The sequence below is a fragment of the Enhydra lutris genome, unplaced genomic scaffold (genome assembly GCF_002288905.1).
Source record: "Enhydra lutris kenyoni isolate GAN:26980312 unplaced genomic scaffold, ASM228890v2 scaffoldscaffold21, whole genome shotgun sequence".
Taxonomy (NCBI): domain Eukaryota; kingdom Metazoa; phylum Chordata; class Mammalia; order Carnivora; family Mustelidae; genus Enhydra; species Enhydra lutris.
Window position 1 is genome coordinate 57,413,108 of NW_019154105.1, and position 144,179 is coordinate 57,557,286.

Here is a 144,179-nt window from a genome sequence, read left to right on the forward strand (position 1 = left end):
ATTCTTTATATCGTATTTCATAGTTTTTATTTTATTTCATGTTTTCCAGTTTTACTGAGAAATTTTTTTTTCCCTGTGATGAGAACTTTTAAGGTCTATTTGCTTGCCAACTTTCAAATACACAATAGAGTATTGTTGACTAGAGCCACCATACTGCACATCATATCCCCTGGACTTATTTATCTTACAAGTGAAAGTTTGTGCCTTTTGACCACCTTCACCCTCTTCCCCCCCACACGCAGCCCCTGCCCCTGGCCACCGCAAATCTGACCTCTGTTTCTATGAATTGGCTTTACTAGATTCCACATGTAAGTGAGATCATACAGAATTTTCTCTTCTCTGACTTATTTCGCTTGGCATAATGCCCTCAATGTTGGATGGGGCTATAATTTAACATTTTAGTTGCTCTGGACAAAGTGAGTGTTTTAATTAACAGATAGTTTATTGTGCCTAAATACATATCTGATTATATCTTAAGTAGCAGATAGAGTATGAAGCAAAGGAAAATTCTTTAAAAAAAAAAAAGTCTTATGATGAGGAAAATAGGCAAGGGGTAAATAAGAGGAAAGACAATGTTTGATAAAAGTTTTCTTGTTTTCCCTTAAGTATATTCTGGGTCAGAGTAACTGGGATCTTTAGCTCCTGACCTCTGTAGTAGGGGCTGCATCAATATTACTGAATGGATGACTAACAGATGGCTAATACATGCTTTCAGATAATGAGAAGAGGATAAGTGCAAATTCTTAGAAGGAAGTAATAATGGCAATCATTCCCAGAGGGGTAAAACACTTCTTAGTGGAATCGTAAGTTTCAATATTGTATATATTGCAAGTTCCTGGGTGAGCCTTTAAATACGATTTAAAAACCGAAGACTATAGAACTAGAAATTGTGGAACTTTTCTGCCTCTCTCCCTCCTCAATCTCAACCCAAACATTTAGAGGAATTCTCACCCTCCTTGAGAAAATGAGATCAGGTATCCTAATGCTTTATAACTCCCTTTCCTTCTGCTGCTCTCATTTTTCCCCACACAGTCACCAAAGGCAAATTAGGAAGCCCTGTTTGAGTTAGTGCATATTAAAAATGATGTCAGAAGGAAAGGCGCAGATGAAAGCCAGCCCTAGAGATGAAGCATTTATTTGAAACCATTACTAGAAGGCAGATCCAGCACATAAAATATAAAACCACCCTGCACCAGCCTCCAGTAAGTGTGATGGGGTTTTCCAACCTCCCAGGTTCGGAATCCAGGCGCGGAGGTACTGGCCTTGGCCCTGGTCTGGCCCCTGCTCTGTCTTTCCTCCTCTTTGTCCAAACTGGTTTGAAATTTTTTTCCTCCACCTTTGAATTACTACACAGTGGGCTTGATGAATGAGTTACAAATCTTACCCGATGGTTGTTGAACTACAAGAAACATGTTTTTTTGGCTTCTGGTTAGTAAACATCAGCAAAGCTATGTGTGGTTTCTAAGCCCAGAGACAAGGAGAGAAAAAGCAAGAAGAACAGGAAAGCATGAGGTAAAACATTTATAGGCGAACCCTGGCTTGCATGAAGGCTTTCCCTTGAAAACTAGTGGAATTTCGATTTGGAACAAACCCTCTCTCTCCCCCGGCCCCTTGCTTAACTTCTCCCTCTCTCCTGAGCTGTCTCTTACACAAGTTTCAGACTTAAGAAGGCAGGGCAGCCCATGCTGAGATGATACAAATGTGATTTCCTAAAGGGTCACATGCTGCCATGTTTGTTGGTCATACAAGCACATATTTTGGTGGGGAGTGGGGGACCTAGTTATTCATGGTAGAAAATGTCAGGTTAATTAGAATAATATATTCACTCACCTATTTTGTTTTAGTCTTAGTGTTTCAGAGAAGACTATCCAAAGTCCTTCATAAGGAACGGCTTGTCAAAGACTGAGGATTGTTGAATGATCCAGTGTTGTATACTCTGACAATGATTAATCTCAACACTTCATTTCTAATGCTCCATCACCCTGATAATTTCTGTGGAAACTTCAGTTACTTACTCCAGTCCTGCTGTCATTTTCCCCTTATTATGGTTCACTATTTAAACCAGCACTTTCTAGTAGACCTTCCTGTGTTGATGACAATATCCCATATCTGCAGGATCCAAAATGGTAGCCTCTAGCCATATCCAGTCCCTGAGTAAGGCTATTGGACCTACGGAAATGTGAAGCCCATGGGGGTTACAGGACTTGCCAGGGACCACACTGGCAGTTAGTGACAGCATCTGAATGAATCTCCCTGCTCTCCCTAGGATGTCAGGTTGCCTCGTGTTTAGATTTCATTTGGGCAGGAAAAATGAGGAGCGATTTCAGAAAGGAGACCTAAGTTTTGCACCTGATGACTGAATGGATATATAGGAATAATATTACATCCTCCAGTCGCATGTAACAGATGACAGAGGAATTCAGTTGTGCTAGATAGCAGGACTGTAGCATTAGAACTCCAAGCTGAATTGAACAGAATAAATAATTAAGTCCTATGTTGCTGTCTGCCTAAGGCTGCTCAGAACAGATCTTAATATTGTGTTCTGTTTATTATTCATTCATTCACTTATTGAACACCTCCAATGGTCCACATAGAGTAGGTGCTGGAGGGAGGGAGGCATATGAAAATGGATAAAAACAGTTGAAGCATTCGGTGCCTACAGGAAGACAGATGGCCAATCATTTCAATGTGATGCTGGAGTGCCACACGACATTGTCAATCAGGGGGTGCAGGACAGAGGGTTTTATGTTATCTCTCGGTACTCTGGTGTGCTTGGGCAATAATGGGCTCTGGAGCCAGATCTGGGTTCAAATTCAGCACTTTGCTTACTACCTCTGGGACCTCAGGCAAAACACTGAACATGTTTTTAGCCTTATCTTTAAGATGGAGATAATATGCTGTCTTTGTTGCTAAGATAACACAAAACCATGCACTTAAAGCTCCGGGCATAGTGCCTCATTCAGAGGAAGCATTCACTGAGTGTTAGTGCTCACTCCTACTACTGTTGTCATTGTTATTTTTATTATTATTGCTAAGAATAAACAGGAGCCCTGGGAGGCATAACTGTCTTTACTTTGCAGACAAGGAAACGGGCTCAAGGCGGCTAAGGAGCCAAAGTCACAGTGATAAAAAGGGACAGGGTCAACTTTTGATGCAAGTTGATTTGACTGCTATCAGGAGGGAAGGAGTACCCTCTCCAGAGTCCTCAGAGGGCTGCCTTGGAGAAGTGCTGGGGACCTCTGCCAGTGCAGAAGCAGAGGCCCCTGACCAGCAGGGGCTTCAGGGAGGAAACATCAGGCCTGATTATACGACCACCTAAATTTGCCGTGCCTCTAGTGCCCTTTTCAGAAGTTTCCTGACCTGGCATTTATTGTCCTAGAAGAATGCACATACAAGATCAATTTAAACTTTAAACAATGCTCCTTCCAGCACAGGTTTTATGCTAGATTCTGGGGTTAGTGAAGAACCTTGGTGGAAATTGTCCTGTCCAACAGTCCAACCCATCCACCTGTCCATCCATCCCTCAGCATCACAAACATGAAACGCCAACCGAGTGCTAGACACCATCCTGACTGTGCTCTTCTTCTGTAAGTCTTACGTTTTCCACAGACAGTATTCTCCATTCAAGACTGGAAGTGGTGAGCCAGGCGCGAGGGGCACATTGGTGAATGCAGTTAGGATAGGAGACGGAGTGAGTACTTAAGGATGGTTTCCACCGTCTCAGCTTGGCAGCTTGGCAGAGAGGTGAAGATGGGATGACAGGGGACTCTAGGCCCACATCTGAACCAAATAATTAAAGCGCGTTGTGCTTCGGTCTACAGTGGAAGCCTGTACCTATACGTGGGGGCAAGGATTGATTTCTGTAGGTTTTACAGCTCCGGCCACGAGCATCGTGATTGGTACATAATATACAAAGGAACCAAATTATTTGGGTTTGGTTTTGTTTGGGTGAATTAGGAAAGAATAAGTCTCTTGGGACCCGGCAATAGAAGTTCTAAAGCAGCTGGGGGCGGCGGGGTTCACCAAGGCCTGTCTGGGTTGGAACCAGCGAGAGGAGGAGTTTTTAAAAGGGGAACGGCATTCCAAGTAGAGAGCTCTGCCTAGGTGAGGGAGACGCGGGTGCTGTAAGAAGGGCGTGCTGGCGTGAACCGGACTCCTGCTTCAGGAAATACATGCAGCCCAGGCCGGGTGGGTACCTCCGGGCGTCGCCGCGAAGCTGCCTCGCCGGTCCTGTCGGGAGCGCATCCAGAACCCCCGGCTTAGCTTTCTTTAAAATACAGACCGGGTCCCGGGCAGGCACCTGGCCGCGCGCTCAGCTCTCCGGTTGGGGGTGAGTTGACTTAAGTAGCATTGCCATTCCGGAGGCTCCGTTTGCAAGTCCCCGCCCGGGAGCAGGGGAGGCCGCAACAGGTCCCCGCGGGCACCCCGGGCGGGCCTCGCTCGCGCCTCCAGGGCCCGCGCCTTTCCCGGCCCGCCGCGCCCCGCGGGGCTGGCCCGCCCGCGGGGCTGCAGGGCCGCCTCTCCGGAAGCCGTCCCGGTGGTCCCCGACGCTGCTCATAAATCATTCATGAGCCGGACGAGTTGGGCGAACGCCGTTGCAAGGGGAGGGCGGGCGGCAGCGGGGCCCGAAACTGGAGCTGGACCCGGCGCACGGTGAGTAGCGGCGTCCTCATCCCGGAGCCTGTGGGCGTCCGCGGAGACTGCGGGGGCATGAGCGCACCCGCCTCAGAAGGCTGGGGGCGGGAAATCGGGAACGGAGGGGCTCGCTCTGTGCGGCTCTCCTCCCGGCCCTCCGCGCCCAGTCCCCTGGCCCCGGGGCAGGTAGTACTAGCCCTGAGAGCGGCCTGGGAGCCAGGGGACTGCAAAGTGGGCGAGGTGGTCCGGGCACCCAGTCAGCGGGAGTTCCGGGCAGAGCGCGGACGCGCGCAAACTTTGCCCGCTGCCTGGTGTCTGCGCGGTGGGTCTTTTTTCCAGCCACAGGAGGGGAACCGGTGGCTGTGGCTCGCCAGGTACCAGGACACAAGCAAGCGGGACCGGGACCCCCGAAGCCGCGGGCTCACTCTCTGAGAGGGGGAGACTCGTCAGGGGCTTGAGAACTGTTCTGCGAGGAGGGGAGTGCTGGGGATGCCCTGGGGGCACGAGGCACTGAGCCTCCCCTGCCAGGGATGTAAAGGGGTCACCTCTCCCTGGTTTTCCAAATGGAGTACGCGGTGCAATAGACCATAGCAGGAGGGGGGTCCGGGGGGAGCCACTGGAGGCAGTGTCCCCACGTCTATGGGAGAGCGCACGCATCCCTGGTTTGACGCAGCCCCCACCCCCTTGTGTGCACAGTTAGGGGACCTACGGTAATTGCCGGGTGGAGAGCTGAGTGCCCTGGACGCACCTCGCCAGTTCGGCGCCGGCTGGGACAACAAAGGGAAGCGTGGACAGAGGAAGAAGCTTCGAGGTGCGGGAGAGGCGGGGGCCCCAGGTCAGTTTCCCTGAAAGCCCGTTACGAGAGGGGGAGGGGATTCGAGGGGTGGCACACCGCTTCGGTCCCCCTTCTCCCTGGCGACCCCGATGCAGCCTCCGGAGGCCGTGGCGGGGATCCCGCGCGGGCGTCCCGGGGCAGCCAAGTTACTCGGGCAACCCCCTCCCCCAGGCGGCGGCGGATTCCTCGAGTCTCCTCGCTTCCCGCGCCCGCCCAGCGGCTCATTCTTTTGTGTCCCGCAGCCCGGGAGAGCCTCCTGCGGAGGAGGGAGAGAGGGCAGGAAGGAGCCCGGCCTGGCGGTGGGTGGGAGGGAAAGGCTGGGGAAAGCCGGCGCCCCAAGCTTCCTGCAGCAACAGGTTGAGCCTTAACCCCAGGCGGTTGCTGACCTCTCTCCCGCCCAGGCTCCGATCCAGAAAGGTTTTCCATGGTGCCTGTGGGCAGCGGCTGACCTTCGTTAAGACACGCAGGTGAATGATGGGAGGGGGTGGGGGGTCGTCCTTGAACGCCCCACTGGAGACTCAAACATCTGCCATTGTATGTTGGGTTGAACCTTACCCGGCTGCTGTTTTTTTGTGGCTCAAAAACGAGTATGGGAATCGCAGTGGATTCGCACTGTGTGAAGTTACTACTTTTTCTTTCTTCCTTTTTTGGTGAGTATCCTCTGGAGCTGTGCTGTCTGTCAAGGTGAGCCCAGGGCCACGGTGGAGCGTGGAGGACTGGGCGGTTCAGGCCCTTTATTTACCGCCAGCTGTCTGCCTGGTGCTGTACCTACTCCTGTCTAACCCTCCAGCGTTATTCAAAACCCCACTTTACAGACAAGCAAAGGAAAGCAGGGAGAATATAAGCAACTGCTCAAGTCACTGGACTAGTGAGTGGGACAGGAGACTCCTGCCCTGTCTCAAATGTGTGGCCTCTTGTCACTTCAGCAACGTCCTTTAGTTTCGTTTTGCTTCCTTGATATGTCCCCATAATTTTTTTCATTTTCTTTTTCTTTTTATTTTTTTTTAAGATTATTTATTTATTTATTTGACAGAGAGAGATCACAAGCAGGCAGAGAGGCAGGCAGAGAGAGAGGAGGAAGCAGGTTCTCTGCTGAGCAGAGAGCCTGATGAGGGGCTCGATCCCAGGACCCTGAGATCATGACCTGAGCCGAAGGCAGCGGCTTAACCCGCTGAGCCACCCAGGCGCCCCCCCATAATTTTTTTTAAATGAACTTCCTTATGATTTCCACACCGGACTATTCTGTGCATTCCAGCACAGTGAAGTAAACAAGTGCATCAAAGGACAGGTCAAAGGAATAAGACTTTAAACCAAGTATTATTTTATTGGCATTGTTTAAAATATGAAGGATAAAGGTTTTGCAGGGGACCAAGAGCTATCTCAGATTTGTTAAGGGTCAGGATGATTTGTTACAAATGATAGAAGCCAACTCTGGGTAATTTTAGCAGAAAAAGGCCTGGATATCAGGTAGTGACAGGAAGACTGGCCAGCTAGGTGCAGGAGCTCATTCAGGACATGCAACAGGACCCTCAACTGGTGTGTGGCCACGGCTGCCACTGCAAGACTCTGGCTATGGCTGCTGGCACTGTGCCATCATTGCTAGAATGAATTAGAGACTGCCTTTGCTTGAGTGTGCCCCTCATTGACAAGCCCAGGAATAGACATCTGCTTGGTGGGTTTGAGGCACCCCCCAGACCACAGTTTGGGCACCTCGGCTGTCCTCACAATAAAATACAGGAGTTCTGCCTACAAGACTCACAAAGGTAGGCTCAGAAGTTGAGCAGTCCATTCCCCCACCCCCGAAATCGCAGCTGACAAACATTCAATACAAAGATCCTTTTGAAAGAAGGAGAAATGAAGCTAGATGGTCACCATATTTGCTTTTAAACTGTGGAAATGCCATTCTCTGGACTCCGAGCTCAGAATCATGTGAAGTTTTTGCTCAAAATTCACATTCTCCGGCCACTTTCCCAGCTTGAACTCAATGCATTTGGAATGGAAACCAGGAACCAGTACCCCATAAGTAAAAAAAAATGGTGAGATCGCCTTTATTGATTGGTCTGGTGCCTGTGTGAGGAGCTAGCCCCTGAGGAAGCAGTTCCCAAGGCCCTGCAAAGTTGGGGTTCCCAGCAGAAGGCATGGCCCCAGAATGGTAGACCAGTTGCTCTGCCATGGGCAAAGCCAGTAAAGACACAGTCTGCTGCCTATATTGTGGGAATAGCTACAGACACTCCAACACCTCCCTTCCAGAGGCTATGGGACTGTTAATAAATGTTCCATACAATTTTGAAATGGGTATAAAGGATTATTTCAGGTCAGTTCTCTCTCTACCCCTCACCGTTTGATTTCAGCAACCCTTTATCAAGTGCCTACTGTGTGCCTGGCTCTGGCGGGCACAGAGATGAGCAAATCAGAGACCATTCCACAACAGCTGGGATGGATCAGTTTAATGCACTATAAGAAGGGCATTTGGGGCACTCTTCCTTGCATCTGTTGTCTTGCAGTTGCATTTGAGAAACCAAAGATGTCTTTGGAAAGTGGCCTGAATAAGCTAGGTGAGTGAGTACTCAGGACCAGTGCTGGTTCTCAAACTTCAGTTGTCTTGAGAATCAATCACCCGGGAAGAGTGTTAAAAATGCAGATTAATGGGCCCGGTCCCCAGAAATTAGGTCTGATAACCAGCATTTTAAATAAATATGCATTTTATGCCAATGCAGCTCCTGGTCCTAGAGAACTGGCTTGGGTTTTATGCTGGCAGTCCCAGGAGCTGCCCCAGCTGCTCCTGCTACCCAGTGAGGTTAACAGGTGAGGTCCCACAACCTCTCTTCTGCCTTGACTTGTATTATCTAGTGTTTCCTAAGTAGTGAGATTTTAGTATTAACATTTACTTCTAAATGTGAGAGGGACCAACACTTTGGAGCAAGAAGTGAGGAAATCTGGGGCGCCTGGGTGGCTCAGTGGGTTAAGCCTCTGCCTTTGGCTCAGGTCATGGTCTCAGGGTCCTGGGATCAAGCCCCGCGTTGGGCTCTCTGCTCAGCGGGGAGCCTGCTTCCCCCTCTCCCTCTGCCTGCCTCTCTGCCTACTTGTGATCTCTCTCTCTCTCTGTGTGTCAAATAAATACATAAAATCTTAAAAAAAAAAAAAAAAAAGAAGTGAAGAAATCTGGACACGTAGCTCTAGGTGCTGCCTAGCTTAATTGGCACTTCCAGCTTCGCAGCAGTGAGTGGGGCTGCATTTCACTTGGGATTTGCCTTCCTCTGCTTTTTCCCAGAGAGAATTTGAAACTTTTTATTCATAGCTCTTCACAGGCCTCTTGCCATCTCTCTCCTGCTGTGCTTCTCCTCTTCCCTGGCTGAGGTGTGGTGGCATTAACAGGAAGTCAGCCTTTCTTAGCAGCTGAGCCTTTAATCCTTCCAGCTGCTGTGCTCCCTGCCTGTGCTTTAGCAGAAAACAAGATGGGAGCATGTAATGTGTGTGTATGTGTTGTATGTATTTTATATGATATTTATATGAGTGTGTGTGTTGTACGTATATATGTTTTGCATATGTGTGGAGTGTGTCAGTGTGTGTGGTATGTATATGTGTGGTGTGTATACATGCAGTGTATCAGTGTGTGGTGTATATGTCTGATAGTGTGTGTTATATGTATGTTTGTTGTGTTTTGTGTGGTGTATGTGGTGTATGTATGTGCAGTGTGTATGGTGTGTGTTAATGTGTTGGTGTATATGTGGTGTGTGCTAGTGTGTGTGGTGTGTGTTTGGTGAGTGCTAGTGTGTGTGATGTATGCTAGGGTGTTTAGCATGTGTGGCATGTGCTAGTGTGTGTATGTGTGGTGGGTGTTAGTGTGTGGTGTATATGTTAATGTGGGTGGTGTGTATATGTGTGGTGTATGCTAGTGTATGTGGTGTATGTATGTATAGTGTGTGTGGTGTGTGTTAGTGTGTGTGGTGTGTGTGGTGTGTGTACATGTGGCGTATGATAGTGTGTGTGGTGTGTGTAGGTGTGGGGTGTGTGTGGTGTGTATTAGTGTGTGTGGTGTGGTGTGTGGTATGTGCTAGTCTGTGTGGTGTGTGTAGTGTGCATGTGCATGCCTGCCTGCCTGTCTAATGACAGTAGTCCTAGTCCTGAATAACACACCCACCCTCACCTTTCATCTCCCTCTCCTGCCCTGTGCAGCCCAGGAGACTCCCAGACAGTGGCTTTGTAAAGACCAGCTGGCTTTGTTTCTTTCTCATTTGTCCTCTCTGGAAACTATTTGAAGATGGAGCAGAGCAGGCCTGTGTTTGCACACAGGGGTGACTTCTGATCAGAACCAGTGAAAGGCTAGAGCACTCCAGAGCCCAAGCAGGGGGGCTGCGGCAGCCAAGCCTGGAAGAGAGAATGCCCTTTGGAAACAGTTACCAGGGTCCTGGTGTATCCATGGTGTGATGGAGAGCCGACAGGAAGCTGATTTGGGGTTAACAAGGTTGGCACTGAGAGCTGTAAATGCTCTGAGAAGCCCATGAGTAGATAAGGAGAGTTTAGGGTCATTCTTTTGGGAGTTCTGTGCAGAAGTAACTGGGGTGGGACAAGACTTAGAAGATGAGGCAATATCCAGGAGATTAAATATGAATTAACATCTTCACTCAAACAGCTCATGCATTCGCACCTTTCGTCTGGAACTTTCTACAGCTTGGTGGAATACAAGTGGTAGGCCCTCTGGCCCCTCGTGCAATGTGTCACTTTCTTGAAGACCCTCTTTCCCCCATTGCACAGTGGGTTTTAGGAGCACCCTGCCCTTATTTTGAAAGTTACTAAGTGTGTATCTTATGTACAAAATAGAATATAATCAGAGTGCTCCTGACCCCAGAATAGAATAGGTGCAGAGCATCCCAGTTCCTCTCCGATGTTGCATTCTGATGCACCTAGTTCTTTTTCTACACAGTGGCATAAACAAATCAGTCATTTAGGCTTTTTCAGTTTTACCTTGAGGGGTACTTACTGAACCCCGACTCTGCCCTGTCTTTTGTTCAGTTCTGGGGCTAGAAACACAAGGGGACAGGGTCTACTTTGGAGGCCCTCGGGGTCTCTTGCCCTAGCTATACACTGGCTTGGTAGCTGCTTCTCACATTCCTGTTTCTCCCTCCCAGGAAGGGTGGTGGGGAATCTCCCTCTGCCCTGTCTCTCATCCCTGGGACCTATAATTCCCAGGTAGTGACTTGGGGGCGAAGGTTTCTTTCAGGATTACCTGGTGAACATGTTAGAAAGGTAAATTCCAGTGTAACCTAGCCTTAGACAGCTTGGTTCTGCCCCTGAGGTCTTCTAGTTTGGGTTGGGGATGAGGTGGAGAGGCAGATGTCTGAAATAAGGTCAGTGAGCAAATGAGTAGAAGAAAAAGCAGATAAAATGTATCTCCAGAAAGCAGGGACACCTGCACCAATCTGGAGAAAAAAATAGGCATCTGGTCTATGGCTGGGGCCTCTGGAGGCCTGCATGGAGCCCCAGAGAGAAGGCTCTGTAGGAACGGTGTGCTGGTGTCTTGCAGGGGCTCTGAAGGAAAACTCCTGGGTTTGAATTGTAACCCCACCGTTAATCATCCCCGACCTTGGGGCAAGTCCCCGAAGTCCTCTGTGAAGAGGTTTCCTCATCTGTAAATGGTATAATGCCTTCAACAGGGTCCAGCGGGCCCAGCACGTACAGCAGTGTTGGGTACATAGTAAGTGCTCAGTAAGTCTCTCTTCCTAAGGCCGAACAGCCTTCTCTGCAGCATAGAGTGTTTCTGGAACCCATCAAGGTCTGCGTTATGCATCTGGACCCTGGGGTGGGGCCTTCTGGCTTTCGTGCCCCTGCAGCTCTAAGCAGTCTCTGCTTTTGCCTCCCACGCAGTGGATTAGGCAGATGCGCTACCTCTAAGCTGTGCCACCTCCTCTCTGGAGGTTCCTGGGGCAGACAGGCCGCGGGTGAACTGAGTGCTGCCTTTCTCTCCCACCAGGGATGGTGCCTTGAGTCCACGGACCCGGACCCGGATCCACAAAAAGATTCTCAGACGGCCTTTGCTGCATGCCAGCCCGGCCAGGGAAGGGAGTGGGCTCTGCACACCCAGCGCTTGCCGCCAAGCCTCTTTGGCGCAGGAACACAAGCTCCTGTCTCATCCTAGGCTTCCAGAACCTCTGAGACCGGAGGCCCCCAGCTCTACCTCATGCGTGCAGGATCTGGCTAGCCATGGCCCTCCTCCTCAGCTTCCTGCTGCTGCTGGAGCTGTTCTGGGATACCTCTGCCCTGGGGCCTTTGTCATCCACAAAGGGTTCTGATGGTTTGGAATTTGAATTGCCGACCACAAACTATGAGACCAAAGACTCTTACAACGCTGGGCCCATTGGTGTTCTCTTTAAAATGGTGCATGTCTTCCTCCGTGTGGTGCAGCCCAATGCTTTCCCTGAAGGTAAGTGCCCATGGCGTGGAGGGGGGGGCAGTTTGTCTCCAGACACACTCACATGGGCACACAGAATATTGTTTGTTAATCATGATACAGTAAATATGTATTATATTCAGTATTTTATTTATATATGCAGTATTTTAAAAACATAACATTCAAAGTGATTGGATTGCACAGGAGCAGAAAGTATTGAGATAGAAGTTAGGAACACTTGTACCAGGTTAAATAGGTTGTTAATCAATGTGATTATAAGAAATGAATTCAAACAATGTTGCTATGCTGGTTTTCCAATTCTTGATCTTTTTTCCCCCTCCCTCTTTTTTTTTTTTTTCTTTTTCTTTTCTTTTCTTTTTTTTCCTGGTGAAAACAATGAATTACTCTCAAGTGCAAACCAAAGGTAAAAATTACGGTTAAAAATAAATATTCTCAGGTGAGTTAATAATTACCTCTGGTGGCTAAGCCAGCACTCACAGACCGACCCCTCCTTGACCTACCACAAAGTACAATTTCACATTGCTGAGGAAAATGACTGTCCTGACCTGCCATGTTTACCTGGCTAACTCTTTGCTTCAGTTCTAAGACTTGAAGTGTAAGGAAAGGAGGAATGGTCTCTTGTTAGAACTTTAATGACATGGTGCCTTACCCTTCATGAGTATTGTTGTTTGTCCTACTCCCTGTACTGGGAAGTCGGCGGGCATGTGTTTTCAGGAACGAGATTATGAAAATTTAAATGGTCTGTGGGAAGTATCTGCTATTAGGGTTTGGCAATCTAAAGTTTTATTGACTTCATGTTAGACTTATTCTAGGATTGTTCTTTAAACTATGAAAATTTGAATGCTATTATTGATTACTACAATATACAAATGATAAAATTTATAGTAATCCTTATCATCTTCTTTAGCTGGTCAGCTATTGTTCATAAGAGGATTATATGTCAGTGTGTGTGTGTGTGTGTGTGTGTGTGTGTGTGAGAGAGAGAGAGAATGAGAGAGAGAGACAGAGAAAGAGAGACAGAGAGACAGAAAGAGAGGGAGAGAGAAGGTATTTCGTGAGCTTTAACACTTGTTTATATTATAGGCAGTTTATAGATTTTCATTATGATACATTTATATTAAAATTTTCTTACTTTTTTATTTCAGATTAAGAAATTGAAACAGTTTGAAGTGTAGTTCTCCATTTTTTATTAGTTTAAGTTTCAGTGTAATGAAACAAATCACTCTGAGCCCTGTTGCCATTGAAGAGAAACTGAACAAATACTACGTACTGTTTATGTCCCTGCTTGAAAGATTAAATTTGGAAATCCAAAAGACAGAAGTAGAAACTAGTTCATTTATTAATGTGGGATATAAGCTCACTATTCTCGATAGGTACCTCTTCCTTTATTTGTAGACTTGGTGTAAATATTATTGAATAATCAAATACCTCGTGTTTTTAGTTTTAATTTCTTTGGAGTTTTTTTATGCAAAAGGAATAGAATTCGGTTGTTTTATATGAATTTATATCAGCGTCTTCAAAAGGACTGTGAAGCATCCATGTGTCATTAAGGCATATCGTGTAATTAGTTATCCTATAATCTCTTTCCATATGTTGCTTTATTTTGCTTCCTCTAGGTTTCAGAGGAAGGTTTCCTCACACTTCTTTTACAAAGGAAAGCCATATTTTTAGAAGTTTGTATTCAAATTATCAGGTCAAAGGTATCCTATATCCAGCACATTCTCAGGTTTTGAACTCTGGCATCATTATTAGTCTAGGAGGAGCCGTCTGAAGAATTTAAATCCTGCTGTAATCTGAGGGTGTTAGCCCTGCTTGTCCCTTGACCTTCATCAGTACTTATTTCTTTGGAAAAAGAAATTCCCAAAAGTCTTAATAGTATACCAGAGCAGAGCCACATTACCCCTTGATGGGGGCTGGGGATTGGGTTTCTTAAAGAATATAATATTGAATTTCAAAGGGGACATCTTGGAGTGTTGGATTTTTTTTTCCCCCCACCATCCCATTTTTTTTAAATTGTTTCATCAAGTTGCTAGATATCATAATGGTCTCAGAGCCCCTTATAGGTACTTTGCCACATAAAGGGCATGTAGCAGACGTGGTTTTTCCTACTGGGCCAGTGCGTTTCATGAATGCCAGATCATAAGCAGACATCTTCATAACAGAAGATGTAAAAACAACAACAATGAGAGAGGACAGGAGTGAGAGAGAGAGAGAGAGAGAAATGAAATCCTACTCATTAGCTTGACTAACTTAATACATTAACCTTGAAGTCATTCAGATGACTTCATGGCAAGTCCTCTACAAAGTAACATATTCACAGAGAGAATGATCCCCTAGGTATATACTTTCATTTGAAAGGGTAGAGTGTTTTGAATCCAGGGTCCTGGTCCAGTGCAGGGGTGAAAGAGAAAGGGAGGACTCTCGATCCTGGCCTCCCTTTTCTCATGCTATTGGACTGGGAAGTTTTCCACTTTGCCTCCTGTGTCTGAGCCAAACAATATAAAGGATTTTGCCTTTGTAACTCTCTAAAGTGAAGCCCGTCGTGTATCCTTATAAATCCAAGATGGAATGGTCTTATTTAGCTGGGAGTTTACATAAAAGTCTATTTACCTTCCTGGGCAGAGGAAAAGATCAGATTAGATCAGACCAGAAAGACAGGTAACTATACACCACAGCAGAACATGCTCGAGAACCTGGTGTGGGTATTTCATAAACACCTGCCCCTGGTCTGAAGCTGCAAGAGGGATGCCGAGTCCCCTGCTTAGTCTCTCTGAGAAGAGAACGATGGCTTACATTCAGGAGGAGTTGCTTGTCCATTCATTCAACTTAAAAAGGGTGATGATGACAGGATGACTGGAGGAGTTGAGGGAAGGGTGTTCCTGACACAGGGAACCATATGACTTAGGGAGTGGACGAGAGAGTGATTCAGGGTGGACCCATGAGGTGGGTATTTATGGAATAAATCTGTTAAGGGTCAGACCCTGACTGATAAGCTGGCAAATTTTGTAGAGGGAAGGAAGCTAAGGCAGCATAAGCAAAAATTTCATTGATTTGGCAATCATTTATTGAGAGTGCCTGATTTTCTGTGGTTTACCTGGTCGGGGCTGGGAGCCAAGGCAGAAGGGGAATTGGGTTTTGGAAAAAGAATCTGATAGCAGGGATGCCTGGGTGGCTCAGTTGGTTGGATGACTGCCTTCGGCTCAGGTCATGATACTGGAGTCCCGGGATCGAGTCCCACATCGGGCTCCCGGCTCCACGGGAAGTCTGCTTCTCTCTCTGACCTTCTCCTTGCTCATGCTCTCTCTCACTGTCTCTCTCTCAAATAAATAAATAAATAAATAAATAAATAAATAAATAGAATCTGATAGCAGCTGGTGGGAGAGGTCATAGGGAGGTAGAGTGTTCTGCAGTGGTCCAGAGGGAGATAATAACGGACTAACTCAGCACAAGGCAAAGGTAATGGAGGAAACAGAGGCAGGATCAATTTCATGGCTTTCATTTCAAAGGACTTTGGTTCAAATCCTAACTCTTGTCTATTACCTGCTGGGTGATCTTGGCCAAGTTAATTTTCAGAGCCTCTGCTCTCATAGATGTAATATGACTATAATTATAACTCACTTTGTAGCTTTTATCTGTGAGGCTTAAATAAGATGATGTATGCAAAACCTATGTTTAAAACCATGTCTGAAAAGCACAGATAAAAATCCTTAATAAGTGTAGCTGCTAGTAATATTATTATTTGAGAGGAAGAATTGACCAAATTTGACACCAAGACTGGTGCCAAAAAGGGACATGAGAAAAAGATGTCTCTAGGAGGGAGGGATCACTGAAATATCCTTGCTGCTGCTCCATCAGGAATATTCTAGGAGTTACCATGGAAGAATCCATTCCATTACTTTCGAACTTTCGAAGTTCAGTGGGCTGTGTCTTCCCACAAGCCCTACAGTCCCAGAACTGGTTCTAGAAGGCAGGGCTTGGGGGCAGTGCTAGTCTACCGCATGGTCTTTACTCCTCATCTGACAGACTCTCATTCTTCCTCTTCTGTGTTCTTTCCCACTATCCCTGGTATCTGCCGTAAGGCATTCTTTGCTGTTAGCTCACTCGAATCCCCCAACAACTTTGGCAGGTAGATGATGGTGGTAAATGAAGGTCTTATTTCTATTTATTATACCCCCCGTCACAGACAGGAAAGCTAAGTCAGAATAAGAGAACATGTTCAAGGCACACAGCTAGCCAGGGGGAGATTGAGAAACCTCTGTCTCCAGGACGAGTTATTTCTCAATATACCTTGTGGCTCATTTATTTCACAACATACCTTGTGGCTCATTTCTTTCCCTTTTACTTTACCGCAGTGCTTTCAAAATATCTACAGATGGCTATAAAAAATGATAATTTTGCACACTGAGAGTGTGTGTTATAGAAGATTATCTGGCGTGGATGGTAAACAGTGCCTTTTCAATTTCATGTGTCTTATGATGAATTTGGCATAAATCACGACCCAGATCAGAGTTAGTCTACTGGAGCTCCGCTTTTATTTTATTTTTATAGAAAGTCTCTAAAATTACTCTCTGCTCTGTTTTGGGCATATTTTTAAATGAGATTTTTAGGCTGATTGACTTGTTTCTAACAGCGTTCTAGGTTAATCTGATTTTGGTGGTGCCAGAGCTGGGTGAGTGGCAGGTGGGAGGAGGGAAGAGTGAAGCTTGTCCTCTGCTGAGTCTGAGATCTGGGCAGGATGTTGTAGTAAGTGGGAGTTCCCTCCCTTGCAGGTAACATAAACCTGTTAACTGAGAGAGTAAAAAAGGAGTTTATCATCATGACTCCCAGTTACCTCGTGGTGCCCAGCCACCAGGGACTGGGTCTCACTCCAGGGCCTCCTTGTCTCCCACCTTGGCTCCTTTCTGCACACAGTCCCTTTGTACCTCTGCCTTCCCATTCCCCCTCCCTCTGGGCTCATCCACTCCTGCAGACCCTCCTGGCAGAGAACCAGGATATCCAGTGTCGCAGAATTCAAGCCTACTTCCTGGAGAATAGTTGGGGGGTTCTTCTCTTTTAAGTCCCAAACCCAAGTTCCAGTTCTGCCTCGGCCAGTCACCTACCACAGACCCACTGAGTAATGGTGGCCATGGTCACATCTCGTGGGCCTGACCCTGGGAGCCATCACTGTCCCCACGGCACAGGTAAGGAGGTGCCTCCCAGGAAAGGGGATGGCTGGGCAGACAGCCCAATAGATGTGTCTTTGCCAATGTCCACTGGGAATCAGGATGTTATATTATATCCAACACCTGTGTGTTCTTACTTAATTCAAACAAAGCCAGCATTGTCTCCTTTGGATCCCAGCACTCATATTGGCAGTGGGCCTGGCCACAGATAAGGTCATTGAAGGAAAGAACTAATATCTAGTCATCCTTCCTCCCTGGTGTCACTCACTGTGCTGGGCAGCCTTCTCATCCTAATTTATGTACAAGCTAACAGCTATTGTGTAGCTGCTTTCGGGATTTGAACAGCTCAATAACTCTACAAGCTAGGTACCATTATTCTCATTTTATGGAAGAGGAAGTTGAGGTCCACAACTAGTTGGGGGTCACACAAGGAGTCCATGGCAGAGGCAGGCTTTATTGTCCAAGCTCATAGTTGCTGCTTGTATTTGCTGATCTAGAACTCAGGAGACTCGGGGACTGTCCCAAGGTCACATACACTAATGGCTAAGCGGTCAACCCAGGGTTTGACCCAGGGCCAATGACTCTGTCTCCCCTCCCCCAGTGTTGCACTATGTTGCCTCTGTGGATATCTGCTGTACAGATTGCATTCATATGTCCCCAGGGACCTGTGAGTGTGGAATGGGTTTCAGGGGGAGGTGACACATCCGCAGACTGTAACGGGTACTGCTCAATTCATCTCATGTGTCTTCTGCTTCATAGAACAACTTTTGTAGCTAAACAGAAAACCCTGTCCTATTGACTATATTCCTGTAACATCTACAAGGTCCTGCTGGACTGTGGTCCTGACTTTATGTGTGTCATCAACAGAGGCAGGCTATGCTTTTCTGGGACATGTGTGCCAGGCCCACAAAAAGACACAAGAAAAGCTCCCTACTCCTCTAGTCTCCAGTGGTGATGTTCTTTTAGGAAGTCTTTAAGTACATGCAGGAAATGAGAGATTAAGTATGAATGTAAAGAAAGAGGACCCCGGAGCAGCTGCTGGATGGAACCAATGTGGAATTAAATGCCACTTTTCTATTGGCATTGAGCAGAAGTCCTCCAATTTACTCTTGCAGAATAAGCTGTGAAGTGTGATCTGTACAGGGAAGGCAGTGCTGGGTCTGAACTGCACAGCAGGATGGACAGTAGCAGGAGAGAAGGTAGGCCTAGCAGGCCTGCCACGTATCCTCTGCTGGATGGGGATCTAGATTCTGGAACAAGTCCAGTACTTGAGCTGTGGTGAGGAACTCACTTTCTGGAGCCACTGCCTGGGTTTGAATCCTGGCTCCATAGTTTACTAGCTCTGTAACCTTGGGCAAGTTACTTAAGCTCTCTGTTTCTTAGTTTTTCCTCTGCAAAATGATGAAAAGAGTCATTGTACTTTCGGAGCACCTGATTTCTGCTCAGATCATGATCTCAGGGTCATGAGATCAAGCTCCATGTTGGGCTTCATGCTGGGCATGGAGTCTGCTTGAGATTCCGTCTCTTTCTGCCCCTCTCTCCGTTCTCTCTCTGTCTCTCTCTCAAGAAAAAAATAATCATGGTACCTTTTGGGTCATCATAATATTTAAAGAAATAATGTTTGCAAAGCAAACATTTGCAAAACATTATCTAACATACAGTAAGTGCTGTGTGTTTGTCAAATAACATTTGAATGTATAAAATTCATATTCATTAAAAGCCTTTGAACTAATGTCAGACTTTGATGATCGCACAGACAAAAGAACAAGTATTTATTGGACCCCCACTGTGCTGGTTTCCTAGAGCTGCCATAACAAATGATCTCAAACTGGGTGGCTGAAAACAGAGATTTATTCTTTCTGAGTTCTAAAGGCCAGATGTCCAAAGTCAAGGTATTGGTGGGGCCATGCTCTCTCTGAAAGCTCTAGGGGAGAATCCTTACTTCTTTCAGCTTCTAGTGGCTCTAGGTGTTCTAATCTTGCCTGTCTTCACACAGCCCCCTTCTGTATCACTGGCCTTCTCTTATAAGGACACCTGTCATTGGATTTAAGGCTCACCCTACATCTAGGATAATATTGTCTCAAGATCCTTAATTATGTCAACAAAGACCCTTTTTCCTAATAAGGTAACTTTCACAGGTTCCTGGGGGCAGGAATTAGACATGCCTTTCTGAAGGCTACCTTCACACCTTCAACACACACACCCATTACATTCTTCTTTAGTTCTCCCCAACAGCCCAGTGATACCAAGTAATGTGACCAAGGTCATATTTCTGAAAAATGGAATCAGACTCAAAGCTATTTGATTCTAAGAGCTCATATTTTAATCCTGCAAATATGTAGTGAGCTCCTACTAGATGCCAAGCCTGGTGCTGTTTGGCAGAGATGGCATCAACTGAATTTCTCTGTTCTCGGAGACTGACATTGAGGGAAGAGATCTCCACTTCCGTAGGGGGCTGAGGTGCAGGGCGGGCTTGTCCTTGCTCATAGTCAAGTGTAAATAGTGGGCTCATGGCTGTTCCAAGGAAGGATTAGTCATGATGGAGCCAAGAGAAGGCTTCATGGAGGAAGTAGCATCTGAACTGAGCTGAAGGGTGTGGAAGGTTTCAGGAAGCAGAGGAGAGCATTCCAGGTGCATAAGTAGACTCCTGATTGATGCAAGTTGAGATAGTGGCTCATAGGATATGGCCTGGAGAACGCCAAAGCTAGAGCCCTTCATGGCTGGGAGATTGTCAGGCCATGAGCCTGGGGAGATGCCAGCACATCTACATGGGGCTCTGTAGACAATGGAGGGCAGGCATCGCTCAGTAATCCTGTCACCCTCACCTGAGCTACACGAAGGAGGCCATAGGAGTATGCTTTGTCTACTGAGCCTGTTCCTGGAAATTCTCAGGTATATTTGGACACTAGTGGCCTAGCTTAGTGCTGCCCAATGTGGCATTTGGAACAACAGCATCAACATCACCTGGAAGGTTATTAGAAATGCAAATCCTTAGGTCTCACTCTGTATCTACTAAATCAACATATTTCTTTTAATTTAAAAAATATTTAAAATATTTTTGTGTTGAAGTACAATACGCATGTCAAGAAGTACACCTATATCGACAACTTGATGACTTTTCACAAACTGCACACATCTTTGTGACCAGCTCCAAGACAAATAACAAGCTCCCAGAAGGACCCTATCTTGTTTCATGCTCATTGTCCCCCAGCTCATCCCAAGAGTAACACCCCCTCCTGCTTTTCAATGGCATAGATGAACTACACCTGCTGGAAACAGTACATACACATTGGTTTCTGCCCTCTTTTGCACAATATCTTAATTGTAATATTCACTCAGATTGTTGCATATGGTTGTAAATATTCATTTTGCTGTTGCACACTCTCCTATCATATGAATATACTATAATTTATATATCTATCCTACTGGCTTGGCATTTGGGAGGTTTCCAGTTGGGGTCTGTTTAGTCAGTTTGGGCAGCTGTCACAAAATACCACAGCCTGGGGGCGCATAAACAGCATTTTATTTCTTGCTGTTGTAGAAGCTGAAAGTCCAAGATCAAGGTGCAGGAGATTTAGTGTCTGGTGAGAGTCATTTTCTTGGTTTGAGAACAGTTGTCTTCTCACTATATCTTCAGGTGGAGGAGAGAGAGAGCATGAGCCTGCATGTACACAGGTCCCTTCCTCTTCCTATGAAGCATTAACCCCATCATGAGGGCTCCACCTCCACACCTCATCTAAACCTAAATTCCTCCCAAAGGCCTTCTGATGAGCCTTCATTTCCCCATCACCCAAGCTTCGATAACTTTCAACTCATGATCAATTTTGTTTGGTTTCTACCTCTACCTATTCCTCCTACTCATCCCCTCCATTTTGAAGCAAATTCTAGTCTTTCTATCATATCATCTATAAATATTTCTGTACCTATACCTAAAAATAAAGATGCTGGACTATTACACTGTAGAAAGCCAACAGCAGTTCTTCAATATAATAAAGTATTGAAGTGTTCAGATTTCTTGATTGTCTTGTAAATACAATTTTTTAATACAGTTTGACTGAATTGGGATCCAAATAATTCTCATATATTACGATAGGTTGATATGTCTCCTTCTGTCTCTGTTTAATTTCTAGGATGCGCCTCTAGGTCTTTTTCCTCCTTGCAATATTTTTGCTGAAGAACCTAGTTATTTTTCCTGCAGTATTTCTTATAGGCTGAACTTGGTTGATTCCATTTTCATGGCGTTCTTAACATATTTCTCTGCCTTTCTTACAAAGATCAGATACAAGTTCATTCTACAAAGGCACTTTATAGGTGGTATTGTACATTTGCACCAGGATATGGATACTATCTGTTTGGTTGTCTCCCTTTTTGTGATGTTAGCAGCACTGATGATCACTGTCTACTTGCATTCATTCACAACGGGTCCAGTCCTTTCAATGTTGTTTGCAAACATGCTCTCAGGTTTGTTAAAAATCTTAGGGAACAAAATGGAATACTTTGCATGTTCTGTAACGGCAAGTGTTCACTTAGTAGTATTTCATGGACATGTCCCTGTTAGGGTGTTGCCCGAGCTGGAAAGGTTTTTAAACAAGGAACTTGAAACATTCATTCACCAACCTTTTGATGTAGAGCCAAGACTGAAAACATTTTTTTAACATGAGTTAATTGTTTGAAGTTCATGATTAGCGTTTCTGATATAAATAGCAGCCAAAATGTATCCTTTGTAATTTTTGGCTTCTTTGTTTTGATTTCTTTGAATTCAAAGAAAACACGTAGAGTTCAGAGTTGTGTGTTTTTAGTTGGCTTTTTCTTCCCAGAATTTTACAGTTGACTCACATGTGATTTCATCTAATTACTGGTCTTTATTAAGTCTTTACAGAACATTTCGTTTTCTGTGCTCATTCTTTTTATATGCATATTTCCTTAGTTTGTGTAATATTTAATTACACATTGAACTTATTATACATAAAGAGGCAGAAAGAAGGTTGGGAGCAAATTGAGTGTTTTGGGTTGAAGTTTTCCTCCCACCAATTGATATGTTGATGTCCTAAACCCTGGTACCTCAAAATGTGACCTCATTTGGAGACAGGGTTGTTGCAGATGCCAGTAGTTAAACTGAGGTCATACTGGAGTAGGGTGGGCCCCTAACCCTATAGGATTAGTGTCCTTATGAGGTGAAATTGGTAGACAGATATAGACATGGAGAAGATGCCAGGTGAGGACTGGAGTGATGGCTCCACAAGCCAAGGAACTGCCAGAAGCTAGGAAAGACCTAGAACAGCTCCTTCCCTAGAACTTTCAGAGAGAGCATGGCCCTGTCCACTCTTGGACTTGGATTTCCAGCCCCTAGAACTGTGAGACAATACATTCCTGTGCTTTGAGCCACACCATTTGTGATTTTTAGTTGTCACAGGCCTAGCAAACACTTGCACCCAGTAAGTAGATACATGGACTGGTGTTGCAGAGGGTCACGTGTGCCTGGCAGAGGTGGTCACTTCCTGGTGCATGAGGGAAGGACCTGATGGCTGGGTGATCTGGGCAGCTGGAAAGTGGGATTTAGCTCCCCAGGTCTCCACTGTCATTCATACATTTATGATCCGAGTCACAACATCCATGCATTTCATTCATGAAGATTCAACGATACCTGCTGAAAAGGAAGAAAAGGAGAAATTAGTTGTATAAGCCGGTCTTTCTGCTGATGTACAACCATATCATGTAGTATTTGTCTGAAGGAGTTACCACCTCCATCAGCGCTTAAAAGAAAGACTGGCATTGCATGCTGGAGGTCAGAGATTTAAAGGATTTTCATGGGTAATTCCTCTCTACCTGCTTTTTATTCTCTGTAGTCCCTGCCTGACATAAGGCCCCAAAACCCTTCAAGATCAGATACCTTGTTCCTTGCCTCCTGTCCTCCAGGTGCCTCCTGGCCAAAGTCCTGTTGTTTTTTTAAAACCTTCCCCATGTGATCCCTATTCTGGAAATCTGGAACCTCTCATCTCATTATTTTGTCCTATTTCTGTATTTCTTGCACACTTTCACTGTTACATGTTTAACACTGCCTTTTGATAGTTTGTAGTCGTGGATTATAAATTTACTGATGCCGGCAAAGCCTGGTACTTTGGAGGATCCTTCGTAATCTCTTGCTTTTGTTTTGGTACTTCTGAGCTTGAAAAACACACTTTTCTCTCCCTACCAAATTTTTTATTTACTCAGCAAAAGTTGAGCATTTGCTGTGTGTACTTTTTTGAAATACTGGTGTCAGGATGATACCACTGAGCTCTTATATAGTAAAACCCTCAGGGCCATATGTCTTTCTGGAGTGTGTTCCTCTGCTTTACAGTTCTCTTCTATAAATTCCCTGTCAGCTTTGCAAATTTTTTCTTTTGTTCTTGCATTGTCAGCTGTTAATGCAGCTCTGCTTTCTTGGAATCCTAATGCTTCACTTCATACGTGTGCATTGCAGTGGGTGGCTCCATTTTTCCTTTAGAATTCAAAGTGCATGAACTTTATGATAGCTCTATGTATTTCAGACACTTATTACTTTACATTCAAGGTTACTGCTTTTTTACTTTCATGGGAAAACTCAAGTTTATAATTTTTTAGCAAATAGTATTCCCAAACTTAACAGTAATTAAATATCTGTGGAGAGCTTAAGAACAAGGAATAACTACAGTGAAGAACATCATGTGTGATCCAGACTAAAGGTGACGAGAAGTCCTGGAGATACCTGAACTGAGAAGGAATAAATATTTAATTAAATCTAAATCACCACATGAGTCCAATTATGTACATTGCTCTCGTGCCCAGTATTTATTAAAATAACTTAAAGCTAATTTTATTTTTAAATATAAAAGCAATATATACACATTAAAAGCAAATAACAGGGTGCCTGGGTGGCTCAGTCAGTTAAGCATCTGCCCTTGGCTTGGATCATGATCCTGGAGTTCTGGGATCGAGCCCCTCATTGGGCTCCCTGCTCAGGAGGGAGTCTGCTTCTCCCTCTGGCCCTCACCCCCCTCATGTGCTCACTCGTTCTGTCTCTCCCTCTCTCAAATAAATAAATAAATAAAATCTTTAGAAAAAAAGAAAATAACATTAAAATGTCATGATTACTAACAAGTTTTGTATGTAGCTATTCTTTCACTCCTTCATTCATTCATTCAGTAGGTATTTGGTGAGTCCTTACCAAGTACCAGGCTGTGTTCTAGGCTCTGGAAATAAACATCTAAAAAATGTTTTACACACACATACATTTTTTTTAAAGGAATTATTCAATGTGCTCTTTGCCCCTTGCTGTTCAAACTTACAATATCTGATAGATTATTCTAGACATCCATTTTATTTCTCTTTAACTTCACAAAATGCAGGGAAGTACAGAGAAGAAAATTCATAAAACATTGGTAGTTTTCTTATGCTCCCAGAATGAATAAATAGTCAGGTTGTTTTGAATAAAAGATAGAAAACATAATTGACAAAATTGGAATCCCTTTTACATACTATCTCCGATCTCACTCCTCTCCTGCCTTCCCTCCTATGCTTCTCCACAGACACCGTTTCCTCTCAGTGCATGTTTTTATGTACTCACTATACGTATTCAAAGAGTATTGTTTTGTGTGTGTCCTGTTTTATGACTGCTTGTTGTTTTTTAACTCGCTGTTAAGTTTTGGGTTTCTTTCTTTCTTTCTTTCTTTCTTTCTTTCTTTCTTTCTTTCCTTCTTTCTTTCTTTTTAAGATTTCATTTATTTATTTGCTAGAGCGAGTGAGAGAGAGCAAGAGAGAGAGAGGGAGAGAGGCAGAGGGAGAAGGAGAAGCAGGCTCCCCACTGGGCAGGCAGCTGGACATGGGACTGATCCCTTTCTATTACCTGAGCCAAGGGCAGGTGCTTAACCGACTGAGCCACCCAGGTACTCCAAGTTTTGGGTTTCTATTCATGCCGAAACCCATTGATTCTAATCCATTCATTTGAGCTGTAATAATGTCCCATTGTATGAGTAAGCCACGTTGTGTTTATTCTGTTCCATAGTGATGGCATTTAGGTCTTTTTCCTCATTTGCTGTATAGTGTTCCATTGATTAGACAATGCATTTCACTGTTTTTGATGGATATTTCGGTTAGCAGTTCTTTTTGCTATTCAAACATTGCTACAAGGACTGCTTGTGAATGTCTAGCTTGACATACTTGGGCAAGTAAATTCAATAGGAGGAACCTCTAGATAAGGAATTACTGTTACAAATGTGTGTATATTTAAAATTTTGATTGATATTACCAAGTGGTTCCTGAGTTTGTGTACCAATTTGCATACCCAGTATTATTAATGCATGAAAATACATGCATACCCACACATTTTTCCAACTCTGGTTATTGAGATTTTTCATCATTGCAAGTCTGACACATTATAGGAAAAAAAAAATCATAGTTTAATTTGTGTATCTTTAATCACTGGTGAGTCATACATATCCTTTTATACATTTACATTTCATTTTGCAAAGAACTTCCTCTTTTTGCCTTTGCTTATTTTCCAGCTGAATTATTGGTATTTTCCACTTTGATTTGTTCCAGTATCTCACTGAATTTTAAAAATACTGAATTTTTGGAATAGGTAACATATTTGCATGGCCCCAAATTTAAACATAAAAAAAGATATACAGTGTGAAGCTTCTGTCCCAGCTAGCTTCTTTACAGACAATCACTATTATCAGTTTATGCATACATTTGTGTGTCTGTGTCTTTTCAGATGTCTTTTCCACATACATGAGCAAAAATGTGCACGTGGTTTTTTCTTTACAAATGATAATATATTGTATGTATTATTTGGCACCTCGCTTTCTTGTTAAACATACAACTTGGTCATTACTTTATATTAGTACATAAGGAGGGAATTCCTCATTCCTTTTATTATTACTGTAGAAGTAGTCCATTACTGATTAACTCATTTCCACCATTTTACTGCTACAAACAGTGTTATAAATCACTTTAATTATTTCATAAATGTGCAAGTACGTATGGAGGATATGTTTCTAGAAATAGAATTGCCAAGCCAACTTAGAATTTAATGAATTTGTACCTATAATAGATGTTGCCCAGTTGCACTCCATAAAGGTTGATCCAGTTTAAACCTACATTAGAAATGCAAAAACATCTTAATAATGTTGTCTAGTGTCTTGTAAGGTAGACATCATCTCTATATTACATATGTGCAAATAGATGCTCAGAGAGAGGTCTGTGTCGGGATCGCACAGCTTGTGGGTGGGCAGAGCAGGAGTTGGACTCAGGTCTGCCTGATTTCAGGATCTTACTCTTTTTATCATGATTTTAGACTAGGCTATTGCATGATACCTTTTAGTGGGATCAAGCAGTGCCCTCGCTTTGTGAGCTCTACTTCCAAGAAGTCTAGGAAGGAAAATAAGTAGCATGATTTTAACTTTTGATATGTAGGTTTAAGTCCAGTTATTACGCATGGATTTTGGAATATTTCCACATGTCTTTTCAAACATTGCATTGCTTGCTTTCCACCTCTGTCTTCCCTGCCACAACAGGAATAAACTTTACAATGAAGGACTGGTCTTTACTGGCTCCCCGTGTGCCTTTGAAATGAAAAATTATGTTCATTTGGTCGATCTGTTTTTAGGAATTTTTCCCTTCTGCATTCACACGTCTATTTAGTTTTCTTCCTTAACTTTTTGGGTTAAACATTCAATTGCTTCATTTTTATTCTCATTTCCTAATAGATTTGTCTGTAAAATATCCCCTAAGAATAGTTTCGGCTTTCTCCTGTAAATTTAGAAATATCATGTAGATTTGACATACGGATTTTCATTTGTAATTTCTAATAATCTATCATTTCAGTTTTGAGTTCCTCTTCTACCCAGTTTGACCCATGTCAAGTGAGTAATTTTACCTTTTTTAAAAGGAATGAATGTGAAAGGCTAAGCGTGAGTTGTTATGGTCCCTTTATTTATAAATGTTCATCTCCTGCAGCCTGGAGTGAGCTGCTCAGCAGAGGGGCTCCTGGTGAGCGCTCCTCTCATGCATCTCTCCTCAGTCTTTCTGGAATTTTCTGGCCTTTCTTCAGTTGCATCAGGACATTAAGCCAGCTGTTGACTGTGTCTCAGAGTTTCCTTTTAGTGAGAGTACATGAGGAAAAAAGCCTTCCTTCTTGTCTTGAACGTTTCCTGAACAACTGGCCTAAGCAATTGTAGGTTGCTTCTGGGCATTCTAGAACAGTGGCTCTGCCTCTAACCACCATTACAGGACCCTCCCGTGCGCCCCTTCCTTCACGTCTTCCTTTTCCACAAATGCCAAAAGCACGTGGGGGGCTGAACCAGAGATCAGAACATATCTGTCTGCCAGGAGCTAAGGAGTTGCATCTTATGTCCCTGGGCTGGCTTGTCTTTCTTCTTTCATCTTATTCATGTTCTCTTACGAATTAGGAATAAAAATAAGAAATCCCCAAAGGCCAAATTTTTATTGAGTGGGATTAAGAAAAAAAAGAACTACATAATTTCAAACTAGAGGAGGAGGGTTGGAGAAGACCTCCCAGGGCAGCAGCCAAGGTGAAAGAAGTCTCTGGAGCCTGGCAAGGAGAGTGGTGATTAGCTTACAGATGGCACTTGAGAGACAAGACTTCTAGTTAGTCATTCTGTGGTGGGGTGGGGTGAGGGGGAGGCTTCTTAGTCCACCCTGGGAGCCAAAAGGTGGCGACAGAACTGTGTATTTTTGTCTGGCGTTTCTTTAGCATTTATCACATTATGCAGGAATCTGTAAGTTCCTGAATTTTAATTTTAAAATATTTTAATTTGATGGGGTTGCTGATTCCATGGCCCATGTTTACTAATTGAGATGAAGGCTCTCTTCAGACCTGATTGGAAGTAAATAGCTTTGTATATCCTGGGGAAGAGGGGGTTGTGTGTTGTAATATCCTCTTGGAAATTGGCTGACCCAGAAACTCAGCCTAATGAGATTTGGACAGCAGGCCGCAAGGAGGGGAATTACTGTGACATGCTGCGTTCAATGCAGCCGCCGCTCTTCAATAGGACTGTCTACCCTGGAGGCCTGTGTTGCAGGGAATTGCATTTCTTAAAAAGAGTCATTCCAGATATAACTTGTGCCATAGAAGGAAGGCTGAGCAGAAATGAGTATCTGTGCTGAAATTCAAGTTCATAGCTGACTTCAGAAACGGATGCCTCTGGAGAATTGCCTTACAATAACAGGAACAGACCAGGCTTCTTAGAGACCAGTCTGTTCGCCGGGAAAGCCAGATGTTCTGCTGTGAACATGTGTGTCAGATCTGGCCACTTCTCTGTGTCGGGACAGTCGTCCCCCTCGTGAGGCTGCCTATCACCTGGACCATGGCAGTGGCCTCCTGACTCACACAGACAGTGCGGAGGGTTATACATAGTAGCTCCCTGATGACTGTAATAGTTAACCCAGCTGGCCTCCCCGCTCTTCCTGGAACACACCACCCCACATCCTGCCTTAGACCTTTACCATCTGACTGTTCCCTTTGTTTGGACCATTCTTCTGCTTGACTTGTCACTCTCGCCACTCAGGTCTTTGCTCACATGTCATCTCCTCAAAGAGATTGTCTCCAGCCATACCAATGTAGGACCCCCTTCCCTGCTCCCTTCCCTGGTAGCACATATCTTGGTGTAATAGTAAATATTTGTTTATCTTGTTTATTAAACTCTAAACGTCTTGATGAGGGAGTTATGCTATCTTGTTTGCCTCTTCAACAACTGCATTCCCCGGAACCTGGCATGGTGCCTGGAACAGAGCAGGTGCTCAGTATGTCAGTGGATGCGTTCTTGCACAGCCCACTTGTTCACTGTGCTGCAGGCACACTGGCCTAGAAATTTCCCAGACTCTAAGCCACTTCCTGACACCAGTGCCTTGCACCTGCTGTGCCTTCTACCTGAGGGCTCTGCAACCTCACAGCGGGTGGCTTGTTCCTTGGCATCTTCACAATCTCTGCCTGGGCTTCCTCCTCAGTGATGGTCTTCCCTGACCTGCTGTGCTGACAGCAGGCCACCTCCTCGCTTATTTTTCCCCGACTCAGCACCCCCACTTTCACTCTGAGAGCCCCTCACCTTCACTTTTTGGGCACCCACAACCTGTGTTATAGACATCCCCTTGCCCACCCCTCCTACTCGATCATCTTCCCAAAGAATTCCAAATCTTGTTGCACCATTTTCTCAGGTTGCTTTCAGAGCAGCTAACTGTGTCTACTGGCCCCACTTTAAATGTATATCCGAGCACGTTCCCATTTCCTTACTTACCTACTCTTTCTTCTCTCCTCCAGTTTCTACCCTATGCCCTCCTCCGTCAGCCAGTGACCTTAGACCGTGTGGAGAAAATGAATGGAATCACATAGAAACCGACCCCTCCCTCCCTACTTTGATTTCTAGTTGTTCACTCAGGGTTATTCAGGCATTTAGACTTCTTTGCACCAAGGAGAATTATTATTAGTGGAAAGATCTGATCATTTTCAAAGTTTTAGAAAGAGTTATAAATTTACCAGGAGGTCCTGTGATGTTTTATGCCACCACCAGAAATGCATTGGCATTTTAAAGACTGAATTAGTTGCCAGAGACATAACATGTTAGTACTTTAATAGAGATTCCTGACTACTCGAGAGATTGATTGTGTTTCCATCTGTTTGTTTCCTGTTTTGGGGAGTTTGCCTTTGAAATGCCTTGAACCTAGTTATGTAGCAGAGTCAGTCCTTTTAGTATTGATTCCATGAGAGCAGGAACCCTTCGCCTAATCTGTTTACTGTGAATTATCACTGGACCATTTAGATTTAGAAAAGATGTCATTTGGGGAAGATCATTGGGTCAGAAATCATCATCCAGTGTATTCCATCATACGGATGAGACCACTAAGGCCCAGAAATAATAATCTTGCTTGTTTAAGATAGTACAGCCAAATGAGAGCTGGTAGGATAAGCAAGCAGGAAAGGGGCCCAGGGAGGATTCTCTGAGCATGGGAGGCAGTGCCTCCTTTCCTGTTCCAAATGGATTCCTGATCCTTGGAGCATAGCAGGAGCTTTTGTTGAATGAATGTGTCTCTGTTGACTAAGTGAATTGTTTAATCATTTGTAATATCATTCATCACCAACACAATAGACGTACCTTTATTTATTTCCATTTTAAATATTTATTTATTAATCTTGGGGTGGGGGGAGGTTTGAGGAGCAGAGGGAAAGGGAGAGAATCCCAAGCCGAGTCCACACTGAGTGCAGAGCCTGATACAGGGCTTGATCTCACAACCCTGAGAACATGACCTGAGCCGAAACCAAGAGTCGGATGCTTAACCGGCTAAGCCACCCAGGCGCCCCTTATTTCCATTTTACAAGTAGAATATATTTATATAGAATACACAGAAACATAAATAAAAGATGTATCCATTCTCCCACCCAAAGATAACGTCTGTTTACATTTTGGTCTCCTGTCTTTAGACTTTTTTTTTCCCTAAGCAAAGATCTTTTTTGTTAGTGTTTTTATATAGCTAAAATCACACTCTACCCCCATATAAGATGGAGGCATAAAGTTATGACCTAGAAGAAAGACAGATATTTAGATCATCTGGTTTCAAACCATTTTTACCCACTGGTCTCTTGTGTATGCAGATTACCTAACAGGACTATGCTTGAGGGTTTCTTTTATTATGATAAATGAGACTTTAAAAAAAAATAGGTTGCACATTCGAAAACCAGACTGAATTAAGGACTTAGAGCTACAGGGAAATCGTATTTGGCTGATATTTAATATACCATTGGAAAGACTGGGGTCTTAAAGTTCAACAATAATAATGGTTTGGAATTGTGTTTTAGTTTGTAGGAAGCGTCTGATTTCCCAACCCCACCCCCTTTGGGACTTAATCAAGAAGGAATTTCTTAAAACAAGGCAAAACTTCTTATGAATAGGACCATGATTGTATCTCTAGGTTCTTTTTTTCAAGGAAACTATTCTTAGAAGAATGGTAGCTTCCTGGATCTCATTTAGGTCATACAAGTGTTTAGGGCATACAAGTGCTTACCACAGGTGCATAGGATTTATGTGGGAGAGAGAACTTCCCTGCTTTAAAGGAAAGAAGAGTTTGTAGTTGAGGAGACAAATGTATTTGCAGAAATAAATCATCCAGAGAACACATAAGCCAGTGGATCATTAAATGTCACAAGTGAGTGATGACTTGTAGGTATTTAGCAATGAGGGAAGTTGGCTGAGGACCTCAAGTTTGAACTTTAAAGGATAGAAGGAGGGTTTTGATGGGTGGAGGAATAATATCAGCAAGACTCAGGGGGTCACAAGCAAGGCACGTTTGGTTTTAGGGACCAGGGAAGAAACCTGGCTGGATTAGAAGGATCTTGTTTGGAGGAAGATAGAATTATATCAACTGCCTATTGATTGCTTAATATGTGGTGGGCATCTTATCTTATTCAGGGTTTTTCACATATTGGTTTTCAGCAATGGGTATTATTACCTCCATCTTACAGATGAGAAAACTGAGGACCAAGGATATTCAGTAAGTCACACAACATTATGTATCAGGTCTGGAATTTGAACTCAGGATCACCTGATTTGGATGACCATTTAGTCCATCATTTAAACCAGGGCATTTAAAGAGTAAAAGGGAACACTAGTAACGATTAGGTCAAGGCAACAGATGTGAAGTGGGACTGTCTGAGCAAATCAAGAAATACACTGACCGCTCTTCTCCAAAGTCAGTGCTCATTTTTATTTTAATCGGAAGTATAGGGTGACATGATGGATAGCTCTAAAGATAATTTATAGAGTGGAGGCCATATAAAGGAGGTTATAGACTGATTCATCTGACAGCACTGTGTAGAACGCAATGGAAGAGAAAAGAGGTGAGAGGCCAAAGGAGTAATTAGTCGACCGCTTCACTAAAAATAGATTAGGTGTGTGATGAAGATCTGGATTGGATAACAGAGTGCGAGGTGAATAAGATTTCCTATCAGTTGTTTATAATGAAAAATTTCAAACCTACCCAAGACTGGAAAGATTGATACAAGGAATCCCCACACCAGTTGCCCGGCTGAAAAATTATCTGATTTTATCATATTTGCTTCATCTATCCTTTTTCTCTCTACATTTTTCTTTGCTGGAACATTTAAAGCAAACCTAGACATAGTTATCATCTCACCTTGCATTTCAGTGTGCTTTTTCTCAAAGAGATGGGCATTTCTTACTATCCACAGTGTCATTACCAACCTACAAAAATTAATAAGAATTGCTAATTTTTCTATTAACCGCCATTGGTTTTAGTATCCATATTTTCAAATTAGCTATTTCCCAATTCCTCTCATCCCTTGAATCAGAATCCCAATAAGGAATAAAACATGATGACTCTCTGAACCCATCACAAAGCTTTGAGCTTAGTAAACAAGAAAGTAGGTTAACTGGCTCACTGGTTGTTGGAAATAGAGTTTGGTGAGTTTGATAAAGGGAAGGTGATTCCAGAGAATGATGGAATGAGACCTAGGTATGTTTGTCCTTCCAAATTTTTATTTTGAATAATTTCAAACCTTTGGAACTGTTACAAGAATCATACAAATGAGCACCTGCAGAGCCTTTACCTAGATTCACCAAGTGTTACTCTTCTGCCATACCACTAAGTACTTCTGCACATCCCATTAGAATAGGTTTTTTCTCCTATATAACCACATGTGAGCACAATACTCAGGACACCGAACACTATTAAGACACCTTTTTTCTAATGTACAATCCATATTTACATTTCTCAAAATTTCCCATTAATGTTCTTTATAGTTTTTATTCCCTAGATCTAGTGTTCAGTCAAGAATCCTGCTTCCTGGGGCACCTGGGTGGCTCGGTGGATTAAGCCGCTGCCTTCAGCTCAGGTCATGAACCCAGGGTCCTGGGATCAAGCCCCACATCGGGCTTTCTGCTCAGCAGGGAGCCTGCTTCCTCCTCTCTCTCGCTGCCTGCCTCTCTGCCTACTTGTGATCTCTGTCTGTCAAATAAATAAATAAAATTAAAAAAAAAAAAAGAATCCTGTTCCTCTGTGCAGAGTTAGGCTTTTCTAATCTAGAACAGGTCCCTAGCCTTTTTATTTATTTTTTTATGACCTATACATTTTTTGAAGAGCCTAAGCTGTTTTTGCCCCCAAAATGTCCCTCAACGTTAAATTTATCTTGATTTCTCACAGTTAGATTCAAATTAAATATTTTGCAGGGCTACCACACAAATGCTGTATCCTCTCGGGAGATCCATTCCATCGGGTTACTCGTGTCACTCTGTCCCAATACTGGTGAAATTTAGTTTGATGATTTTGCAAAGATGGTGCCTTCCAAACTTTTCCATATCCAACCCTGGTCCCCAGCCATCATTTGCCTAGCATTTTTAGCATCTGCAGATTATTCTTGCCTTATTAAAGCATCACTGTGATGGTTGAAAGATGGTCACGTCCTGTCACCTCTTTCGCTGTGGCCCTTCTGCTGTGTTGGGAGCATTCTGGTGCCATGTTACAGGGATGGACAAACTGACATGGTCCAGGATTTCCGAGGGACTCAGTGGTAATTTTGTGAGTGGTCGGGGATGGAGCTCAGGGATTTGGATTCCATGGGAGTGTAGTGAACGCGTGTTTCTCCACACAGACATGGGAATGATAAGGAGAAAGGACCATGTGTTTCTTCACTTGCCAAGGAGCCTTTATTTAGCCGGCACTTTCTCAGCGGGGGCTCGCGACTGCTCGACTGCTCAGGCTCAACTCTCATAAAGCATTTCTTTTCATCTCCACACGGGCTGCAGCATTCCTAGCCCTCTGGCTAATAAATAGGCATAGGTATAGATCCAAGAGAAGTTGGTTTGTTTTTAAGCAGAAAGAAGGTAGCTTTGGGGCATGTCACTACCTTCCTCTTCATTTAGGACTTTGTTTTCTGACACTTAGGAAGTTTACGCAGTAGTGATTTGAAACAAATAAGCAAATTGTGCTTATATTGGGGTTTGGAGAGTTGTTTTGGGAGCCCACCAGGTTCTTGCAAACCCCAGTCTAATTCTGAGTTTGTGACTGCCCTCGTGCCTTCATGAGGAGAAACTCACTGGAAGGGTGTTCGAGTGCCAGACTCACTAAGCCAGGGTCAGGACTTGGGTCCCAGCTTCGTTTCCTCTCCCTAAAGTTCTTTCCTGCCTCTTAATACATTTCTACTTCTTTTTAAAGATACAGTTTAAATATTATCTATTATGGTGAGTCTTTGCTCAGTCCCCACAGCTCCCCACCCCTCCCAGCCTGCTGACTTTGAACCTTCTATGACTGCATCCAAGCACACCCACTTCATTGCATTTACTTACCTGTCTGTGAGCAGACTGTGAGCCCACTAACAGTATGGACTGCATCTTTTCAGCTCTGTATCCTTCACACCTGTTACAGGGTCTGGGACATATTCATACTGGTTAAATATCTTTGTGAGTGTAGTGTGACCATGTCACTACATTGGAGAAAATTTAGACCCCACGGGTGTAAGGGACTTGCCAAATATAATGGAGCCAGTAAATGGAGAACGAAAGCTAAGACCAAAGTCTCCCATGTCCAAGTCTTATCCCCTCCCCAGCTATTAATAGATGTTTGGCCAATATTTTTCTTGGATTGGAAAGCCCAGAGGTCTATCTTTTCCTAAGCTACCACTGCGGCCACCTCTCCCTCCCCCTCTTCCACCACTTTCACCTTCTTTACCAGCACAATGGGGAGGACATTTATTTTGTGTCAGGTACTGTTTCCAAGTGCCTTACATATAGTATTTACATTGCTTATTATAGATGTGCAAGGTGGGTATGATTATCCCATTTCATAGATGAGGAGATAGAAAGAGAGAACTGAAATCAGTAGCCTGAGTCTCCCTACTTGCCCACAGGCAGCAAGGCTGGCCCTGGACTCTGAAGCCTCACAGGGTTGCATAGAGGAACATGAATCTGAGTTCGAATTCCTGCCCCATCGCTTGTTAACTGGATGACGTAGTTCAGCCTACTCAGCCTTCCAAAGCTGCAGTGAATCTGAGAATGGGAATGATGCTGCTTCTCCCATGAGATTGCCTGGAGGGGAGACAGCCACCTTGAGTCACTGATGATCTTTTTAATAAGCCCACAGAGAGCGATTGTTGTCTTTCCATTTTACAGATGAAGAAACTGAGGCACAGATAGTTTTTATAATTTGGTCCATATTCAGACCAGTCCCAGAGCTTCTAAGTGTTGGGAACAGACCCACTGACTCCCAATGGCTGCTCCTCCTGCTCTGCCACATGGTCCCTAGCACTTAGCTCAGTGGGTGATTCATGTTGACAATTAATATTCTCTTCTCATCCCCCTCCCTTCCTTCTAAGGCATGCTGAGAAAGTTACAGTATAGGGTAGGGGAATAAAATCCACAGGTTGGAGACTTGGGCAGAGCAGGACAGGTTATTAAAATTCCTGAAGAATTGCCACTGCACTAATTTATGTTAAAAAAATAGGATTAATTTAGGGAGAATAGAGCCTTCTGATTCAACATGATTATGACTGATAGTAGATAGTTAGTTAAAGCTGGTAAATATTGGGAATCCTAAAAACTTTACATGCTTTTCTGAAGCATTTTATCTTACCCTGAAATACAAATGTAACTCCCCCCACAACAACATTTTCGTTTAAGTCCGTCTCTGAAAGTTCTCTAACATCTGAATGATCTCTGGGTCTGATTTTCTCTTGACAATGGGTCATTTCTTTTTCTTTCTTTTTTTCCTGTGTCTTGTAATTTTTTACTGAATGCTGGACACCCTGTGTAGAACTGTTGAAAGTGAGGCATATTGTCTTTACCCCTGGATGTGGACATGCTTTCTCTCCCATCAGGTTCTTGTGTAGTGGGTTGGATCCCTCTGGTTAACATTGAGCTGGATTGGGATAATTTGTGGCTGTCATCCCATTCAGTGGGCCACAGGCTTTAAATTCCTCCAGCAGTAGATGGTGCTCCCCTGGTGTGTGGTGTGGGGCCTGACGTGCTGGAGGGTTTCACTTGGAGCTCCTGCTCCTCCCTCGGCTTTTAGGAATCCCTGCTCACCTGTGGCACAGAGGGTCCCACCCATGCTCTTATTCCTTCTCCTAAGGTGGCATGCCTGTCACTTGACGCCAGGCTCATGGCGGGAGGCAGTGGTTTTCTGTTGTCCTGGCGCAGTCTCAGGCATAGACAGGCCCTGTCCCACTGAGCCTGGGGAGTCGAGTGGGACTCATTCTGTGCTCCCATACCTTCTCCCATGACAGCCAAACTCTTGCGTTGGAATCTGTACTGGTCTTGGGAAGGAACATGTTTTTTGCCCTCATCCCAATGGTAGCATGCCTGAGAGTGGTTTCATCCCCAAACATAGAGGGGCCTTGCTTCTACCCTGTCCCCCATCAGCATTAAGTCTTTACCTGTGACCTATAGGTAGGAGAGTTTCCAGCTTCTTCCCCATAGGCAGATGACTTTTGCTTTTACCCCCATCCTAGGAACAATGGACTTTTGCCATGGACAGAGGACTGAGAGGGTTTCCTGCCCCCTTGCTCAGCAGGTCTAAGACTTTTGCTTCATTGGAGAGAGGCCTAGGGAAGTATGCAGACTCTGGCCCCATTCCCTGCTGCAGCCCTTAACCTCCACTATACCTATACCTATCCCACCAGGGGGATTTTCCTCCAATCACCTGTCTTGCTCCAGTCGCTCTCATGAGCACCCACAAGAGGCTTGCAAGCAAATGCAAACTCCTCACTGTTTCTGAGCCTTCTGCATCCACAGTAGACATGCTAGCCCACACTTGGCATTAAGAGCTTGTCATCATTTTTAGTGATTTCTTTTTACCAGACCATCAAAGGGGAAACAGTTTGTGTGCTCCTTGTCTCTCCTCAGAGGGACTTGGTGCTCTGTGGAATTGATTGCTTTGTAGGCTGAACTCTCTGGTGGGCCAAGAGAAGCCATAACACTGTCTATTATCTAACGAGTTCTTCTTGCTGGTGGGAGGGAGACTGCTTTGCATTCATACACTCACATTCATCCGACATTAAGGATGTAGGAATGTGAGTCTTCCGATTGGAATTTCCCCGGCAACACAACCTTTATGATTTTCAATCTGGGTTTTAGTCAAGTAACAAGAATTTACAGTATAAACTCAGTGCTGATTTTTTTTCTTAATTTTTGCTGGTTTTCTCTTTGAGATTTTATTTTTTAATTTTTTAAAAGATTTTGTTTATTTATTTGGCACAGAGAGGGAGAGAGAGAGAGAGAGAGCGCGCACAAGCAGAGGGAGTGGCAGGCAGAGGGAGAGGGAAAAGCAGCCTGCTGAGCAGGACTCAATCCCAGGACCCTAGGATCATGACCTGAGCCGAAGGCAGAGACTTAATCAGCTGAGCCACCCAGGCACCCCTTCTCTCTGAGATTTTAGAGTTGCGTCCTCTACCTTGAACTCAATAGCTCTTTTTTTTTTTTTTTAAGATTTTATTTATTTATTTGACAGAGAGAGATCACAAGTAGGCAGAGAGGCAGGCAGAGAGAGAGGAAGGGAAGCAGGCTTCCTGCTGAGCAGAGAGCCCGATGCGGGGCTCTATCCCAGGACCCTGAGATCATGACCTGAGCCAAAGGCAGCGGCTTAACCCACTGAGCCACCCAGGCGCCCCTCAACAGCTCTTTTATAAGACAACTCTTCTTTACTGAGTTTCTAAAAACATTTGACTTAGAATTTATGTAAACAGCAGCTTTTGCTTTTTATAGTCATTTTATCTGTTTACATAATATTCAATTAAGTGATATCATTGCATCAAGGACAACTGGCAGAAAGTGGTTTGGGGACAAACACAAGAGAGTCTTGGAGAGCTTACAGCTTAGCTGGCACAAGCAGAAGGGGTAGACACACCACCACAAAACGTCACTTTCAGTACATTACTAACAAAACACTAGAAGATTGTATTTGGCCTGAACCAAACACTTATTAGGATCTTGAATATTTAGTGATCTCTTTTCCAAAGATTATTTTTTAGGCAGCATGTGAATTTTTGCAGATTTCAGCGTCATCTCTTTTTAAGATCTCTAGCTGGGAAGACGGCCCCAGATTACATATCCTACACAACATACGGTAAAATTGGATTTACATTCATAGGAAGTAGAATATTTAACTTGATAGTGTTAAGAACTGTGGGGTTTTTTTTTTTTTTTAATGTCGTTTTTTGGGAAGAAAGGGGTAGAACAGTATGTCAATAAAAGTACTTGGTTTAAACATTTTTTTCAATTTTCTTTTAAAAAATCCAAATGAGCTCAAAAAACCTACAGGAAAAAAGAAGGCCCCCCTTTGCTCTGCCCCTCGGTCCCCTGTTTGGGGAGAAGCCATTGTCGACAGCTGAGCCTTCTGGCACATGGCAGTAGAAAATGGGGTTTAGCTGATTCACATTCTCCCAAGAGTGCATGGGAGATTATGAGGACCCCAGCACAGACCAAAACATGTGATACACATTACATTCCTTTCAAAGATTCTCAGGGCAAACTTTCCCCAACAAAGACCAGAGACAAAGGCTGGAAATGGAATTACGCTTTCCAGGAATGTCTCAGGGAAGGAAATGAACCGAATAGCTCAGGAATCAACAGATACTTTGGCTGTGGTCCCAGTTCCCGTCCCTGGATTCACCCTTGTGGCAAGACAGCTGCCAATCCTGCCCAGGTCCAGCGGTCCCTTCCCAGACCCCCGTCAGCATTAGAGAAACCAGGAAGCCCTGAGCCTTTATCCACATGCAGCTTTGTCAAGGACCCCGGGGCTGCAGGAGACCCCAGAAGTTTCCCTTCTCCTGTACAGCCCGAACTCTTGCTTCCTCTAAAGGAATTTGAGGCAAGGCTGCCCAATAACAGGCTCGGCCACACCCTCGGGGTAAGAGCACACCCCACTGCACAATCAGTGTGGACACATGGCAGGGAAAAAGCTGCAAGGGCCACACTGGTCCCAGATGTTTTTGCAAGGATAGCTTCCTGGGCAGCATCTTTCCCGTGCTCCTTTCTCCGAGTGAGTCAGTGCCATCATTATATTCAAGTACAAGCCGATGTGTGTCAGTCCTTTGGGGAGAAGCTGCTCCAGCCAATTAAAGGAGAACGGCACAGAGTCCTGTGTTGACAGCTGTAATGAAGGAAAAAGCACGGCTAGAGTGCTCACACTGTATGTTAAGTAAAGGAGGGGAGGTTCGCCCTCCAGAATACTTGATTACATACTTGGAGGCAGAGGGAATGCATCTGATGGGTTCTGATAAACCCGGTTTGGCTTCTCAATTTCTGAAGCATCAATCCCCATTTTAAAAACCAAGCCAGAGTTTAGTCATGTTGCTGGAGGATTTGAACGGTATTGTGAAGTGCTCCATGCAGTCGAAAAGCACGGGATGGTTGGGGCATGAAGTGGTTGTGCACAGGCATAACTTCAGCCAGGCTCCTAGCAGACCTGCCAGGAAAAAACGTGCTCAGCTGAGGGAATCTGATGAACTCCAAGACCGGAGACACTTGCCTCGTTTGGGTCCCCAAAACCACTTCTTTGGGCTCAGCCTTACCCCCATCAGCCCCAGGAAAATGCGACCCAAGCACTGGACAAACCGTGTTCATCTCAGTGTCAAAAGACAGCAGACACATCTAACCAAACAGGGCTTCTGGAAGATGGGCTTACTAAGTATAAGTACTCTCTTCAGAGAAGCACCATTTAACCTTGCAAGTGAGAAACAAATTTGGTTCTGCTACTTTTTTTCTTTTTCTTTTTTCTTTTGAGAGGGAGAGAACATGTGGGAGTGCTTGGGATGGGGGTGCGGCAGAGGGTGAGGGAAAGAGAGACTCTTAAGCAGGTTCCACACCCAGCACAAAGCCCGATGTGGGACTCTATCTCACGACCCTGAGGTCATGTCCAGAGCGAAATCAAGAGTCGGAGGCTCAACGGACTGAGCCACCCAGGTGCCTTGGTTCTGCTATTTTTGGTGGAAATCCTTTCAAGTGGGATTTATTTGCCTGTCTTGTAGTTTAGCACACACCAAACATAAGTCAGTTTGAGAGGGTGGTTAAGGAGAATCATTCAAGATCAGTTGTCCTCAGAGACTACATGGAATCCCCTGCCCTTGCACTAACTGGGCCCCAACTGCAGCCCTCTCGTTTTGGGGGGCTTGGCTGTCAGCGGTCGCCATTAATGATGGTGAGTCTACTGCTCTGTAACAGGGCTGCTCAGACACTCCGTGCTCAGACACCTGCAGGGCGTAATCATTCTATGGTTGAGCAGGGCTGTGGTTAGCTTCTGGATCCACTTGGCTGGGCTGTGGTACCCAGTGATTTAATGAAACGCTAATCTACGTGTCGCCATAAAAGTTTTTTACAGGTGTGGTTAACACCTACAATAGGTTGACTGATTGTAAGTGAGAGAGATTACCCTCGATAACATGGGGTGGGCCTCCCACAATCAGCTGAAAGGTCTTAAGAGCAAAAACTGAGATTTCCATAAGAGGAAGGTATTCTGCTTTCAAGACTGTAACATCATCTACTGCCTGAGTTTCTAGCCTGCTCTAAAGATTTCAAAATGCCTAGTCCGGGGGCCAAAATGGCTCAGTTGGTTAAGCTTCTGCGTTTGGATCAGGTCGTGATCCCAGAGTCCCATGATCAAGTCCCACATTGGGCTTCCTGCTCAGTGGGGAGTCTGCTTCTCCCTCTGACTCTCCCCCCTCATGTGCCTTCTGTCTCTCTTAAATAAATAAAATCTTCAAAATGCCTAGCCTTTACAGTTCCTTAATCAATACCCCTTTCTATCCATATCTGTCTCCTCTCTCAACAGTGCTGTTTCTTTGGAGAGCCCTGGCTGACATAGGCAAGCATTTGCAATGTTTGGGGATTGGGAGTGGTGGGTGGGGGGGTGGGAGTATGTAGTTGGAGAAAAACCAGCTCCTCCTCTCCCCATTTCAATCACTGAAGATTCAAATCAGCCAGGTACTCCCATATCTTGAGTCAGAGATCACCAAGTGCTTTCTCTGGGGAACGCACATTATGTGTAGTTGGTGTAATTTTGTGAGGCATTGATCCCTTCTCATGTACCCTAAGTGTGCAGTTTTGAGGTGGGCTTGTTGGCATGAGTCTACCTTGAAATAAGTGAGGAGCTTTTTTTTTTTAAGATATTATTTATTTATTTGACAGACAGAGATCACAAGTAGGCAGAGAGGCAGGCAGAGAGAGAGGAGGAAGCAGGCTCCCCACATCCCCCGATGTGGGGCTTGATCCCAGGACCCTGGGATCATGACCTGAGCTGAAGGCAGAGGCTTTAACCCAATGAGCCACCCAGGCGCCCCAGTGAGGAGCTTTCTTTTACCATAGGCTGTCCTAACTCAACTCCATTCTAGCCAGAGAACTCATACTCAAAAATGGACCTTGACTCCACGTCAAACGAAGGGCAAAAGATGTGTATCTATATGCCTTAAGTTAAATAGTGAAGGCATGGTTATCATGCGTTTTCTCTTTCAACTAACCTATTAGCTATCAGAACTGATCACATCTACTGTGCTAATTTAATGTAGATTTCAACATTTTTCATGCAATAAGTTGGCACCTTAAACATTGTTCTTGATAAAACGTAAACAGAGTCAAATTATTCAAATAACCAGAACTTACTCAACCAGAATTATTCAAATAACCAGAGTGTTCACTCTGAAATATTTTTCTTTGAAGAGAAGAAATAAATGATCATTCATCAAAAATGTGAATCAGGACGTTCTAAAGCACAAAAACAGAACCCAGCAAGCCCAGCCCAATACAGGAAGAGAAGATTCAACCACAGTGAGTTTCCTGTCTGGAATCTAAGACCTGTTCATGTGGGAGTTCTGGAGAAAGTGCAAGTGACATAAAAACCACGTAAATGTTTACATTTTCACCAACTAACTTTGCATTTAATGAAAATCTGTATTCTGCTCCAGAAAGAGCAGCTACCCTGGGGAGATGGTGCTCTCAACCCATCTAAACAGCCATTTTGTGCCCATAACTCTTGGAGATGGTCCCAAGATCCTAAGCCAGCTTAGTCTTAACTCCTTTTTGATGCAAACTTCCCTGGATAACACTGTAACCTGAGAGCATTTTCCTTAAATATTTTGGCAGTAGAGATGCCTGAATCAGCGTGTTTTGAACATGTGTTTTGTAGATTGGGAAAATTCAGTTGTTAGAGAGGCTGTTGAAAGGCTTATGGAGATTTAAGGCAGGAGTGCAGATGTTTTCCAGAGCTTCGTAGACCCACAAATGAGAAGCAGGAGGTAGGTGTTCTACCTGAGCTACACTGTACCGCATTTTATAGTGACATTTCTGAGCATGAATGCCTTTTCATGCATTCTCTTTTATGAATACAGAAATTTCAACCCTTTAATGAAGATGACTTTTAAAATCTCTGTTTACGTTAGTGCCAACCTAATGGCTTCGCCAAACCTCAGTCTGCTGTGTTATATGCGTGTGTACCTGCTTCTGAGGAAAATGAGTTAACCGTTTTTTTAATTATGTTCAGTTAGTCAACATATAATAAACATCATTAGTTTTTGATATGTTTAACAATTCATTAGTCACACATATAACACTCAGTGCTCATCACATCACGTGTCCTCCTCAATACCCATCACTCTGTCACCTCCTCCCCCCACTCCACTTTCCCTCCACTTGGAAACCCTCAGTTTGTTTCCTGGATTCCGTAGTCTCTCATGGTTTGTCTCCTTCTCTGATTTCTTCCCATTCTGTTTTTCCTTCCTTCCCCTGTGGTCCTCCATGCTATTGCTTATGTCCCACATATGGGTGAAACCACTGCTTGACTTATTTCACTCAGCATAATCCCCTCCAGTTCCATCCATGCTGATGCAAATGGTGGGTATTCATCCTTTCTGATGGCTGAGTAGTAGTCCATTGTATATATGAACCATATCTTCTACCACTTTATACCAGTCAGAATGGCAAAAATTAACAAGACAGGAAGCAGCAAGTGTTGATGAGGATGTGGAGAAAGGCGAACCCTCCTAAACTGTTGGTGGGAATGCAAGCTGGTGCAGCCACTCTGGAAAACAGTATGGAGATTCCTCAAAACGTTAAAAATAGAAACTCTCTATGACCAAGCAATTGCACTACTAGGTATTTATCCCAAAGATACAGGTGTAGTGAAAAGAAGGGGCACCCTTTTGTAGTGAAAAGAAGGGGCACCCCAGTGTTCTTAGCAGCAAGGTCCACAATACCCAAACTGTGGAAGGAGCCGAGATGTCCATCTAGGACATTGGAATGCCTGGGTGGCTCAGTCAGTTGAGCATCTGCCTTCAGCTCAGGTCATGATCCCAGTATCCTGGGATCGAGTCCTGCATTGGGCTTCTTGCTCCATGGGGAGCCTGCTTCTCCCTCTGCCTCTGCCTGCCACTCTGCCTGACTGTGCTTGCTCTCTCTCTCTCACTCTAAATTAAAAAAAAAAATAAATAAAAGCTGGCAGGACAGGCTACAGGTAGAAGATGCTCCAGCACAAAAACATAGGGAGTCTTAATTGGCTAAGGCTCTTTTTTTAGTTAGGGTGAGAGGCACCATATGCTATAGCAAACAGGCCCAAGTGTCAGTGAAAAATGTTCTCTGTCTTGGCTTAGTCTAATGTAGAAATGATGGAGTGGAGAGGTCCCAGGACCCCGGTCTTTCCATCCCTGCAGCCTTCAGGATTTTCCACTGGGTCCTCCGTATTTGGCTGGGAGATGGATAAAGAGGCAAGCATGCAGGGTCTCGTGTTTTTAGAGGCCAGGCCTGGAACTGTTGTGTACGTACACCTGCCCACTTTCCATTGGCCAGAACTCAAGTCCCATGTCCCATCTAGGCGTGTAGGGTCCGGGGAATGCAGTCAAGCAGTGGACCAGAGGAAATGAGGTGACACATGGGTTCTTCCAGGCACTCATCTCCTCTGCCACAAACTGAAGGACCAGAAAAGGCAGAGCAGGAAGAGTGTGTGGTAGGAGCGTGGAAGTGGAAGGTGCTGATGTTTTCGCGTTAGTGGATCGTATACCAAGCACTGCACTGAGCAGTTCTTTTAGGGCAGAGTGCCTCTCGCTCTTCCTTCCCCCGTGGAATGCCTGCACATCCAGGAAGTCAACCCTTTGACCTGACCAGGTTTGTGTTTTATCTGCACTTGTCAGGCATTCTGCTTGGTTTACCTACCTGCCCCTTGCGCGCCCTCCGGAATTTGGTCTAGCATGGGGGAGGGAGCGAGTTGTCAAACAGATGTTTAAGAACCTGTGGAAAGTCTTTTCTGCCCAGAGAGAAATAATTAAAATTTCAATTAATATTTAATTCTTGAAAGTTATGCATTCGCCAACCTAGCTTTTTTAAGTTTCTAAGTTGAACTTGGATATTATTTCATAGTACTTATAAAACTAATCCTTTTAGTAGAAACCTGAATAAAATCTTTTACTTTATTGTGTTGATTTAATGCATAAATTAACAGATTAAGTCATTCTTAGTAGAGAGACCCCCCCACCATGTGAATTTAAGACAGTGTCACTGGAGGTCAAAGAGGGACAGGATGGTGTCTCCACAGGGGAACACTTAACACTGTTTATGCTCTTAGCTAATCACATTTCCAAGCAAACACTTTAAGTATCTGAGAGAGCTTACTTTGTGTGCACGCGCGTGTGTGTGTTTAATTTTTATTAATAAGAGTTCTGAATACAAACATATTTAACTTGACATTAGGGAAAAAAATGCTTAAAAAAAAGATTCACGCTCCAAGGTGTGTTCATAAAGAAAAATCAATTCTATATATTTTAGTCTCTAATTTTGATGCTTAACACCATAATGCCTCTAAGGTAATCACTCATTTTGGTTTAATTTTAATAATTCTGTCACATTACATCTAAGTTAGAGGGACTAGGAAACAACAGGTAGAAAAAAGGCAAAAAAGACTAATTAAAATGACCTGAATATAAAACTTAATTAAACTTAAAAAAAAAAACCTTTAAAATAAAACAAGCTAAAATTAGAATAGTTTTGGCAAAAAAAATTACCAGCTATGAACAAAATAACATTCCATAGCAATATTTACTCAAGAACTGCATTACAAATAATACTGTTTCACATAGACTAAGGATTGGGGTGCCTGGATGGCTCAGTCAGTGAGCATCCAACTCCTGGTTTGACTCAGGTCACAATCTCAAGGTCGGGTCATGAGATTGGTTGGGCTTTGCATTCAGTGGGGAGCCTGCTTGTCTCTCTCCCTCCCCTTTTCCCCCCAACAGCTCTCGCTCTCTCTCTCTCTCAAATAAATAAATTTTAAAAATCTTTTAAAAAAAGAATGAATTGCAACATACTAATGTTTATTTATATCAGATATAAAAATCTCTTCCTTAAAAAATTTTTTAAAATATAATTTAGCATTTTGGGGGAGATTCTATTCTTTAGAAGATATAAGGTAGCACCTCTCTTGATTAGAGACCTAGCCAGGTAAGTCTTGTCAATAGATATCAGCAAAATCTTTGCAAGACCACTTAAGTTCTTCACAAATCTGATCAATCAGCTGCCAACAGCAGGGTGTGCGTGTGTGTGTGTGTGTGTGTGTGCGCGCGTGCGTGTTTTGTTTTGTTTTGGATTTTTTTTTTGTTTGTTTTTTGAGCCGTCTACCCATTTTCCAAGAGAACATTCCAAGAGTGGAATCTCGTTTTGCCCAGCTTGGGCCAGAACCTGCATACTTATTAAGAGAAGCCAGTTAGGGAACAGAAATATCTTCATCAAAGATGAGTTTTGGCTAAGATAAGGAAGATGGAATTTTTTTTCTATACAGATCCTGCTTCCCTGATTTTATCTTGCTGTGTGGCTTCAGACATCAAAAAATCCATAGAGAAATTATTCACACACACATATACATGCACACAGCAAAAAACCCACAACCAAACAACCAAACAAAAACAACCTACTTTGTAAGTTGGTAGTATAGCTTAAGAGGTCAGAATTAGCCCTTGCTGCTGCATTCCTTAATTTCCATCAGCACATGCAACTTAAAAGTAAGTCCCAGGTAAGAAGACCTTGTTCCATCTAAGCATTGAATGAAGAGAGACTGATAGCCACCATCCTTGTGGAAAGACTCACAGAGCTCCTTCATGAGACCAGAAAATGAGAGACAGTGTTCTACCATGAAAAGAACTTCCTTGTCCATTGGCTCCCATATTTCCCGGGAGGGAAGATACTCCTGTATCTTAACAGGCAACTGTTCCGTTGTGTAAAGAGCTTGAGATTTGTGTGATGGAAAATAAATTGCCACATGGGAAAGGTGGCCAGATACCTCCCCAACTTCAGGGCAGGGAGAATCTTTCCCTGGACTCTGGGAGTTGTCTGTCCCATGCTAAGTGCCTATCACGTTCCATCAGAGCAGACCTTCCTTCAGTTCAAGAAGGATAAGGTGGCCACTGTTGTCCACATTGAGGTCTCACGGAGGGCAGGATAACACTGTGGTAGCCCAAATGCTAATGGCTACCTCGTTCACCAGGCAATACCAGGAACTAATCACAGCCTTCGGGGATCCCATCTGATCTGTGGAAAGGAAACAACACTCTTTATGATAATGTTACATTTATGCAGCATCAATACCACAAACAGTTCTGAAGCCCGGGAACAGAGGTCAAGATAGTCTCCACTGGAAACCTTTAACGAGCTGGCCAGGAAGACACAGGCAAACACAAAGGATTGCAGAACAGCAGATCACCAAGCAAGGATGGTGGGGGCTCAGGAAGCATAAGCGGGACCCCGGGTCTTCCCGGGGTTATGCTTTCTGAGATGGACCAGTCATTCAAGGTTCTCACCAGCAACGTGGGGCTTCATGAGTTCCCACATGAGGTGTGAGCAGCAGCATTAATGCCAGAGCCCTACAGACAAAGACGCTGGGCTGTATACTCCAGGCCTTTCCCAAGTTCATTTACCTGGGTTAAGAGCCATTTAGAGATACACAGGGAAGGCAAAGGGAACATGGATATTGTGGATGCTCATTTTGTGTTCTCGTGACAGGGTGCACTGGGAGGGAGGGGGGTTAAGGAAAAGGACAGAGGCCTTGATGCTTTGGGTAAAATGGAATCGCTCCAAGGTGGTTGACTAGCTTCTGACCCCGTGCCATCCAGTAGGGAGGCCACAGCCACATGTGGCCACTGAGCACTTGAACGGTAGCTAACCTGACCTAAGATGTACTGATGAGCATCTACAACAGACCCTGAACACTTAGTGTGAAAAGAAGACTGTAGAGTAGCTCATTAATATTTGTATATTGATAGCATGTAGGAATGACAAAATATTGCATGTACCTGGATTAAGTACAACAGATTATTAAAATTAATTTAAAATAATCACCCATTTTTTTTTCTCAAATTTTAAATGTGGCTAATAGGAAATTTGAAATGACTTGTATGGCTTGCAGTAGATTTCTCTTAGGCAGTGCTGTTCTAAAGCAGGGGGAGGGAGAACATCCCTGCTCCAAAGCCTCGGATGGATTTTTGGCCCTTGCAGCAAGGATCTGCTTTAGCAGAGAGACAGAGGCAGCTGGCAGACAAAGGACTGGGGTGAGCTGTCAGTAAGGAGTGCCGTTGGTGTAGCTGGGACCATTCCCCAACACCTGGGACCACCAGGATCGCAGGAACTTGGGAGAGTCAGTCCTCCAGAGAGCTGATGGAATCGTCTGTTGGACAGTGGAAGACTGTCACTCTCTCACTGAGGCTGTGGCCAACACCTGGTCTATGTATGTCACATTTGCCTGCCTCCACGGAGCTCTTTAGGGAAGCACCTGCTACACCTGTTATTGATAGAACCTGTTAAGGTGGAGTGAGAACGATGTGGCAAAATCCCGCGTCTGTCAACCGCACAGATACAAATTTTGCAAAATTCTAATTTCTGCTGCAGTGCTCTAATTTTATCACTGGCAGCAAGTCCTGTCAGCCGCTTTCTTGAAGTTGCGGGCTCCACTTCCTCCATGTTAGAGAAAATGTCTACGAGATACTTAAGCCTGGATAACCATGGTTTGTCTTTCTTTGGAGCAAAAACAATGTTCTGTGAGGGGTTTAGCTCCCAACTCAAAACGAGGACCCCGTGCTCTGTCTGAAGACAGCTGGGTACCGGGGTGTGCAGCAGGAGCACCTTATGTAAACTTCTGTTTCTTCACACAGAATACTAGAAAGATGGTTCCTCAGAGGTTGAGATCTGATAAAATCACGATTTTGTAATGCTTCACCAAGATTCTTCTGATGTGTAACTGGGCTTTCTATCTTCCTCGAGTTCATGGCAGCATAGAACGCAATGAACACTGTGTGACTCGTACCAAATCACACAGCCTTCTCCACCATCGCTTCTGTACCCTGAGTACAAATGCCAACACGGTGAAACGGCAAATAACATCTTCTGCTTCCACCTCATGGGAACCCTGAGCAGACCTTGAGGATTCCAGGATTCCGGGGGTTTCACGGGCCACATGTGCAGATCTGCCCACATAAGCCAGTGAGGGTACATCTCTCTGGGGCCACTTCCCTGGTCAGTGTGACCTGAGAGGGACGGAGGGGCCAGCTCCCCTGAAGATATCTCATTTTCATTTGGGTTGGTCGAATTGGGCTTATAAAGATGAGAAAAGTGGATGGGTACTGTGTGGCCAGACTAATGTAATCTCATTTATCTCACTTGGCCCGAAGGAATCCTTTGAGGGTGGGGACTGACATCATCCTGATTTGCTGATGAGAATGCTCCTGGCTTTTAATTCTTCACCCAAGATTAGATACCCAGAAGGTAATGGAGCTTGGTCTCCATCCCAACTCTTAGTTAGATCAGGATCCCCAAAGGCAACATGTGAATGTCACCTGTGTCATTAAATATATTTTAATAAATGGATGATTTCCAATTAAAAAAAACCATCAGTGGACCCTTACATTCAATGAAATCTAGAACAGAAGCCTAGTCTATAAAATAAGCAGTCTGTCGGTTGAGTGGCTGACTCTTGATTTCCACTCAGGTCATGATCTCAGGGTCCTGGGATGGAGCCCTGAGTGTGGGGTTTCATGACCAACAGGGAGTCTGCTCTCCCTGATTCTCCCTCTCCCTCTGCTCCCCTCCCTCTGAGCTCTCTCTTTCTCTCTCAAATAAATAAATCTTAAAAACAAACAAATCAAAGTGAAGTGACTAGTTCAAAGTGCGAGGAGATCTGTGGGGATGGGCAGCCCTGATGTCCCTTGGAGAAATAACTGGGGTTCCCAGTACCCTAGGCTTAGTGTAGGCATCCCAAAACTTCCGGTTTGATCCCTGCTCCTATAGCACACCCTTTAAAGACCTGCTGCATTTAGTCTGCTCTGCGCAGGTTGAAGTTGTTTTCCAGAAAGCACTGTGGGGATGTGGCTTGCTTTGTTTCCTGGCGTGTAAACCTGAACTTCTTGTTTTATAAAAGGATTCACAACAGGGATTCCTTTTCTCCCTTGCCGTACACTTTAGAAGTGGTCAGCATGGTACAGCCAGAGCATTGTAGAAGTTCATTGGTGGGGTCAGTTATAGTGTGGAGTGTGGGAAGTACCGCAGAGCAGAGAAGGGAAGACCCACCTGGGCTTGGTCTTACACATCACAGATTTTAGACAAGTTACTCTCTCTGGCCAATCCCCAGTTGCAGCATGACTGGATTGGTGGGTCAGAATAAGAGGTGAATCTTGACCTATGTAAGAATTTGAAATTGTCCCAAATGCACATGTAGGGGGAAAAAATCCCATTTTGCGTATTATTTCGGGTTTTCATGTGCTGTTTGGGGATGGGAAGGGAAGGATGTTTCATGTGAAGAACTCTGGATTAAGTCAATTGTAAGATTCCTTTTATTTGTAAAATATTACATAAATATGGAATGATTAAAGAATAAGTTGCATTTGTGGTTCCAAAAATTAACAGTGAGCAGTTTGTGTCACGTGTTATCAGGGATTATTAATGACATGTATGTTGGTGAATATTAAGGTGTCTTGTGAGAAATTGAAAACTCTTAAAAATGGCAACCCTCTAATTCTGCCACTGACAAAATAGTGAGTCAAAAATACTTGTCTTCCATTCTTTGCTTCTGGTTAGAGCCTCATTAGCTCAGTTATTTACCTACATTAAGAAATAGGAATAAAATTGGGGTGCCCAGGTGGCTCAGTTGGTTGAGCATCTGACTCTTGATTTTGGCTCAGGTCATGATCTCAGGATCCTGGGATGGAGCTCCCCATCACATTGGGCTCCCCACTCAGCAGGGAGTCTGCTAGGAGAGTCTCTCCCCCTCTCTCCCTCTGTCCCTCCTCCTGCTTATGCATTCTCTCTCTCTCTAAAATAAATAGGAATAAAATTATAAGACTACTACATAGAGAGAGGTACAATACTTTGTGAGTATATATAGACTTTATTTCCTAAATATGCATTTTGTGTTTTTACTGAAAAAGTAACCTTGCTCTTCTTTTGCGGCTTTTTCCCACAGATATTTTAAGAAAAATTCTACAAAAGAAGTTCGACTTCTCAACTGAGTACGAGAAGGTAATTTTTATTGGTATATTTGTTAGGAAAATAAGTATGTACAAAATTTTGGCTGACTTGGAAGTAAATTTTTAAACAATCAGTTAACCTGTGAAATTTGTAGAGTTTTTTTTTAAACTAAGAAATTTTATGAAATATTAAAGCACTTTATAAATCCCATTTGAACTGCAGCAGAAACTCCAAAAGTAGGATTTGAAGAAACATTCACCTTTCAAGGTATATGTTATTTAAAAACCCAAATTTCTTTAAGGGAAGTACTATGGTACTTTTTTAGCTAAGGGAGAGGAACTCCCTAACTAAGTAGAATTGTTTGAGCATTTCTAGAAACAGGGATGTGTACTTTGTTTTAAAAATACAGTTTGTTGAAAAGCAACTTCACATTTGAGCAGGTTCATTGAGATCTCTGTGTGTGCACTTGCCCCGGCTAGAGATAAGGAAAACAGCCCTTGGTCTCAGGAAATGAAGAGCCAGATGGCAGAGATAGTACCTCATTGTTAAAGGAAGAAGAAGGAGAAGAAGGAAATAAATAGGTTTATATGTAATATGCAGAGGAACATAGATGAAAGTAATTAAATCTGACTGGAAGCTCTTCCACAAGGAGGTGATTGGGGGGCTTGTGGTAAAAAGGATACTAAGCAGGGTTGCAGCAGATGGAGAGGGACCTTTGCTGGCATCTCAGGCTTTGGGGACCAGGTGAGCCACCAGGACAAGGCGTGAAAGAATGGAGAGGAAGGAGAGGTGAGCGGGACCCTGAATGCTCACAAGTGGACCATATTAAGGACCTTGTGTGTCTCTACTTAATACCAAGGTGCTGCACTGCCCATTCACTCCGTTTGCATCTGCAATCAACTACCTAAACAGAAGAGTGTATTCTTTTGATTTTAGTTTACTGTGAGTGTGGGGTTGCCAGTGAAATAGACAAATGTTTGTTGCATTGAATGTTAGGGTAATTAAAAAAAAAAAAAAAAAGAAAATAGTTGAATCCATTTGTCAGGCTCTTCGTCCCGTTGCTCTCTCCTTCCCTGGCACGAAGGTGGTTATCAAGAGAACAATAAAAGCAGACATATGGTGGACGTTCTTGAAGCGCCAGCCACAGCAAACGCGGATGATGGTGTTCCCAGTGGGTGTGGGGGGCGGTGTATGGGGAGGGCGGTGAACTCCTGCCCGGTGAATGAACCACAGGTGCTGTGGTTACCATGCCTCCTATTCTCAATTTGCAATAAAACGATACTCAAGAGAAAGCAAACACAGAAGCCAAAGAGGAAAGCCTTATCTAAAAAACATTTACATGTATAAAAGCTGATGAGCCAGTTTCTCTGCAGTGCTCACGGCCTTCCCTAGGACCGTGGAAAACATTTTCGTTATTAAATGCCGCGGGCCTCATGTGTGTCCCGAACAGGATTGCCTGGGTCTGCCCGCATTCCTGGGCAGAACAAAGTGAGTGTGGACAGCTTTCGTGCCAGCAGCAGCTTGGCCTGAATGCCAACTGGTTCTGCCAAGGCATGGGCTGGGGTAGCGTGCTTCACCTGCTCCAGGCCTTGGAGGATGGGGTCCTGAGACCCTGAGGTGACTCTGAGAAGCCCTGCTTGCCAGTGTTGCGCTGCCGCTCTCCATGGCAGGATTCTTAGCTGGGCAGGTCCTTTATGGCTGGCTTGGTATTCGATTGGATGTCCTATAAAACTGGTATCTCTCTAGTGGCTGATTTCCTCTCCGCCTCGGGTGTCTTTATAGATGAACAAAAACCATTGGCATCTGGGTGAAGTGGAGAGAGGAGACAGAACTAAGCCCTCATGAATGACCTGAATCCGGGTCATGTTTTCCATGGTTGTCCAAGGAAGAGGGATCTGGTGAGGTGGAGACCCCAGGGAAGCCAGGCACCTTGTGTGGGTGGTTTAGTCTGATGTATGCTGGGCGTGTTGGGTTGGAGTCCTCCCAAGCAGAGCAGGAGTTAAGGACAAGCCAATTGTTTGGGAGGTGCAGGGAACACTGGCTGGGAATTGGAGAATAATACTAGGGAGGGAGGGCAGCCGTAAAGAGTGTGGCCTGATGCCACCTGCCACAAGGGGTGACTGAAGCGTCATCCTATAGAATTGCTGGGGAAACGGTGCAAACCACCAGTGTCCGAATTAGTCCACTGGAAGGATGAGGGAGCTGAGGCGTCCAGACACCGAGACTGAAGAGTCACAGGTTACGGGAGGAGAGGGTTCATCCGTAAGCACTTCTGACCTGCCCTGGTTCCATAAAAGGCCTTCAGGCGCAGAGTTAAAGAAGGCAGTAGCTAGAAGTTTGAGGAGGCCCAGGGGGATGACTGAGGCCTGGGGGAGGTGGGGGGCACCAACAGCATCTTCTGCACTGACCGGTGCCCACAGGGTCTCTGATTCACGCAGTCACACAGGTAAGGTCTGGCCAGGTGAGTGGCTCTGAGGAGTGTTCTCAGCTTTCTTAGTGCTGAGCCAGCATTTCCTCCTCTGGTGAGCCCTCAGATGACCGTGGAGCCGCTGCGGCATTGACCTTCGGGCTGGGTGCTCTTTTAGTGAACTCTCTTCATAAGGAGCTCCAGAAGCGTTCAGCAGACCTTTTGTTCCAAGGGCTGGGCCTGACTTTGAAAGGGAACTAGGACTTTCATGGAACTGCCTCCTTTTTACACTTCAACTGAAAGCTAAAGGTAGAGCTTTAAGATCCTCGGCCCCTCTCCTCCTCCACATTTTTTAAAAACACTTCTCTCTTTTGTTTTATGTATTAGTTTTATCTCTGTTGAAAGAATGCTGACTAGGAACGAGGCGTGGTAGGGGGACAAACATGTGAAAGTACAGCCTTCACTCCTCCAACTCACAGTTGATATGGGACAAGAAATAAACACGGATGTTATGGGTTGATTGTGCCCCCGATTCATAAGCTGGGATCCTAATCCCCAGCGCCTCAGAGTGGGATTGTATTTAGAGATAACGTTGTTAAATGGGTAATTAACTTAAAATGGGGTCGTTCGTGGGTCCTAATCCAGTCTGACTGGTATCCTTGAAAGAAGAGGAGACTAGGACATACACACATATACACACAGAAAAGACCACGTAAAGACACAGGGAGAAGACAGCCATTTGCAAGCCAAGGAGAGAGGCCTCAGAAGACACCAACCCTGCCCACACCTTGATCACAGACTCCCAGCCCCCAGGCCGGTGAGGAAATACCTTTCTGTTGTTCAAGCCCTCTGGCCTGTGGCACTATGTCATGGCGGCCCCAGCAGACTAATGCCGTCGACAGCTGGACTGTGAGATGGAGGGAGATTCGCATCACGTGAGAAGTTCTGATAAAGGACATGAACATTCAGAGGAGGGGAATTGTTGTTGTCCCTGGGAAATCAGGAAAAGACGCCACGGGAGAGTTGGCATTTGAACCGAGACGTCAAGGCGGGTGGAGTAGATGAGAAATACAGCCTTACTTCCAGTTATGAGCACTTGGCTCGCAGCACAAAGCTGCTTCGTTGGTTCTGAAGTGTAGACTAGGTCATCGCCCTCTCTGCAATACTAATTCTTGTCCACCTGGGCCGACACTGGTTTAGAAGCCTGACATTGTTTCTAATCCTCACAATGACACCGACCCAAGGCAGAGGTGTCTGTGCACGGCACATGCAAGAAAATCCTGCACTCAGGCTGGGGACTTGCCCAAGGTCACCCAGGGACTAAATGCTGAAACTGGGATTTGTACCCAGACGAGTCTAACTCCGAACTGACAAGCACACCACCAACAAAAAGTAGGCTCAATCTGGCCACTGGACTCTAGTCCTAAAGTGACTAGTCTGGAAGACATAGCTCATGTGAGTATTCTGGGCTGTATGGAGAGACTGACAGCCTCCAAGCTGTGCCTTCTACCTATTAAGCCACAGACTGTGATGGTGGGTAATCATCCCTGGGAAAAAGTGGTCGGGCAGAAATGGAAATCTGGGAGAGGAATAGAATTTGGAATTATGGAGCCAAGAGGGAAGTTGAGAATCAGGCAGATGGAGCTATGGAAATCCAAGCAATGACTCCAATAACCCCAGGTTCCTAGCACATCTATAGCATGTGCTCAGAGGTGGGTGCCCTTGTTCATGACTTACAAGTATTACTCAGTTTGGTCTTCCCAAGAATAGTCTGTCCTCACCACAGGAGTCTAGGTAGAGATTACATGGGCAACTCGCTCCTGAGTGCGTTCCCTCGGGGACCAGCGTGTGGGTGAGCCCCTTCCCAGAGTCTCTGGCTGACTGAAAACCAAGGGAAACAGCATACCGTCACCCTCCTCCCAGGAGGAGGGTCACATGGGCTTTCTGAAGAGAGAGCCTCTCAGCCGAGCTTGTCAAGCAATGGCTCCTCAACTGAAGGAAAGGACACAGTACCCATCTTCAAAGAATGCATCGTTTGGGGGCAATTTAGGTAGATGATTACATTGGTTCTCCCCAACAAGCCCTAAGTGCCACCTACCCTCTAGAAACCTTTCCAGGGGACAGCTCTCCCAGTACCTTCCCCACCTCCCATCCCCCCCACCCCCGCCACCACCTCTGACTTTCCATTCTGTGCATCCCTGTCCATAGGAGTGGCCAGCTTCTTTGGGATGACCTCCTGGGTTCGATTCCTTGTGGTCATGGTCCCTCTCCATTCCAGCCTCTTGGTCGGCTGCCCTTCCTCATTCATGTCATTCCTCAGTTATTACCTTTCCCTTTCTAGAAGCTTCCTCTGGGGGCAGGTGCTGAGCCTGGGCCCCATCCCTGCTGACTTCCATGACCTCACTAGTGTTAACAGTCATTGGATATCAATTTGGCACTTAGGAAATGGCAGGTCTATCATTCCAGTGGGTGTGTGGTAACCCACACTACCACTCTACGTGTCTGGGAAAGCTAAGTGAATGAGTTCCTTGTTTCCCGCCCCCCAGGTGACGTGGTCAGAACACACTCTCCTTTCCAAGTAAGGGACGTAGTTTCTGGGGATCTCAGTAGCGTTTAAGAGAGCAGGCAGTGTGACATAGTCCATGACTTGGATCATGGTCTGAGGTTTGTTGGAGGTGAGAGATGAGAATAGTGTTAACATGCATTATTTCTACTTCTTCTGATGATGATGGTGATAATGATGACTGATTGAGCGTTATGCTGGGAAACCTGGTCCTAAGCACTTCCATGTATTACCTCATTTAACATACATTACACAGTATATGTAAAGCGCTTAGAACAAAATAATGCACAAAACGTGTTACTGCTCACTGTTTTCTCTTGTTCTCTTTGCAAAACTGCATAAAATAATATCTCTGCTTATCCCTGTTCTGTCAATAAGGTAACGAATGCTCAGAGTAGTGTTGGCAACAAGGTCTAGGCCCGTCCCCCAGAGATTCTGATGTAGTTGGTCAGGGCTGGTTGGTTATTGATATTTTTGAAAAGGCCCCCAGTGACGATATGGGTAATTAACTGGAGTGGGGAATCACAGACATAATGTGGCACAGAGGGATTCAGACTGCTGCATTGCATGAAAATAACTTTATACCTGAGTGACAGCCAGCATGGATGGGGAAGAGGTAGTGACGAACCCAGCTCCACTGTGGGGTTTGCTGGTAGCCCATCAGATATATCAGACCAGACCTACCCCTCAGTGGGGTAGGTAGGTAAATGCAAAAGGATCAGCTGATTGTTGTAACTTACAGGTGGTTCTGCCCAGGGGCCTCAGCTCAGCATGACCAACCTTAGAGGCGAGAGCAGGTTTCTGAAACCCACCTGATTGTAGCCATGACGCAGGGCTTGCTTTCAAGACTGATGGCTGGGTTTACCCAAATCTCCTGATACCCGCTCTAGGGGAGGAGCTGGAAGCCAGTGTTTTGAACATGTGCTGTGAAGTACTTATGGTAGGTTTGGGAGACAACGAGCCTGTGGGGGCCATGCCCAGGGTCATTCAGGATGCCCCATGTGACCCTGGGGGCATGTGCCTCCGAGCTGCCCACCCCAACATGCTGGATGCCTCATTTAAAATTTACTAATATCACAGTCATCATTCCTTCACATCTGTGAAAATCTGCCATCCAAAGCTATAGTTCCTAAACTTCTAGATTTCCCAGAGCACACAGTTTCCAAAAAAGTGACATAGAGCCACCCAATTTTATTTTGCCACTCAAGGATATTTAAAATGCCATAGCAACGATATTAACTTTGTCCCCTTTCATATGCTATCACCTCCCTCTCCCCACCAAAAGGATACACTGAGCAAATCCCATTTCATGGGAAACTCACTATATCCTCATTGTCGTATTTCACTGTGGGGCGGTCCAGCCCTATCTCTGGACCACCATTTAGAGAACACCCTCACTCCATTCATCAGGTTACCTGATTCCAGTGGGGCGCCGTTTGCATGCCAAGTCCCTGGGCGCTTGAGAGACAATGGTGAAAGTGACATCATGGATCTTGCTCTCTCCGGGCAAACAGTACAGCTCGGGCAGTGCTTCCATGGGAGAGCCCTTCCACGTGGGGCACGTGCTTGCAAAGGGCAAGTGTGGGCTCCAAGGCAGCAGGAAGCAGGGAAGAAAGAAAACCCAGACTTGGTTCTCAAGACAGATTTCCAGGAGGACGCCACATCCAGGCTGACTTGAGTTTCGTGAGCAGAGAGGTGAAGGGAATAACGTTCTGGGTGAGGAGGCAGCACAGGGGAGCTGGAGGGAGGAAGGGGAGCGTGAGGCTTCTTCCTAGGAACTGAATGGTACGAAGAACAGGACATGAAGCCGGGGTTAAGTTACAGGATCACATTAAGAGGTTTGAATGAAACATGGTAGGAATCCTTGGAATGCTGTTGAGCAAGAGGATGACACCATCAGATTTTCAGTTCAGAAAGGACACTTTGGAAGCCATTGCTTTAGCTGGGGTTCTAAGCAGCTGCTGATCCCCTGTTGTGCAAAGACCAGGCAGTTAGTGTGTTAAGCATGTGTAGCTTTCCCTCCAATTCCCCACCTCCACTGTCCACAACTGATTAGCATATTGTTAAGACCCTTTCAAGAAATCCAAATATAAATTTCAGGTGTAAATTCCAGACCTAAGTCAACCTCAAGGCTGTTTCTCTAATAAACACTCAAGTTTTATGTTCCTGTCTTTTGGGGATCCTCCTCTCACTTGATTTTCTCTGTATGGAGTATTAACGTTCCCCGTTGTGGTTAATTACTCATGTAACTTTTTCTGTTTTCTTGACGCATGCTGCCTCTGCCTTACTCTCCTCAACTCCTCAACTGCTTTGACTTCCACAGCCAGAAAATGTAGTCTTGACTCTGAAGGTAAAGTTCTTGTTGGCTGTTTCTCGTTGCTCTGTCTAAAGCCAGCTGGTAATGAGATGTTTCCTCCAGAACTCTCTGTTCTTCACTGTCTCTCCACTGTGATGGTTTTTAAAGTGGCTTGTTTCTTTGTTTGTTAATGCAGTCATTGTTAACCTAATCTTTCAGTTCGAGTACTTCACCAAAGAATAGTGACCCATCTCGGTACATTTCAACCTTGAGCTTCTACTCCACACAGTCCACAGAGCGTTCTGGAGATCCTTGTGTATCAGGAAGTCACTTAGGTCCTTGCCAGACCTTAGCCAGACTTCAGCCCAGAAGGGAACTCTTGAAATGACATATCTTGTTCCTGATACTTTTGGACATAATATTGAGCCAGTAGCATTGCAAAGGTAGTATATAAAGTGTGAAATTTATACTTGGAGCTAAACACAGTGCATTTAGAACATTTCAAATCACCTTCTTTCCTGGTTTGGGTTCAGTGTCTCCTGGGATTTAGAAAGGATTTTTAAATCCCTTTGAAAAATAGTAAATGATTTGGAACATTTGCTGGGAAATGATAGGGAAATTGAGAAGAGTTTGGGGTGTCTGAGGCTAGGTTCTCAATTGGCCAATGATGTGCATTCCCAAGGGCCGTTACAGGACTGTCTGTGGCTGTGGAGTGCGTCTTAGTTTAAGCAGAATGAATGCAGCAAAATTCAACCACCTTTTTTTAAAGTATTTTATCCTTAATATCAAGGGATATTCAATTAACATTCAAGGGCCACATGTACCTCAGTACTCTGAGGCATTTGCCAACAGAGTTAACGAATATTGATTGACTATTCACTGTATGCCGTCACTTGGCTGTTGTTTTCACTTTGAATCATCTAATTATCTGACCCTCACAATTCTGTTCATGATGTTAATGCTAATTCTGGACTAGGGAACTAGAAGCGCCCTGCTGGAATTTAAAGCAGGTCTTCTGACTCCCGGTTCAGTGCTAAGACCTCATGTTCGCTTCAAGGAGCAACACCCGTGTTTTGTTTACTTCATTCAGCGTGGCTTCAGAATCTGTTGCTAGCTAACTGGTCCATTAGTCACAAACAGCCAATCTGTAATTGTCATTCGTTAAAAATGTCTTGCTTTGTGGAAATTTGAGCAACTATATACATGCATTGGAATAAACTCAAGTTTTGTGTCATCCGGTTGCATTAATTTTTTTTTTTTTCATCCCAGAATACAGCCCTAGCAGTGATTATGAAAATACATTTGGGTCACATTATTCTATCTCAAAGTTGCTCTAGTTCCTAGGAACATAGGACTATCTGAGACACGGGCTACTGAGGCCAGCTGTACCCGCATGGCAGGAGAGGTACCACTTTACGAAGGCCACATTCTTCACTTCGCCCATTGTCACTGATCATACGTTATCTGTAATGTACCCAATGACCTTTGGGGTTTAAATTCAGCCGTTTGCAATTTGACCCTGCATTTGGACATTTTACTGTGAGTTGGAAGAAGATAGTAACTACTTGATTCCATATTCTGATAACTCAAATCTGTCTTCCTCTGTTTCAAGAAAGGGCATCAAGGGACTATAGGGTGGCTCAGTCAGTTAAGCATCCAACTCCTGATTTCAGCTCAGGTCATGATCTCAGGGTCGTGAGATCGAGCCCTGCATCAGGCTCCATACGCTAGGCGTGGAGCCTGCTTAAGATTCTCTCCCTCCCCCCATGCCCGTCCCTCTTAAAAAAAGAAAAAGAAAGAAAGGAGGAACAAGATGGAAATACGCACATGAACACACGAAGATTCAACTCATGGTATCAAACAGGTTAAACAAATGTAACCTGCGCACTATGGAATGTTCTACGTGTTATTTTGTATCATGGTATATGCTGTTTTTTTTGTTTGATCTACAGATTATCTACTATGAAATCGGGATTATTATTTGTGCTGTCCTGGGACTGCTCTTTGTCTTTCTGATGCCTCTGGTGGGGTTTTGCTTTGGTCTGTGCCGTTGCTGTAACAAGTGTGGTGGAGAAATGCATCAGCGGCAGAAGAAAAACGGGACCTTCCTGAGAAAATACTTTACAGTCTCCCTTCTGGTGATTTGTATATTCATAAGGCAAGTAGCATCTTGGAGGACAGTGGATTTATGTTTTGGGTGGGTGAGGAATATCCCAGGTCTCAGCTGGTAAGCCCACGACTTTAAAGCAAAACAACAAGGACAACAACAACACACCCATAAAACAGAAGAGAACAAAAATGCGTGTGCAGGATGGTTCGAAACAGTGTCACCATAACCCGAAGTTAGTGTTACAATCAGGCTGCCTTCATTTACATGCTAAGCCAACCCTTTGGTATTTTTTCCTCCCGAAAACAAGCTGATGAATCTTGGCCTGCAAGAAGTATTTCCCTCCCAGAGCAGCAGCTCCTGCCTGAAATAGCTGTTGGGAGACAGGCGGCCTGCAGAAGGCAGAGCATTTTCTAGCTGGTTTGTACATTCAAAGGGATCTTGAAGGATAGGTACAGTCCCCCAACTGGGGAATGTGTGAATGTTGCAGAATAGAATTAACTTTCTAATAATAAAACCCAGTTTTCTTGAATTTGCAGTTAAGCTGCTGCCCTCTCCCGAAGCATAGAACACGCTTCATGATTTAGAATGTTTCTTCTGCAGGTCCTTCTGCGGCCACAAGTTTTCCAATTGGCTGACAGATCAGAAGTACACTGCTTTTAAGACACCAGCCTTCTGGGGGCGCCCGTGTGGCACAGTCGGTTAAGAGTCCGACTATAGGTTTCTTTCTTTTTTTTTTTTAATTTTACTATTTATTGCAATATAACATACAACTTTTTTTTTATTATTTCTTTTCAGTGTAACAGTATTCATTGTTTTTGCACCACACCCAGTGCTCCATGCAATATGTGCCCTCCTTAATACACACCACCTGGCTCCCCCAACCTCCCCCCCCCACCCACCCCGCCCCTTCAAAACCCTCAGGTTGTTTTTCAGAGTCCATAGTCTCTCATGGTTCACCTCCCCTTCCAATTTCCCTCAACTCCCTTCTCCTCTCCATCTCCCCATGTCCTGCTCAGGTCATGATCTCAGGGTCGGTGGTGAGATTGAGCCCTGCGTCAGGCTCCACACTCAGGACAGTGCCTGCTTAGGACCCTCTCTTCCTCTCCCCCTCCACCTCACTCTCTCAATCTGAGACAAATAAATAAATTAAAAAAAAAAAAAAAAGAAGAAAGCAAAGGAGAAGAGGGGGAAGGGAAGGAAAGGAAGGGAAGGGGAGGGGAGGGGAAGAGAGGAGAGGGGAGGGGAGGGGAGGGGAGGGGAGGGGAGGGGGGAGGGGAGGGGAGGGAAGGAAAAAGACAGTAACATTTCACCAAGTGCAAATCAGGATCCTCGGCTGAGCGAGTTTCACGTTCCTGGCCCCCTGGTTGTGATATTTGGTCACAGGAGATGTGCTTCCACATCTTCTCATTCATTCAGCCCATGAATGTCCTGACATTTAGCGACAGCAATAAAAGTGCCCACGATGTGAATAATGCTAGGTCCCAAGGAGACGCAGAGACAGGAGGACCAGAAGTCCGCCTCCTCATTGCTGTTTTCTCCAAGCACTGCTTTTGCTCCGTAGCTGTAAGATTTTTCGGGTTTTGCTAAATAACTGATATAAGGGAATTTAAGCAGAATTCAGAATTAAACAGAAATTGAACAAAATTAAGCAGAACGATTTCAGTTGGCCTACCAGCTAAAGTTTTAGCTGGAAATCCAAGAAGAAAAGTTCTGCAAGCGTGGTCATTAGCAGGGTCCTGGTAGGACGCATGCTGTGGGGTGATCATTCATCAGAATGGGCTATACCTATTGGAAGGGATGGGAAGCACTCCAGACGTGCTGATATGAATCAGTCCCCAGGAGAGATGAATGGAGAGAAGCAGCTCGCAGACTGTGTATGGAACATGGCCCCTAAGACCAAAACAAAAAAGGAGAGGGACCCAGACACTTGGTTATATTTGCCTAGAGCATAAGTAGTAGGCAGCAGTGGTGGGCTCTGGGAAGGCAATTTGTTGGTTGTGGAGGGTAGAAAGGAAATCACTTCTCACTGCAGATAGACATTTTGTCTCTTTGGAATTATCTACCATGCTCAGATATTACCTACTGAATTCAGTGCATCAAAAATCAAACTTAACCAACCAAAAAAAATCTCCCCAAAAAGCAAAAGCCTGTGCATTACCACTGATTCCAAGACAATCTTTCTTTCTTTCTTTCTTTCTCTTTCTTTTCTTTCTTTCTTTCTTTCTTTATTTCTTTCTTTCTTTCTTTCTTTCTTTCTTTCTTTCTTTTTAAAGACATGCTTCTTCTGGAAATAGTTAAATAATAGAACTTAACAGTCTAGGTGCAAACTGGACCCACGTGCATGGGTTGCTAATTTCATGCACCCTTGTTTGACCATCAGGGAGGGTTTTTCTCTTTTCTCTTCTCTGTCTCTCCAACTCTTTCTTTGTGAATAATTTGAATCTGTTCCTGCCCATTAAATTCTGAAAAGCAGCTTGAGATCATGTCAATAGTAATTTCAGACGTCCCTGTCTCTCTGCTTTGTGTTTGAAAGACTTTCAGGAATGCCCAGATCCCACTCCAGCTGTGGGAGTGGTTACCTCCTCCCCACCTACCTGAAAAGTGTCAGTTGCAGTCCAAAGACCTGTCAGACCCAGCAGAGATGTCTGCGCATTTCTTTTAAACCTAAAACTTCCATCTTTCATTCATCCAGGGACTTGGAGTGCCATGCCTCTCCCTCTCTAGAGACACAATCTGGACAGCAAAGATGAGGCTCAGGCGACAAAATGTCATCTGAAAATACTTGCCCTTAGGGCTTTTTGTTAATGTGATTACTTATTCAGTAAGTTAGTAGTTTTTGCTTGATATAAATACATTTGCTATAATTTCAGGAAAATTCTTTGTTGTATGTAGTTACATATTTACCCAAGTATATGTTTACATATGTAATAATAGACTTTCCATTTTTTTTTTTAGATCAAGCATATATTGTATATTGGGTTCCTATTTTGGGGGGTTCCTATTTTTAAATTGGAACTGAAAATACTTACATTTTGCCTAACTATGTGCCATGTGTGTTATAGTTCACCCTGAACTGTTTGAATTATTTACATTATGCTTAAAATGCCACTGGGATGCCCGGGTGGCTCAGTTGGTTAACCATTTGACTTTAGCTCAGGTCATCTCAGGGTCCTGGGATTGAGCCTGGGTGGGCTCGGTGCAGGGCTCCCTGCTTAATGGGGCATCTGCTTCTCCCTCTCTCTTTACCCCTCCTCTCGCTCATGCTCTCTCTCTCTCAAATAAATAAATAGAACCTTTTAAAAAAGTTTTTAAAGTACCAAAATATGTGAACAATAAAGCTACAAAGTCAGAAATAAACTTGGCTTTCATTTATATGTAAAATGAATGCTACTTTTTTTTTTTTATTCTTTAGAACTCAGATCCATCAAATAAATTTAGTTAAGTTCTTTTTTTTTTTTTTTTTTTCCTCCCAGGGATATTTCAGTTTAGAAAATTCTTTAAAAAAAGACAGGCTGTGATTCTCTATAGCCTTCTCTACATTCAGTTTGGGTATATTTCCCCAGGTCAGGCCACCTGGATGGTTCAGTTGGTTAAGCATTGGCCTTCAGCTCAAGTCTTGAGCTCAGAGGCCTGGGATCAAGCCCCTCATCAGGCTCCCTGCTCAGCAGGAGGCCTGCTTCTCCCTCTCCCACTGCCTGCTGCTCCCCCTGCTTGTGCTTACTTTCTCTCTCTGTCTCTCTGTTTGTCAAACAAATAAATAAATAAAAATCTTAAAATTATATTAAAAAATGTTTCCCCACCCAAGTAAAATTTATTAATTTAAAAACCACATCTTCAAATTTCAATGTCACCTATTTGAGGCTAAGTGACAATTTAAAACAAATTTTACAATAATATATTGAATTCCTATATGAATCATAAATAGCTTTAAATAAGAGTAGTATTTGACATTGTTTAGTTTATCTTAAACTCACACTAGAAGTTTAAACTTCTTGGCTTGCATTTGTAAATTTGGAATAGCTATTATGATGTCTTTCTTTTGAAACCTCTCTTGGTTTGCAAGTATTTTCGACATGATGAATTGAATTTGCAGGCTAATCAAAACTAGCCAAAAAGAGGGGCACCAGAGGGGCTCAGTCAGTCAAGCGTCTGCCTTCGGCTCAGGTCATGATCTCAGCGGTCCTGGGATAGAGTCCAGCATTGGGCTCCAAGCTCAGCAGGATGTCTTCCCTCTCCCTCTGCCCCAGCGCACTCATGCTCACCCTCTCTCTCTCAAATAGATAAAATCTTTAAAAAAAAAAAAAAAAAACCCAAAAAAAAAAAACAAAAAATAACTGCAACAAAAAACTAGGCAAAAAGATTACAGTCCTGGGGAAAGCAAAGATTTCTATGTGACGATTAGATAGAAGAGAGAAGAAAGTATGTCCACAAAGTCATATTAGATAAAATAAGAGGGAAGGGGGACACCTGGGTGCCTTAGTCAGCTAAGCAGCTGAGCATCAGACTCTTGATTTCTGCTCAGGTCATGATCTCAAGAGGTCGAGCAGCACCCTGCGTCAGGCTCTGTGCTGGGTGTGAAGTCTACGGAAGATTCTGTCTCTCTTCCCCCTGCCCATCCCCCTTGCTCCTGCTCACTCAAGGGCCTGCTCTCTCTTGCTCTCTCTCTTAAAAACAAATAAACAAACAAACATAAAAACAAAAACGAGGGTGGCTGAGTTATGGACATTGGGGAGGGTATGTGCTATAGTGAGTGCTGTGAAATGTGTAAGCCTGATGATTCACAGAACTGTACCCCTGGGGAAATAATACATTATATGTTAATTTAAAAAAAATTTTTTAAAGATAAGAAGCAAAAGAATGTCAACAAAGCTAGAAGGCAGACAGAGAAAGAAAAAGAGGTATAGCCTCTGTCTTCAACTGACCTCAGCAGAGATTGGATACAATTGATGAAAAATCTTTGGATAAAATCTTTTTTTAAAACACTTTGATAAACCTAGAGCAGTCTACTTGCCTTTTATCAGGCTCAATTTCATTTTGCAGCTTTATGCTACATTATAATTAATCCTGAAGTTGGTTGTTAAATTCATCTTGAGTACTCTTATTTTCCATCCATCCTTCTTTTAATTTGAAACGAATTAAATGTATGTTTGTTTGTTTTTGATTGGGAAAGGCATAGGTGTTAAGGAGAAAGGTCCCCTCATATACATGGAATATATGTGGTCATGTTCCTTTCTGAGCTTTTCCAAAGGCAACTGTGGAATGTTCGAATTCACAGACGTTGACATATGTTTATGTAAGTCTGTTTGACCATCAGCAGAAGATCGAATTTCCACTTCTTGCTGTAGACTGTTCCAGCAGATGTGTCTGACTCCAGAAAAAGCCAAGTTTCCTCTCCTTTCTTTCCTTTGTGCTTTGTCATCACTGCGTTTTTCAGAATTCCAGAAAGGTGATGGACAACAACAAAACAGGATCAAACAGCCATACCTTTATTTTTCCAGTGTATTTCTAAGTTTCTGAGTACAGTAAGTCAGCTTTTGCCAATTGCCATGGTGAAAATTGAATCCCATATAGATGACTATTTTCAAAATTCATTTTTTGTATTAGGATTGTGATAGTCAATTCCTGGCTTTGAGACCACAAGGTTCTAGAATAGAAACTGAGCTAGCATGCCTGAAAATCGTGAGACTTTCTTAATGTGAATGAGAGGGGGATAGTTATTTAATATTGAGATTAAAAAATTATCTTTAAAAAATAAGAGGTCAGTTACAGACAAAGCATTTATTTGGCTTTTATTGGCTAATTTCATTAAGTCAGTGGAAATTGGTAGGGAAAAAATTGCTATAAATTTTAAAGGTTTATCCTTAGATTTTCAAAAGCTTTACATATTTACTTTTAAGTATATATGTATATATAAATATAAATATATATATATATATATATTTACTTTTAAGTATATATGAGAGAAAATTGGTCTCTCCATAATAAAATATAGAAGATGTAAAACTAATACGCCATAAAAATTAAAATTCCTGTCTTTGGCTAAAAGTTTCAAGAGATTTTGTTGTACTGAATAAAAACACACATCAAATGCCAGATTGCTAATAGTCCTTGAAATGTTATTCCCTTTTTGTGTGAGGCAAATTTCCTTCAGTACTCTCTTATTCTAATAGTTGACTGATGGTTGTTTAAAAAAAAAACTAATTCATATGATTTTTTTTTTTTTTGCTTCAAAACTGTATTGAGTAATGTAAACCAAGGTCAACAAAAGTGTAACTTCTTTATTCTCTATTTGTGTTTAAATAGGAGTTTTAAAGGGCACCTGAGTGGCTCAAGTCAGTTAAGCATCTAACTCTTGATTTCAGCTTAGGTCATGATCTCAGGGGGAAGTCAGCTTGGGATTCTTTCCCTCTCCCTCTGCCCCTCCCCCAACCTTCGCACATGCTCTCTCTCTCTCTCTCTCTCTCTCTCTAAAATAAATAAACCTTAAATAAACAAATAAGATTTTTAAATTTTTAAATTAGAGATCACAAATGGAGTTTGCGTAGTATTTAGTTTTTTTTTTATTAGTTGACAATATTTAAAAAGGGAAAATTTTACATAAAAATCCAGAATTCCAGGGGAGCCTGGGTGGCTCAGTGGGTTAAAGCCTCTGCCTTCGGCTCAGGTCATGATCCCAAGGTCCTGGGATCGAGCCTGCATCAGGGTCTCTGCTCAGCGGAGCTCTCTGCCTGCCTCTCTGCCTGCTTGTGATCTCTGTCTGTCAAATAAATAAATAAAATCTTAAAAGAAGAAGAAGAAGAAGAAGAAGAGGAAGAAGAAGAAGAAAATATGCACTTTATTTTAAAAAAATCCAGATTTCCAGATTTTTGTGAATAATTGGAAGATCTGGCAATACTGGTCTCGCATCATGGTGGGACAGAGCATCTGCCCCGACTCCCACCTGTGACCTTCAGCTCCCAGAGGTTCATACCATATGCTTGCCCTTTGTGGTTTCTGCCTGCCCATGTAGGTGTTTGAATTAGCCATCCTTAATTTAAGTAAAAGACTTACAATATATTACAGGTCTGAAAATTAGCTTTGAAAGTTTTTGAGCTTTATTCCAGAATTCTGTTTAGGGCAGTGTGTTTTTTTTTTTTTTTTTAAAAGACCAATGCTTTCATTTTAATTGGATCCATAACTGATTGGCAGAAATGTAGATCTTTTTAAATACATTGCACTGGAATTCAGTTTTTATTACAAAGTTGTATTGCAATTCATTTTAGTGATTGATGATCTTTTGAGTAAAGGCATTTATTCAGTAAAGGAACAAAGACCGTTATGAACTAGACACTTCAAACATATGGCTAATCTTCTAAATGGATCAAATGAAACAAAGCCTAGTCCATAAACTCACTTTTATTGAGCACCCACCATGGACAAGAGACCCATCATTTACCCAAAGTTGACAAAGAAGCAGTTTCCCCCTCTTTCTAGGGAAATCAAGCATAGGTAGAAATAGAGCTACCTCGAGTAGCCCACCAGAATTTCAGGGAGAGTCCTCTGAGAGTTCAAGGCAAGGAGGTTCTTCTCCCCTTCAGTGAAAGCCAAGTAAACTTAGACCTGTTGTTTGTTTTCCAAGTTCATTTTGACTTCTTCTGTGACAAAATGGATCTGGAGCATGATGAATGATAATATGGGCTTGCTGGAGAGAGAATGGAAGGGATCCCCCTGCTTGAGATGCTGTGGTGGGCAGGTGTCTTCAGGTGGTGGCCCTGACTAATCATGAGGTGGAATGTTTGAAATTGGGCAATGCAAATAAAGCTCCAGGTGCATTGCTGCAAGCCAACTTTTTCTCTTCTGTTCACACTACTCCAAAGTCATTTGACCTTATTCTTCATGAGCCCATCATTTAGTAACTATTATTTTTATGGTATATTGACTGTCTGGTAAATACCAAAGCAGACTTAAGAATGGCAAAGATGGATTGTAAGGCGGTAGTTCCAAATGGCACAGATTATTGTTAATGTCCTTTTTTTAAAAAAAATTATTATCAACATGAACCCAAATTTCAACAAATGGTCTTCGAGGGGCTCCTGTGTGGCTCAGTGGGTTAAGCATCTGCCTCCAGCTCAGGTCCTGGGATCACGTCCTGCATTGGATTCCCTACTCAGTGGGGAGTCTGCTTCTCCCTCTACCCATCTCTCCTGCTTTTGCTCTCTCTCCCTCTCATGTTCTCTGTCTCTCCCAAATAAATAAATAAAATCTTTAAAAATAAAGTAAAAAAGTTCTTGGAGACCTTGTGGACATCCAGTAACCCCTCTCCTTTACAGTTCGAGAAGTACTTATCCAATTTAATTTTCAGTTGTGCAATACCAGCCAAAGCTCACAGAAGGAAAATGACTTTCTCAAGCTCCCACCTTGTGAGTCAGGGGCAACAGTGGGGTTAGAACCCACGTCTTATGCTCCTACCTTAAGTCACATTCCATTCCATGGCAACTTGTTAACCATAAGAACTGTTGTTCAAGAGTGTGTGTTACAGACTTTTTTTGGATTAGTTTGAAAAACCTAATGTACCCATGTAATACTGCAATGGGAAAATAGGTTTTGAGACCAGCAATGAACCAATGCAGCTTGGAATGAACCATGACTGGAAATAGGGCAAATGACTATCCCCATTTCCCGACTGAGGAGTTGCCTGGGAGTAAGTTTGTCTAAATTGCAAAACTTTGTTCTAGAACCTATTCACACTTTCCATTGGATGGTTACAAACAAACAATTTTGTCATTAATTTCTGTAGGTTAAATACTGTTGTCAGAAGTTTAGGTGATTCCTTGCTGCCATCTAGTGGCTAAATCCAGAAGGGCCTTGGTAATTAGCAATTTTCAACGTAACATTTTAACATTGGAAGGCTTTAACACAAAAACAAACCAACTGGTCAAATTAATTGAGTAACTAGTTAACAGTAAGAGAGCCCTTAAAATGATCAAATGCAGACATTTTAGATGGTTTGGAAACTGTGTTTTTATTTTTCACATAGAATAACTTGTCATACAAGATGCCTTTCACAGTGTTTTTGAAAATCTTTATTGAAATATATTTTATGTAGTGAAGAGTTTCCATATCATAAGTACGTAGGCGTCAATTTGAATAATGTGAGCACACCGATGATGTCATTAGCCACTCCTCCTCAAGTACAAACACTGACTTTTAGCACCATTGGTTTCTTGATTTTGTACATTATACAAAATAGATTGATACAGTGTGTGTGCTACTGTTTGCAGTGTCTCATTTGTCAGTTTAACACAAAGTAACTCACCTGGACAATAAAAAAGTAATAAGGACAATTAGAGGGAGCAAAAAATGTTCGGAAGCCCAAACCATCCTCATCATTTTGGTATTTTTCCTGATACTCTTCTTTGAAGGGAGCAGAGGTATGCACGCAGGCTGTGTTTGTGTGCGTGCTGAGCAAGATGGGTGCACCCGCATTCCCAAGTGTGCAGGAATGATGCCCTGTTGCATACACAGCCTTATGAGCCTTGCTCCTTTTGTTCCCTCCACCGTTTAGTGGGAACATTGCTCCATTTGTAAGATTCATATTCCACAGAACAATATATATTAAATGGCTGTGTGTCCCTTGTGAGAGGACTGAGTCCCATGTTGTGGTCCACATGTTGGGTTATGGGATCTTGGCAGAAAGGCTGCAGCCGTGGGAGGGGGCCAGGTGTGGGGGAAGGTCCGGCCGTCCTGGGGGTACCACGTGGGACCCAGCTCCCCTTGTATCTGCAGAGCTTCTCTGTGCCTGGCCAGAAGACCACATGTCATGTATGTCCTTCCTTCTCTTTTCCATTTCTGGCAGTGTGGGTATCATCTATGGCTTTGTGGCGAACCACCACCTGAGGACCCAGATTGAAAAGACTCGGAAGTTGGCAGACAGCAACTTGAAAGACTTGAGAACCTTCCTGAATGGAACGCCAGCGGTAAAAAACACAATGACACCTGGTGTTTGGGGACTTTCTGAGTCCCTGTATATATTTGGCATCTCATTTGGACTTCTAGAAGCCCAGTAAATCAGTGCAGACAGGTGCTACATTTTAATTTTGTAGATGAAGCAATAAAGGCCCAGTGAGTGATTTTCAAAATGACATTTTAAAAAATTTTAGAAAATGACAAACATGTCCTTTCAGAACAGGTGTCATTATTTTATTACTTTATTTTACTTTATTTTAAGGTATAACATAAAATTATAGTATTTATTACATAACTGTTCAACTACTTTATGGGTCTCGTGATTTTTTTTTTAAAGAAAAATCTTTAGGTGCCATTGTCCTTTCTTCTTGGCAATATAGTTAACTATGCACGGTTTGCATGAAGTTACTCTTGTCATGAGACAAGAGTTTCAAGAGTTTCCTGCTTTATAAACACCCATTTGCTCATATTTGCATAAATGTGTAGAAATCCTTGGGAAGGGGATACACACACTCGTGCCCACATACACGCACACAAAACACAGAAGTTGTTTTTGGGAGAAGAGGAGCAGTATGGCTGGATGGCACATTTTTCCATATCCCAGAAGCATGTGATGTCTTGCCTGTAGAAAATATTGTTTTTAAAAATATCTAAGTAGAAACCAGCCCAAATAATTGATGCTGAGCTCATAGGTACCAGTATGAGGAGAAAGATGCCTTCCTGTTCAATTCCCTAATCAGATTCCACCAGAATCCATGGGCCTTTCCACACAGAGATGTACTCTTCTAGGTTTGTTATATTCTAAACAATACTAAAATATTAGGTATTGTACCAGTTTTTAAAACCGGGTTTGGAACTAAAAGAGCAAAAACTGCAAGCATTTTTTTTTTTAAATATTGAGGTTAGAGAAGCTAATTTTATTCATAGCTTTATAAGAGGGAAATGTTTCTTTTTCCCCATCTGTGAATAAAATTTCCTATTTTTTTAGCCACCATTCTAAAGACTTCAAAGAAAAACTTTTTTCCTAAAAAGGTGGCAACATTAAATATATAGCAGTCATGGCTGGTGAACTTTGGGATTGCTTTCAGAATCTTGGAAGGATTGTAAATTGTCATAACTTTGGGAGAAACTTATCTAGCTCAAAATAAATGAAGAGGTCTAATAAATGTATAAAAAATGGGCAATATGAGTAAATTTAATGAGGACATATAATTGGCCCAAACATAATAACTATTTAACCTTACTCAAGTAGTTGGAAAAATGAAAATTTAAATACTAATGTACATTTTCACTGAGGGGATTGGCAATGGTTATTCAGCCAACGGTAACACCCAGTGTCACAGAGGGTGTGGGGAAGAAGCAGGTCCGCTAGGGCCCAGAAAACTGGAGGGTAAGCAGCACCTTCGGAGGCCAGCTCAGTAGTGACTACTGAGTAAAATGGTTGGTCTTAATGCAGTAGATTACAAATGGCCTTGAGTTCTTTTTAGTCCCTTGCTTGAAGAGGTGAATCTCTTTCCAACCCCTTGAATCTGGTCCGTGCCTGTGATTTGCTTTGATAAAAAGAATGCAGTGGGTGTGACCTTGAGCTAGCTCTGACCTCAGGCTTCCAGAGACCTCACAGTATCCATTCTTGCTCTCTTGCTACTGAGAGCATGGTGTGAAAACACTCAGGCTGGCCACTTAGAAGATGAGAGGACACAGCCTGCGGCCAGACCACCCTGAATGTGCCTGATCTCCTCTGATTTCAGAAGCTAAGCAGGGTTGGGCCTGGTTAGTACTTGGGTGGGAAAAGATGAGAGGCCATGTCAGGGGAGTGGCCTGTTTGTCCGCAGCCACGCCGGCCCCGCCCCGACTCTCCACAGGGCCATTGCACAGAATCAGGAGAAATTAGAAGTCCTATTTCCCAAGCCAAGAAGTTTTGGTGTATTAAGAAGTGTGGGTATCAGCCTGGGGATAAAAATACATTATATGTTTATTTAAAAAAAAAAAAGAATAAGAATAATAAAAGGCTTATGCAAAAAAAAAAAAAAAAGAAGCCTGGGTATCAGAAAATACAAATATCTCTAGGAACCTGCTTTCTTTTTAAAATGTTCTGATTCAAGATGGTTTTTGTTAGATCTCTTTATTGTGGCTTTGGACTTTAAAAGAGTTTCATGCCTTTTTTTTTTTTTTTTTTTTTTTTTTTTTAGCAAATCAACTATGTGCTGAGCCAGTATGCAACAACAAAGAAAAAGGCATTCTCGGATCTGGATAGTGAGTAAAACTTAAAGTTGCCCCAACTTCATTTGTCGGTTTGTTGGTTTATTGGTTGGTTGGTTGGTTTTGGCTAGAAGAGACTTTGGCCATTTCCCATGAAACATGGGCTAAGTGATCAACATGCCATTTCTACAACTTCTGCACCAAAGTTGGGGCAAAGTAGAACAATTCCCTAGAGTTATGGACAATTTGCCGTTTGTTACCCAATGAGTAAAATCCAACCTTTATGGTAAGAATGCCTTTGCATTCCTGTGGCCCTGTGCTTGTTCTGCCTTCCCCAGGTGATGAGGGAAATGGGTCTCTGTCAGATTCAGGGTCACGGATGGAGCTGGGCTCCCCAGAGAAGCCAGTGAGCTTCGGAAATCGGGGGTCGGTCAGTGCTGGCCCCTGCAGGCCCCCGAGGAGGTTCCACACAGCCTCCCTCAGTGGTTCTCCCCCAGGGGCTGTTTTGCCTTCCAAGCAACATCTGGCAACATCTGGAGATATTGTGGTTGTCCCAACAGGTGAGGGTGGGGGCAGTGCTGCCTGCATGTTTGGATAGAGGCCAGCGAGGCTTCCAAACACCTTACAACACATAGGACAGCCCCCACCATGAAGAATTAATCCAGCTCGAAACATCCATAAATGTCATTGTTGGGAAACCCTGGCCTCGCTGAAGAGATCAGAGACACACGGCTGGACTTTATAAACCCTGAGTTTCTAAGGTTTCCTGCTACCCAAGAACTGAGTGTTCCTGTGAATACTCTTGTAACCGGAAATGGCATAAAGCAAAGAACGATTCCTATCAATCTATGTGGAAACACTCTGGAGCGTTCCCAGACCCCAAAGTCACCTGTCTTAGGCTTTCCTGATACCACAGGACACATCCTGCGAACGGTTGCGCACCGTAGCTGGAGACAAGCCCAGACGCTCAGGACCCAGCGAAGAGCTCATGCCCTCCACCCTGAGATGCTGTGTGTGACTCCTGGGGAAGGCGCTGGGGGGCGCCACTCTCGCTGTCTCTGAATGGGCTCATCTCCCTGCAAAATCAGCAGGGGTCACCTGTAGAATTAAATACCCAGCCTGTGTTGATTGCTTTTTTCTTGGGGGACTGACTGCTGGTGTGGAAACTTTGAATAGCGTGGAGAAATCTCCCTGAAGAATCAACACCTAAATGGGGTCGAGGATGAAAAGGGTGTTTTCAGGGCAAGAGAGACCCCACATGACTTTCCAAGGGGGACATCCTGCAGAGGAAGGAAAACATGGGTTAAGAGATGAGGAAATCCTTGGAGCCTGCTCTCACAGCCCCTTCTGCTTCCTTGCATTTAGATATTAAGTCATTGCTAGGAGGTGGAATTCACGAACAGCTAAGACCCAAAGTCACGCCCGTGCTTGATGATATCAAGGCCATGGCGGAAGGTAAGCATCACTCCAGAAATGGGCGAGAGTGGGTTCCCACTGGAAGTCTCCTGCTTCCCAGGATCACGTTCCCCTTGTTTTCCCCAGATGTGGGCATGCCAACAGGCCAGGTAAAGACACACAGCATCACAATGGTTTGTTTTGTTTTGTTTTTAAGTTTGTGTAAAAGAGGTTGTACTAATGGTCTCCAAATCCTTTAAAATAATAACAGCAGCATTTGCTAGGAGCCTGCCACCTGTTTTTGTAAAGAAAAGGAGGGCAGCTGTGTTCCTCCGGTGAGGGGGCATCTCACAGCAGAACCCAGTATTTGCAGTAGGGACCCTGCGGCCCACAAAGCCTGAAGTATTTACCATCTGTCCCCTTACAGAAAAAGCTTATTGACTCTTGCTACAGAAGATGAGTAGCCTCGAGAAGTTTAGGTCTTTGGGGGTCTATTGGTTACGCTTTCCTTTTTCCTGGAAAGAACAACTTTGGGAAAAGAGGAATCTGTAGAGATATCTTAAGATACCACAGTCTGTGATCTAAGGGAGCAGATGTACTGATTTTAAGAAACTACATGTTCAATTGCAGTGAAAAAATAAGACTGTGAGCCCCTTCCAAATGTTGAGGAGATGTCTGTGCTAAGTGTTTGGTAGAGAGGACCGTTCATCTGTGTCTTACATTTGTCATCCTTCCACTGTGAATTCTTCCACGAGCCAGGATTCCCAAGAAGACAGGCCACAAAGGAAGGACATGTGTTGAAGTTGGAAAGTTATGCTCATTCCTTTTGACATTCCTCCCTGCCATTCACCAACCCCCTCCCCCGCCCCCTTAGAGTTCAAAGACATGGAAACAGGAAACAGGATGACATGCAAAACAGGCCAGGAGTTGGTGAGATTCATTTTAACCAACTGATTAGTCTTTCCTTGCTCTTCTCCTTGACCCTGCAACTGGTCTACTTGCAACTGAAGGCATGTGCTCTGCTGTGTGTGCCGCTTAGATGCCTCCCTGACACCTGCTTCCCTCGTCACAAGCCACGTCCTTCCAGTGCAAGGAAACTGAGGCCCAGAGAAGGGATGTGATTATAAACACCCATGTCCCCTTCCTTCCTTCCTTGCATACCTGGCCCCTGCCTATGCTTCCAGTCACGTCCCATGTCAACCCTCCAACCCCCAAACCTTCCTTTCCAAGCTATGAATCTCAGCCTTTATTCTACCATAGGTCTCTGCAGGCATAATTCTCTCTCAGACCCCTGTCCTGCACATGCTTCCTCGACCTGCTGATTTGTTCATTTCTTAATTCCCCTAGCTTATGTTTGGAGACACCCAACACAGTATCTGGCTCAGAGAAAATTATCATTTCTTGAGTGAATAAAGGCCTGCAGACCTTATCTTCATTTTCTAAGTGTAGAATACTGTAACTTTGCTGGTGATGGAGGAGAAAATAGATTATATTCTTTCATAGTCTTGCTTCAGTCGCTAGGCAACTCCTTTTGACTATAAGCATCCTGATCTTCTAATGTGTGTCGTCATTTGATTTTTTTTAGTTACCCTTAATGTGCTCTGTGTATATATCTACTTATTTAAATCAGATTATAGTTGTTTTTATTCGCTTTGGGAATTTTGTTGACGATTCTTAGAGGTCTTTTGGAGGTGCCATTGATGTGATATCAATGCCAAAGACCCTTTAAGTGGCTTAAACAACAGGAAATATATCATACATGACAAGATATTGGAGGTATGACAATTCCAAAGTTAGCTGCTTCAGAGATTCGACAACACTGTCAAGGAGCCCTTCACCCCCTGCCCCATCCTATGGTTAGCAGGAAGTATTACTTAACCAACCACCAGGAACAGACAATGAAAGGAGATGGGTTCCTGGTTGCTCCTCATCCCCTCACTGGGAGAATTGTCACTCCTGTAAAATGCTGAACTTTCACTTCCCACATCTTTGGCATCGCTCTTGATAATTATCCTCTGTGTCCCCTCATCATAGCTTCGTGTGTTTGCATTTACCAGTGGGTTACTGATTTGGGCTGGCTCTGTGACCTTTACAATCAAATATCTCCAGTCATCTCTCTTCTCTTTGAAACATCTCTTGAGTAATTATGTGTCATTTCCCCAACACATATAGAAAATCTATTTCTATCTGGTTTTCAATTAAGTGGATTGTTTGCTTATATAACTGACACTGGCTTCAGGAAAGGCTTGATCTAGTGGTGAGATTTTTTTTTTCCACCCAGCTGTTCTCTACAATGTCTGCATCATTCTAATGCAAATTTCCCTTATAATTGCAAGAGGGCTAACACCAGTCACATTGCTCCTCTTCCTCAACCAGATTTCCCTCCAGTTGCAGCATTCGGGATTCCACAGCCATCTTTGGACCAGTGGTACATAGGGGAAATGGATAAGTGGGAAGTGGGACCCATGTTATCTAAACACAGTTTTCCTGCATCTCAATAGACGATGACGTGACTTCTGAGATGTCAACCAACAAAGTCCACAGCAAGTGTTTGTAGAAATCATCAGCCATAAAGTAATATTTAGAGTGTTGAGGGCCTTGAGTATTGAAACTATACCACATACTTTTCCTAAACCCTATTCAGACTCATAAGAGTTCTGTGTGATTGGTATAGTCACTTCCATTTTACCAACTCAAGACAGTAAGGCTCAGAGATCATGTAACTTGTCCAAGACGAGGTAGCTGGGGAGTGGTGGAGTTGGGATTCAGATGCAGGTCTAACTACAAAGCCTGTGGAGCCTGGTCCACACTAGATGGAATTTAGGTACCAACACCACTGGAGAGTGTTAAGATGTAGGGTACTTTTGGTGCCATGCATGGCAAGACAGCAGAGAGTAATTTTGGAGGAGGAGTTAGAAATCTAGAGTTCAGGTGTTGGTGTGGCCATGGAAGGATGCTCGGCATTTGGAAAATTGATCTTTGGAGTTTTCCAGCTCCAAAATTATGTAATGGTAAATTCTGCACAAAAATATATGAATAATGCAGTGTGGTTGCTGTGTACCTTTACTTTTGGCCATTTTTACTGTTTGGATTATAGTTTCCTTTGAATTAAAGGCCATTAAAACAGATTTTATTGCTCTCTTCAGTGCTTCCTGCATTAGTGTTAAAGTTTTATTATTTTTTTAAGCAGGCTAAACATGTTATAGTTTAGCCTCTGTTGTTGCCGAAGTGTCTTATACTATCCTTAATAAACTGCCCTGACTTTTTTTTTTTTTTTTTGTCCTTGACGGGGACCATCATTCCTGGAGGTACTTCAATGCCAGGTCGATGTGTGGAGTGGATGGAGTAAACTCATTCCATCCCCCTGCTCCAAAAATCCATTTAATATATTGTCCTTAGATAGAGGACATATCAGATATTAAATTGATAAGAACAGATACTGCACTGGATTTTAGCCAAAAGGCTGAGAATCAATGCTTTGACAAATTTTTTGCTAAAAATTCTTTGCAGCCTTACGTGGTTAGTGGCTTTGGAGACAGCAGAAACATGCAAATTCATCTGTGTTAATCTTTTTTGAGCTGAAGATCAGGAACTACAAAGGAAATGTGCTATGAGCTGGTAAAAATGTTAATTAACTAAAATTGAGAATCTAAAATAGTTTTCCACTGACTTCAGATACATAATATATGTGATCTTGCTAAGTCTGGAATGACTCCCAAAGTTGTAACCCAGTAGATATTTTATAGACATAAAATACTTTGAAGGCTTTGGAAAAAATGTATATTTATTACCTCTGAGTCTTTCTTAGGACATGATGGAATAGTACACATAACCCAGAATGTCTGCAGACTGTACTTAAATGGACACACGTATTCTGGGCCATCAATTTATTTTATCACCCATTATTCTAGGTTGTTGTTGTTTGTCTCTTGCCTTAAAATACCTTCTCTTAAAATGGAAAGGACTCTGAGAGGTAAACCACATTAAAATGGGAGGTGTGTGTTGTGTGATGGGAGGCATACTTTGGCACACTCTTTTGCATCCTGTCTGTGTTTTTAGTTGCAACCCTGTTCTTTGTTTCTTGTTTTTGCTATGGTAGACATTCACTGACCCTCTAATATGAGCCCATGCTTTGCTGATAATCCTGGGAGGTAAGTGCAAGAGATGCAACACTGACTCCCAGAGTGGCTCTTTGACAAAGTCTTAAATACTACTGTATCTCCAATGCTATTAAGACATGACTGGACCAAAATTCAAGAGAAAAGATTGAAGCAGATGTGAAGATTTTATATCTAGGTCAGGTGACAAAATCTGGGGCCAATGGCCATATGGTCTAATCCTGGAAGCCTCCCCAGGTCTCAGGGTAAATCATCAGAGCTGGGTTGTGGTGCCATCTTGGGTGAGCAGACCCGTTAAGACACAGCCGAGAATCATAGACTCTCCTAAGAACCAAGAGATGACCCAACCAGCTTCCTAATTTACAGATGAGGAAGCCGAGATCCCCAGAGGTGAAGCAGTTTGCCAAAGATGCTATCACAAGGTGTTTGCAGAATTGGGATAAGACCTCAGGCAAGATCCCACAACACAATGCATTAAAGTGTGTGTGTGCATGTGTGTGTGTGCATGCGTTTGTGTGTGCACGTGGTTTTCTCACTCAAGTTGTATGTGGTTGCCAGGGAAGGTTAGGGGACACCAGTTTTTAAGGGCATTCACACTTTTGCTTGCAACACCCAAGTGTGGTTTGATGCTCTGCCGTCTGTTCTGTGAGCCTGGAAGGCTTGCTGGCTTAGGAGAAAAGCAGTGTCCTCTGATTTAAATTTCACATCTTTTACTCCTGTGGCTTTAAGTCATTGTAGAAAAGGGTTGTAATTCACAACCCCCCTGGTCATGAATACATAGTTCTACACCTCAGAAAAATCAGGAAGATAGCAAACAATTATCAAGGATCTCCTAGTATAAGAATGCGTCCTGGGCTGGGAGTCTCCCCAAATAGAACAGATGGACTCAATGACATCACGGAATTTGTCTGAGCATTCTGATGCCCACATGCAAGAATGAATGTGGTGGTGGTTTCACCATGCTCAGATAAGAAAATCACTAAAGAACTTTCAGGAATCGGTTTCTGGTGACCAGCAAGTGGCAAGGAAGGGATCTGTACCTAGACCCGCCTGAACCCCAAATCATACTCTTCACCTGCTACTCTGTTTAATTCCAGCTCTCTGAATATCCATCACTGAGATATGTCTGGGTGTGATCAGTTTTGATGTGGTTAAAACCGCTCAGGGTTGAAGATGTTGGCTTGTTAGGGCTGGCCTCTTCAAGACTGCGTGATGCTAGGGGAATGACATCTTTTCCTACCATGACTATTCCAGTGGTGGCCAGTGAATGCAGCAACTCGGTGTCCCCCTTGCATTCCTGGGCTTGTTCTTACTCCTTTTTCTTGTCCAAAGAGCCCTGAGGTGGGAAAGCTGAGCTGGCTGGAGTAGCTGGGCAAGGAGGCCAACAGTGTCCCTGTATTCCCCTAGCGGGCTCCTCCCCTGGTTGCCTCCCAATGTCTGTTTTAAGTCCATCTCCAGTTCCCTGAAGGTTCCTTGTAGATGAGAACAAGTTTCCACTGACTGCCTGGTGGGTGCTTCTGTCTGACGCTAGCTGTGTCCCCACAGCAATCAAGGAGACCAGAGAAGCCTTGTTGAATGTAAACAACACTTTAAAGGAGCTGAAGAGGTCAACTGCACAACTTAACACCAGCCTCAGTGATGTGAAAAGGAACGTGGAGCAGTCACTCAATGACCCCATGTGCTCTGTCCCGCCAGTGGCTACCACTTGCAACAACATCAGAATGTCTCTCGGCCAGCTGGAGGACAATACCAACCTGGGTCAGGTGAGGAGGTGACCTTGATACAGGGCAGTGCCATTGGGACCCCTGTCAGATGAACGGCGGCCTGGGTCTCTGTTGGCGTCCTGATCACCACATTGGCATGGCTGTGGCCAGGCAGAAGGAAAAATGGGAAACCCCTCCCTTCTTAACTGTTCTCTGCAGTTGATTTGGTGGAACCTACCAGAATGAATTCAGCTTTAAAAAGAAAAAAGGAAGCAAGATGTGTTTTTGTAGACCTTTAAAAATTAAAATATAGTTTCAAATGACATGCCTAGTATAACCTAGTATAACCACATATGCCTAAATATAAGGTAATTCCCCATATTCCAAAGAGAAAATTAGGTGGAAAAAAGAAGGAATTTGGAGCAACTTGAATATATAAAGTCCTGAGATACAGATAAAATAATGTCTCCTAATGATTTTTAATGTATGAAGATAGTGGTATATACACGCTACTTTTTTTAATAAAATATTTTAATATGACTATACTCTTCACACCTTTCTATCTCATGGGCCAACATTATGCACATTCTTCACCTTCAGTCTCAGTGTGTATGTATGAGTTATGCATATCACTGTGGTCACCAGTGCACAGTCTTTCAGAGACTGGGATCTTCCCTTGCATTTAAAATGTATAGGATTGAGTCTTCTGGGGGTGACTTTTTATTTTGATGTCCTTTCAAACATGCAGAAAATTTGCAAGAACGGTGCAGGGAACTCTTGTCTACACCCTTTACCCAGACACACCAGTTGCCAACCTTTTGCTTCATTTGCTTCATCATCTGTTTATCCATCTGTGTATCTACCAACTACTCATATTGTCTTTTTTGTATAAAATACTGTCATTTGTATACTGTCATTTTATAAAATACTGTGCATTTTGTGTTTTTCTCAATCACTTGTCAGTAAGTTGCAGGTTATGTCCTCTTATCCCTAAATATTTCAGTGCCTTTCCTAACTGTACACAATCTTTATTATTCGATTCTCAAAATTGGGACATGTAATGCTGACCCAATACAACCATCTAGTCCATGGTTTATATTCCAATTTTCCTAATTTTCCTAAAAAATCTGACTATACAGCTGTTTTTCTTTCTCGGGTCTAAGGGCCAGTCCAGGGTCATACATGGTCTTTAGTTGTCATGTCTGTTTAGTTCCTTCAATCTGGGACAGTCTTCCACCATTGTCTTTTTTGTTTGTTTGTTTTTTAAATTTTTTACTTATTTATTTATTTATTTAAATACTTAGGGACCATGCCAGACAGGGAGCTTGAACTCATGACCCTGAGATTGAAAGTCACATGCTCTACCGACTGAGCCAACAAGGCACCCCTTCACCCGTTTTCTTCTTTTTTGACATTGACATTTTTGAAGACTATAGGCCATTTATTTTATAGAAGGACCTTCAATTTAAGTTTATTCAGTGTGCCCTCACGATTAGATTTGAGTCATGCATACTTGCCGGGATATCGCAAGAGTGATATTGTGTTCTTCTTGGTACATCGTGTCAGGAGATCCGTGATGTTTGTCTTGGTGAGAGACAGAATACTTTAAGTCCATGTACAATGCTGTCAAGGAGAAATGTATTCCAGACCACTCACCAACATAACCTTTGGCTTTATTGTTTTAAAACATGTCTTTAAAGAGGTTGTTCATGCTTTATTGAAAAATATCCAGTACCTGAAATTGTGAGATCACACATATTTGATCTGTGTTAAATTTCTTTCCCTAATTTTTGCTAACTGCAGCAGGAGTCCTCCAAACATCTAAAACTTAATGCCTGTAGAGACCACTCTGAAATAAATGTCTTTCTCCCCAGACAATATTCTATTGTTCAAAAAAAACTTAAATCATACCCTATAATATAGAGACTTTGGGACTTGGATATAAGATGACTCCCTTTTTTATGACAAATAATGTTGGCAGTATCCACCTTGCCTTATATTTTGTTTTATGAATTTTCAGCTCCCATCTTTGGATCAGCAAATTGATAATATTAATGATGTTCTTCGAACAGATTTGTCCAGCCTGGTCCAACAGGTATGTTTTTTGGTTTGTTTATATCATGTTAAAGGGTAGACTAGTACATAAGAAAAGAGGTAACTGGGAAAAAAAGCCCTAAAATTTTGGAAACAGGGCTGCCAAGAAGGGTGTTAACTATTATCCACCGGGTAATTATTCTCATTGCACTTCAAGAAATGTGTGTTAAGCATCTGCTGTGTACAAAGCACCATGCTGGAGATAAAAAGCAAAAGATGATCTCACCTTCCTGGGACTCAGAATTTAATGGGTGTAGTGCCGAACCCCATACTGACTCTGACGTGAGGTGCCCTCCCACTCTGCGAGTCAGCCCTGTCACTTCGTCTCCTCCCCCTTGTGCACATTCACACATGCTGTGGGCTGCGCCTGCCACTCTCTCCTTTGCCCAGTCACTTAGGCTACAAAGTACTAGTTACTTAAAGCATTCGATATCACTTTCTTAAAGAGTTATTTATTTATATTAGAGACGATGAGAGAGAGAGAGATTGCATGCAAGTAGAGGAGGGGCAGAGGGAGAGAGAGAGAGAGAGAACCTCAAACAGACTCCCCGCTGAGCACAGAGCCCAACATGGGGCTCGATCTCATGACCCTGAGATCATGACCTGAGCAAAAATCAAGAGTTGGAGGCTTAACCAACAGAACCACACACACGCCCCCCCCCAGTGTCACGTTCTTAATGAGGTCTTTCCTGGATATCTTGACCAAGTCAAACCCTTTTCAATGCATTGTTACAGCGCAGCAGATATTCTTTGTTAAGGTCCTCATACCTATAATTATTGCTTTAATGTGTCTGGTTCCACTTGAGTGTAAGCCCTGAAATTGGCAAGGGCTACATTGGTCTAGAACATCATCATTTCCCTGAGAACCTACCAATTATTGCTCTTTATTCAACCTATATGTTGAGTGCACTGTAAATACTTCTTTGTAGATTATGATTCAATAAGTGTGCCCTGGACCTGCAGGAAAGGGAAGGAATAGTGGTACTCTTGACTCTGTCTTTTAGCACGGGCATAAAAAGGTCATCAGATAATCTGTTAAACACTCATCTAATGACAAAGTCAAGTGTCACCTTAAACAGTTCATTAGAAACTCCTGGTCTTGGGGCACCTGGGTGGCTCAGTGGGTTAAAGTCTCTGCCTTCTGCTCAGGTCATGATCCCAGGGTCCTGGGATCCAGCCCTGAGTCGGGCTCTCTGCTCAGTGGGGAACCTGCTTCTTCCTCTCTCTCTCTGCCTGCCTCTCTGCCTACTTGTGATCTGTCTGTCAAATAAATAAATAAAATCTGTAAAAAAAGAAAGAAAGAAAGAAAGAAAGAAAGAATTAATTCCTGGTCTTTGTGTCCTGGTGTCCCCTTATTTGTTAATTGAGGGAGTTGATCCAGGAGATCTGTAAGGCCCCTTCTCCCATAGAACCTCTTTCAATGCGTGACCTCAAGTCCAAAGGCAGATAAATTTGGTGGGGTCAGGTGTATGTACACTCATCCAAACACCTGTGTGCTGGTGGCTTAGTCACTGTTGAGACAGGAGTGGTAGCTGTTCTTGTTCCAGCATCAGTGTTACCAGGCTAAACTGGAAACTTGCTGGCACCATCAGTCTTACAAAGTCTGTAACTTAGAATAGACTGCCGTAAGAGCCTGTCATAGGCCAGGTGGCTTCTCAATGAAAGAAATCTATTTCTCACAGTTCTGGCAACGGGAAGTCCAAGGTCAGAGAGTTAGCATAACCGAGTTGTAGCGAGAGACCCTTCCAGGTTGCAGATGGCCATTTTCTCATTGTATCTTCATGTGGTGGAGAGAGCTATCTGGTGTCCCCTTTATAAAGTCCCTAATCCCATTCTTGAGGTTTCATTCTCATGACCTCATCACCTCTGGAAGGTCCCACCTCTTCATACCATCCATCACTCAATGTAGGGGGTTAGGATTTCAGGCTGTGATGCCAGGGACGGGAGGCAAAGGTGCCCAGACATTGAGTCCATAACAAGTTGTAATTGATACAGTGTTCCCCAGCAGATGGCTAAAGCACCAGCAGACAGCTAAGAAACACAATGAAACCCTTCTGGAGAAAACACTCTGTTCAGTTGAGTTATTTGGAAATAATGACCTCCTCTTGTCCCAGATTTATCCCCTAAAGGACATAGCTTGGCATGGCTGTTTTGGTTTTCACTTCAGCCTCATTAAAAGCTGTGTGTTGGGTGAGACTAGATCCCAAGTCTAACTTTCTAATTGCTCTGGAAAATACGGCTCTGGTTTGGAAACTCACTTTCTGCCTGCACATGGAATATTGCACAGATCAGGGCCTCCTCAGCTGCAGGGCTGTCTACACTGTTGATGATTCTCTGTGGTGGGGGCTGACCCATGCATTGAAGAATATTTATGAGCTCTGGGTCCCTGCTACATAGTGCCATACTTGTGATAACCAAAATGTCTCCGGACATTGCCAGGTGTCCCCTGGAGGGGACACCGAATCGCCCATGACTGAGAAACGCTAGTATAGATCACATGAGTTAACAGTTTAAAAGCAAAAAACTTTTAGCAATGTCTTTGATGGATTCAATTTAAAGAGAAAGTCCTCTCTAAGAAGGGATTTTTTGGTCATCTTTTAATGACTATATAGTGATGATGTCAGCCAGAAGATGACTGCTAGCATTTTTATTTTGCTTCTTTCCTCCATGCTAAGCTGAAAAGTCAATCCTCGTTAATTGTCCTTCTACTCACTATGTGTATGAATTTACTTTGAACTGTTTTCTAGGGCTACAAATCCTTTAATGATATTCCTGAGATGGTGCAAAATCAAACCACAGACATCATATCAGGTGAGAGTCAGAGTTTGAAGTCATTTTGTTTCTCTCTTTGTTAAGCATTAAGTGATTAGTACACACACAAAAAATGTATTGTTAAGAACTGTTATTTTTTTTCTCTTTTAAAAAATTTCTCTCACTGATCTGGAAGATTAAATGAGTTTCAGACCTTTTTAATTGTGCCACCTTCACACAGTGATTTAGATTTTAAGAAATGATAATCCTACTGAATTCTGATTAACATTGTCCTGCTGGCGAGAGAGGCAAGGTCAAAGCCACACTCTAGTGACCAGGCCTCATCCTGAGCTATCAGAACTAGAGACAACTGTGGTTAAACTAGGAAGGTCACATTTTGATTGGTTTCCCTGGGGAAAAATTGTAGATTATTATATTTTCTTAAAAAAAAAACCTTAAAATTCATTTTTTTCTAGGAATACTATGTATAAGGATTTATTTTGTCTTTTTAAGAAGATGTTCATCTGCTTTTTGATGTTGCTGTAATGGTATCTTAGGCTCTTAAGGTTGCTTAGGATTTTTGGAGGAGCAGAACTGATATTGAGAGAATTCTCCTAGTCTTAAATGATCAAGTCACGTTGTATTCAGGTTATGGTATTCGGGGTGAATTCACAGAGAAAGAGTGCAATATACACAGTTCTATGCACAGCAGTGGAAATAGATGGGGGTTATTTGCTTAAAGAAGCTATGTGAGATTTTCTTCTTTTAAAGCATCTTCTCTGTGCTTCCTTTTTTCTGTTGACCAAGTGGTTTTAAAATGTGTTAGAGGTCTTTGATTATTTTTGTCTCCCTAATAGTGTTCTTTAAACCCTTTAAGATTTTGGGTTAAAAAAGGTATTTTATCCTATCACACAGGTCTTTAGATATTTTGTGGTTTCCTTTTTGTTTCACCTAAGATTCTACTTTAAAATATTAGGAGATAAAAGACAAAGTTCACGCTTTCCTATGCTAGCATCTGAAGGCTAACATGCGTTGTACGTCTGAGAGCCTCCTGCTTACTAATTTCTGTGTTTACTTTTTTTTTGTTCCCCCTTTCTGGACCTCTTCTGCCAATACGTGCAGCCCTCCCTTGTAAGTCTGGCAAAGCAAGGTGTGCAGTATGCGTGAGCGAGGCCCATTGCACACTGTCATTGCCTCAACACAAGCCAGAGTTTTCCCAGGTCTGGGCGAGTATCAATCACTCCATTCAGCTAAATATCAATTGCTTATTTTCATGTCCTTCCAAAACAAATAAGAACCCTTAGCTCCCATGTTTTGATCATTTGGTCCTACCCCGCACACATAGTTTGAGTGCCTACTGTGTGCCAGGCTCTGCTGGGCTCTGGGGATGGGAGATGGATAAAGCATGATCCCCGCCTTGCCCTTCGACTGGGCATGTACACAGATGTCATTTACCACACTCTGGTAACATGACAAGGTATAAGCAAGTGGTTCAAAAAGTGGGAAAGAGTAGTGGAAGTCTTCCTGGAAGAAGCAACATCCAAACTGGGGCCTGAGGGAAGTATCGGGGGAGAGAGGATACCAGCCAGGTACAGAGTCACCCGAGCTGTCAAGACCGGGGAGTTGTGTGGTGTGGGAGAGCAGGACAGCCTGAGAAGCAGAAGGAACCTGATTCTGAGTTGAGGGAACTGTTCATAGGGGAGGAAAGGTCTGCATCCCACATCTCTCAAACTCCCAGAAATCCAAGAGTTAAAGAAGAGACCCATTGAATCAGCTTGTTGAAGATCCTGGGGTCTTCAGGTACATTTAGAAGAGACTAGAGCCACTGTGGATAGCAGTCTTCTCCTAGGAGCTCTGTGTGAACAACCTTTGAAAAAGATTCACACCATTTTATGTCATTCCATTTTGATTCATGCTACCATGTACCCAAAATTCACCAGGAGCCCTGGGATCACATTGTGAGAACAGTTAGTCTTGTCTCTGCTTCTACAAAGACATTGATCTCCCTTTTCAGGATCAGTGGACATTTAAATGATTAGTATGTTGTTAGTACACCCATGTCAAGAATCACTGCAGTAGCGCCAACTTCAGACCCGTGTGAGCATTAAATTAGATGCTGTCTGTGTCCTGGGTAGCTTTGATACCAGGACCCATCACAATGAACAAACCCTTTTCAAAAATTTAGAACTTATCTTCTCTCTGAAAGGTTAGGATGGCTGTTAATAGAAACTCTTTGACCATTGGGAATGCATCACTGTCTGCATAGGAGAAACACAGATGAACTTTAACACATCTCAATTTGTAGGAGTCAAATCAAATTTTAACAAAAATGTTGCCTGGGGTCATTTGTTCAAAAAATTGTTCCTGGCGAAATACTGTGTTGCTGAATGCTATTTATTATTAAATTATTTTCTCAAAATCATTTAATGGAAGCTTTGGAGTTAGACAAACCTGACATTCAATCCCATTTCTAGTGCTTTCTGGAAAAAAAAAAGATCTTTGGGGAAATAATTAAACTTCGATGGGCCTCAGGGTCGCTTAGCAAAATAGGAAGAAGATCTACCTCAGTGAAATAAATGAGTTAACATTTATAAAAGTGCCTGGTCCATGGAAGGCATGCCATAGGCTTTAATCACCAGATTCATTTTATTTTTTAGTGAAATAAGCAGCAGAAGAAAACTCTGGCTTGACTTAAGCACCATGTCATTAAAGTCAGCTCACATAGCTTGCTGTTCTGTTAAGTAATTGCTCTTTGATGGTCTTGGCTACATTCATGCTGTTGTAGAACCTTTCCATGTTTGAAACACATGCATAACATGGGGAAAACTTATAGGGGTTGAAGCTTTTCATTTTGGTTCCAAAACAGAGTTTCTGTTTCCCTTAGGTTTGAAAATGCATAACCTGGGTGTCTTTGCTTTCAGATATCAAAAGTTCCTTGAATTCCCTTGGTTCAAATATTAAAAATATAGGCGAGCAGATTCCAATACAGGATAAGCTGTCCAATTTCATGGGTTACATTAATGACACTGAAACTTACATCCACCAAAATTTACCCACGTTGGAGGAGTATGATTCGTACAGGTGAGTGCCCCCCGCCCTCTCCCCACCCAGAGCTGGCAAGCTAGGGGGTGAAACTTGTTCTGGAACAGGGGAGAAATCAGACCTGATAACCGGGATCATGTTGCGAGAGAAGATTGTACAAAGAACATGTAACTTGGTATGTGTTAACTCTAGTTTATGTTTATTTAATAAGTTGGAGCGCTGGCTTTGGCAGCATGTATAGTAAAATTGGAATGATACAAGATAACATGACCCCTGCCCAAGGATGGCATGTAAATTCATGTATATTTTTAAAAACTGAAGACTGGAAGTTCTTGAGCCAAACAGTCAATAATTTGCAATTCTGATGTCATTAATGGCTTCTAGAATCCTAGTTGTAACTAACATATGTAAAAGGATTTGAAAGCCTATAAAGGAATTAAGGAGGGCATTTGGATAATATTCTAATTTTCACTGGCTTATAAAATCAACATATCAAGGTCGGTTCTTAGAGAAAGAACATCCTTGAAATGAGTAAATTACTTGAGAGCTCATGTAAGCAGCTGTGCTCCTCAGCTGTGGATTGACCCATTAGAAAACGTTGGCCAGTGGGGTTTGGCCTTGGAGACGACATCTCAGGCAGGAGTGCTAAGGAGTGGTGGACCTACAGACTGGACGTACTTCAAGGACCATGTATATGAGAGGTAAGATGTGCTCTCCTCTCTGAAAGGCTCAGCCCCACCACCTATCATTTTCAGAATCATTCTTTTTGCCCAGACTCATGGAAATTTCAGAGACTTCCATTCCTGTTCAGATATTTATTAAGCAAGAACCCAAGATAAATAATAAAATAATAACAATAATTGCTTGCAATTCAGGAACAGTTACGGCCTGCCATCCAAAGAGCTGTACGCATGACATCTCATTTAATACTCCAAAACAAACAAACAAACCAACAAAAAAAAAAACTGCAGGGTTCTGTTCTATTTGTAACCTTGTTTCATAGATGAGGAGCTTGAGGCTCAGGGGAGTGGAATAACCTTCACAAGGTCAGTGGTGACGTTTGGGAGGAGGGTTTTCAACCCCCATCTGAGAATGCTCTCAGTTATTGCCCTGTAATCAGCCATTTTCTTACTGTGTGGCTAGGTCACCCCAGCAGGTGTCAGGACAAACATAAGACTGACCCTTTCTCAATGAATTTACAATCTCATTAGAGGTTAGAGTTTCACAAATGGAAAGAACCATGCAATTATCTGTCTATACATTGGGTCCCCCTGCCCTGAGAACCAGAAGCTTATTTTTAAAAGAAATTTAACCAAGCAGGTGAAGCACACATTAACCGCAAATGATTTCCGAGGCCAGGATCCGTGATTTGTTTGATTTGGCCTCTCCAGTATCTGGAACAAAATAGCCACAGCATGGGTGCAGGTGGCTTTTACAATTATTGAGATTGCTCTTAATTGAATGAAAAGTTTCAGTGGCAGCTTTTGTTGCAGAAGTAAATTCTTTATTTTTTAGTGTTTGGACGGTTGGGAAGCATTTCTACCCTTGAATGCTCCTCAGCTGCTGGAAAAGGTTGTAGTACATTCCGGGAATGCCAGTAAGACTTAATTGAGGGCCCATTATCCTAAATGTCTCACAGACCATTACAAAATTAAGATTTGCATTCTGCAAGTACTTGATTTAGGATGCTCTCGTAAGTTCTGAAATATTCAGTGCACTCCCCGTGTAGAGTTTCTGGTTCAGCAAAGAATACAGTGCTCCCCTCCCCAATTATTCCTGCAACCCCAAAGCATTTTAGAGAAAGACCAGGGAAAAGAACCTGATATTTCTTTATCTGTTGTCTCATCCTGATCTGTCCACATCTCATTATCATTATAATAAGTGCTTGCCGCCTCAGGAACCTTGACAGAACTTGCAGGTCTAAAGGGGTACAGTTATCAGTAGCTTTGGAGTACTTGAGTAAACTCCGCTTACAAGCCCCACAGAAATGAAGCAAAGAAAGGAAGCAATAGTCTCATGACCAATGAGAGAGACAGAGCTCTTCAAAACCAAGATAAAAATTAAGGTTTCTTGCCAGTTGGGTTGGAGGACTGGGGTGGGAAGGGTTCTTGTAGCTACAGTGTCACTCTCTGAGCCCTTAACAGGGGAATCCGATATCTGATTGCAAAGTGTTACTCAACTGCTCCAGTCCTAGCCCAAGAGCTTTTGTGTTATCATGACATCAACCTCCTTTAAGTATAATAACACTGTGCTTGCTTCACTAGGTGGCTGGGTGGCCTGGTTGTCTGCTGTTTGCTGACACTTGTGGTGGTTTTTTATTACCTGGGCTTGATGTGTGGCACGTGTGGCTATGACCGCCATTCCACCCCAACTGAACGAGGCTGCGTCTCGAACACCGGGGGTATCTTCCTCATGGTGTGAGTGTTTGCTCTTCCTTGCCCCGTCAGGGGGCTGTGGGGGAGGGGTGGTGGAAATGCAGGGAAAAAAACAGATGACACGAAGCCAGTGGCCTCTGGGCTAAGTGTTCTGGGTTCCAGTGGAGTGGGCGTCCTGTTGTGTTTGTGCTTCTGTCAGTGTGGGAAATCCCACCACACATTAAAAAGTAGAAGAAAACTCGAAATTGTTAGACTTTTGATAGACAGGCTTAAACACCGTGTTTCTATATGGTGGGCTCCTCTGTAGTGAAATTATTTCTAAGCTTGCCATCTTGATTCCCATTGTATTTTCTCTCTCTCTTCTTCCCTCCCTCCCTCCCTCCATCCATCCATTTATTCACCAGAAACTTGCTGAGGATTGTTCTGATCTTAGACACTGTTCTCTGTGGTCAACAGTATCGTTAGCTTGTTTACTCTGAAACTCTGGAAACTTGATTTAGCGAAGAGATTGCTGACCCAGCACCCTTAGGATTTAGACACGAAGCCTTAATCAGTGATAAGAGAAGGTGTGGGGTACCAGCGACGAGCATTTGTGCCTGCTTCCAAGATATTCATATCCAAGTTCATTGTCCTGAAACAAACAAGCGAGCAAAAAACCCTTACTCTACCAGGGTAGGACAAAGCACGTGGGGCATGAGCTGGCTGTGACGGCAGTTGGGCCAGAATGTCAAGCAGGAAGCAGAGATAGAAGCTTTGAATGTGCCCCAGAGAGGAAGCTGTGTGGCTTCCCAGTTGACGCATTCTTTTCCTGTCTGAACCTCAAGAATCAGCGGCAGCGAGCGTGATGGGGCTCAAAGAGGAAAGTAAAGGTTTAGAACAAGTCCCTGGAGCAATGGAGACTCAAAACCTCAGCCACACTCTCTCATCTCAGCCTACATCACTAGTGCCAGGCTGAGAGGATCAGGCAAGCAAGTGTCCTGCATTAATGTGCTTTTCCAAACATTGGGTCGCTACGAGAAATTAATCAGATTGATGAGCCATGATGGTATGGCCTTTCCATCAAACGTGGAACCTCCTGTATAGTACAAGTCTTTCTTAACATTACTGTAGCACAAGAGCCTTTTGTGGGTTTTTGTTGTTGTTGTTGTTTTTGTTGTTGGTGGTGGTGATGCAAAAAAGATTTTTTTTTTTAAAGATCTTATTTATTCATTAGAGTGAGAGAGCACACAAGCAGGGGGAGAGGCAGAAGGAGAGGGAGAAGCAGACTCCCCGCTGAGCTGGGAGCCCAATGTGGTGCTCAATTCCAGGACCCAGAGATCATGACCTGAGCCGAAGGTAGATGCTTAACCATCTGAGCCACACAGGCGCCCCATAAAAAAAGTGGTTTTATTAAAGCATGGAGACAGGACCCATGAGCAGAAAGAGCTGCCTGAGGACACAATAGTCTTACAAACAACCTTAAAGCTAACAACACGGGAGTCTGCCAAAATTGCACAAAACTGAACAGAGCTCCATACATGGAAAAGCCTATTTGCTCACATGCCCACACTTAAATTAATGCAGCAAGGAACAGTATATTGCCCTGAGCTTTTGTTCCAGTGTACACAGTTACAGATAGAAAATGAGTTTAATGTTCAGATTTTACTAATCCGGGTACTTGGCCGTTTTGTCAGTGTTTTGATGATAAGTCGATAGATCCCACCTTTTTAACTGCTTGATGGGAGAGAGTACATTGCTCTGAACAGGTGCATTTACTGTAAAATTCTATTTGAACATTTTGAAGGGACAAAACCAAAATATGTGCTACTTGCTTCAAAGAAGAAAGAAGCAGGGGAGTCATGAGCCATTGGAGGGAGACTAAAATTATTTCAGTTTGGGTATAATTCTCACCTCTGCAGAGTAAGGAATCTCTAAAGAGACAAAGTCACACGGAAGCCCGGGGCTTGGGAACAATGGGCTTCATCACACTATAGGGAAAAGGCTGATCAGATGCATTTCAGGTGGCCTGCAGCCTGAGGATGGTTGTGGGCTCCGTGGTCACCCACCCCTCAGGATGGAATTTGCGTTTGGCAGACCCTTCCATCTCCTGAGACATCTGGCAAACAACTGGATAATTGTGAAGGGGGGAAAGTGATACAAGTATAGCTGGTCTAGTCAAACCAATTAGAAAAATGTAATTTCTTCTTAAAAACCATTTATTTGCCTGTAGGAACCAGAAAGAGTATATTTTGTTCAGCTGTAACCACAAGACCACCTGTCCTTAAAAACAGCGACACCATATGTTGAAGAACATGGTCTCTTCAAAAACCAACCAAGAATCCTTATCCCCCTGGGGCTCCTAGTGAAAGATCAGGGGGGAGGAGAGGCAGAGAGCCCTGACTCTGCTCTGATCCTTGTGTCTTCTAAGGGTCCAGGGAGCATATTGGGAACTGGATGGGATACAGCGGGGAGCATACATCTGTCTCCAAGGCCCATGGAAGGTCTCCCCCGAGGGAAGGAAAACCCAGCCAGGCAGCAAGAAAACTGTTTCTTATACTGACGTGCACTGTGAAACTTCCAGTTTTAGCTGTTGGAAACCGTGCTCAGATTATCCGGAGCTTTGAAGAGAAGCTAATACCCAGCGTAGCCACAGGTATCACAAGATGGGCCACACTGGTGGCAAGTTGAGAAAGCAGTTTGTCAGGCTGGAGCAAGGACCCTAAAAACACAACAACTGCCTCGACCAAGTCATTCTCATTCTAGGGAATGACTCTAAGTAGGACCCAACTACAGACAAAACATCACAAGCCATATTTTTGCACATTTAGTTATAACCGTGAGGCACTGGGGATGACAAACGTCAGCCACCAAGGAGCAGGAGATCCTGAGGTCACTGAAATGGAACGAGGTTGGCTACCCTCAATGGTTGAACAAAGTCCTGAAGATGTTTGATTAGGGATCCTGAGATTACACGCATGTCACTAAGCGTGTAGGTCAGGAGTCAGCACACATTTCTATAAAGGTCCAGATAATAAATATTTTCACTTCTGCTGGCCACAGATGGTCTTTGTTGCCTGTTATTTTTCTTGTACTTGTTTTACTTCTCCTTCTCCTCCTCCTTTACAACACTTTAAGCACATTCTTCTCAGCCATTCTTCTCTGAGTGACAGGCCTTGGGTGATGGTGTGTCCCTTTTCTAGATAGAGGTATTTTTGGAAAACAAAGTCTGGGAATGCTAACAGTAAGCTCTTGAGAGTAGCTGTGTTTGTCTGAAGTGTCCTATCGAAGGTTTGGATGATTTTTATAACTCTGATGCCTGCACATGCTCGGGCACACAGTTAAAACCATGGTGACTGGCTTTTGCTTCACACATGTTCCCCTTCCCTATGTGCTCCCTAACTCCAAAGCCTTTCAGAACAGAGAAACTCGGGCTGACAGAGGCCCCTGCAGAGAGCATACCTTGCTATTTATTCCAGCAACACCAGGCAAATATTCGTAATTACACCTTAAGTGTGTCCACCGGGCAGAATCCCGCCCTCAAGAAGAGAGGTTATGTTTTTTTTTTTGTTTTTTTTTTTTAAAGATTTTATTTATTTATTTATTTATTTGACAGACAGAGTTCACAAGTAGGCAGAGAGGCAGGCAGAGAGAGAGAGAGGGAAGCAGGCTCCCTGCTGAGCAGAGAGCCCGATGCGGGACTCGATCCCAGGAACCTGAGATCATGACCTGAGCCGAAGGCAGTGGCTTAACCCACTGAGCCACCCAGGCTCCCCGTGAGAGGCTATGTTTTTAAGTCCATCAGCCTACACACTTCTGAGGGTCCTTCCCGTTTGTACTGGTGATGGTACAATCAATGTTATGATCTGGCTGTTCTACCTAGACTCAGTTGAGAGTCTTCTCTGTCTGTGTCTACATCCAAGTAACTGAGCACCCTAGAGAAAGGTCACACAATGGGGCACATTGGCATCCCTACAAAATTATGACTCCCACCTCAAATGGATCCTTCAGAGTTCTACAAGCTTCCCTGTCTTACCTCCCCATTTCCTTCTTTCTTCCTCCCTTCCTCGCTCCCTCTCCCCCTCCCTTCCTTCCGCAATGGCTTTTTCCACTCATATATCCATCCTCCTTGTTTTCCCCTTCTCTTAGCAGAAGGCTGGACTTCCTCCTTCACAGAGAAAATAAAAGCCATCACACACCTTCTCAAAACTCCAGCGTCCCTGCATCCATGACACATGCACTTCCTTGAGCAGAAGGACATCTGCCTTCTGGCCCCTCCCACCTGCTGTTCCTCTCCCACCCCTGCGCACCGCCCTGAAGGTGCCCTGGATTCGCCCTCCCTCTCCCTCGTCCTCATTCTCTTCCCCTCTCCTAGCCTGGCTTCTCAACACTTAAACACATTCTGCTTTCTCCCCTCTTGAAACTGGACAACAGAAAACTTCCTAACACCACTTCTTCCCTCTCATACCTCCCCCTGCGCAGATGTCTAGAAATAATGATATTTGCTGTTTTCTTACTCCCTGCCCTGCCCAGGTCACTCCCCTGCCCTCTGGTCAGCAGTGGCCTCCAGGCTTCCAGCCAGGGGACTTCTAGTAGTTCCCTGGAATGTGCCCTCCCTGCAGTGATTGGGTCCCCTGTGCTCCCTACCCACTGCAGACTCCCCTTTGTTTTCCCTTCCGTGACCCCGTGCCCTAGTGCTTTCATTCCCACACTGCAACTCTTCCTGGCCGCCTTATTCACTAGCTGCCCTCCCACCACCTGCTCCTCAAGCAGCACAGTCTCCCAGGCCGGAGCCCAGGCTGCCTCTCCCTCCAGTCCCAGCCCCAAGGACCAGTGGTCACTTCTAAGCAGCTGATTGCCTCGTGCCAGCCTGTAACCCAGACGTGTGTGCTCTGCACACAGCCGACTCCCCTCCAGCACCACACCTCGTCTGGCGGGGAGCAGGACCAGATCCCACCCTCTCTTCCCTTTCTCAGCGCCAGTGTCTCTTTTCCCTGCTGACAAGCCCAGGCATCACCCGGGGCCCTTCCTCGCCTTCTCTTGCCTAGAATCTCCTGCACATCCTGTTGTGTCCATCTCTTGTGTCCCATCTCTTCTGTCCCCTGCCTCCAGCCACATCAGCCCACCACCCCAGGATGGACGGCAGCCTCCTCAGTGGTAGCCCCATCCACGCAGGCCTCCTGTCCTGCATGCTCTGACAAGAATGTTCTTCCTCAGAGAGAAACGGGGTTATGCTCTTTCTATGCTTCTGGGCCCTCAGCAGCCACCCCTTCCTGGACCAGCCAGGTCCCATCCCCTGTACCCCTGCACCCATGCACCCCTGCCTGCCTCCTGAGCTGTGTTCATGCCGCTCTCAGCCCTCCCTCTGCATGAAGAACCACGTTGGCCCCTCTCAAACTCCCCATGGTACATTTCCTACCTCGGAACCTCTCTACTCAATGCATCAACTGCAGAAGGCCAGATTCACTCACCTGACTCCAGAGGCGATGTCTGAATCATGGTGCTGGGCTGCAAGGAGACCAGAGACTAAGAGCATTCCCTAAATTTATGACTGGGACTGGAAGGTCACAGTGCTTACCGTTTCCTGGCTCCAGTCTGGAGCAGGTGGGCTCACTTAACCTGCACAGAGCAAAGACTCTAGGTCCTTTTCCTACACTGCGTAGGTAGGATTAGTAAGTACTGGTAGGTAATATTGGACCTGTAGTTTTTTTTTTGTTTTTTTTTTTAGTAACTTTTGCATCCAACTTGGGGCTTGAACTCATGACCCCGAGATCAAGATCTTGTCACATGCTTTACCAAAGGAGTCAGCCAGGCGCCCCTGAATGTTGAATAATTTACTGTAGAATTCCAGACTTCATTTCTGTTTTATTTTGGTTTTGGTTTCCAGCGGGGTTGGAGTCAGTTTCCTCTTTTGTTGGATACTGATGACCATCGTCGTTCTCACGTTTGTCATTGGTGGAAACATGGAAAAACTGGTTTGTGAGCCGTATCAAAACAGGAAGTTATTCCAGGTGAGGATGGCTTCCGGGCCCGCTGTAGAAAGGGCTTGAGTGGAAACTGATTTCCCCATATCTTGTGGGGGCAAAAAGATGAGCATTTTGGGTTTTATTCAGTAAATTAAGATTCCTTCTATTTGTCAGAGCAAAAAAAAAAAAAAAAAAAGTAAAGTATTGTTTTTCGAATGTCAAGTAAAATGAGCACAAGAAGTTAAGACCTGCTCATCGATGTGGACTGTAATGGGGTGAGTGGGAGGGGGGATTCCCAAGGTGGGGTAGCCCAGAAGGCTTCTGACATTTTAAAGGGTTTCTCAAATGACAGTTGCCCATGCCGATGCTTTGAGGCCTTCAATTTAAGTGAAAGACATTGAAAAATTCTACATCTCATGGCAGAGTGTGGTCCCTGGAGGCCATCTGACGAGGCTGTTGGGAAATGAATTCAGTCTCCACCTTCTCCCTCTGAAACTCCATCCTATGGACTCTATGGGACCACCTCTCAGTTCAGCGTCATTAATTAACGAGGAAGTCTGGATCTGTGTGGCACTCTTGTCACTCTGGCTTTCTGGTGCTTTTCTCCAGATTCTGGTTCTCAAAAGATTATTTCTGTTTTGCTGTTTTATTAAATATGCTCTTTCACCTCAGATCTGTTATGAAACTTGGTGAGTGACTATGAAGGTAACCAGTTGTCATGGTATTTTAATTATTCAGTTGATTGAGGAAAATTAAATTGGGAGTGTCAATGTGTTAAATTATGTCCATTTGGGCTCTTCATAAAAAATAATAGTGATACATCAAGCCGGACTTCATTATCTTCCATGCTGTGTTAAATTGCTAAAAAGGGGAACTCTCTCACACTGTTGGTGGGAATGCAAGTTGGTGCAGCCACTTTGGAGAACAGTGTGGAAATTCCTCAAGAAATTAAAAATAGAGCTTCCTTATGACCCTGCAATTGCACTACTGGGTATTTACCCCAAAGATACAGATGTAGTGAAAAGAAGGGCCATCTGTACCCAATGTTTATAGCAGCAATGGCCACGGTCACCAAACTGTGGAAAGAACCAATATGCCCTTCAACAGACAAATGGATAAGGAAGATGTGGTCCATATACACTATGGAGTATTATGCCTCCTTCAGAAAGGATGAATACCCAACTTTTGTATCAACATGGACAGGACTGGAGGAGATTATGCTGAGTGAAATAAGTCAAGCAGAGACAGTCAATTATCATATGGTTTCACTTATTTGCGGAGCATAAGGAATAACATGGAGGACATGGGGAGATGGAGAGGAGAAGGGAGTTGAAGGAAATTGGAGGGGGAGATGAATCATGAGAGACTATGGACTCTGAAAAAAAACCTGAGGGTTTTGAAGGGGCGGGGGGTGGGAGGTTGGGGTAACCAGGTGGTGGGTATTAGGGAGGGCACGTATTGCATGGAACACTGGGTGTGGTGCAAAAACAATGAATACTGTTACACTGAAAAGAAATAAAAAATAAAAATTAAAATTAAAATAAAAAAATAGGGATTTCCTTTTGAAAGATTTATTTATTTATTTAAGAGAGCGAGCATGAGCACTAGCAGGAGGGCAGGGGGAGAGGGAAAGAGAATCCTAAGCCAACTCTATGCTGAGTACAGAGCCAGACGCCAAGCTTGATCTCACGACCCTGAGATCATGACCTGAGCCGAAACCAAAAGTCAACTGCTTAACTGACTGTGCCACCCAGATGCCATAAAATAGGGGATATTTTGAAGCTTACATTCCTCAAGCATATATGTGGTCATGTACTAATGAGCTCATCTTAATATAGATGATATTACATATGACCTATTAGCCATCTTTGATATATGATGTTAAGTGAGAAAGTATGCAAGTTTTAATTCATTTTGCCTACAGAAAAGTAGCAAAAAGGTGGACCTACTGCTTTATGGCTCTCTATTGGCTATTCCGAATCAAATTGTCAACTCTCCCATTTCTAATGTACTTGTCTTACTAAGTAAGTGTTCTCCAAAAAAAGTAGCTCACTAATTCTTATTGATGCTACCTGTCGTCAGTTTATTCCAATCACACTATTATTTTCCTTTTTTTTTAAGATTTTATTTATTTATTTATTTATTTGACAGAGAGAGATCACAAGTAGGCAGAGAGGCAGGCAGAGAGAGAGAGAGGGGGAAGCAGGCTCCCCGCTGAGCAGAGAGCCCGATGCGGGACTTGATCCCAGGACCCCGAGATCAGGACCTGAGTTGAAGGCAGCAGCTTAACCCACTGAGCCACCCAGGCGCCCCTTATTTTCACATTTTAAATTGGAGACCAATAAAGAAAACCATGATCTTCAAAATCCCCAAAATACATTTAACAGAATATTTTATTATATGTATGTGTATTTGAGTAAAAGTACCTCTTTTAAAAAAGCTTTTTTCAATTTGTTCTAGATTTTGGACACACCGTATTTACTAAATGAGAATTGGAAATACTATCTCTCTGGCATGGTGTTTAACAACCCGGATATTAATCTCACTTTTGAACAAGTTTACAGGTAGAATTAATAACACTATGCATTTTTTTGGCTACTGAAAATGTTGTTCCAGAATGAGAATTTTGCTTTTAAATTGTCTTTAAGCTTGATAAGACCAGTTATTCTATTGTCTTCACAAAGAGATAGTGGAAATAAGACCAAAAAGAAAATCCTTCCCCTGAAAGCCTTCTAGACTTTGGCATGATGATATCTCAAGGTCCCCCATCCAGTATGCACTAGACCTTGCTTGTTAAGGTGACCCTAAGATGTATTAATGAGACCCTTTGAAAACTCTTTATACAGTAATCATGCTGCCCCAAGTAAATGCCGTATATAACAAGAAGTTAGCAATTGGGTCTAAATCTCAGACATGCTAACAGTGAAGCAGCTGACTGATGGGCTCCAGTCTTGACTCTATGGTCAGGAAGCAGGCTGTGGGGACCTTGGGCAGTTTTACTTCCTCTTTGTTCAGTAGGGTTCAGAGTTTCCCCTAGCAGAGACAGCAGATGAGTGGCCTTCGTGGTAGACCTTGGTAGTCAATTGTGGTCTTATTCATAGTCAGAAGAGTCTCAGGATCTTCTCCACAGCATGTTGTAGGCAGATGTTATCAATCAATTAGAGTCATTGTGCACAATTAAACCACCCTTGGCCTGAAAGGACAAAGCCGATCTTCTTGGCCTTGGCCCGGCCTGCCAGCTCTTTGTGACTCTGGCTCCTACAGCATTCTGCAGACTTACCCCTCGTGGTTAGTGTTTCAAGCTCTCCATTCCAACAACACCAACCAACTGGGGATTTCCTGGAGAGGAGTCTCACACCTCCTAGGGCTGTGGGAAAGTGGCTTCTCCCAGGCATACCTTAGGTCTAGAAGGCTTTGGTGACTGGACAAGGAAGAGGCACTTCCAGGAAGTGGCTGTCTCAGCAACAGGGACATGCATCAGATGAGCTTCCCCTTCTTAGCTCAGTCAAGCAGGTATTTTGCACATTTTAGAGAAGCATGGAGAGGTGAAGCCAAGTTAGGTGTACTGACCATCTGGATATAGGTGTGGCCCCTTCCCTATCTCCATCCTGCCCTGAAAATATACATCCAACCATATGCTTAGTAAGTGAAGCTCAACCTTGGAAATATGGAGACAAGTGGTCTGGCAGGGCTTTGATAGAATCTTTTAATAAAGCCCATGATACTCTCTGTAACACACAGGTGGTATTATCTTTTATTTGTTTTTTTTTAATGATAATTTATTTCTTCCCTGTTTGTGAACTTGTTAACCCTCATAGCACTAGAAAAAACACAAAGGAGATAGACAGAAGGATGATTTACCAGTCTTACTGTATCTGTTCCAAAGTCGGGACATTAAGCAAAGCAGGGAATGAAGTCTGGAACAGTAAGCACAGGGAGAGACTTCCTCCTGCATCAGCACTCAGAAGCCACTTCTCTGCATGAAGATTTAGACAAAACAAAAGATAAACAGTGAGCCTTCCTCCCTGTATGTGAGCCTCCCTCCCTGTCTGTAGCAGGGGACAGAGGTAGGTACAGCTGCCTTTCTAGATCATGATTTCTCTGTTTATTCCCACAGTGACTGCAAAGAAAATAAGGGCATCTATACCACGCTTAAGCTTGAGAACAGCTACAATATCAGTGAGCATCTCAACATTCAGGAGGTAAGGAATTAGAGCCAGCCAGGAAATGGACATATGTCTTTAGTCAATCCACTTGCCTTCTTCTTTTTTTTCATTGAGATGAAATTCACATAAGATAAAATTCACCATCTAAAAGTGACATTTAGTACACTCACAAGGTTGTGCAACACTCGCTTCTGTCTAATTCCACATCATTTTCCTCGCCCCCTCAACCTATTGTCTTTCTTGAGGCCTGAGTTTCTCTAGTGGACTACTCGAATGTTCTGACATGGGAAGATCTTATCTTGCTGTGTGTCAGTGTCCTTAGAGGAACAAAGGGATATTGGCTCTCCAACAAAGGGATATTGGCTCTCCAACACTGGCCACCTTTTTTGGCCCAGTCCCTGAGGAGGGAACTAGGCACCCAGAACTCCATCCCACACAGTCATTGCCCCTTGGGCATCATGGCTATGGCCCCAGGACTCCAAGGGGCCTCTGTGGAGCTCTGCTGGCCCTCAGCAAGACAGCATCTCAACAGCCATGGATGCTGATAGAAGGGAATGACTTCCTCCTGCTCCTTCACCTGAGCCCATCCCCCCAAGTCATGAGCCTGAAGACTCTGAGGAGAGCGCACTCAAGAGCATTCTGGACAGGAGGAAGAGCAAGAGAGTTTCAGCTGGTCAGGCCTAGGGTGCCATGAACCTAGGCTGTCCCCCTTCCCATACCTGGAGGCCTTTTGGTCTTCTCATAGGAAAAAACGTAAGGAGCCTTCTTTCTTCTGGACTTCCCAATGGAAGAAGATACCAAGGGATACTAAGGAAAGAGGCTAAACCTCACAGCTTGCCCACTGAGATATGACAGAAGGCTTTCAGAGGAACCAGGAGACCATGATGGCCTGACAGTTTTTGAATAGGAAGGGGTTTATTTAAAAGCTGAATACAAATTTTGCATTGTATTGTATTTTGTCTTGTGTTGATTATCCTCCCTAAATATTCCTTGCATGTCTATATAAATATAATTCAAGCCCTCACCAGATGCCCTCTGCCGATTTGACATCATGCTATGTGTTGTGTTCTCTGTCCACCAGAAACGGAGTGCCCAGGACACTCAGGCACTACACACTGATTGCCCCCTAGGACAACCTCAAGTCACCAGCCATGTCCCTGTGATCTCAAGTGTCCTCACTATGCAAGTCCAGGGCATGCTGCCTCCTTCCCCTGGGATACAGCCTGCCTGACCCCTTTCAAAATCTCTATTTGTCCAGACCCATTTAGAAGCCACCTCCTCTCCATTGCCCTGTCTAGGACACTGACCTGGGTAGACTCTTCTCTGCCCCTGGGGTCCTGATGCAGTTCGTGTGCCTTTATTATGACACTGCCTCTTCTTTTGAGGACTTTGAGGGCTGAGATGGAATATTATTTGCATCCCAGTTCCTCACACAGTGCTTGGTGTGGGGCATAAGGAAGGAGGCAGGGATGCAGGGAAGGAGTGGGAGGGGCGAGAAGAGTACCAGGAAGAAATGCCAGTCAAATGCTCATCTGTGATTTTGTTGTCTTGTGTCATTGCTCTTTTAATGTGTGAAAGTATGTGGCATTCTTGAAGAATGGGTTTACTTATAACTTTTCTTTTTATCATGCAGCATGCTGGAAACATAAGCAATGATTTTAAAAATCTGAATGTAAATATTGACAATATTGTGCTGCTGGACGCAACAGGGAGAAAAAACCTGATGAACTTCAGCTCTTCAGGAATAGACACCATAGACTATAACGTCTACTTGGCTGAGGTGTGGCCGTGCGTTCACGCTTGATCTTTGAGGGAAAAAAATAACAGCAGATACCTCTGGGTTTTTTTTGTTTGTTTGTTTTGCTTTTCTTTCCTTTTTTTATTATTGAGATGAAATTTACATAACATAAATTAACTATGTTAAAGTGAGCAATTCTGGGGTTCCTGGCTGGCTCCGTCAGTAGAGCATGCGACTCTTGATCTCAGGGTCGTGAGTTCGAGCTCCACAAAGGGTGGAAAGATTACTTAAAAATAAAATCTTTAAGATATAATTAAGAATTTAAAAAATAAAGAGAGCAATTCATTAGCTTGTAGTATAATGACAGTGTTGCTCAACTAACACTTCTATCCAGTTCTAAAATATCTTTATCTCCCAAAAAAGAAGCCTCATTCCCCTTACATAGTTGTTCCCCTTCCCCCACCTCCCAGGCCTGGCAAATACTAATCTATGTTCTGCTCCTATGAATTTACCGATCCTGGATATGTCATAAGAGCGGAGTCATACAACATGTGACCTTCTGTGTTTAATGGTCTTTACTGCTTCCCTTCCATGTAACCTAAAATTTTTTGAGAGTCATCTCCATTATAGTGTAGATCAGTACTTGATTTCTTTTTATGGTTGGATCATGTGATTGAATAAAAATAATATGGTTTTACATGTATAAATAAGAGTGCAGCTGTTGTCACCTATGTAAGAGTTTCCAGCCTTATTTTATGGAGCATAATTCACTCTGTTGTCTATTAGATATTGTTAAGACTTAAAAAATCTCACAGCCATGACGCGGCTTTCTTTCTCCCTCTTTTGTAGATGGGTAAAGCTCCCACCAAAGTGAATCTTTTAGCCTTTGCAAGTGATCTAGAAGCAAAAGCTGACCATTTGGTGAGTTCAAGTAGTCCAGTTCTAAGTGCTGTAATCGTTAGAGATGTCATATGTCCATACTATTCTTAACTTCCTATACCACAAGTAACCTTTGGTTAAAAATGCCTCTCCCCTGGGTATGTCAAGACTTCCCACCAGCTGCCATTGCCGTGTGGCCCAGAAGTCTGTCAGCACGTGAGTGGTTCCAGGGTGGTGTCAGGGTCCCTGGAGCTGCCCCACGACCTCTGCTCGTGGTAGTGGAGCTCTCACTGCTTTAGAACTATCTCTGCTTTCACACCCATCAACCCCTCTACCACTAAACACGTGTGCACGCAGGTGTATGCGCACACACATTTTTCTCGAAGTGTAGGGAACAGGAGAAGATTCCATTTGGTGCTTTGCGTCACCAGTAACAAGAGGATAAGGGAAGGCAAAGACATCAGCCAAGCCCTGCAAACTTCCGGTCTTTACTTCCCCTGCTTGTTGGTGACTAAATGGCTCAAATGCGCCCCTTTCAAGAAGCAACAGATCATGGGGATGAGGAGCCTGGGCTCTGGACGAAGACTGGGATTTAATCCTGACTCAGACACTTCCTAATGATAAGAACTTGGACCAGATGTTTCACCCCTCTGTGCCTTAGTTTCCTCGTCTGTAAAATGGGAGCAATAAAATTGTTACACATTTATATATTAAACACTATTTAAGTGTGGTTTAAATTGAGCTTGGGTTTTTCATCAGTAAAATGGGGATACAGCTGCTGGAAATTGGACTTTACAGCAGCTCTGTGATGGTGAGGTGAGAAAGAGAGCACAGCCTCCAGCACTCAGGAAAGCCTCATGGCATTGAGTGGCCACTGAGAGTTCATAATTCTATCATTCAAGATAGGGTGTCTTGGCGATGCCCTTCCTGGCAGTCCCCACACCCACAAGCGTGCAAGGAGGGCTGCAAGCTTGTCACAACTACCCTGTCCTGAGCTCATGCTGTTAGAGAAAGTGCTCCAGAGTCTGGAAGGATGGTGTTGATCTTTGTTTATTTTGTTCTCCTTGTAGCCCCAAGGAAGTTTGAAACAGTCCCTGAAAAATAATGCACAAACTATTAGAACAGTTCACCGTGGCCAAGTCATTCCTTTGGAACAGTCAATGGTAACAACCCACAACCTTTGGGGTTTTCCCGGGACCAGAGCAAAAGCCCATCTCACTGGCTGGCTTTCATTTAGACTAATGAAGCATCTGCACCGCACACGTGGGTCAAATCCAGCTGGCCTCAGGCTAAGAAACTGAGCGTGTTACAAATAAGTGATAGCAGGGGCACCTGAGTGGCTCAGTGGGTTGAGCATCTGACTCCTGATTTCAGCTCAGGTCTTGATCTCAGGGTCGTGAGATGGAGCCCCAATTCAGGCTCTGAGCTCTTCAGGGAGTCTGCTTGTCCCTCTCCCTCTGCCCCTCCCCTCCACACTTTCTCTCTCTCTCTCTCTCTCTCTCTGAAATAAATAAAATCTTAAAAAGAATAAAATAAATGATAACAGCTGGGTTTCAAAAAAGACATATTTTCAATTGTCACCACTCCTTTCATGCTTTATCTCCTTGCCTTTTCCACTTGCCTGTGACCAGGTAGATAAACTCTGGGGTTGGCCCACACACCGTGCTCTGGTTCCCTTGGCCTTCAATAGGCCCCTGGAAGCCAGGCACCTCACTGGAGAGCTGCTGGCTGTGCCCTGGACTCACTCACACTTACCTATTCTCAAATTCTTTTTCTCCAAACCCTGCCAAGAAATATGGAAAGGCAAGGGTAAGTCTTTTTCTCTCTGCCTCGTTTAGCTCTGTTCACTGATCTGATGGGCAATGTTTCCTTTCTCCTCTCATAACCTCTGTTCTGACTTCCCCTATCTTTTTCTTCTTGCTGTCTTCTGGCTTCTTTCCCCCAATTCCAGAAAGGTAGTTTGTAGCAGAGAAAGGACATGGGCTCTGGAGTCAGGGAGAGCTGATTTCAGGTCCTGCTTTTGCCTCCACATAGTCTTAGGGCTTTCCATCTCTCATTAGAAAAGGGTGGGAATGGATCCTGCCCTGCGATCACCTGGTTCCTGGAGATATAGGGGCTGGTGTCCCAGAGAGACTCTGTAAACATCAGGAATTATTATTACACATGTGTGGGAAACCTGTTACAGAGTCGGCGGCTCAGGTTTGGAGAAACAGATCAGTCCACTTGATTTCGATTGTGGAACCTTCTAGAATAAGTTTTACCATGTCTCTCTCTTTCTGTATCTCTTTTTCCCTTCTGACTTTCTAACTCATTAGCATATTCACAAAGAAAATTGAATTTTCTGATTGTTGTATGCTATGCTCATGCCAATTTTCTACTCTCCTTGTATATGCCTAGCACAGATTTGTTAAAATTTTAAGCTGGGTTTTCCCAGTTTCTTAAATGCTTTCCTTCAAGGAGACACAAGACTCATCGGCCTTTTCAGAGCTGGGGCAACACGTCTGCAAACAGGCAAATAGCTCTGTACATGTGACCTAAAATCTAAACCAGGGGTTAGGAAACTATGGCCCCCAAAACTACAATTTGTGGGCCAAATCCAGTCTTTTGTTTGTTTTTATAAAGTTTTATTGGAACACAGCCATGCCATCTTATTTACAGATGATTTATGGCTGCTTTCAGCTAAAAGGACAAAGTTTAAAATTAAATTAAATTAGATTAAATTAAATTAAATTAGATTAGATTAAATTAAATTAAAATGACCAAGTTGAGTGCTTCGAACAGGGTATGGTGCACAAAGCCTAAAATATTTACTATCTGGTCTTTGTTTTTACCACTCCCTGATCTAAACCATTCACATTAAACTACTCTGGGCAGTTTGGGCGGAATTTCTTTTGAGTAGTTCCTGCCAGTTTGAGCAAACCTGACTCAATGAGGTTTTTCCGGCACCTTGCATGGGGCGTGATGCTCTAGAAGACATATCCCAATTTCCTTCTTCAGCTTTCCTGACACCAGAGCTATCGTTACTTGCATCTGCTGTTTTTTCTAGAATGAAACCGTTACAGAGTAAAGTCAGATCTGATGACTGGCTGACAGTGGGGGGATGGGGGGTGAGGAGACACAGGCATATGATCTTGCTGGTTCATGTCATAAGTTGGAAAATATCATGTATGTTTGTTCACCAGAGCACTATCTACCAAAGCATCAAGGAACTTCAACTCAAAAGCAGTGGATTGAGGGTAAGGACTTATTTTCCTTTCCTGTCCTGGTGGGGTCAGGGGGGGTGGGGGAGTCTTATCGTAAAAGCACACACAGACTCTCAGAGATGTTGATTTTACAAGTATTTATGTTTATAAAAAAAAACCCATAAAAACAAAAGTCTTAGCTATCTATTTATTTTGAAAGCCAAACTGGGTTTTCCTACCACTGTTTTCTGCAAGTATGTCTCACCTTGGTGCCCTGTTGGACACACAATCAAAAGCTGTGTCTTGATGTGTGATGCACAGTCACTGTTACTGAGATAACACTGCCTGCAGAATCCAGTGGCTTCTGACCACAAAGGCATTCCCGCTATTGGGTCCAGTGCGGGCTTCTGCACCCATCTGCCTACCCAGAGATCCACCCTGAAGGAGCAGCTCCTGTCTGGGCCACCCCATCTCCTCCAGGTAGAGGACAGGCAATCAGAGGGTGAATGGAAACAGGCTGCCCTTTCAGTGGCTGCTTAGAACCAGCACACTGCCATTCTGCCTATGTTCTGTTGGCCCAGAGCAAGTGACATGACGTGGCCAGAACTGTCATCATGGGGTGGGGACGTATGCCCCACACCCCGAGAATAAGTCCCTATCCTATGAGAAGCTAGGCCTAGGAAGGTATCAGCGCTCAGGACCACAGGGGTCTACCTCAGACCACAGACACCCCCACAGCAGAAACGGAGCTCTATGGCTGAGCTGTGTGCATCTTGTATCCTCAATGCCAATAGGCAACTCAGAAAATATTTCCTTACTGAGCAGAATAAGCTGCCCATGAGAGGTTTGGGATGTCAGCCACAACAGAAAACTCCATGGTCTTCCTTGCGCTTTCCTCACAGCTGCCTCTGCAGACCTTTGTCACAGGGCTTCTTGCCACATGGGTCTCCCCTGTGAACCGTGAGCTCCTTCATTTGTAGCTGGTATGATCACTGAGCAACACTGAGCCTGCTACTTGATTGATATACCAAGACCCTGAGTGCCTCAAAGACTATTCCTGTAGGTTTACTCTGCTTGGTGACCATTGCTATACCTCTAATCACCTTTGTCCCATGCCAAGGGGAGCTGGAGACAGACTGGGGACTGCACCCTGGTCTCTTACTGTCCTATGCCTCCTTTGTTCAGGGTGACGGTGTGCAGCTATGCCTTGCCCTTCACAAGGGGCCAGTGTGGGGGCGAATTGGGGTGGAAATCAGCTCTTGACCCAAGTTGCCTCATGAGGATTCTTATCTGTGTGAAATACGTAGGTACAATCCCAGGTTTTGTGTCCTCAGCCTGGTGACATCAAGCAGGGTCAGCTACATCCTCTGTGAAGGTAGCCTAACACAATGCCTTCCAACAGCCTGTGTATACCGGAGGGCCCCCTCCCCCAACCTTGGGGAATGTATTCAGGGGAGGCTTGAAACCACAGGGGGTACTGAACCCTATTGTACTTACATTTTTTTCCCCATACATACACAGCTCTGATAAAGTTGAAGTGATAAATTAGGCACAACAAGAGGGTAGCAATGATAATCAATAATAAAATAGAACAATTAAAACAATATCTTGGAATGGAAGTTATGTGAATGAGGTTTCTTGCTCAAAATATCTTACCGTGCTGAACTCCCCCTTCTTCCCATGATGATGTGAGATGATGAAATGCCTGAGTGATGGGACGAAGTAAGGGGAATGGTGTACGTATGTGACGGAGTGTTAGCTACTATTGACCTTCTGACCATACGTCTGAAGGAGGATCATCTGTGCCTGGACCCCTAGTGAAGGAAATTGTGGATAAGGTGGGGGAATCTTGGACTCAATGAGGTGACTTGGATTAAGAGCTTGGCCCAGTGTCTGGAACAAAGTGAGTGCTTGTCACATACTCCTCTCATTCCCCTGCCCTCAGAGGGCTGGGCTGGTTCTGTGGTCTTCTTAACTAACAAGTCTGTGGTGTGGGGCCCAGGTAACAGCACTTGTATCCACATGCCCTTTCGTTAAATCCCTTCATCACTTGATACCCTGTCCATTGCTGTGTTTTCCAGGTGAAAGTGGCCAATATCCTTTCCTCTCTGGATTCTGCTCAGGACTTCCTCAAAACTCGCATCTCCTCAGTTATTGTTGAAGTAAGTGGGCGTGAGCCCATCACCACGTGGCCACAGAGAGTATGGGATAGTCCTCTTAATGATTTTACTACTCTCTGATTTCTTTCCAGGAAAGTACAAAGTACGGGAACACGATAATAGGATACTTTGAACACTATCTGCAGTGGGTCAAGATTTCAGTAAGTAGTTTATCTTTAAGGAACGTAAGAGGGCCATGTGTTAGGACAGTCATGTTCTAGGATAAAATCAGGAGGAAATGAAGTTAAATTCCTAGTAATTGAGTAGGAGATAAGCAAAGGACCTTGAACATGGGGACCATGAGGAGTGGGGGTCGAAAGACTCAGCATGTGTCGTCCACACTGGACCCCTTCTCAGACCTGCCAACCAACTTGGAGAACACACCCCCTCCCTCAGTTTTACCCCCAGCTGCTTTGCTCACCATATGGGGGTTCCTGCCACACTTGACTCTGTCTCCCCAGTGAACTGTGAGTTCTCTTTGTAGTATAGGTGGTGTGTTCCTCCAAGCCTGTCAGGTAGTTGTTATATGAGTCTACTTGGGGTGGCTTGAGGTACAGAAGTTTGTTTTTTCACAATTCTGGAGGCTGGAAGTCCAGGATCAAGGTGTCAGCAGGGTGGGTTTCTTCAGAGGCCTCTCTCCTTGGCTTGTAGGTGGCGGTCTTCTCCCTGTGTCTTCACATGGTCATCCCTCTATGCATGTCTGTGCCCGAATTTTCTCTTCTTTTACAAAGGCACCAGTTATATTGGATTAGGACTCACCCTAATGACTTCATTTGAACCGAACTGCCTCTTCAAAGACCCTACCTCCACATTCCAGTCACATTCCAAGAATCCAAGGGGTAGGACTTTAACACATGAACTTTTGGGGGACCTGATTCTGTCCATAACAGTTGGGTCTCTGTGAATACATTAGAAGAGGAAGTTAGGAGTAGTTTGGTTTTAAGGCAGCATATTGCTCCCAGCAACCGACCCATGGAGTTTAATGGCTTGGAAAATGCCTTTTGTCATCTTAGGCTTTGGGTCCACTTGCCTCTGAGGGTTATTCCACTGGGGCAGGGGCTGGGAGGGAGATGCTTACCGCGGAGTTACTTCAGTTGCATGACTACTTGCTGCCAGCCAAGACAGGCTTTGAGAAGCCTAGGGACTCAGGAAAATTTAGACTACCCCATGCAGCATCGAGTGTCTCATATCTATTCCTGGCCCTCGGCTGCATGAATCAAGACTACCGGCCATCTCTTCCCAATTTGCTGCCCCACCCCCATATTAGAGCCACACCCAACTGCTTGATTCTCTGAAATGTTCACCTTTCTCCATGTGATTCCCATGTGTCATCTCCCCCTCCCCCATCCTCGCCTCCAGTCCCCACCATCTGGGCCCTGAGCCTAGTTCTCCTTCAAGGCTCAGCTTTCTGATGTCTATGCTGATACCTCCTCTTGCCTCCCAGATGTAAAGACCTCAGGGTCTTCTCAGGGCTGGGGCAAAGGGCATGCACACACAGGTGAGTAGGGGCAGAAGAAATGCATTATCATCATTGCCACCGTGGCCACTCGACGCTGTGCGTTTCCTCCACCAGACAAAGGAACCACAGTTTGGTCACATTCATACCGAGAATATGAAGCAAATGCCGGAAAACCCAAGGGAATCTGGACAGGAATGGTTAAGTCATACAAGAGCCACACCATGGGTATATTAGTTAGCCTTTGGTACAAAGTAGATCAGAGTTTTGCCAGGGGACTAGGAGAGATTTTCACAGGGTAGAAATAAGAGAGAAAAATAAGATGCAGAAAAAATACCGAATATGGCTCCTATCCCACTTTTGTAAAACCAACCGTTAAAAAGCCTAGAAAGAGAGTGTACAGGATTGTCTGAGTTTGGTAAAAATGAGGTCGTTAAGGGCACCTGGGTGATTCAGTGGGTTAAAGCCTCTGCCTTCGGCTCAGGTCATGACCCCAGGGTCCTGAAATCGAGCCCCACATTGGGCTCTCTGCTCCTCGGGGAGCGTACTTCCTCTTCTCTCTCTCTCTGCCTCCCTCTCTGCCTACTTGTGATCTCTGTCTTCAAGTAAATAAATAAAATCTTTTTAAAAAAATGAGGTCATTAACGTGGGTTGCCTCATAAGGTATAGGTGGAAGAAAAGGTGAAAGTGAACCCCTACCCATAAAGAAATAGGATACACCCCTGTGCCATAGAGCTAACATCTAGCTCATTGTACGCACTCAGAAGTTTTTTTAAATGAATGAATATAATTATCTTAAGTCAATGGGATTGGAGCATGTTTGTGATTAATTAAACTTGTATGAGCACTGGGTGGTATACATAATTGAAGAATTGTTGAACGCTACATCTGAAACTAGAGATGTACTATAGTTTGGCTAATTTAAATTTAAAAAAGAAATAAAGTTAGTTTAATTGGTTATAAAAAAATCATTCACTTCATTAATGAGTTCATAGTTTTCAGTCTTCTGAAATGGGGTCAGCAGGTGGCGCTGTTTCTGGGAACACAAGTTTATTGGGGCACAGTCACATCCTCCTTTCTTCATCATCTGTGGCTTCTATCCCCATACTGGGGCAGAGTCCAGCAAGTGCTGGAAGGTTGAAAATATTGACTCTCAGGTCCTTTATAGAAAAAGTTTGCCAAGCGCTAGTCTAAACAATATAAGTATTGTTTAATTAGACTTCCATTTTTTCCCCCATATCCTTTGTCAGATTTCAAAGGGGTCAAGCGAGAAATTCAGACTGAGACCCTGAGCTAGACACCTGGACTTCTGCACTCTCTCGGGAGCCTGGCAGGGTGGGTCTTACTGTTCCAGGTAACAAGTGCAGAAATCAGAGACCCAGGCTCAGACAGAATCAGCATCTCGCTTTTGAGCACCTACTTGTATACATCTTTGAGCTCATCTATGGCCAACAGCTCACAGCTCCGTATCTGAGACGGTATAGAGATCCCTTTTGTGAGAACAGGTCAAGGATAAATGGCACATCTAATTCTTGTGGATTTTTGTGGGCATGGCTCAAAGTTCTCCTGTGTTTCTTACCCCACAGATTACTGAGCAAATTGCAGCCTGCAAACCCGTGGCCACTGCTTTAGACTCTGCCGTGGATGTCTTTCTGTGTAGCTACATTATTGACCCCATGGTAAGAATTTCATCTTTCAAAATAAGGAAACACAATAAACTCGTCGCTCTTCAGGGTTTGTTGGCAGATTGTAGTACACCCTAGGATTTAAAATAGTTTTGCACTTGGGTCTGTTACAGTTGTTGAATCCAAGACCTAAAATCTAAAATTTAGCTGAATGTGTTATGATACCTAACACACTAGGAAAAGCCAAAGACCTAGCTGCATACCTTTGTTCCTTCCTAGAATTACATGTATAGAAGTCAGGAGACCCTCATGAGGAAAACTCCTATTTGTCTAGAATAGTTGAGAAGGAGCACTCACTAGTAGGCAGATTGCAGATGTTCAAAACGATTCTTAGTGCAACGATATAGATATAGATGATATAGATAGTGCAACTATATACAGAGATATAGATACAGATATATAACCCCAAAGCTATAGCAAACTTAATTTAATTTTTTATTTAAAAGCCCCTTGAGATATTACCACTGGGATGATAAGTTCCAATTAGCCAAGTGTATTCTTTAGCTCTATTCACTACTCAATATACACTGATGGTCTCTGCGAGCCAATGCTCTCTGGGAGCATCTTCCTTCCTCTGCTGGAAGCACTTGAGTGGCTTCCTATGGTTATCTCCCGTGAAGATCAGGGTCCTTAACTGAATACACCAGGCCCTGCATGCTTGGGTCCCTTCCCATTGAGGCCACATTTCTGCACTCTTTGATCACCTTTCTCGCCATTCTCCCAGACGCATGTTTTCTTTCACTTCTTTAAATCTATCATAATGTCCCCACCTCAGGGCCTTTGCACGTGCCTTTTCTGCTACCTGGACTGGAGGCTGCATGCTCTCTCTCTCTCTCATTCCTCCCTTCCACACCCACATCCAACCTGGCTAACTCTAGCTCTAAATCCATCAGGGAGTGAGAACACAGGCTGTGGATTCAGATTCTACTTTTACATTTTCTGAACTCCATGACTTTGAAAAATTATTGAACTTATCACCTAAGTGGGCTATTTCAATGGCTCATTGAGAGATTATATGTCAAGCCCTTAACATCATAACTGATACGTTGACACTCAATACATGTTTGCTATTACTAGTGAATAATGTTCTGGTCTTAGATCAAACATGTCCTTTTCACTCAGCATCAGGGAAATACAAACCAAAACCACAATGAGATACCACCTCACACCAGTCAGAATGGCTAAAATTAACAAGTCAGGAAACGATAGATGTTGGCAAGGATGCGGAGAAAGGGGAACCCTCCTACACTGTTGGTGGGAATGCAAGCTGGTACAGCCACTCTGGAAAACAGTATGGAGGTTCTTCAAAAGAGTTGGAAATAGAGCTACCTTATGACCCAACAATTACACTACTGGGTATTTACCCTAAAGATACAAATGTAGTGATCTGAAAGGGCACGTGCACCCAAATGTTTATAGCAGCAATGTCCACAATAGCCAAACTATGGAAAGAAACTAGATGTCCATCAGCAGATGAATGGATGAAGAAGATGTGGTATATATACAATGGAATACTATGCAGCCATCAAAAGAAATGAAATCTTGCCATTTGCAACAATGTGGATGGATCTAGAGGGTATTATGCTGAGTGAAATAAGTCAATCAGAGAAAGACAATTATCATATGATCTCCCTGATATGAGGAATTTGAGAGGCAGAGTGGGGGGTTTGGAGGGTAGGGAAGGAAAAAATGAAACAAGATGAGATCGGGAGGGAGACAAACCATAAGAGACTCTTAATCTCCCAAAACAAACTGAGGGTTGCTGGGGGGAGGGGAGGTATGGAGAAGGTGGTTGGGTTATGGACATTGGGGAGGGTATGTGCTATGGTGAGTGCTGTGAAGTGTGTAAGCCTGATGATTCACAGACCTGTACCCCCTGGGGCAAATAATACACTATATGACAATAAAAATAATTAATTAAAAAAAAAACACATGGGGGAAAAAAAAAACATGTATTTTTTTCCAGGAAGCCTTTTCTGATCATCCCACCTAGATTGGGCTCCCTTTTCTACACTCTGACAGAGCACCATGCTTTTCCTTTAGAGGTGTTATTGCTGTTTGAATTGAACATTTGTATGGTTCTTTGATTAAGATGTGTCCTCTGCTGTGCACTCTAGACTCTTGACTCCCTTAGCAGAGCGCCTGTGTGTTGCTGAGTCCCTGTCATCTGGCACATTGCTTGGTGTAGGCAATTGAATAAATGATGATCAGACAGCTCTTTGTTGAAGTACATCTGTATCGCTCCATCTGTCCAATCCCCTGTCCCACATTCACATGACCGTCTGTCTGCAGGACAGACTTTTACACCTGAATGGAAACACTCCTGCACTCTCTCACCCGAGCAGGTCCTAAGGCTTGGCTTCCTCACCACCTTCCCTCCTCCCCAGCCTCTAACTCCTTTGTCCTGCTGCTCGGACCCTCCCTGATGGCTTTGTTTGAACCCTCCTTAGGTGTTCTGAGCTAACCTCGGTGATTCTGAACTGATCTCCTCACATCCAGTGTTCACCACCTTCCCCAGCTACTCAAATCACCCAACCATCAGATGCCTTTCCACAAATAATTGGGACCCAGTGGAGGGGAGGCCTGGAGGCTGCTCAGGAAGATGTAGACTGGAGCTCTATAGCTGGGTGGTTTAAATAGTAAGAAAGAGCTCTGGGCATTGATTTTGCTAAGAAAAAAGACTCCAGACTGACTAACATGTTTCTTTTATATCTTGATTGTTCCCGGAAGAATTATGGCAGCTTCCAATAAAAGGATATGGTTGTCATCAAGCTTCAAAACCTCTCAAAACAAGTTTAGCATAGAAACCTGCCAATAAAAGGATGTTGGGGGATGGGGAAGAAGAACAAATTTTCTGGAAATTCTGGGCCAAGAGGAGCCACTGCCATTTGACAGTTCATCCCATCAGGAGAAGAGCAGAACTGCAGTGGCTGAGCCATGGGGTGGGGGCATTGTGACATTCAAGCTGCCTTCGTCTCGTGGTGGGCTGGGGAGGTGGCCCTAGTGTTACTGACCACACCATCCTAAGGCAGCGGCAGACTGTGTATCTCCGAAGTCGGCCAAGTGTAAGATGCTGGCCGGGGCACGATGCCCACAGGGTCATGCTGGTTGTTCCCAGCTGCGTCCGTTGTGATTGGTGAGTGAGGTTAGAAAGTGTTGGGTGTCACCCCTACAAAAGCTAGCAGGGTGCTATGGGCAAACTGAGGATCGATGCCCCTCTCGATGGAAGAACCACCACTCACCTACCGCTTTATAGCCGGGCGGTCTAAATCGTAAGAAAGAACTCTGGGCATTGATTTTGTCAGGAAACTAGACTCCAGACTGACCAGCATGTTCGCCTTGTAGGGAGGGGGCCTCCGTGTTATGAGATTGAACTTCAGCCTTTTCTTTTTTTTTTTTAAAGATTTTATTTATTTGTCAGAGAGAGAGGGAGAGAGAGCGAGTGCAGGCAGACAGAATGGCAGGCAGAGGCAGAGGGAGAAGCAGGCTCCCTGATGAGCAAGGAGCCCGATGTGGGACTCGATCCCAGGACGCTGGGATCATGACCTGAGCCGAAGGCAGCTGCCTAACCAACTGAGCCACCCAGGCGTCCCGAACTTCAGCCTTTTCAAGAAAGGACATAAACCCTAGTTCCTATGTGAATCCGATGTACGAATGTTGGCAACTATTTTTGAAAATACTTTAAGCGGATTTTTAGACAAAGTAGGGTTGAATACAGCCTATGATCTGCCCTAAAATTGGTTAAATTAAATATGGAATGTTTATTGAAAGCCTCGTAAGACTACCTTTTCCACACTGTGCTGTCTTGGGATGAGGATGCAGTGGTCCTGCTGTTCTGATGGGCCAAAAAGGTGAATTAGAACATCACACAACTCATGAAAGGGATTAAGCTCAGGCTGGCTGGAGGGCCCTGCTCTTCTCCTTGGCAGCAAAGAAATGCCATCTTGTGGGATTCTAGATTCAAACCCTTGCTTCTCCACCTCCTGCCGCTGTTCCTCATTTGTAAAATAAATATAATAATAAGACCGATTCAAGCTTTTCAGGAAGATTTAAAGCCTTACAGTAATACACAGTGTCTCACACAGTAACTGACTCGTATTTAGTTCACAAATGGTCTCCATGAACAAAATTCGAACTCCTTAAAAAACAATTGCAAAAGGAAGTGATTTCCACCCCCAGCAACTGCTGTTTCCCATTCCCCATCTTCAGGCACGTAATCCTCCCTATTCTCTTTTCTTCCCTAGAATTTGTTCTGGTTTGGCATAGGGAAAGCGACCGTATTTTTACTCCCCGCCATCATTTTCGCTGTGAAGCTGGCCAAGTACTATCGTCGAATGGACTCCGAGGACGTGTACGATGAGTAAGTAGACAAATTTCTGCAGAGTTCAGGGGCGTCGGGGGGGGGGGGCATTTTCTAAGTGGTACGGACCTCGGAGAGCTTGCGGAAGATGAGCTCTGATGAAATTACGCTTGGTCTTTTTTTAAGTAGGGGGTCACTTCTGTTCAGGAGTCTTCTTTGTATCGACTTTCTTGTGCTTGTTTTAACGATGTTTTCCCTCTCGCTTACTCCTCTCAGCGTTCTTAACCAACCTTCTTGTTTCTTGTTTGCAGTTCCTCTGTCTTGGGGACTTGGCACTTTACTTTATAACTGTTTTTACTAGTTTTCATTTTGACTCTGTAGCCTACGCTTCACTCTGTGGTGACCCTGTATGCTTCATTTTTACTTCTCTCTCTTCCCTCTCGACCTGTGACTCTCCTGAATTTACTCTGCCCGCATCCATATCAGGGTAAAAAATGTGGGGGATGCAGCTATTGAGCTGTAATCATAATTTAAAAAAAAAAAATTGTATCTCCCTTTCTAGTATTTTATAGTGCTGAAACTGTATCACCAAAAAGTAAGACTTTCCTTTTTTAAAACCGTATTCATCAGATGGGACTGGGGAGGGCATCATAATTAACATATGATGGGCTTATACAACAGAATTAATAACATCTTAAAATTACATAGTGACATTAGATATGCCCAGATAAAAATCAATGCTGATGTCTTTTAAAATGAGGGCTGGCACACACAAGGTACTGAAGAAATGCTGGTTGAATTAATGACATTTTATACATCCAGTTTATTTATCTCTAAAATGGTTGTTTCAGTACTTGGTTTTAAAGGAAGCAGAATGTGAATATACCTTTTTACCTTCTTTGTAGACTTCGCAAATTGTCATTTACTTTTCATGACTGTTACATTGCCTTTGTAACCCATGATGTAAATCCTTCATCTTAGAGGTAACGTGGTGTTTTTGGTATATTTATTTTTGTTGCAGTATGGAAAATGGTGATATTGGTTTTCATAGACATCATTCCACTCAGACTGTATGAACAAAGTTTTTAAACAGACCCAATGGCACGAGTTCTTGACCTACAGCACCTCCAAATTCTGGAAAAGAAACCCTTCCCTCCCGGAGTTTACAGAGTTCAGTGATTTTATATGCAACATGCGCTCACGCGCCAAAGAGTGAAAAACCGTGTACACCTATTTTTTATTAATCTCTAGAAGTCTTGCTTTTATCATCTGAGCCTTTGATGAAAATTTCAGTATGTAATACCTTCATTGGATTTCCAGGTTAGCTTTGGGAGCAAGATGTGAATTGTGTCCCACTTCCTTCCTTGGGAACTTAGACTTGTAGTTAGAGAACGTTCAGCAAATCACAGATGTGTGTGTGTGTGTGAACAATAAAAGAATGATTTTGGAAATCTGACTCTGATCTTCTTATTGACAAATATTCTGATATGATAGGTACTAGTTACATCACTGTGTCTTTTTCTTAGAAGTACTGTAACAAGCAGAGTGGGTGGCTTCACGCAGCAGGAGCGTCTTCTCTCCCAGTTCTAGAGGCCCGGGCCCTGAAATCCCCTTCCGGGCCCTGAAATCCCCTTCCGAAGAGAAAGTTTGTTGGAGAATCTGTTCCTCGCCTTTCTGGTTGACTCTGATGATTGTGACAATGTGCGGCGTTCCTCCGACGTACCACTCCAGTCTCTGCCTCTGTCTTCACAAGGAGTCTGCCCTTGGGTGCCTGTGTCCAAATTTCCCTCTACTTCTAAGGAGTCATTGGATCAGGACCCGTCCTCGTCAAGAATGACCTCATATCTATTTCATCACATTTGCAGACAACCTCTTTCCAAAGCTTCACGGTTCCAGGTGGATGTGAATTTGGGGGTGGGTGGGGCGAACACCGTGCAAGCCAGCACCATCACAAAGCAGCAATAGCAAACAGCCAGACAGGGAAGTGAATTTGAAGGAGAGCACCTATAAACACAGAAACTAACTTAAATAACCCAAATCACAAAAGACAGAAAAATGACAAATTTTATTAGACACATACAAAATAGTGACTCATCTCCCTCTTCATTTTATGTTGGTCTTTATTTAAGAACACGTGAATACTCCACTGCTTGTGAGCATAAATTGTCTCTTTATCTTACGCAATGATGCCCAGCCCCTCCCACACAATAGATTCACGTGGTTGATACTTAGGTCCCGTCCTTAGAGATTCTAATATAATTGGCTAGGGGTGTGGCCCAAACATGTGAAGTTTTACATTTTCTCAGGTGAGGGGTGCCTGGATGGCTCAGTCTGCTGGGCTTCCGGCTCTTGGTTTTGGCTCAGGTCATGGTGTCTGTGGTTGTGGGATCGAGCCCTGCATCAGGCTCTGTGCTCAGTGAGGAGCCTGCTTCAGATTCTTTCTCCCTCTCCCTTTGCCCCTCTCTGCTCACACTCAGTCTGTCTCTCAAAAAGATGGGTAAATCTTAAAAAAAAAAAAAAATTTCCTCAGGTGATTCTAATAGATGACCAAGATTGAGAAACACTGCCCTGGATTAACAGAATCATTTTCTGGGATATATCACATGTAAATCTCATGTACAACCTGGCTGAGGACTATGAATACAGCTCTACATGCATTTCATCCAAAAGGACCCTGTCCTTGAGGAAAGATAGCAGAGATCTGTGTTCCGATCGCTGGTGACGGCTCCTAGTCACAGAGGTGCAGACGCAGAAGGGAGCAGCCATTGTCGCATTGGTCCTTTTGAGGACCAGCTGCATTGCTTTCGCACTGTCTTCTCGGTAGCGAGTCTACAGTGCTGGTAACATGGTCTATCCAGCAGTCATGCCCAGTCAGGTCTTTTAAAGTCCATTCTGCTTCTTGATGACATCATCAGCTGAGAAAGAGAAGGAATCCATAATGTCTACTGAATGTCATGTCCATTAGCCCACTGTCAGGACCCCTTGGGCAGCATATGACTGTAAACGTCTCAGACATCCAAAATACGGCAGAGCTTGGTCTCGAGGGCTTCTGTAGTGTGCCCAGAATCTGCCACTCCCACAAAACTTGGCTTCTTGGGTTGTCGCAAAAGCCACAGGAAGCCAGAAATTGCCACAAGATGGCAGCAGAGGATGTGTGTAATCTATTTGCAAGGCGTCTTTTTAGAGCTATTAGGGTTCTTGCTTCATCTTAGAAAATCAGGAGGAACATCACAAACATTCAACAAATGGCCAATAAACATTAAAAAAAAAGAATAAAAGGAAAGAAAATCAGTTCAACTGCCAACAGGTACGATAGTCCTGATAGGCCATTTCGATCTCCTTGTCTTGCTGATGAGGCTGATCCTTGGCGCCCATCCAGTTAGTAGCGGGATTCCTCTGCCCAGGTAACAGCACAGGCCACCATTCAGGCTCGAACAGCCCCATTGTTAGTCGGGCTCATCTCAGCCTGCACCTCCCCGTGGGCACCCTCATCAGGTATGGGAAATGTTTCATCAGAAAGCTCCATGGCTGTCTTTAATTCACATGTCGTTGTTCACCACCAGTTAGGCTGCTGGCCAGGGCTGAGGACAGATGATAAAGGCACGCCTGACCTTTAAGAGTATTATCTAAAATAAGGCAAGTGCCTTTGAATTTAGCCCTTCATTTTCTACCAGAGTTGTCACTAGCACTGCAGGGCTGCTGCCCCCAGGGGACTCCATCAGCCTCTACCGAGATGAGCCTTCAGGAAACCAGACCCAGGCATCCTCAGACCTTCCTGGGAGCCATCTCCAGGGAGCCAAATGCTCCCAGGTGAGTCATCAAGGGAGATACGATGGGTCCCTAAACATGGGGCACCACCTTCTTGCGTGATGAGCACCTGTCTCTGGGACCTGACTTGCTATTGTGAGATGTTCCATTTCCAGGTTTTATGAGAAAGAAAAAATGTTCGCTTTCCCAGGATCTGAGGGGCCCAGTGCAGGAAGGGGAAACCTGGACACAGTGATGTCTGGCAGTCGTCCCTCAGCCACTCGCTCTCCGTAAGGGTCCAGCAGTAGGCCAGCAGCAGTGTGTCAAGTGCTGCACAGCAGGGAGCCATGTGTGCAGGAAGGAGGAGCCCACAGGTTGATTCTGGGCACAGGTGCCTCTCAGGTGCCTCTCAACTGCCAGAGGCTCCACTCAGCACACTTCCCTCTGTCAGATCACTAGATTCCACCAGGTCCTTGGGGCTTACAGGCCTCGGGTAGGTGGACCATGGGGCTGCCTCTTGCACACCTGCTACCCAGGTCCCCAGGAAGATTGGGCTGATTTTCCGGTCAGTTTGAACAACAGGCTCAACAAATTATGGGATGAGGCCCATATTGTCTCCTGTCCCCAAAGAGCCCAACTAAGTCCAGGCTTCCCACTAGGTTTGTGAGGTCTATAGGGGGTGTGACTTTTCCTTTACTGTCTTGGGAATCCATCTCTGAGCCTCAGTCCACAGTCCTTCTGAGAACTGACTGGAGGTTGTCCCCCCAGGACTCCACTCCTAAGCTGCTGCTCTCTGCTTTCCATGGGAGCCCATCAGCTTGACGTCATCACTGCAGGCCCCCTCAGGGGGCAAGAGTGTGAGCCTTCAGGTGCCTGTGGGGCAGGACAGTAAACATGTTTGCAGGGCCAGGCGAGCTTGCCAACAAATGATCTTTGACACTTTGTGACAAAGAGATTGAGCAAAAGGCACTAGCCATGTCCAAGACAGAATCCTGCCAAAATGTGTAATCAGTACAGCTGCAGTCGGAAGTCTGACAAGGCTGGGCTTCCAGAGGCAACAACTGAATCTTGTTCAGGATAATCCACGATGGAAACACCCATTTTGGATTCACGGGAGGAAGAAAGGAGTTTTCAGTGTGTAAAGCTCACAGGGTTGGGTGCCATTGTGAAAGCAACTGGCATTACCCAGCTGATGCACTCTGGTCCTTCACAGGCTGTAGAACCTCGTGAATGGGACGCAATCTGTTTGTGTTTCGTACAGGAAATCTATCTGTCAGGTTAATTGAACTGATGAATTTAAACTGATGGTCTTGACCTTCTCATCTCTAATACACACTCCTCCTCTCACACTTGGTGATTCAAAGTTTATATGAACATGGGGCAGATTAAGCACAGACAGTTACTCACCTTTTAACAACTGTCCCACCATCTGCAGGAAGGATTTCGGACCTGCCTGGGAGGTGCATGTATTATGGCTGGGGACTAACTGCTTTGAATAAAGTGGCTAAGAAAAAATGTGAGAATGAAAAATCCTTGCTGCCCATCCACTTGCAGATCTATCTGGGTCTGTGAGCTCCTGAAAGATTGCAGCTTATAATCAGCACAGGGGAATCCGCGGAAGGACTTCTTTCTGCCTGAAGAGCTCAAGTCGGTTGCTGTCTGGGAGGCAACTGGCAGGTCTTCTCTCTGGTCGTTTAATAATACATATTTTGGGGGCACCTGTGTGGCTCAGTGGGTTAAAGCCTTCAGCTCAGGTCATGATCCCAGGGTCCTGGGATCAAGCCCTGCATCGGGCTCTCTGCTCAGCAGGGAGCCTGCTTCCTCCTCTCTCTCTGCCTGCCTCTCTGCCTACTTGTGATCTCAGTCTGTCAAATATATAAATAAAAATCTTAAAAATAATAATAATACATATTTTTCAGGATGCCCGGGTGTCTCAGTTCGTTAAGTGTGTGACTTAAGCTCAGGTCATGTTCCTGGGGTCCTGGCCCCGAGTAGGTCTTCCTGCTCAGCAAGGAGTCTGCTTCTCCCTCTGTCTCTGCCCCTCCCCCTACTCTTGCATACTCATACTCACGCTCTCTTTCTCTCAAATAAAGAAATATAATATTTCAATGTTGTCCTGAAGTCATATGTGTCCATGCTCTAGAAGTCAGAGCTGGAAAAACTTCGGACCTATTAAACATAGTGACCAAGTTTGTGTGGAGACACCCCTCTCCAACTATCTCCAGTACTCACCCCCACCCCACACCTCCCAGGGATCCCTGTTCCCTTTCTGCCTCTCCTTCTCCTTCCGGTCTGTCCCCGGAGCCACGCCAGGCCAGGCCGCAAACTGAAGTCTCACCAGGTTCTCCTCCTGCATTCTTCTAGAATCCTTTACTCAGGTGGTATCAAACTTGGTTTGGAATTACAGTGTCACTTTTCATCTTTTTCTCTCCAAACAGAAAGCCAGCTGTCCCTAGAGCAGGAGATCCAGTGCAACTGAGAGAAATGACTTTTGGTCAGTTTGCTCATTGTTCATTCAGTTTAAAATAACGACCACTCCTGACACTATTGTGATAAAGGCCTCTTGTAAATAGATGCACAGCTCATGCTCAAATGACAGTAGGTAGCATTGTGGTTAATCAGATGCAAATAGATTACCAAATTTCCATGGGCTTTGTGGCACCTTTAACAGCAGCCTGGGGTAAATGCACCGTTTTGGTTTTTTTTTTTTAGTGTTTCTGTGACCCTTTTGGAGCCCTGACTTCACCAGTCACTAGCTGCCTGTGGTCTTTCATTTCCTCCTCACTGCATGTGGATAAGACTAGCACCTATCTGCTGAGCAGGCCCCAGGTGAGCTCATCATGCAAACTGTGCAGTAATAGCTCACATCACAGCTGCTGTCACCCTCACCACAATGTTGCTCGAGCACTTTTAGTAAATGTGTGAGTGCTGTGGTGGGTCTGTCCAGGCTGTGGGTTTCATAAACAGTCCTCTTGCCTGGGAAGATGGGGAGCCATTGCTCTAGAATGAATCTAGAATACCCTCTTGCCCACTTCCTCATCTGCCTTACCCATGAATTTCTTCCAGGGCAGACATGAAACCTACAGAGTCCCTCCATGCTGAGAATAGCTCTCCCTTCTTAGAGAACAACTGTTCCTTTGTAAATCCAACCAGATGTTTAGGTGCTGGGCTGTTCACCCCAGAATCCTGCTCTTTGCCAAGGTGGAGGAGTCCAATGGCAGGAACGTGACTCAAGCCCAATTTATCAAAGTCTTCCCCAGAGACTTCCACAAGGCAGCTCAGCTCAGAGCTGCTGACATCCATGTTTCCAACCACGTGGAGAAAAGCAGGGAGAGAAAACAAAGAACACATGCAGAGAAAACTGAGATGCAATGTGAGAACAGAGCTTCAGGTCCCAACTCTGTGGGACTGGTCTCCCAACCCATGGATCCATGATTTATAAGAAATTTCCCCCAAATTCTCAACTTTCCTTTCCTAAAGAAAGGAACTTTCTTTCTTTAACAGTTTACCTTAAGTTCCTATTACTGAAAGCAGATGGTTCTCAAAAAACACAAAATCCAATTCAATCCAAAGATTATATGCTAACTTTTTTCTAAGGTTCAAGCTTGAGACCTAGACTAGGGATGTCAATTCCCAGGATGATGACAGTGGCAAGAACATAAGTGGACCAAATATAATGACAAGTCAACTGTTATAACAGCAAAATCTGTAAAAATTTAGGGGAATCCAGATAAAGAACCATAGATTTTTTTTTTTTTTTTTTTTTTTTTTTTTGGTGGGCACAGGAAATCAGAATGACTATTTGCCAAGTAGACAATGATAGAATGGAATTTTGAGACAAAAGTAGCCATTTGGCAGAGTTTGAGTCTTTTAAAGTTGCCTGAAATTTGGGCAGAAGAATGAACACTCAGATATAACTGCAGCCCAAGGACAAGACTATAGGGGGTGATGGATACTGGACCGAATCTGGCTGGGATTCAAAAGAGTAAGTTTCTATATGTTGCCTTCAGAAATTAAGACTTTATTTTGTGGAAAAATGAAAACCACTGGTGATTAATATTTGGAAGTGACAGGTGTCACCACTCCAGCCCTCAGCCCTCATCAGATAGTGAGCCACAGACTAAAACAGCCCACCTTGAGCACAAAGGTCAAATCCTATTCACTTTGATTCCCTAAACTGATATTAACAACTGGCATAGAACAGTAATGAGTCAGGATTGAATAAATGACATTCCTTTTTCTCCAGCTGTTGAGTGTCCTTTAACCAGTTGTAGGCTCATAAAAAATTCTCTCTGCTTCTGGCTAGGTTAGATGTTCCCACCCAGATCACCCCAGGTTCCCTCCTACACAGCAATTACCCCTCAACTGTCATGATTGAGATCCTTGTCTTTCCCTATAGTGCCTGCATCTCCTTGAGGACAAGGATCATGTCACCTTGACTACATTCTGGGCAATAACAGAGAGAGCTTGGGTCCTTAGGTGTTTCATGAGTGCTCTCTAGATATATGGGGGGAAAAAAAGTGAATGACAGGATGAATGGATGATTGAGTAGCAGAATGAATGCCATCTGGTTAGAGAGCAATCCTGTTCTTCCTAGAGCCAACTATTGTCTTTTTCCCCTGCTCATCCCTGACTTTCCCCTCAACAGCCCAGCAAGGGTACTTTGCTGTCTGGGTGTGAGTGCCATCCACTTGTCCTGGGTGTGTTTTTCATTGTAACATCTTCACCTCCTACTGTGACAGAAGTGCAATGCATATATGTCCACATGCCTGGTGGCTCAAAGGGTAACACTAAGAAAGATCAACTTGCCTTCTCCCTTTGCCAGCTTTCCAGGGTGGCAACTGGCTCTCTTTGTGACATACTGAAAATTCAAAAGCGCTACTAGCTTTTTTTCTGAGTGCTTCAGAAATGTTATTCAAATAAAAGCAGATGCATTTAAAGCATATTCAACCCATTTTATAATGTTTTCCTTAAAAACAAAGATATGGAAAATGAAAACCTAGAGGTGATCTATGAACTTGCTTTCTGGAGAGTTTGTTATAAAATGCTAAAAAACAAAAAATCTTCTGCACAGCAAAGGAAACAGTCAACAAAACTAAGAGGCAACCCACAGAATGGGAGAAGATATTTGCAAAGGACATTTCAGGTAAGGGCTGGTATCCAAGATGTATAAAGAACTTATCAAACTCAACCACGAAAAACAAGTAACCCAGTCAAGAAATGGGCAGAAAACATGAACAGACACTCCACTAAAGAAGACATACAAATGGCTAACAGGCACATGAAAAAATGTTCAACATCACGAGGCATCAGGGAACTACAAATCAAGACCACAATAAGGTCCCACCTTACACCATTTAGAATGCCAAAAAGTAACAAGACAGGAAACAACAAATGTTGATGAGGATGTGGAGAAAGGGGAACCCTCTTACACTAGTGGGAATGCAAGCTGGTACAGCCACTCTGGGAAACAGTATGGAGATTTGTGAAGACGTTAAAACAGAGCTACCCTATGACCCAGGAATTACACTACTATGTATTTATCCCAAAGATACAGATGTAGTGAAAAGAAGGGCCATATGCACCCCACTGTTCATAGCAGCAATTCCCACAATAGCCAAACTGGGGAAGGAGACGAGATGTCTTTCAACTGATGAATGGATAAAGAAGATGTGGTCCATATATACAATAGAATATTACTCAGCCATCAGAAAGGATGAATACCCACCATTTTCACTGACATGGATGGAAGTGAAGGGGATTATGCTAAGTGAAATAAGTCAAGCTGAGAAAGACAATTATTATATGGTTTCACTCATATGTAGAATATAAGGAATAACATGGAGGACCACAGGGAAGGGAGGGAAAACTTAAGGGGAAGAAATTAGAGAGGGAGATAAACCATGAGAGACTCTGGACTCCAGGAACCAAACTGAAGGTTACAGAAGGGAGGGAGTAGAGGTATGGGGTAACCAGGTGATGGGTATTAAGGAGGGCATGTGTTGTGATGAGCACTGGGTGTTATATGCAACTAATAAAACATTGAACACTACATCAAAAATTAATGATGTACTATATGTTGGCTAACTGAACATAATAAAAAATAAATAAAAAGTCATGGAACATTAAAAAAATAAAATTAAATTAAAAAATTTATAATAACATAAAAGACTTTGAAACAGCCCTATTACTTGAAGAAAAAAAACCCATTATTAGTTAGATTCATTTGAAATTGCTGATATTATACCACTTTTGATCTACTATAAACAGTAATTTCGTATAGTTTAAACTGCAGCAAAAAAGGTGCATTTCTTTTTAGATGGATTTAGAATAAAAGCCAAACATAGCACATAACTTCTTATAAAATGGGTTCAAAATTGTGGTGTGTGAATCTGGATGTCTTATTAAGGTAAATAAACTTTACAGGCTTTCAATTTTCATTCATACCAAATACTCTACTATCAACTTTTCACTGTCTCTTATTTTTCTAAAGGAAAACTTCGGCACTAAGTATTAATTGATTTGCTGAACAGGAATTCTGAAATCTTATGACTAATGAGGATTTTAAATTTGGAATGCAAATATGATTCAGTGGAGCTAAGATGAACACTTTTTTCCAGACTGGTTAGATTTTAGTTAATGTTTTCCAGACAATTTCTTTATTTTCTGACAGTAAGTTTTTAATGCACATGACCTGACCCTATAAATTAATATCACTTTGATGCAATTACTCAGCATTTTCTGAATCTGTTCTGAATCTTCACTTTTGAAGGAGGGACTGGTTTTTTACCAAGTTTGGCCTGGTATTACTGCAGTTAAAGCTCACCTCGCGGGGGCGCCTGGGTGGCTCAGTGGGTTAAAGCCTCTGCTTTCGGCTCAGGTCATGATCTCAGGGTCCTGGGATTGAGCCCCACATCGGGCTCTCTGCTCAGCAGGGAGCCTGCTTCCTCCTCCCTCTCTCTGCCTGCCTCTCTGCCTACTTGTGATCTCTTTCTCTGTCAAATAAACAAATAAAATCTTAAAAAAAAAAAAAAGCTCACCTCGCAACCAAATTGCACCCACTGAGGAATCTCTGACATCTGCACCACAAGTACCAGCTTCCTAAGTCAAGGAATGATATTGCAGTAACAAACACATGAGAGTAAAATCAGTCTTTGAACTTGAAATCACCTGCATTCAACCACCAGCCTTAACCTGTAGGTGGTCACCAATTATGTTCAGACTTCATAGAACCTCCAAGGAAACCTGACATCCATCATTTAAATCTTTGATGAAGAGAAGAATGACATTACCCCAATCTGATCATGAGAAAAACACCAGACAAACTCCAAAAAGGGACACAGTCTCAAAATACCTGCCCACTCCTCCTAAAAACTCTCAAGGTCATCAGAAACAAGGAACAGCCACATCATTATGGTGGAAGAAGCCTAAGGAGTCAAGACTCTTAAATGCCTTGTGGAACATTGGCAGGCATCCGGGGCAGAAAAGACCATTAGAGGTTGAAAACTTATGGGTGCAATAAAACCACGAGTGTTTATAGCAGCTTTATTCTTATTTATTTATTTATTTATTTACCCAAAACATGGGAGCAACCGAGATGTCCTTAATAGGTAAATAGAAAAATGAATTGTAGCATGTCCAGACATTAGTATATTACTCTGTGTCAAAAAGAAATGAGCTTTCAAGCCATGAAAAGACACAGAAGAACCTTAAAGTAATAAAGCTAGTGAAAGAAGCCAATCTGAAAACACTAAATTCTCTATGGTTCCAACAATATAATATTCCAGAAAAGGCAAACCTATGGAGTCAGGAAAAAGACCAGTGATAAGCAGGGGTTATGGAGAAAGGGATGAACAGGTGGCATACAGCAAATTTTCAGGGCAGTGAAACTGTTCTCTATGAGACCATATTGGTGGATACACGTCATTACATATATCAAAATCCACAGTGTGTAGAATAGCAGGAGTGAACTACACCTGAAACTATGGACTGTGGGTCACCACGATATGTCAATGTAGGTTCATACATTGCAGCAAATGTACACTTCAGTGCTGGATGGTGGCAGTGGGGGGTTTCTGTATATGTGTGAAGATGGGACCTCTACGTACTTTCCACCCATTTTGCTGTGAACCTAAAAGTGGCCAAAAAAATAGCTTATTTAAAACTTCAGAAAGGACACTGGGTGAATTCTAAAGAGTTTTAATAACATATGGACTTCAATAATGATGTGTCGATATTGGTCCAATACTTTTTCTGTGTGTAGTATAGTAATGTAAGAGATTAATGATAGGCCAACCTGGGTGAGATGTGGGGGCAGGGGTTCTATTTTTTTCTATAAATCTAAAACTTCTACTTTTTTTTACTTTAACAGAATAAAGGGGAAAGAGGGAGAGCTTTTAAATGTACAAGTATGTTACTTCATTTCTAAAATACTAGAAGTGTCTTTCATACATGAGATTTATAATCGTGTGTCAATCACTGGGTAAGGCACTTTCTGTATGCATCATATTTGAGCATAAAAAACCCTAGGAAGTAGGCATAATTCTCCCTCACATGCAGCTGAAATACCTACTTTCCAGGTTGAAGTAACTTGTCTAATTCTTACCTTCAGTGTAGGTTGGTTCCTACATTTCTAAAATGGAATTAATAAGAGGGCTGTTGTACAAATAAAGTAAGATAACTTTTCAGGATGATGCTTGAAATATAGAAGCACGGTGAGAGTACTTGTGAATTATTATCACATCATCACCACCACCACCACCAAAATCATCACCACCACCATCATCATCATCATCACCATCACCACTACCACCACCACCACTATTACCATCATCATATAGGCACCTTGAGGGAAAAACACTTAATATGTTAATTCTCTCTCCTCAAATGTAAAATGCGGACGATGTCTCGTCACTTTGATGAAATGATGAGAAAAATTTGTTAGGGGACTATTTCTAACCTTCAACTCTCCAGCAGAGACAGTCTTGATGACGTTGAGGTAGTGTTCAGATTTCTGGTTCTTACCACTCTCTTGGCTGGCTTCCTCTCTATACCCTGACTTCTATTTCCCATCTCCATTGGGGGGTTAGTTGGTGAAAGACACATGACCTTGGGCTACACATGCTACTTACTTTTCCTTTTCTCAAGGGCTATTTAGTTTGAATTAAAATGTTGAAGGAAAGGGAAGTCTTCAATGTAAGTCCCACTCCTGATACAGTTTCATTTTCTTGTGTGAGCCTTGTGGATTCTCTAAAGTGTGAGCTTGCTCATATTTCTGTGGAAAAACACTGGAAATATTCAAAAGCCCCATTGATGGCAGGATGGCAGGTAGGTTTTGTCCTTCATGCCAACACGGGTAGATGACTCATGGCTTTCTGGAGGAATGGGTTGCAATGACTTCTGAGGCTGCTTCCAGGCTCAGCACAAGTGCTCTGCACACCCTACTGGTAATGTCTGCCAAGGACACTGGAAAGATAGTGATGGCTCCTGGGTTGCATATTGGTCATCCTCAGCCTGTGGAATAAAGCCCTCAGCTTTGCATTCAAGACCTCTCTCTGACTTTGAGATCTTCCACCTTCTCCTGTCACAAACCTTCTCCTTAGGCAACTAGTTTACTTATTGATCCTCAAACAGATTAGAAACAGTTCTGTTCCATGGATCTGATATGGCTTCCTTAATGAGCTAAGTCCTACCTAGCCTGAAAGGAGTCTTTCTCAATAGGCTAGTCAACAGCTGTGAAATTCCAATATAACTTATTATCTGCATTTGTTGCCATTAAATGAGAACCTGTTGAAATGTAGATGGGTTGTTTTTGTCCACCTTTCCTCCTTCTTTGGAAAACAGAAGCCCTCTTTCTTGTTGAGAACTACCCATCCTCCACTCCCTGTGCTTCTGATGGGCTGTCCACCTCACATCTCTGCTCCCTACAACAGGCTCAGGGAATGTACCAAGGATGGGCTGTCAGAGTTCTCCTGGGCACTCATATGGTGCTAGGGATGAAAGGTCATGTTCTTTTCTAAGACAAATGGAAGGACCCTGCCTGAGAAGACAGAGAGGGAAAGAATGTAAGAGAGACAGTCAGAGATTCAGAGGGAAATAGAGACAGAGAAGAGACTTTTAAATCTTTGAATCTATGTGTATGTGAACTAACTTGACTCCTTCTACTGCCCAGTAAGTGCTTTTGTCTTTTAAGCTAGTTAAAGTTGAAATTTTCAACAATTCTGATAAAAACACCTACACTATGCCAAGAACTGCTATGGATAATGGGGACATGGAGGTACATGGAATAATAGGGCTGTGTCTTCCCCTCACAATGTAGATTGAGACAGATTCATGTCCCAGAATCTAAGGCAACATCCAGAATACTCTGCTGGGAGGTTAACCTACAACAGACCCACCATCAGTTCAGGCTCTGCCCTCCAGAGCTCGGGGCATTTGCAGAGGAACTTGGCCCACCTAAGCCTCATGTTCATATTTGTACCATGAGAATCCAGGGTGGCCTCACATTTCTCTTGGCACTCTTGTGGAAAAAAGGGAGATGAATCTTTTCAGAGTCCGTCTGCTTAAGGCCAGTTTCCCATTGGTCCTGGAAGCTGAAGAGGCAGTTGGAACCTGCAGTGGCCAGACTTGCTGGGGTTCCAAGCCTCTCTAGTTTTCCAAGGGTACTGTTGTATAAGTACATCATTTTCTCAGTATATCGAGATGTGAAATAATAACACAGCCTCAGCACAATGCTGACACATACATACACTACCTGGGAGCGGTGATCTATTTTCTCCATGAACATCCATGAAAGGGTGGGGAACGTGGACAATGATGAGAGGACCAATGACACCAACAAGGAGAAGATGACATATGAGCTGAATCTTAAAGGATGAGCAGATGTGTGCCTGGGACTGGAAGAGCATTCCAAATAAGGGGAACAGCAGGATCAAAAGCAGGAAGGGAGTGAGCAAGTGCACCAAGTATTCAGGAAATATTGGGCCCATGGTTTGGTGTGGCCTGATTGGTTGGATGGGGTGTGTGTGTGTGTGTGTGTGTGTGTGTGTGTGTGTGTGTGTAAAGACAGGCTGAACCAATAGGGCAAGTTACAGAGCCTAGTCTCATAATGTGCCAATTGCTTGGAGTACAAAGACCAAGGCAGAATTTGGGATGGGATCACAGGAAGGCTGTATGAAGGTCCATGAGAAGCCAGTGGTAGAAGTTCCATGTTCCCTTCCAAAGTTCAGAAACAATTCCAGAAAAGATTCTGGAGTCCATGTGTTTCCTTCCAAATTTGCTTTGTGTTCTGACTTACAATCTTCCTCCAGAAAGAATCTGGTTGCCTTCTGAGATCAAGGTAAATTTTGTACTTTTTAGGTTGTCACCTTGAACATTTCTTGAACTGTATCTTTCTTTGGAACAATGCCACTTTATTTTGCCCTTGTCCAAATAACCCTGCAAATCCACATGTTTATGGAGGTCAGGGTTTTAAACAGTGGTGGCAGGATAATGGAGATGGTCTCTAAGTGAACAATTTTACAAAAGGCTTAGAGTTTGGAGAAATAGCCACCTCCAATGGAATTCATGAGGGGACTCTGAAAAAAGTGAGTGAACCAGTCAATATCTATAACTCTGTGACCTTGAATTCTCAAACAAGTGAACCTTGAATGAAATACAACCATAGTTATGATTTTGAGTCTATATATCATTGGAACATACTACTACTGAGTTAAATTACAACCCAATTTCATATCAACACATCTGGATTTCAGGCATCTTAGAAATTCAGAAAATCTCACAGTGCTGAGCCCCACACCCCAAAGTATGCAGAGCTGATGGGACTGAGAGTTGACATTTAGAGAGGCAGACATTCTAGTTCACCAGAGTCCACACAATTCTTGCTGGTGCTATGTCAAAGCAAAAGGTAAGATGTCATTTATCATCAATTCAGCGAGAGCTTTAAGTAAAATGGGCAGCACAGGGCTTGGCAGCTAAGACAGTTTTGTTATTGTTTATAACTAACTCTCCCTCAGATATTGCTGCTGGGGTTCTCATCCCATCAAGGAGGGTCTTTGCAAGGCTGAGCTGTCCTCCTACCCTGGCTGCTGGGGGAAAGGGGAGGGCTTGAAGGAAGCAGATCTAATGCCCTGAATATTCCCCACCCCTACCCCAACCCCCTCACACCCCTCCCCCCCACACACAGAGGATTCCACCAACCACTTTCCCTGCAGGAACTCGCTCCCTGCCGTGAGATGTGGCTGGGAGGACCATCATAAAGATAGATAGATATGTATATTGTAAAATCCATCTCCCTGAGCTTCTATAAAAAGGGCCTTCCCTGCCTGGCACAGCAGGTGAGACAGCTGTAAACCTACAAACTCATTCTCACATCTGGGATTACACTGGATCTGCATACTCTGAATAAGGTAAGCGCCTAGTTCTTTTAAGAGTTTCATTACCTGTCCCCCTCCTAGCTCTTCAAGATCTCGGGATCAGGGGCGCCTGGTGGCTCAGTGGATTAAGCCTCTGCCTTCAACTCAGGTAATGGTCTCAGAGTCCTGGAATAGAGCCCCACATCCATCTCTCTGCTCAGCAGGGAGCCTGCCTCTCTGCCTACTTGTGATCTCTCTCTCTCTCTCTCTCTCTCTCTGTCAAATAAGTAAATTAAGTCTTTTAAAAAAAAAAAAAACCCTCAGAACCTTAGGTCTGGATGCCGTCAGGGATACTAGGGACTGAGTCCCAATGCCCTGATGAATTAGGGGGTATTCATCTAGTGTACGTAGTTCTCCATCCTCCTTCATTCAGAAGCCATTATGCCTGAGACTGTCACCCTTTCTCAAACCTAAGGAGAGCCCAAAAGCCCCTATGCAAACAAAATTCTGAATTTATTTTTATGGTGGAGTACGGTGGAGTGATGTATTTTTAAGTGGATTCATAATAATACGAATCATTTTATCATCAACTAAACCATAGCAAATTGTAAGTAATTCATAGTTTTCTTATTTGTTACCAATATTATCTGAAAAATACAGTAAGTTTAAGGCAACCATCAATCAATAAGGGGTGGTATTCAGGACTGGAAAGACAGGGTCTGGCTGCCTGTCCCATCTTTGTCACTTGCCCATTTGCATAATTTGTTTACCAGTATGAGCCTTAACTGTCATTTATACCAGGGGATGATTTTTTTATGATCTATCAGGCATAGCTCTTGAGTGTATTAAACAAGGTGAGAATCAAATGTTCGCAGAGGGCATAACACATAGTGAGCGTCAAAATAAAAATGCTATTTCTCTTCACCTTTCAAGTGTGTGTGTGTGTGTGTGTGTGTGTGTCTTTCTGTTTTGTTTTGTTTATTTTGTTATTTACTGGCTACCTGATAAAATCCATGTAATTTTAGTGTACTATTTAAGGTCATCATTTTTTTCTTTTTTTAAATTTAAAAAAATTTTTAATGTTCTATTTCACTTATTCACCTATCCACCTCCCATATGACAACCATCAGTTTATTTAAGAGTCTGTTTTTTGTTTGCCTCTTTCCCCTTTGTTTGTTCATTTGTTTTGTTTTTTAAATTTCACATAAAAGTGAAGTTATGGTATTTCTCTTTAGGTCAGATTTATTTCAGCTAGCATTATACCCTCTAAATCAATCCAAGTTGTTGTAAATGGCAAGATCACATCCTTTTCTATGACTATGTAATATTTCATTGCATATGTGTGTGTGTGCATATATATATTATATACATATAATATACATATAGTATTTTCTTTATTCATTTATCATTGGATGGACTCTTGGGTTGCTTCCATATCTTAGCTATTGCAAATAATGCTGCAACAAACATACATTTTCAAATTAGTGTTTTCAGGGTGTCTGGGTGGCTCAGTGGGTTAAGCCTCTACCTTCAGCTCAGGTCGTGATCTCAGAGTCCTGAGATTGAGACCGGCATCAGGCTCTCTGCTCAGCAGGGAGCCTGCTTCCCCTCTCTGTCTCTGCCTGCCTCTCTGCCTACTTGTGACCTCTCTTTCTGTCAAATAAATAAATACAATCTTTAAGAAAAAAATTATTGTTTTCATTGGGGGGTAAATACCCAGTAGTGCAATTACTGGATCATATGGTAATATTAATATTACTTATGTTAATATTATCAATATAAGTAGTATTAACATTAATCTATCTTTTAGTTTTTTAGAAACTTCTGCACTGTTTTTGATAGTGTCTGCACCAATTTGCATTCCCACCAACAGTGCATGAGGGTTTCTTGTTCTCTACTTTCTTGCCAGTACTTCTTATATCTTTTTTTTTTATTCTAGCCTTCTGACAGGTGTAAAGAGATATCGCGTCATGGTTTTGATTTGCATTTCCCTGATGATGGATGATATTGAGCATCTTTTCATTGTCTATTAACCATTTGTATTCTTCTTTGGAAAAATGATTATTTGGGTCCTCTGCCCATTTTTTAAACTGGATTATCTGGGTGTGGAGGGTTGTTGAGTTGTATAAGTTCTTCAGGTCATCCTTTCCAGTCAATCATTTATTTTTTTAAAAGCATTGGTTGAGGACTTTCTACATGTCCAGCACTTTGTCACAATAGGGCTCCAGAAATCAATTAATCATCATCCTTCCCCTCTATTTCCTAGTCTAAATGCTCTGGTAGAAATTCATCCTTATCCACCCTGATTCACTTTGCCCAGTCAAATTAAATGATCTCTACTGCTTCGTGCCTTTTCTTAGGTTCTTACTGTACCCCAAGTGCCCAGTCTTACAAACCCGCCTGCCTCAGAGCGTCCAAGTTCCAGGCATTTTGAGCCCTGTATCAATTGTCACCTTTAATGTCACTTGCCACGTCTGCTATCATGACATGGTCTCATGACCCCATGTAAACATATAAGCTATAAGAGAGTTTCAGTCATTGCATCCAACACCTCAATATCCAGTTGATATAACTGAAACCCAGAGGGGGAGAATGATTTGCCCAAGACCATGTCACAGACAGAGTTGGGAAAGACTTCCAATTAATGCTATTCAAATTTCCCAAAGAATTATCTCTAAGAGTTTAAGATACAAGATTTCTAATTCAACCTAGTTAATTCAATATCTGATTTAGTGCATGACATACAGTAGATGCTTCTTAAATGAATGAATAAATGAAGTGAGTGAGCAAATGCAGGTGTAAAGGAGTAGTGAATGAGGGATGAGAATTTATTTGGCTCAGAGAGTGGTGAAGGAATGAAGGAAGGGTAGGACGTTTTTGACATTCAGGACTCATATAAAGCAGAAATGTGAATAGACAGGCTGCTGGTCTAGTAATTCCAGGAGCCAGAAGGATTTTTTTTAATATTTTAATTTTTTTATAAATATATAATGTATTATTAGCCCCAGGGGTACAGGTCTGTGAATCACCAGGTTTACATACTTCACAGCACTCACCATAGCACATACCCTCCCCAATGTCCATAACCCCACCACCCTCTCCCGACCCCCCTCCCCCCAGCAACCCTCAGTTTGTTTTGTGAGATAAAGAGTCCCTTATGGTTTGTCTCCCTCCCAATCCCATCTTGTTTCATTTATTCTTTTCCTTTCCCCCCAAACCCCCCACGTTGCTTCTCCACTTCCTCATATGATATGGTATGATATGATAGGGAGATCATATGATAGTTGTCTTTTTCTGATTTATTTATTTCGCTAAGCATAATACCCTCTAGTGGGGCGCCTGGGTGGCTCAGTGAGTTAAAGCCTCTGCCTTCGGCTCAGGTCATGATCGCAGGGTCCTGGGATCGAGCCCCACATCAGGCTCTCTGCTCAGCAGGGAGCCTGCTTCCCTTCCCCTCTCTCTGCCTGCCTCTCTGCTTACTTGTGATCTCTGTCTACCAAATAAATAAATAAAATCTTTAAAAAAATAATAATAATACCCTCTAGTTCCATCCACGTCATCACAAATGGCAAGATTTCATTTCTTTTGATGGCTGCATAGTATTCCATTGTATATATATACCACATCTTCTTTATCCATTCATCTGCTGATGGACATCTAGGTTCTTTCCATAGTTTGGCTATTGTGGACATTGCTGCTATAAACATTCGGGTGCACGTGCCCCTTCGGATCACTACGTTTGTATCTTTAGGGTAAATACCCAGGAGTGCAATTGTTGGGTCATAAGGTAGCTCTATTTTCAACTTTTGAGGAACCTCCATGCTGTTTTTGAGAGTGGTTGCACCAGCTTGCATTCCCACCAAGAGTGTAGGAGGGTTCCCGTTTCTCCACATCCTCGCCAGCATCTGTCATTTCCTGCCTTGTTAATTTTAGCCATTCTGACTGGTATGAGGTGGTATCTCATTGTGGTTTTGATTTGTATTTCCCTGATGCCAAGTGATGTGGAGCATTTTTTCATTTGTCTGTTGGCCATCTGGATGTCTTCTTTGCAGAAATGTCTGTTCATGTCCTCTGCCCATTTCTTGATTGGATTCTTTGTTCTTTGGCTGTTGAGTTTGATAAGCTCTTTATAGATTTCAGATACTAGCCCTTTATCTGATATGTCGTTTACAAATATCTTCTCCCATTCTGTCAGTTGTCTTTTGGTTTTGTTAACTGTTTCCTTTGCTGTGCAAAAGCTTTTGATCTTGATGAAATCCCAATAATTCATTTTTGCCCTTGCTTCTCTTGCCTTTCGCGATGTTCCTAGGAAGAAGTTGCTGCGGCTGAGGTCAAAGAGGTTGCTGCCTGTGTTCTCCTCAAGGATTTTGATGGATTCCTTTCTCACATTGATGTCCTTCATCCATTTTGAGTCTATTTTCATGCATGGTATAAGGAAATGGTCCAATTTCATTTTTCTGCATGTGGCTTTCCAATTTTCCCAGCACCATTTGTAGAAGAGGCTGTCTTTTTTCCATTGGACATTCTTTCTTGCTTTGTTGAAGATTAGTTGACCATAGAGTTGAGGATCTATTTCTGGGCTCTCTATTCTGTTCCAATGATCTATGTGTCTGTTTTTGTGCCAGTACCATGCTGTCTTGATGAGGACAGCTTTGTAATAGAGCTTGAAGTCCGGAATTGTGATGCCACCAACTTTGGCTTTCTTTTTCAATACTCCTTTGGCTATTCGAGGTCTTTTTTGGCTCCATATAAATTTTAGGATTATTTCTTCCATTTCTTGGAAAAAATGGATGGGATTTTGATAGGGATTGCATTAAATGTGTAGATTGCTTTAGGTAGCATAGACATTTTCACAATATTTGTTCTTCCAATCCAGGAGCATGGAACATTTTTCCATTTCTTTGTGTCTTCCTCAATTTCTTTCATGAGAGCTTTATAGTTTTCTGAGTATAGATTCTTTGCCTCTTTGGTTAGGTTTATTCCTAGGTATCTTATGGTTTTGGGTGCAATTGTAAATGGAATTGACTCCTTAATTTCTCTTTCTTCTGTCTTGTTGTTGGTGTAAAGAAATGCAACTGATTTCTGTGCATTGATTTTATATCCTGACACTTTACTGAATTCCTGTACAAGTTCTAGCAGTTTTGGAGTGGAGTCTTTTGGGTTTTCCACATATAGTATCATATCATCTGCAAAGAGTGATAGTTTGATTTCTTCTCTGCCAATTTGGATGCCTTTAATTTTTTGTTGTTGCTGTTGTCTGATTGCTGAGGCTAGGACTTCTAGTACTATGTTGAATAGTAGTGGTGATAATGGACATCCCTGCCATGTTCCTAACCTTAGTGGAAAAGCTTTCAGTTTTTCCAGGAGCCAGAAGGATTCTTGATCTCACTTTTAATCAGACAGACATGTGTCAGGGTAGAGAGAAGGTTATCCTGTCACCCGGCATCACTGAACTACAACCAGGCACTGACTTACCTGCTTTTGTCAACAGGTCCCCACCAAGCTGAAGCCATGAGGATCCATAACCTCACCCAGCTTTCCTTCCTCCTTCTGGCTGCTCAGGTGCTCTTGGTGGAGGGCCAAAAGGAATTAGGGAAATGGCAGAGCAGCACTGCAACCAAGGATCAATGGATCCCTCTGGGCAAGCCCCAAATTGTGCAGAGAAGGCAGCAAGAAAAACACGTGGTCAGTGGCATAATTGTTACCCGAGACCAGGCCACATGCTATTTGACTGTGACTGATCATAAGGAGGGCACCACCCTAAAGGTGGAGTGCACCCGATTTGACCACAAGTTTTCCTGTGTCTTTGCTGGCAATCCAAAGTCCGGCATATCATGTTTTAGAAGTGATATAATCTACTGGAGGCAAATTGCCCAGAACTTGCATTGGCAAAACAACATCTGTGAGGACTCCAAGATGGTACTGAGGACCAGAGTGTGTGGTTGGAGGTTTCCAGAATCCAATCTGAAGCTGGTGTACTCCTCTCTGATCCATGATCCCAACAATGCTAATATGGAATTCAACCCCTGGTGTCGTATCTTTGTCGAAGGAGACTCCGATAAAAGTTCCAACGATGTCAAACACTACTATCCCAAGCAACAGAGCCAAACCATACCTCCTGTCCCTACCAAGGAGATCCAACTCCCAGAGACCACTACCACAGTGTCCACTGTGAATGAAGAGACTACCACTGAGCATTTGATTGTGGAAAAAAACACCACTACACAGCACACCACGATTAAAGAGATGACCCCAGAACAGACCACTCCCATGGAGCAGTTGGTTATGGAAGAGATTGCCACTATACAGCAGACCATGATTAGAGAGACCACCCTGGAACAGACCACCCCCACACAGCAGTTGGTTATGAAAGGGCCCATCACTACACAGCCAACCATGACCACAGAAACCACCCCAGAACAAACCACCCCCACAGAATGGTTGGTTATGGAAGAGACCACCATGACACAGCAGACCACAACCACAGAGACCACCCTGGAACAGACCAGCCCCACAGAACATTTAGTTGTGGAAGAGACCACCACAACACAGCAGACCACAACCACAGAGACCACCCCAGAACAGACCACCCCCACACAATCCTTCTACACCAAGGAAGTTACCACCAACATTCCAGTGGAGATACAAACCACAATGACCACCAAACCTAATCACAAGGATGACTTTAGCATCAAAATTAAGCAGAAGACAACCCAGGACACCTACCAGAAAATAGACCAGAAGACAGTCCAGCAGACGGACCTGGACACATTTGAGCAGCCAGACCTGGATATATTCCAGCAGGCGGACCTAGATACATTCCAACAGATGGGCCTGGATACATTCCAGTAGAGGGGACTGGATACATTCCAACAGACAGACTTGGATACATTCGAGCTGCCAGACCTGGGTACATTTCAGCTGACGGACCTGGATATATTCAAGCAGCGGGACCTGGGTACATTCCAGCAGACAGATCTAGATACATTCCAGCAGTCATACTAGGGTACAGTTAGAAAACAGCACAACAGGATAGCCCAGCAGATGTATCTGGTTACTGCCGAGCAGATGGCCCTGAATTACTATGAGGAGTAATTCCTCACCTTTGGCAAAATCTTAGTTATTGCATTATGGACAAATCTTAGTAATTGCATTATGGACACATAATTGTCATGAGTCAAAAGCAGATGGAGTCAGTTAAGAAATTTAATGTCATTAGTCCCTCTGTATGCTGCAAAGCTTTCCAAGTTCTCCATAAAATAATGAAGTTTTGTGCTATGAGAGTATAGTGGAATATTTAGATTTTGTAATTTTGTTTTTGTGCTTTAAAGTTATATTCACTTGTGATGTGAGTTTCAGAAGCTGTTTACCACAGTTAATAATTCCATTGCCTACAAAGCTATGTGTATATGCCCAGTGAGGACCTGTCTTTGAAGTGAATGAGCCAGAATGATGATTTCAGTCTGATGCTATTTCTGTCAAAGCAGCAAAGATAATAAAGCTCTGGGCATTTTTCAGAAATGTGTTCAATTGTTTGGTTTCTCTGTCTGGTTCCAAATGGAGTCATAAATAGTCTTCAATCTAACAATGAAAAAATATCTAAGAAACTATATTCTGTTGCTTTTCCATCCTGTTATCCCCAAAAGTGACCCATTTCAGAATTCCTATCTGTATACTTTCATCCATTGGTCTGAAGTATTTGATTATTTGTGAACCATAGTAGTTGGTATCCCTGATTTCAAGTGGACACATGGAACATGGGGTGATTAAGACAACTGTCAGGGTGTCACAAATGATAGGAGGGGCAGGGATCAGAATCCAGGATGTCTATAAGCCATGTCCACAGACTGGAGGGATGCCTTCCACTGACTCAAGTCAGAATCCATTATGACCACCATATATGGGGCCCCTGATCTTGAGGAGCTTATCTGAACTGGGGGAGGGAGCCTAGGATAATAAAGTGACCTGTGTGAAAACTCCAACAGAATGTGGGGAATGGCACTAAAAACTGAGAGAGGACGTGGAAAAAGCAGAAAAAATATCAGATGGGCTCCATAGAAGTATTATGGAAGCTAGAATCTGGAAAAAGTATCCATAGGTAGGAAATGCAGCAGAGTAGAGACACTTTAGGCAGGTGACAGCATGTGTGAAAGCAAAGAGAAGAGAAAATCATAGAAGATGGGAGAGGCCTTGGCTAGAATATGGTGGGAAACAGACATTGTTTTTAGTCACTTACATGTTAGAAAGATCTGAAAATGTTTTAATTCAAGAGTTGAGGAGAGAGGAGGATGTGACACCCAATGCCTTCTCAAAGTTCTAGGAGGAACAAAAAGTCAGAAGCAAACTCTATTATTTAGAATCTCTCCGGGTGTCAGGGAAGAATGACAGGTGCAGTGGAAGAATGGTCTTTTCCACTCACCAATATCCATAACCTACACTGAGCATGGTCATTGGCCTATCCAGAGTGTGACAGCCTCAGGGTGATACTTGGTGTCATCATCAACATCAACACTGACATTTATCTCTCCCTTGCCATGTGGCAGGCACCATGCTAACCTATTCCATGGAGTTGGCATTCATTCATTCATTCATTCACTCACTCACTCATTCATTCACTCATTCAACACATAATTTATTAAACACTGCCTCTGCCAGACCATGTTCCAGGTCCTAGAGACACAGTATTTCAAAGAAATCGATGCTTTGACCCATGGAATGACCAGTGGGTAAAGTGACGATAAACTCACAAATATACAAGTAATAGAAAGGAAAAGTAAAGGAGAAGAAGAGGATAAAACTGATGGACTGTAACTAATCTTAAATGAGACAGCAGAGGAGGCCTCTCTGTGGAGGTGACTTTTAAACCTACCATAAATGAAATGAAAAATCAAACCAGGTGACTCTCTGGGGTAAAGGTGTTAATGGAAGGAGTATTAAGGGCAAATGCTCTGAAATTAATTAATTAGTTTATTTATTATCTACTCTGAGCTCCTACTCTATGCCAGACACTGTTCTAGGGGTAGAAAAGGGCAGTAAATAATTTGCAATGACATGAATGGAACTAGAGGGTATTATGCTAAGTGAAATAAGTCAATCAGAGAAAGACATTTATCATATGATCTTTCTGATATGAGGAATTTGAGAAACAAGACAGGATCATAAGGGAAAGGAGGGGAAAATGAAACAAGACAAAACCAGAGAAGGAGACAAACCATAAAAGATTCTTAATCTCAGGAAACAAGTAGAGAGTTCCTGGAGAGAGGGGTGGGAGGAATGGGTGGCTGGGTAATGGACATTGGGGAGGGCATGTGCTATGGTGAGTGATGTAAGACTGATGAATCACAGACCTGTACCCCTGAAACAAATAATACATTATATGTTAATTTAAAAAAATTATTGTTCAAGTTGTAAAAAGAAAGAGCTCAGGAAATTGTTGATAAACAAATAAATAAAATGATTAAAGAAAAAAAGGAAGTGGCAGTAAATAAAGAAGAAAACAGATTACTCTCTTTATAGTGCTTATACTCCAATGATCGGTTCATGTTTGGCATGTTCAGAAACATCAAGGATTGCAGTGCCATTGTCAGACAAGGCATAGGACCTGACCTTTGAACCTCACTCCCATTCCCAAAAGAGCTGAACCAACATCCCCGACCCTCCCTCAGCTTCTCCTAGCCACACCACAGGAAGAACATATTCCTTCAAGTCTACACAGATTGTCATCCCTGTGGTCCCCACTTGCACTCACGCATCTCAGTCCCATGTAGTCCTAAGACAGGAGAAGACTGTTGAACACTTCCAGGGGTTGTTAAATAATAACTCTGGTCTAGTCTGAGTGATATAAACATTGAAGAACTGACCAGACTAGATTCAAAGACCGTTTAATGTCATTTCCAGCCCATGAAGTGGTATTTAGTTCACTCATGGTGTTTGGCCACTGGCAGAACTGGGAGGAGATTTGTTTTCAACATGGTGGAGTTTCCTACACTTGGGCTAGAAGTTTGCCCCCGTTGCTTCCCATACAACATCTCTGTGCCAATTATTTAACTTTTCCTAACTCCAGTGATCTCATCTCAACAATGGGGACAGTGAAACCTACCTTGAAAGGCTGCTCTAAGACTCACATTGGTCAATAAATCTAGAGCACGTAGTGCCTCACTGCTTGCACAGAAGGTGTTCAACTCAAGTGACTTCTAAAGTCCACCCACAGGGCCAGTTGTGTAGGCAGTTCAAAATTTCCTCATGTAAACTTTTTAAAAATGAGAGGTTTTTTTTTTTTTCCCACCCAGTAAGCAAAGAAGAACAATACTGATAACCTAGTACATGTCAGTGGCTTTGCCCCCTTCTCTTATATAATCCCCTCAACAACACTCTCTGGTAGGTGTTGTCATCCTTGTGTTCTAGATAAGGAAACTGAGACCCAGAAAAGCTGAGCAACTTTTCAAGGTCACCAAGCATGAGGTGGCAGAGCCTGTAAGTGAGAAACCCAGGGTCTGAGGGTCCCCCTGGCACTTTCTGTGTCTGGAGGTCATGATTTTCTTCACTTGATGAGAGAAGAGTAAATTTGTGATTTCAAATGTGATCCAAGCCATTAAGTGAATAGGGTGCCTCCCTCTTTTCCATGTATACATCCCTTTTATGTTCTTAACAGAAAGAAAATTCCAGAAGCTAACACTTCCATTCCTGGTCAGCCTTCTGTCACAGCCACATCCTGTGCAGACATCTGAACACAAATAAATAAATAAATAAATAAATAAATAAATAAATCAGCTTAAAAAAAAAAAGATATTCATGTGGCCATTGTGGTGGCATGGAAAGATGGAGGAAGAAAACAAACAAATAAATAAATAAATAAGAAAAATATAAACACAGTATAAAATAAAATAAATTTTAAGAAACAAGACAGATTTTACATTAGCTTATTTCAAACTTGGTACTTCATATTTTCTCTCTGAGAATTTTCTGAATATGAAGTGGAGGAGCGAGTGTGTGTGTGTGTGTGTGTGTGTGTGTGTGTTTGTGTGTGTGTGTGTGTGTCCGCCCTAAGGAGTGATTCCCCTTGATAACAAGAGATGGGAGGTTTTCAGGTAGGTGATAGTTACTGAAGGATGGCATATCAGCATCTCTTAAAATGCTCAGAGTTGGAAATCTCTCTCTCCTCCCTTAGGAAAACCACATTTCAGCACTGGCTCTGTGCAGGAACTCACAACCACAGCAGTGCTAACATATTTCACTGGCTATCCATCTATTCACCTTCTTCCCCAGCTTCCCTGTTACATTGGTTTTGGCCAAACAAGCAATGGATGCCTGTCATCAAGCTCTCGGTGGCTGCAGTCAACTTTGACACATCTTGGCTTATAGAGTGTCTCTCCAGTCCTGGCCTCTGTCATCACATGGAGTCATCTTCTGGATGTCTGTGTCCAAACTTCCCTCTTCTTTGGGAGGACACCAGTCATTGGGCTGGAGTCCCTCCTCATCTAGTATGACCTCATCTTAACTCGATTACATCTACAAAGTTTCTATTTTCAATTAAGGTCACATTCACAGGTTCCAGGTGTACATGCAGTTTGGGGAGACACTATCCAAGCCAGCACAGTCACCCAAAAGCAATTTCAAAGAGCCAAAAAGCAAGAGAAGTGAATTTGAAGGAGAGCAACTCTAAACACTCAGAAAGTACATTAGATGAACAAAGTTGGAAAGGGCAGACTATAAGATTTTATTAGGCACATGCAAAATAGTGACTCACTTCCCTCATAATTTTGCATTTGTCTTTATTTAAGAACAAGTTAGGAATCCACTGCTTGGGTATATAAATTTTCTCTCCATCTGGCCAATGATGTCCAGACCCTAATACACAGTAGTTTCATCTGAAGGTTCTTTTTAAAAAGATACTGGTACTTCAGCCCCATGCCGGGAGATTTTGATATAATTGGTAGAGATATGGCCTGAGTAGTGGATTTTTTAATTTCCTGGGGGTAATTCTAATTTGCAACTGAGGTTGAGAGATACTACCCTAGCTTAATTAAATCAGAATTTCTGGAGAGTACCCCAGACAGTGGTATTTTTATTTAATTCTCAGGTAGTTCTTATGTGATACGCTGGTTGAGAACTACTAATACAGCTTCTCTATATATTTTATCCAATTAGTATATATTTATTTATCATCTGGTATGTCCCAAGCACTATAAAAGACACAGGATGGAGGAGAAGTAAGCTAACAAACTAGGCCCAACCTCCTAGAAATCAGTGTCAATGTCAGAACAAAGACAACCCATTTGATAAGCGCAAAAGACACAGAAGGCTGGATGGTGGGGGCATCAGGGAAGGTTTGGTGCCATTGAGTTCCTAACATTATACAAATCAAGCATCTAATATGACACAGTTATCAAATCTGTTTCTTATAAAGAAACAGATGTGCCTTTCACTTGTTCCCTCATATAACCCTCATCACATCCCTACTAAATCAGCAGTTTTATTCCCAATTATAAATGAAGTCCCCTAAAGCTTAGAGAGTTGAGTGGTCCAACATCACAACAGCCTGTGTGTTTGGAGCAGAAGAGAAGCCAGGTCCCTTGGAATCCAAGCCTCTGGGTCTCAGTCCATGCACATCACAGACTGGGGTGGTTTGGGGGCACAAACCATTACCCAGCCTTCCCTAATATTTCAAACTAGAACCACATTGTAGCTCTCTAGTATTTTTCTAATGATGAAATGTGATATAAATTAGTGGTACTCAAAGTGTGGCCTGAGGACCAGAAGCACCTAGGTAGCTCTAGAAATGTTAATTCTCAGATACCACCCCAGACATACTGAATCAGAATTTCTGAGGCTGAAGCTCAGGAATGTCTTTTTTTTAACTGTGGTTAAAAGTACATAACATAAAATCTACCACCCTAACCATTTTTAAGTATATAATTGAATAGTGTTAAGTATACTCACCTTGTTGTGAAACAGATCCCCAGAATTTTTCATCTTGCATAAACTCTAGACCCACTAAACAACTCCCCTCTCCCTCTTTCCCCCAATACCTGGTAATTGCTATTCCTCTTTTGGAGTCTATGAATATGAC

At 43.5% G+C, this 144,179-nt stretch overlaps 1 protein-coding gene across 3 annotated transcripts; it reads left to right on the forward strand.

The window, feature by feature from the left end:
* Positions 1-11,441: 11,441 nt before the first annotated feature.
* LOC111149017 (prominin 1) lies at positions 11,442-116,607 on the forward strand. 3 transcript variants are annotated; one of them, XM_022505895.1, is made up of 25 exons: positions 11,672-11,891; positions 50,501-50,556; positions 57,799-57,825; positions 59,724-59,929; positions 69,717-69,837; positions 72,016-72,079; positions 73,391-73,480; positions 79,084-79,301; positions 81,262-81,336; positions 84,083-84,146; positions 87,008-87,167; positions 89,393-89,545; positions 95,367-95,490; positions 97,906-98,009; positions 99,563-99,647; positions 101,245-101,391; positions 102,199-102,270; positions 103,299-103,391; positions 104,020-104,037; positions 105,411-105,464; positions 107,492-107,572; positions 107,662-107,730; positions 110,612-110,704; positions 114,955-115,070; positions 116,032-116,607. In XM_022505895.1, exons 1-25 carry the CDS (start codon positions 11,672-11,674, stop codon positions 116,084-116,086), a joined length of 2,565 nt encoding a protein of 854 aa, XP_022361603.1. In that variant the 3' UTR covers positions 116,087-116,607. The 3 variants fall into 3 exon arrangements, with proteins under 3 accessions (XP_022361605.1, XP_022361604.1, XP_022361603.1); XM_022505896.1 differs by lacking the exon at positions 104,020-104,037 and having other exon boundaries at positions 11,607-11,891; XM_022505897.1 differs by lacking the exons at positions 57,799-57,825; positions 104,020-104,037 and having other exon boundaries at positions 11,442-11,891; positions 116,032-116,461.
* The last annotated feature ends 27,572 nt before the right edge of the window (positions 116,608-144,179 follow it).

Bases quoted from the DNA above. Each gene is read 5' to 3' on its own strand.
- LOC111149017 (XM_022505895.1), top strand. From the start codon at position 11,672: ATGGCCCTCCTCCTCAGCTTCCTGCTGCTGCTGGAGCTGTTCTGGGAT. The intron at 95,491-97,905 runs GTGAGGATGGCT...AATTTGTTCTAG, and splicing joins AAAACAGGAAGTTATTCCAG to ATTTTGGACACACCGTATTT. The intron at 107,731-110,611 runs GTAAGTAGTTTA...CTTACCCCACAG, and splicing joins TGCAGTGGGTCAAGATTTCA to ATTACTGAGCAAATTGCAGC.